The 109,690-nt window shown below is 44.7% G+C and overlaps 9 protein-coding genes across 19 annotated transcripts; 3 read left to right on the top strand and 6 right to left on the bottom strand.

Moving 5' to 3' along the window:
- Nucleotides 1-219: 219 nt before the first annotated feature.
- Nucleotides 220-6,137, bottom strand: pyroxd1 (pyridine nucleotide-disulphide oxidoreductase domain 1). 2 transcript variants are annotated; one of them, XM_011618716.2, is made up of 13 exons: nt 5,811-6,137; nt 5,622-5,702; nt 5,369-5,488; nt 5,010-5,138; nt 4,690-4,763; nt 4,397-4,593; nt 4,212-4,309; nt 3,876-3,957; nt 3,682-3,797; nt 3,382-3,504; nt 2,487-2,624; nt 2,266-2,355; nt 220-527 (listed from the first exon to the last, which is right to left on the bottom strand). In XM_011618716.2, the coding sequence occupies exons 1-13, from the start codon at nt 5,886-5,888 to the stop codon at nt 369-371; spliced, it is 1,485 nt and encodes a 494-aa protein (XP_011617018.1). In that variant the 5' UTR covers nt 5,889-6,137; the 3' UTR covers nt 220-368. The 2 variants fall into 2 exon arrangements, with proteins under 2 accessions (XP_011617018.1, XP_029681642.1); XM_029825782.1 differs by lacking the exon at nt 220-527 and adding an exon at nt 540-1,702.
- Nucleotides 6,138-7,408: 1,271 nt separating this feature from the next.
- On the bottom strand, nt 7,409-10,250 carry iapp (islet amyloid polypeptide). Its single transcript, XM_003977529.3, has 4 exons — nt 9,141-10,250; nt 8,407-8,501; nt 7,972-8,103; nt 7,409-7,886 (listed from the first exon to the last, which is right to left on the bottom strand). The coding sequence occupies exons 2-4, from the start codon at nt 8,493-8,495 to the stop codon at nt 7,712-7,714; spliced, it is 396 nt and encodes a 131-aa protein (XP_003977578.2). The 5' UTR covers nt 8,496-8,501; nt 9,141-10,250; the 3' UTR covers nt 7,409-7,711.
- Nucleotides 10,251-10,678: 428 nt separating this feature from the next.
- LOC101072594 (solute carrier organic anion transporter family member 1C1-like) lies at nt 10,679-19,619 on the bottom strand. 3 transcript variants are annotated; one of them, XM_029825628.1, is made up of 17 exons: nt 19,432-19,619; nt 17,784-17,888; nt 17,105-17,283; nt 16,889-17,014; nt 16,013-16,154; nt 15,801-15,933; nt 15,604-15,719; nt 14,871-15,017; nt 14,551-14,649; nt 14,150-14,371; nt 13,869-14,033; nt 13,246-13,441; nt 12,635-12,800; nt 12,328-12,512; nt 11,772-11,836; nt 11,584-11,701; nt 10,679-11,510 (listed from the first exon to the last, which is right to left on the bottom strand). In XM_029825628.1, exons 4-17 carry the CDS (start codon nt 16,988-16,990, stop codon nt 11,234-11,236), a joined length of 2,133 nt encoding a protein of 710 aa, XP_029681488.1. In that variant the 5' UTR covers nt 16,991-17,014; nt 17,105-17,283; nt 17,784-17,888; nt 19,432-19,619; the 3' UTR covers nt 10,679-11,233. The 3 variants fall into 3 exon arrangements, with proteins under 3 accessions (XP_029681488.1, XP_029681486.1, XP_029681487.1); XM_029825626.1 differs by lacking the exon at nt 17,105-17,283; XM_029825627.1 differs by lacking the exons at nt 17,105-17,283; nt 19,432-19,619 and adding an exon at nt 18,044-18,059.
- A 392-nt stretch (nt 19,620-20,011) lies between these two features.
- Nucleotides 20,012-26,951, bottom strand: LOC101072817 (solute carrier organic anion transporter family member 1C1-like). The gene is made up of 15 exons (XM_011618719.2): nt 26,757-26,951; nt 25,962-26,070; nt 25,095-25,236; nt 24,561-24,693; nt 24,350-24,471; nt 24,125-24,271; nt 23,935-24,033; nt 23,276-23,536; nt 22,768-22,932; nt 22,116-22,311; nt 21,882-22,047; nt 21,568-21,752; nt 21,400-21,464; nt 20,701-20,818; nt 20,012-20,617 (listed from the first exon to the last, which is right to left on the bottom strand). The coding sequence occupies exons 2-15, from the start codon at nt 26,010-26,012 to the stop codon at nt 20,404-20,406; spliced, it is 2,064 nt and encodes a 687-aa protein (XP_011617021.2). The 5' UTR covers nt 26,013-26,070; nt 26,757-26,951; the 3' UTR covers nt 20,012-20,403.
- A 925-nt stretch (nt 26,952-27,876) lies between these two features.
- Nucleotides 27,877-43,142, bottom strand: LOC101073041 (mucin-2-like). The gene is made up of 45 exons (XM_029825444.1): nt 43,017-43,142; nt 40,389-40,476; nt 39,641-39,685; nt 39,331-39,556; nt 39,125-39,254; nt 38,933-38,996; nt 38,674-38,756; nt 38,377-38,572; nt 38,175-38,300; nt 37,971-38,091; nt 37,763-37,898; nt 37,598-37,675; nt 37,451-37,520; nt 37,242-37,379; nt 37,019-37,168; nt 36,850-36,944; nt 36,621-36,753; nt 36,258-36,501; nt 36,122-36,162; nt 35,862-35,950; nt 35,568-35,722; nt 35,348-35,486; nt 35,069-35,173; nt 34,735-34,929; nt 34,520-34,592; nt 34,275-34,444; nt 33,977-34,133; nt 33,775-33,882; nt 33,522-33,663; nt 33,410-33,438; nt 31,633-33,339; nt 31,328-31,531; nt 30,997-31,238; nt 30,735-30,921; nt 30,412-30,637; nt 29,913-30,079; nt 29,757-29,826; nt 29,558-29,667; nt 29,453-29,484; nt 29,201-29,351; nt 29,050-29,087; nt 28,646-28,753; nt 28,523-28,562; nt 28,323-28,431; nt 27,877-28,243 (listed from the first exon to the last, which is right to left on the bottom strand). Exons 2-45 carry the CDS (start codon nt 40,435-40,437, stop codon nt 28,063-28,065), a joined length of 7,059 nt encoding a protein of 2,352 aa, XP_029681304.1. The 5' UTR covers nt 40,438-40,476; nt 43,017-43,142; the 3' UTR covers nt 27,877-28,062.
- slc2a13a (solute carrier family 2 member 13a) lies at nt 43,094-73,222 on the top strand. 3 transcript variants are annotated; one of them, XM_029825446.1, is made up of 11 exons: nt 43,094-43,217; nt 43,321-43,873; nt 48,936-49,095; nt 49,935-50,137; nt 60,580-60,688; nt 67,651-67,814; nt 67,888-68,008; nt 69,621-69,746; nt 69,875-69,993; nt 70,137-70,289; nt 71,506-73,222. In XM_029825446.1, exons 2-11 carry the CDS (start codon nt 43,348-43,350, stop codon nt 71,730-71,732), a joined length of 1,908 nt encoding a protein of 635 aa, XP_029681306.1. In that variant the 5' UTR covers nt 43,094-43,217; nt 43,321-43,347; the 3' UTR covers nt 71,733-73,222. The 3 variants fall into 3 exon arrangements, with proteins under 3 accessions (XP_029681306.1, XP_029681307.1, XP_029681305.1); XM_029825447.1 differs by having other exon boundaries at nt 43,097-43,221; XM_029825445.1 differs by lacking the exon at nt 43,094-43,217 and having other exon boundaries at nt 43,268-43,873.
- redic1 (regulator of DNA class I crossover intermediates 1) lies at nt 73,135-76,641 on the bottom strand. 2 transcript variants are annotated; one of them, XM_029825448.1, is made up of 14 exons: nt 76,309-76,641; nt 76,195-76,234; nt 75,971-76,118; nt 75,692-75,824; nt 75,542-75,599; nt 75,235-75,465; nt 75,059-75,180; nt 74,831-74,967; nt 74,690-74,759; nt 74,572-74,605; nt 74,469-74,496; nt 74,290-74,375; nt 73,497-74,148; nt 73,135-73,419 (listed from the first exon to the last, which is right to left on the bottom strand). In XM_029825448.1, exons 1-14 carry the CDS (start codon nt 76,329-76,331, stop codon nt 73,382-73,384), a joined length of 1,800 nt encoding a protein of 599 aa, XP_029681308.1. In that variant the 5' UTR covers nt 76,332-76,641; the 3' UTR covers nt 73,135-73,381. The 2 variants fall into 2 exon arrangements, with proteins under 2 accessions (XP_029681308.1, XP_029681309.1); XM_029825449.1 differs by having other exon boundaries at nt 73,275-73,415.
- Nucleotides 76,642-76,822: 181 nt separating this feature from the next.
- LOC101073714 (ATP-binding cassette sub-family D member 2) lies at nt 76,823-87,078 on the top strand. 2 transcript variants are annotated; one of them, XM_029825355.1, is made up of 12 exons: nt 76,823-77,245; nt 77,386-77,947; nt 78,121-78,301; nt 78,684-78,805; nt 80,812-80,974; nt 81,247-81,341; nt 81,476-81,621; nt 82,744-82,889; nt 83,736-83,820; nt 84,187-84,312; nt 84,401-84,656; nt 85,912-87,078. In XM_029825355.1, the coding sequence occupies exons 1-11, from the start codon at nt 77,202-77,204 to the stop codon at nt 84,603-84,605; spliced, it is 1,875 nt and encodes a 624-aa protein (XP_029681215.1). In that variant the 5' UTR covers nt 76,823-77,201; the 3' UTR covers nt 84,606-84,656; nt 85,912-87,078. The 2 variants fall into 2 exon arrangements, with proteins under 2 accessions (XP_029681215.1, XP_011617025.1); XM_011618723.2 differs by having other exon boundaries at nt 77,006-77,947.
- A 486-nt stretch (nt 87,079-87,564) lies between these two features.
- LOC101073939 (kinesin-like protein KIF21A) lies at nt 87,565-107,276 on the top strand. 4 transcript variants are annotated; one of them, XM_029825353.1, is made up of 37 exons: nt 87,565-87,976; nt 94,292-94,514; nt 95,285-95,467; nt 95,800-95,949; nt 96,178-96,312; nt 96,392-96,556; nt 96,910-97,025; nt 97,099-97,294; nt 97,366-97,555; nt 97,891-97,954; nt 98,047-98,250; nt 98,478-98,528; nt 99,038-99,098; nt 99,188-99,299; nt 99,378-99,563; nt 99,640-99,839; nt 99,929-100,036; nt 100,149-100,217; nt 100,964-101,097; nt 101,181-101,325; nt 101,421-101,615; nt 102,218-102,319; nt 102,444-102,609; nt 102,854-102,874; nt 103,239-103,296; nt 103,388-103,442; nt 103,557-103,771; nt 103,848-104,006; nt 104,095-104,127; nt 104,237-104,373; nt 104,450-104,534; nt 104,606-104,695; nt 104,779-104,937; nt 105,013-105,130; nt 105,253-105,423; nt 105,501-105,697; nt 105,784-107,276. In XM_029825353.1, the coding sequence occupies exons 1-37, from the start codon at nt 87,933-87,935 to the stop codon at nt 105,839-105,841; spliced, it is 4,755 nt and encodes a 1,584-aa protein (XP_029681213.1). In that variant the 5' UTR covers nt 87,565-87,932; the 3' UTR covers nt 105,842-107,276. The 4 variants fall into 4 exon arrangements, with proteins under 4 accessions (XP_029681213.1, XP_029681212.1, XP_029681214.1 ...); XM_029825352.1 differs by having other exon boundaries at nt 99,375-99,563; XM_029825354.1 differs by lacking the exon at nt 98,478-98,528 and having other exon boundaries at nt 99,375-99,563.
- Nucleotides 107,277-109,690: the final 2,414 nt, after the last annotated feature.

Here is a 109,690-nt window from a genome sequence, read left to right as displayed (position 1 = left end):
AAAACATCTATGGTTGTAATCTCTGCTGAAGCAGAGGAGGAGCCCGCTGTTACTGTTTCGGTAGAAACTTGATCAAGTGAGACAACATGGCAACAAGGGGATTTTCCTTTTTTCACTATTGTGTCCCACAGAACACATTCCATTCTTCTTAGAAAAAAACTGTCAAGGTCTCATTGCAGCCTTGTGATTAGACTTTCATGCGTTTCATTCAAAAGAGCCTTTATCAAATGTGCGAATGCGTTATTTTATTAACTAAATATACGAGCGCATCAGTAAAAGCCTGGATATCATTTTAATACACTCATATTTCTTCTGAGATGTCATTTGCTCTGCACAGTTTATGGCTTTATCCAGTCTTTGTGATGCTGTTAATCAAAATAGTCCTCTATATCAATGTTGGGGTTCAGGAGGTCCTCTCCATACGGGGTCAGATCCATCTGGTTGAGGATCAGGTTCTCAAAGGTCTCCTCCAGGTCGGTTTCGCCGATGAGCACAGCTCCAAGCATGCGTCCCCCGCTGAGAACCACCTGGAAGGACACTGAGCATTTACCCTTTGTGTGATTCATCTCCAGTCAATACTAGAAAAAACTAGAACGATCTTCAGGATATCTGCTGCAAATCACCTCCGAAGCTGCTGCTGCCTTCAATGTCAGAACAAGTTTTACATAGCACGAGTGCATATATGTAGAGTAGGTGTAAAGTGGATTAAAAGTCCACACACCCATGTTAAAATGTCAGGTTTCGCTATCTGAAACGTGGGATGAGCCTTTTTCATCTTCAATGCGACCCAAAATGTAAACAACTCATTACACAGATAAATGATCTGCGTCGACAAATGTGGACGCACTGTTTTAATCATATGGTTTGAATTAACCAATCGCAGCCATACTTGTTTCAAATAGCCGTCAGGGCACACCTGCCAACACTGAAAGGGACCCTGGGTAATCCCACATAAAGTTCAGCTTTTCTGGTAGGACTTTCTGACATTTGCTTAAATGCATCTTACAGTAAACGCCAGGGTCCTCAGAGAGCTTCCAAAGCATCAGAGGGATTTTACTGCTGAAAGATACCAGTCAGGAGACGGCTGCAGAGGAATGTCAAAGGCCGGGGATATACCATGGAACACAGTGGAGACATCATCAAGGGGAGAAAATATGGGACTGTGACACTGCCAAGAACTTTATGTAACGCTTAAACTGAAAAGAAAAATTGGTCAAGGCTGCCAAGAAGCCTACAGCAATGTTAAAGCAGGAATTTCTGGCAAGCGCTTCGTGGAGAGATCAAAGGCTTCATATAAAGCAGAGTCCCCAAGCACAGTTAAAGTGAGGAAAAACAAGGTGAATGCCCCAAAACCACATGTGAAAACGTAATCTGAACCCCATGAATATAGTAAAGCACCCAGGTGCCAGCATTGTGATCAGGGGCTGTTTTAAATCAGCAGGAACACGGACCTTCGACGAGATTGGGGGGATTTATGAACAGGTTACGACCTTCGGGCTTTACGAAAAGCCGAATGCCAGCGACCCCAAAGCTATCGTCCAAATTTACCAGAAGAAGACTGAAGCTTTGGGACGGCCCAGGCAGATCCCAGAGCCCAAACGAACATCTGTAGGGTGATCTGAACAGGGCTGTGCACAAGAGATGCCTTTGTAGGCTGACACATCTGGAGGGGTTTTATAGACGTCAAGATGTTGATAGAGTCCTGCACCAAGAGACTCAGCTGTAGTAAATTTAAACGACACTTCAAAAAGTGAGAGTTTAAGGGTGTGTTTGGAGTTGTGTAACCAGGTTATTGAAGACTAAAGGACTTCAGATTGTTTTGCATTTAAAGCTTGATTTAAAGATTCTACTTCACATTAAATGAAAAAAAAAAGTATTATTTCTTTTGAGCTCATGTTTTTACATCCCTAAAACTGCCAACCTCAACCCACAGCAGCTGACTGCAGTTTCCAACAGTGTGTGCAATTTATGAGGACATTCCGCGCGAGTGAAGCTTCCAATCACATGATAATGACTCATGAAGTAAACAGTTACCCTGCTAGCAATGGCGCTCAGTTATCGTCCCTGTTTCTCATCGTTTGAACAGATGATCAGATGATTACCCTTTGCTTCTGTCTGATTACAGCCATTAAAATAGCTGCACCCTTGAAAAATGTCAAAGAAAATATATCTGCACTCGCTATTGAATGATGATTGTCTGTATGGAGGCTAAATGTATGTAAAATTGTAAAGTTTCTTATTGTTGAATGCACTAAGGAGCAATACCTTGACATACTCCCGGTCTTTAGTGCAGCGTACCAGCAGCTCATGGTCAGACCCCAGCCCCTGTGCATTAAACTTTCCCAGGAGCACCACCTATGGAAAAGGACAGGAAGCCACTGAGCAGCACTGTGGCGTGACCTTGAAAATGTCATTTTCAAGGAGATGATTAACCGTAAAGTTAATGCTTAAAAAATTCCATTCCTCGTGACTAAGTTGGCAGGTACCTTATAGTTGAAGAATTTGGTGATGTGTGTGAAAAGTTCAAAACAGAAGTCCAGTTCTATTGGCTCTGACAGGGCCTGCGCTGCCAGGCAGCGGCCTGCGTACCAGCCCATCTGACGGGCCTGCGTCCACAATCGCATCTGCAAGCACACGGACGTGCACAGGAAACATGAAGTGTTGTTTCAGCGTGTACTATCCTGACTGGAGCAGGAAGCAGGGAAAACACGCTGTGCAGCTCTCCTGCCAAAGACAAGCCTGTTGTTCCCACTCGAACCTTTTCCAAGATCGGCTGAGCGATGAGTTGCAGTGCTGTTTATTTTAGACAGAAATGTGCTCAACATTGAGGGTTTTCAGGTTCAAATAAGACGACGTTGATGTGAACCCAGCAATGGGAGAAACTTTCTACCTCTACTCATGAAAGGAAGGATACTGGCTACTTGTGTCTGAGTGGAGTTTAAAACAAATCATTCACCTTTGTTGGTTCTCATAACATGACTAAAAGGACTCAATAAATGAAATGTTGTAATGACAGTAACCTCAAAAATGCAGTTTCAAGTTAAAGCAGCAGGGGCAGGAAATGCCAAACTGTTTAAAAATGCAAATATATTCCTCTATTCAAGTGACCTGAAGGATGTAAATTCAAATGCTCATAATTTCATATCACTGATAAGCTGTCTTTCTATTTTCATAGAGGTTTAACAGTACACTTGTTTCAAAAAGTATGAAAGCACTTGAATAATTTACATAATGTTCACCCACTGGTGAACAAAACTTGAACTGTGCCACATGCTTCAACTTTGGAGATAGTGTCATTTGAGTCAGTAGGCAGCATTACAGCATCTGTTTGTCTGTGGTTTAACCTCTGAAAAATGGCCCAACTTGTTAAAGTCAGTATACCTGGTGCCACAAAGGGCTGCGTTCCCAGCATGCCGTGCACACATCTCCCGCAGCATACACATCTGGCTCTGATGTCATCATGTGGTCATTTACCTGCAGACCACCATCATCAGCGAGTGCAAACTGAATATGAAAAAGAAAACAAGCGTGATTAAATGATGGGAAGAGAAGCTCATCTGGGCTTTAGTGACATCTGGCAAAAACACAAAACTGCAGAGGGTTTGAGGGGGTTTTTACTGCTGAAGCCTATAAAATGGGACGCCTTGTTGAAACCAATCAGATGATCCCTCCCCTACTTACTGTGTTGCCATGGAGAAAAGGCTCTGTGTTTGGTACAACACCTGTGGCACTGACAACAAAATCGCAGCCAAAAGTCTTCCCATTGGTCAGCTGCACATGCAGCGGCCATGAATCTCCTGTGGGGAGACAAAAAGGACCGAGGATCAGACAGATAACAGATACAGTTTACACGCGCTGCAAGCCAGCATTCTCACCACTCTCTGGCTGAACCGGTTCCTCAAGGGGGAGGATTTTTTCCACTTCACACTCATATTCCAATAAAACTCTGCGGGGGACCTGATCACATGCCAGCAGAGAGATTGGACCAGATCACTTGCAGACATGGACTAATTCTGCTAAGTTTCTTTCAGAAAAAGAAACCAAAAGACTCCGGCCTTTAAACTAGACACCCAAAACAGAAAACTATCTAAATAAATTATGATCTGTCAAAGAAGGATTATGCTAAACACAAAGCTGTGGTTACTGGAAAACTTCCAACCCAATCTCGTGCTTTTAAGACAAACACTGAGCAGTCCAGTAACAATTGTCACCTGCTCTGCTCCTTGTAGAACGAGCCCTTCGTGCCAATCAGGGCCGAGCGCGCTGCCTGCCTCTGTAGGACCACAACTGTGGCGTTGTGCTTTTCCATCTGGACATTTACACATAAATACAAGTAAGCCAGCAACTGTATTGTGTAAGAACAAGGATGGGGTCATCACGAAGGTGTGGCAAAGACCTGCAGTAAAGACTTGAGTCCCCCAGGGAGCTGGTTCCTCAGTGGTGTAGCGAGATCTTTTGCACGGAACAGCTCTTTCTGGTTTGTTCGTACCCAATGCTGGTATAAGGAACTGAGCAGCTCCGGCATCAAAGAAGCTGTTTCCAATGGCCTTGTCTTTAACAGCCCAAACAACCTCACAGCCCTCCACCTCATAGCTGCTCAGTGAGGGTCATGAGGACACAGCAAAAAACAGATGTCACAAGAATATGTAGACAAACCAGCATCATCCCTCCCAGTTTCCATTTACTTACACTAACTCCAGGGCAATCCCTCCATTGCCAACAACAACAATTCTCTTTGCTTTGGCTAATCGCTTCTGAAATTCCTGGAACACATGCACAAAGGCAACTGAGGTTGTAAAAATTAATTTAAACATGCACTTTAATTCATTCCATATAACTAAGCACGCCAATTATGAGGGCAGGTTCGAGTTCTGGGGGATTTGCAAAAGGAAATAGCTGAGAACAAGTTGTGATCACAGGATGTCCTTTATGTTATCGCCACAAGTTGCAGTGAGAATGTTACGTTCCTGTCAGTGTCAGGAATCTAATGCAGCCACACAGTGCTGTACCTGGGCACTGTCTGTGTCTCTTATTCCCAGCACGTTGGGGTTGTCGTGAGTGAGCAGTTTCGGTCGACCCCCGCTGCAGATACACAGCTTCTCGTAACCATAAACATGTCCGTCAGCTGTTTTTAGAGTCTGGGAACAGTGAGAATAGAATTATTCAACATCCTGCTTCTCATGGTCTGTCCACCTTGTGGACGCTGTGAGCCCAGGTGTCCACAAGGTGGCGATAGTAAATAGATCTTTCTGACAAACATTGAATTTTATTGGAAATCGTATTTACTATCTTATTTATAGGTAACAAATATATTATATGATATCATCATTGTATATATTATTGACACTTCATGACAAAAGTGACTTGCATGGGACCGTGTGTGAAGTGACTTGACAGCAGAATGGATAACGGTGAGACTGGGAAACTTCTCCTCCAGGAAGCTGGACGGACGTTCCTTCACGTCAAACTCTTCAAGAGTCTTAGAAACCTTAACAAAAAAAGATGGTCAACTTGCTGTTAAAAATGCATTACACTTATCCCAACAACTATATAGTTTCCCAAATTAATTCCACAGGTAGGGCATGTATTTAACGTGTGATTGAATATATCCCCATTCTGACCTGTTTATAATTGGTCACTGCCTTAACAAAGGGACCCGCAGTGATTAAAGCCACATCAGCGGACGGAATCTGGGATAATAGCTGTCAACCAAAGTTCATTATTAGTATATCTCAAATTGCATTATTAAAGCCTGTATGTACATTAATAATCTATGCTGGGGCTATATTTAAATATGAATTACGTTTCACCTGCTCAACGCATGTCACACCAGCGATGCCACCTCCGACGACTACAAAACTAAATATTTTATCTTTCTTGTCAGCCATCTCGTTTTAAAACAGTGATTAGCTAGCGCTGCGAAGCTAACGCTACCTCTCGGACATTTTGCGACAGAAAGACAAAATTAATCAGTTCGTTTAGGGTCGTTATTAACCTCTATTGATACTAAATCGTGACACACGCAGCAAAAACACAATAACCTGTTGAACGCTGTTTAATGAATGAAAATAATTAACTACACAATTCTATTATATCGTGTGAGAAATGAACACTGTCAACGTCACTTCCGTGTTTACAACGAAGTACGGAAAATGGTAAGGTCCCTTTTTTAGCGCTTGTTGAAACTAATGGATAATTATATAAAAACCTAAAATCCGTTAAGACAAAGGGTTTAGCTAATAATGGCAACTGATAATGTTATTTGATATCGTTATGCCTGAGGTGATTCCATGTGTAAACTTTAGTTTGATAAGAACCACATCACGCTAACATATTTCATGGTATTATACTAAGATTGGATAAATGTCATAGAACTAAAGTCAAGGTCCATTAAAAGTTAATGCTAAAAACTATATAAGGAAACACATGTATAACAGGAACATCATTCTAAGTAAAAAATGAAATTGAGAAAATATTTCCATTGTTCACATACAGTTTTGGGTTTAAACCTGAAACTATGCAGAAAGACATGAAAAAACCTGTAAGGTCATAAATCAGGTCGGAAATTCCATCACGCCGCTCATTACTGCAAAGATAAACCACCGGCTAATAGCTAAAGCACTCTGCCTTTGTATTATTTTCATTTAATTTCTTTTTTTCATGAAGTAATCTGATGGTGGCTAATGGCTGCATTGTTTTGGATTGATGAGTAAAAGCACTCGTTCTATTTTTGACAACCCATTTGTGGTGGCGTTCACCCGTATTGCTGTCAGCGTCTGACCTATGGGGTCGCCAGTAATCAAACGCAGGTTAATGCTGTGCGTCATGCTTCCCCTCCTCACACCACCCCGAATCACCCCTGCAGGAAAGCAGCACATTACCTAGAATATATACATTGTTGCTCTCTCTTAATGTGGATCCACTTCAAAAGAATTCACAGTATTCATCCTATGGAAACCAGGCTATTTTTGTTGTTAAAATTCAAATTATTACAAAATTAACTGGAATTACATTGAATACTGATAAGGGATTACAGAAGTTACTTCCAGCATCACTTGCTTTATTGGTTTTAACAGCACATTAAGTGGTTTTTAAATTGAAAAAACTTAATTGTGCTGCAGAACCACAATAGAAAACTGAATATTAGCGTGATAGCCGTTTATGTTTGGTGTATAAAAGTAAAATAACCCTTTTGGGTTAACTGCTGCTCATGAGGATTCAGCCTCTCTTGAGCAACACTGCTCATCGCTATTGGATCTCCTGGATTTCACACATTTTTGGAAAATTCCTCCTGGAAAAGCAAAGTGGTAGTGAAATGGAACATTGTTATTTTATTGGAAATTGAATGCACCACACTAACTCTACGCTAACATCAGAGTGCAATAATGTTGCTAAAAGAAAGGCAGGGTTTTAAACAGGAGACATCAGGTTTGCTTTTATTTTATCTTTGATTTTGGATGGGATATTTTGTGTTTCCATCATAGTGAAACAGTGAAACGGAGCCACAGCACACAGGAAGGAAAAAAAACAGGGAGATGTTGACAGCTTTAAATCAAAGGCACTGTATCTTAAAGTTTAGAATGTAAATGCTAAAACCTCAGTTTATCATGAACACCAGAGTCATCATTATGAAACCTGTCCTCGAAAAAAATCACGGTTACACAACACATCCGGTTACATCATCAGAACATGGGCGGGGGGGGAGCTGGCACTAGAGTGGCAGGTAGCTGGGGGGCTGCGGCAGGTCCCTCTTGCCATAGGTGGTGGATCCTACGTTGGTTGGGGCGTAGACCGTACCGATGGTGTTACTGGAACGAACCAGGAAGTCTGCTAGTCTTTGGGTGACGCAGGTGGCTGTGTTGCACTTCCTCTTGTTAATCTGATGACTGGAAAGACAAAAAAATCCAAGAGGAGTAACACAGAATGGTATTTTTTATTAAATGTGAACTTAATACATAGATTGATGGTCACCCTTTGAGCCCTCGTTGCTTTCTTGTCCCGAGGAGGCCGAGGAAGGGATTGTCCATGATCCCGCGACCCAACCCGGCTTCACTGTCGGAGAGAACACTCTCCCGTTCGCCCCATGAGGCAGGGCTGAAGTACCTGAATCACAGAGAGGAGACCAAACTCTCTGACACTGATAGCCTCTTCAAAGCATCTACCAGCATCCGGAGCGAGAGACAAATCACTCAGCTCCTCACAATTTGTGAAAAAACGACGCACTTCAGCACACATGAGCAGAATTGGCTTCCACCTCCAGAGTGATCGGTGTCCCGCAGCGCAACGTCAGAGTTTCTCACTCCACGTTCACCCGCTCTGGGGCCGCAATCAGCACTTCACAAGAACATAACTGCTCGCCGGCGTTTAACCTGAAAACGACATGCGTGCTATTCGTCACTGATCTACCTGGGACTCGGGGCCATGGTGACGCAACGCAGCAGCGCGAGTAGGACGAGCAGGTCGAGCAGGAGTGCAGGGAACCTCAGGTGATGCATGATCGCCTGGAATAGATGCGTTATGAAGAACGACAAAACCAGGCTGTCAGTGTCCATTTGGATGAGATGATTGTCCTTTAACTGCGACCACACACTCATAAAGTGTATTTAGATATTTGCCGTCATTTTAAGCTTGCAGATAGATAACGGTTGAACATTTCTTTGGTTTGGGTGATTGTATAACACACAGAGAGGCACAAAAGCAGCCGACATGATTTTAACATCATTATCCGCGGTGTTGCTTGACTTCAAAGAGTTTTCTTCATCAAATCCACGATTCTTGTGTTACAAGCAACATTTTATAATATTGTTATTTAGTTAATTATCAGCAGAACCAAAGCAGAAAATACATTTCCCGTAAAAGCTTGCCCATGGGAATTTGAAATATCATAATCTGTTTGATATAGTTGGACATATTCAGTGGATCCTTCCGCTTGTATTGTTTCTTTATACCAGAATATGCAACCACGTTCTTTCAAAACATCTTTTCCAAATTTTAAAAGCTCATTTTGAAAAAAGAAAAAAAAAGCAGCCTTTTCTTTAAGTAGGAAAACATCACTAAAACTTATCTACTATAAATTTAGCAGAAGATGCTGTTTTAATCTCCAGCTGCTTCCGTTGGGCTCCGTATCAGTGTGTACTTACTCTCCTCCGTGTTATCCAGCAGATCCCAGTCCGTTACTGGAGCAGTCCAGGGTTTGTCAGACTGTCACACCTACCCACTCCAACAGTTATAGGCTCTTCGCTCAAACCACTTGTGACATCAGCACTCTCCAAATATAGCCATGTGTTTTCATTTACACAGATTGGGGAAGGTGGGAGGTGGGAGGAATGGGTGCATGGGGGGCTGCAGGAAAGTCCGTGTGGGTCTCATGTAGGACACGCGCAAGCGTTAGTGGAATGAAACTGTGCACATGAAAACATATGTGGACGTCACTGTCCCCCATTATCGCCGGCGTCCTCTTCATCACACCACCGGGGACGGGAAGCCTGTCGCTGCCTTTTCTTTGAAAAAGTTCCTGACGTTTGGGGTCATCGACCTTTGGCCCTCCGGCCTCCTTCTGGGCTGTGCTGAGGCTAAATAATAAATGTGAAAATGGAATTAGCATTAATAATAAATTGTGTCTCATTATTTTGACAGTATGTGTCACAAACAGTGTTAATTAGCGATGTGATGGTTAAACAGAAGCGCGTGACTTGGATGAACAAACCATGTCACCAAAATAAGAGTCCCAAAACTTGCATTAAAATCTCCTCTGGGAATTATTACAACCAGATCACGTGTTGTTGAGGACGTTTGTACGTCTTTGTCATGATGCTAATTGTTCACATCAATTTTTCTGGATGCTAAGCTACAAAGACTCCAGGAGGAGTTTTACGGTGGAGTTGGAAGCGTTTCTCAAAATCGAGCTGCAGATGATGTCACCGGTGCAAGATGGCCGCACCCATCACACAGCTAAAGCTGCTTATTTCTCCTGCACCTTTCTCTGCGGTTCATTTAAAATAGTGGTAACTTTCTGAAGCTGCAGCTTCAGTCCTAATAGACCTGCACCACCCCCACATTCACCAAGGCTTCGGTGACACCTGCTTGATTGTTCTGAAGGAGACACAAGAGCAGTGACAGTAATAAAAATTACAAGGTGCTCTGATCAGTAATTGATTCATAATTACACAGCGTGTATGTGGGGTGGAAACTTGCACAACTGTAAAGAACAGGAAGGGAGACTGAAGTGGAGATTAAAGGAAGAAAGTGGGTGGCGTGTGTAGGACTTGGCCTATTTTACAAGCTTTTTCAGGGGGGAGATGTCTTTTGGACCCTGTTTTCCCATCACAGAGAAAGAGCTGAAACATGACTGCCTTTCCAGAATGCTTCCAAATCCAACACTACATGTTTGTCTGTAATATTGCCTTACCTGTTAAAAGCACCTTAGAGAAAAGAAAATCCCTGACACGTCGTTTCCCATGATGCATCAGCAGGCTCCAACAGTAGCTCGCTGTTGGCTCAGGTGTGAAATGTCATAATGAGTCAAGGTGGAATTTCCAGCCCGGTTAATAATAATAAAATAATCAAAATAGCTCATCAAAAGTTAGATGCAACAGAAAAAAAATACTTTTGGCACCTGAGCCTGATGTGATAAAGGTATTTAACAAAAACTGTGATAAGATTTTAAGATCGCCAGCGATGGTATTTGAACACAAATTTATATATTTACATTTCAATGAAAAAAAGAGTTACTGTGTAGTTTTACAATGGAACAAGAAAATTCAAAGCATCTTGAGTATTTTATGCGATGATTGAAACTGGACTATTACAAACCGCTCACTCAGGCTTCTTCAACAAATAATCATCGATGAGATGGAGCTAAACCGTCACATTGCAGCGAAATTATTTTAAAACTGTTAAAAGAAAAAACCTTTTTCACCATCTAACAACGCTAGGCTAAGCTAAACAAGCTGTGGCGAGTGTGTATTTGAATCAACTCTGGGCCAGGGGAAGAAAACGATCCACAAAATGTAGCAATGAGTTCTTGGTTTCTTCAGTTTTAGAAAAACACCAGGAAGTCATAAAAATTCCCCTGACAGTGAAATTTTGTTTTCTATCTGGACTGGTCCCATTATTTATTCAAGAGGGCATAATAGGATGCTAAAATATGTTCATTTAAATAAAGGAAGAGAGAAAATGCTTCAACTATTTGTCCAGCCAATCTCATCTGTCCTGTCCTTCCTTCGTCTCGTCCTCACGCCACTTTGCCCTCTGGCTCAGCGGCGAGGGCGGCGGTCTCTGACTGACCCTGTGGCCTCGGACCCTCCACCCCCTTCCCTTCCTCCCATTCCATGGCAGCATTCAGATGATCTTTAGGAGGGTGCGATGGGGACTGGAGCTCGATCTCTTTGGCGGCATTTTCAGGCTGGGCCTCTGGTTTAGCAGCGTCCCTCCGCAGGACGAAGATGACGCCGATGAGGAAGAAATACGAGCATCCGCTGAGACAAGTGATGAGACTCAGGAAGATGATCCTGGGGAAAAAGAGACATAAGCAAAGGGAGGAGGAGCTTTACGTAGATCACCTTGGGTTTGGAGTAGTCATACCTGTACTTGTTAGATTCATAGATTCGACAAGCCCCCCGTCCTCCGCATTTTTTGATCGACCACTTCAGGCATGTTGAATCAATCAACGCTCCAAAATACACCGGAGCAGGAATTCCACCTGCGGGTGATCAGCCATCGATTACGATGCAATAAATCTGCATGCAGTTCAGAGACAATCATCATCGTACCAAGAGTCCTGTTCAGCAGCATGTGGATACCCAAAGCAAGAGATTTGAGCTCTGGGTGGATGCATCTGCAATTATAAAACAGCAATTAGCTTACAGCATGCACACACAAACACACACACACACACACACACACTTCGTTTTCCTTATTTTGTGGGGTCTTCTATAGATAGCACTATAGATGTCATCCCTAACCCTCAACCCTAAAACTACATCTTGATATAAAACAGTCCTTCAAAGTTGCAGCATCCAGCCAAAACATCCCCCCTTTGCAAAAGTGTCCTCACTTTGTTGGTACAATGATTATTATGGTGCTCAGTATGTAGCAAGTACAAGAACATATACACACACACCCTCTGGGATTTTGGGATGTTCCAATGCCAAATTAAAATCAAGCCCAAAGCATTTTTCTAAAACATTATAAAATCCATAGCATAAAAAAACTCATTTAAAAATAAAAAAGACCCTCCAGGGGTCAGTTTCTATTTCTGGCCTAGGGTGTGTGTCTGTCATCTGCTGTCAGAGGTGAAGCGAGTCGTCATTTCATTATTTTGCCGACCGTATGATGACCATGTATCCGGGTGTGACCCCCAGAGAGTCGATAAAGGAGCTGAGGACAGATATGGCCATGTACGAGGTGAAACTCCGGCTGCACTCCTTGGTCTGAGGACACTGGCCCGGCCTCACTGAGCGGCTGCTGTTCGCTGGGGAGGACACGTGCACACAGCTGCAGTTGTCAAAGACCTGTTGGAAAAAGGACCAGGAAATACATACCTAAAACAGTAATTCCCTCATCGCGATCATTGCCTCTGCTTGCAGTGTCAAACATACGTATATTCAACCCTATTAAAAGTCTGCAGCCCTACTATGTTCTTGCCGCGTCTGGTGGAGCTCCGGCAGCCGGCCAGACACGGAGAGACGTAGGTGACGCCGCTGTCCGAGCACATAGGGTCCCACTGCCCTGCTGCACAGGAGCAGCCCTGGTTACACTCTGAGAAGAGCATCTCGTCACTGTGGGAGATGTTCTGAGTTCTGCAGGAGCAGGGAGCTTTTGTTAGAGGCTGGATTTTAGATTGATTTTATTGGAATAATTCATTAAATATTCCATCCTAAAGCGTGTCCTCGTGCTTTAAACATGTAAAAGACCTTCAACACAAGCATAAATCACTCCGTCTTACAGCGGCTACGGCTCTGAAAGGACCAAAGAATAGAAAATGAAATGTAACTCCATAGCAACAGTGTCTACAATACAGGAGAGAAAAGAAACAAGCAGCTGAGACAGAAAAGGACTCTTCATTTATATCTGCAGAACAAAGTTCAATGTTAATTAAACCTCCTAATGGTGTATTTGTGAAAACCCGCCAGAAATCTGAAAAAACACTGTTTGAGAGGAGTGCTGGTGAAAATGGATTCATGACTCTTCGTCTTTCTCGTCCTTGGAGTTACCTGCGGCACCCTCCCGTATCTCAGAACTCACCCGTTGTATGAGACGGTGAGTCCGGCCACGGGAATGTTGTCACACTTGGTGCTGAAGTACAGCAGCGTCAGCAGGTAAGCGGTGATGGAGGTGGCGAAGTACAGCTGAGCTCCAGACACCATGCTCAGCTTGTACCGTTTCATCACCAGCCCTCCAAGTAAGATGCCCAACGCCACCGCTGGCAGGTTCAACACACCTGGAAGAACATGGGGAAAAAAGTCCAGATGAAGATGTGTCTTCTGGGACTCAACAAATATGTCGACTTAATATGGTGCCTTTAACGATAAATCAACCAAATTGTACTTAAGAATTTGCTTAAGTTAAAAAGGGGGGAAAGAAGAAGAAAGGTATTTTGATGCCTATCGGCCAGTCTGCAGGGGCTTGTTTAGGCTTTGGATCACTCAAGATTGTAAAATGGAAAAAGCTTTTGGGCATGAAAAGGTGACGTCATTGAGATTAAAATCACAATCTGATGAGCAATGATGAAATATTTTGTGGTCGTGGTTTATGATCTATTCTCCTGTCTCCCGCTAGGGGGCAGTGAAGGTACTGAGCTGATGTTGAGGGATCAGTGCAGTTTTAAATGTGTATTTTCTTCTTCTTTTTTTTTATAATCTTCTTACCTACAAGGAAGTTGGCTCTGGTTGTAGACAGTCCAAACTGCTGTTCCATGTACTTGGGTGTGAAGGTGATCTGGCCGATAATAGAGTTAAACCTCAGGATGCTCCCACAAAGAAACAAGCAGTAGACTGGGGTTCCCAACAGCCGCTTTAGTGCGGGAACAAACTCTGTACAGAGGACAAAAACAAGCAATGAGGTCAACTTGGGTGATTAAAGCTGAACTGATGTTCAGCAAATGTCTTTATTTGAGCCCATATGGACATTAAAAGAGGATTGCCTCAACTTTTAGCGATGTCAGCTAGTTTGAGGTTGTTTTCACTGCTGTCAGCGGCCACTGCCCCATCTTTGTCTCCACACCTCCTCTCGTCCTCCTCCGGCTTCAGCGGAGATCGGGGCAGGAACCAGAAGGGAATGGCGGACATGAACATGAGGCCGGATGAGATGAGGAAGCCCATCCACCAGGCGCCCACCCAGCGGGCGTCTTTCGGGGTGATGCTGACGCTTTCTGAATGACACGAGAGTTTCTGCCTAAATGCACAACAGGGCGATTGTGTGGTTCCACTTTCATTTGTGTATTTTAATGACATTCCCTCCACGTGCTGGTGTCAGACTGGCTACCAGCGACTGGCTCAGCAATTATTGGCTAAAATCCCAACAAATCAAACATACTTATCACACACTTACCCAAGTCAACAGATCCAACGTCAACATACAGTTTGGCACAAAAAGAGCCCACCAGGAAACCAAACATGTGGCCAATAAGAATAATGGTCTGGAGACAAGCTGCAAAGCAAAAAAAAACAACCAAAAAATCCATATTCTTGTGAAAATTGCAGCCGTTTTGGCTGTTCCCTCACTTTTTAGGAGCAATAAAGAGTCTAATGTCTTTGTGTGCTGCACAGATGGTTGTGAACCACATTTGAGATTTGCCTCCATCAGAGCGCAGGGAAAATAACGGGCGGCCAAATGAGGCCGATTTTAGCGATCACAGAAATCAGTCTCACCGATGAAGAAGGGTGACTCATCCGCTTTGGCGAAGTCGTCGATGTAGGAGAAGCCCAGCGGTATGATCGGGGTTTCTCCGATCCCACGCAGAGCGTTCCCCAGGAACACGTAGACCCACATGTAGGAACCCGACTCCCTGGCGCAGGCTTCATGAAGACACAGAGTGACCATCATTTTAACCACAGCAGTGTTGCTCAGGCGTCTTTAATTAAATATAAATGAATCAATGCAACATTTTTGCCCCCCTGCTATCACTCACTTCTGCATTTTGTCTCCTTTGTGTTTATTAAGTCCTAATTTGAGATTTGAGATCAGAAGAGAAAGAGACACAGGGTCTTAAAAATCACAATGTGGCGTCCATTCGGTGTCTCATGAACAGCTCAACGTGAGTTCCAGTTCTGTGTCTCTTTCTGTCTCGTCGCAGCAGCCGAACGGGATCAAAACATCGCATGTTTAAAGGCTTCTTTACATCCTGATCTAATTACAAGCCGACAAAAGATGGATGGACCCAGCATTTCGGCTCCAGCCGCCCTCAGACGACCACAGAGGAATTGAAGGGAGGACTTTTGAAATGATCAGTCTGAGGACACCTGAGAGCTTGTGTGTAGTAGAGTGTAAAACAGTGATTCCCCCTTTTTTAGGATCAATAAAGTGTGATTTCCCCTCTTCTTCTCCTTCTAATCACTTTTAAGTTATCTTTTTCTGATCAAGCCTGAAACTACAGATTCTTACCAGCGTTTCTGTCCTCAGACCCCTCCGTGTCCATGTGAGACACAGCTCTTTCCACACAAGCCGCGTGGTTCAAGGTGTCATTCTGGAAACCCTGGCTCAGGGTTCCGTACTCGTAACTGCACCACAAAAAGAAAGAGACAACCAGTTTCTTTCGGTTGTCCGTGAGTCGGTGAAACCACATGTTTTCTGCCGTTTACCGTCCCATGAAGAAGTGAGTCAGACCGGTGAGGAGGGCCCCCAGAGCCATGACCAAACAGCCCCCTGAAATGAACCTGGGTCGGTGAAGCTGGGCCCCAAAATGGCTGATCACAGCTAGAAACAACAGGTTGCCTGCCTCCCAAAAGAAAAAGGAAGGAATCAGAGGACTTTCCTGAGACCATTAACGCCCAGATGAGGAGGTAAACGCTACCCATCTCAAAACTGCCGTCTATGAGGCCCACGTGCGTGGTGGAGATGTCGAAATGTCTCTCGATCTGCGTGATAGAGCTCTTCATGTGCGTTGCCGTCAGAGATCTCGAGAAACAGGCGAAGGACAGCACCAAAATGAATATCTACAAACCACATGGAGGGAGAGGAGCATCAGAACTGCACCTGAGGAAAAGTTACATTTCCACTTACCGTAAAGTTACACTAACTTGTTGTTATCATTTTAAAAAGAATAAAGTTGAAGACGCAACAGTGCGAGCCGGAGTTAGAACGTGGATAATGGCCTCAGACGTCAGACACGTCAGGGCACCAAAAATAGACGATCTGACGTCAAACTGCTCTTGTGCTCTCATGCTGACACAAGTTTCGTGATAATAGGACGGAGTCAGAGTCAACGACACGATTCAGAAAATGGTGCTTTGATGCTAAAGGCTAAACCGCTTGCGTTGGATGGTGAATTTCCTGTAGATTATTTTGTGCACCTGTTATCAGCTGTAGGTTAGCAGGAGATTGTTAGACTGGAAATTCAAGACTGAAGTCACACAACATACGATGCAGATGTTCTGACAAACAGAAAAAGCAGCAGCAGGATTAAACACACAGCGACAGGAAGTGAAGGAGACAGGGCGCGCCAGGCAACGGGCCACAGGTGAGAGGAGAGAGCGTGGATGGACCGTTTCCACGGCAGCAGTTTTGATACAGTAGGTCAAAAGGTGACAGCTGTCGTCACCTGTCGTGTAGTTATTGCTGCTAAGAAGAAAAAAGTAGTAAAAAAAACATCTGATGCTGAGCAGAAGGTGGTTTTAAACGCCAGCCAGGGCAAGACTAAAGGCTAACAGGTCATTAAAGCTGCAGGTACTTTGAGAGAGGAGATGCGGAGGGGTTTCCTGGCCTTCTGCTCAGGGTCACACAGAGCCTGCTGGCTGGTCATCCTGTCCTGGTCCTCCAGGGCCTCCTCCATCCTGTTTTGATGTCTCCGGGCTGCCTACAGGAGAAACACACATTCTCACACACATTCCTCATCCCATCGCTTCTCTTTGCCAGCACAGATGGAAAAAAACTACAGTTTACAAACCTGAGGGTTGGAAAATTCAACCTGCAGTTTCTCCAGCTATAACAGATCTAATTCCTGTGATTCCATGTTGAGCTCTCTGTCACTTCCCCCTTTTATCATAGGTGGATTATCAGCTGACATAAGAGGCAGAGGTGGTGTTCCTCCAGGGCTCCTTTTTTCAATGATTCTTGGGTTGTTTCCTTTTTAAATGTCGTAAAATGAAGTCAGTGCTACATTGTGTTGACAATGAACTGCAAGTTGGAGTTTCTGTTAAAAATACGCAAGCAAAATTCCTTAAGTGTTACAAAACTGCATCTAAAAGAAAAGAAAATCACAAATGTAGATAAGGAGCGACTCTTCCTGATGATTTCGTGAGGCTGGTGTTTAAAAGAGGGGGTTTTATTTCCTTGGATATATTTGAAGGATTAAATCACTAAAATACCAAAACATCCACCTCTAATAGGCGTCAGATCTAAATATTAAGAAAAAAAGCGGATCTTCAAGGACGTTAGGTTAACACCTGGAGCAAATACATAATAAGTTGGTTTGTTAACTCAAAGACAGTAAGGAAACTTTCCTGGCAACATTCCAGTGAACTGGTGCTGTTTCCCTCCATAAAAAATTAAAGGTGCTGGACTTTAACCTGTGAAATGAGACAGATTAAACTGCTTAATAACCACCTACAGTGATGTTTAGGTACCTGCATGTCTTCTTATGGTCCTCTGACCCCAGTAAATTTGGGAAGGTGCAGGTTGAATCCATGTCCAGGCGTTCCCAGCAACTCCATCATTCTGTAATTGACTCTCTGACAACAGAACATATTTTCACCTCAGCTCAGTCAGGCTGACTGACTAGGAATTCTGCCTCCGATCTGCAAGTCCTAATCTTAAGAGGGGAGTTCCTTCCAAGTGGGTTTTCAAATTTGGACCGACTGAAGGATTAATTATGCCCCATGAGTACCTTGGGCATGAGGAGGGGAACCTGCTCAGCCGTGTTCCAGTTCTGTCTGAGGGCACAGCAGCACCGGGACGGACAAAAGACCCCACACATTTCTATTCTGCACACATGCCCGTCGAGTAAAGGGGGGCAGTAACAGGAGAGCAAGAAGGTGGTGAGCAGCCAGATCAGTAACTCCACAGCAGGCCTGTCATATTTTTCAACTCATAAATGGGCGACACCGGTCAGCAGGTCAAACAATCGGCCTTAGTCGGACACAAATTCCAGAGATTATGTTTAAGAGCTTTCACATTCCTCAACAGCCACAATGAAGACGTTGTTTTAACTCCCTCTTTTGTTTTACACACACTTAGATGTGCAGTTTTATTATATTTCTTCCTTTTATACTTGTTTTTGGAACTATATAAAAAAATATCCACCGAGTGTCTCACAGTGGACGTTTGTGTTGTGTAGACTGCCACCTGCTGGTGGAACCGGAAAACTACACGAACTCGTTAGTGTCTTGCACGCATAAGCAAAATGTTGTAATGGCTGATCAGGACATTTAACTCTCACTGTTTGGCAAACATCATCTGAACACAAAGTAAAGACGTCTGTCAAAAGCCAGGTTATGTAAAGTCATTGACAGAGTGAACCTGTAAAACACACATGAACTGGAAAGCCGTCTAACTCTATGTTGTTCACGATTCTGTTAAATTTAAAGCGAATTTGACAAGGGAAAAAAAAGTCTTCATGCATTGAAGGACGTTTTACTCAAGACTGCTTTAAAAAAATCTGAACAGTCCCAGGTAAAATGGACTGATGGCTGTATTTGAGTTCTCATGATGTAAGTACAGACATTCAGGTTTTGAGCAATTAGATCATCAAAATACCCAAAACATGCAATCAAGTTTGAGGTTTACCAGACTGGTGCCTCAGAGAAGCAGATCAATATTCCTGACCTCTGCATTTGGGTAACATGATATAACAGACAAAATGATGTAACAGAACTGTGTTAAAGGCTGCTGGCCTCCATCACCAGCATTTAAATTGAGTTTGCTTGGCATTTAGGGGATCTTAATTATATTGTCGGGACCCAACACTTGGTTTAAACAGTGTGTGTGAAACAGCACGCGTGTTCCCATTTAATACACTCTGCTCTTCCGAGTGTTTTACAGGAATAGTGTGCTGTGTTTTTGTTCTGCTAAAGCCACAAACCATGATAAAACAATGTGGTTCATTAGTTTGTCCAGCACTTCTGTTTGCAGGAGTGACTGCCACGGCTCCAGACAAAGATATTTTCTCATTCAACTTTCCCAAAAAAGCTATGATCCAAGAAATAAAAAGGAAAAAATACACAAAATAGGGAAAGATATTTGGAGAGAAAAGGGAGAGAAATTCTTATCACGCACCCGTGGGCTTGCAGGCCAAAATGAGCATTACCGGGAGCCCCTAGTGGTAGGGAGGCCGCACTGCAGATTCATGATTTCCCCCATTTTCAGGCTTGTTTCGTCTCACAGGTGTTGGCCCTGGGTCCACAGGTTTATTTGTAAAGTTAATGACCAGACAACTCTGTTTGAATCGAATCTAAATGTTTTGAAAAGTTACATACATGCTGTCTGGTGCTACTGGTGGCATGACACAGCAATTCAGTCTAAAATGAGGGTGTAATGAGTAACTTTTAAACCCTCATTTTAGAGTGCAACAAAATGAACGACCTTGCAGTTTGGCTGGAATCATTCAAAGTTCTATGGGGAGTCAAGGTCAAAACATTTCCAAAGGGCCTTAATCCAGCTGGGATTTCTGTCCTACCTGGTAGACAACACCTTTACCTGGGACGCCAGTTCCCTTTGGAGAAAGCGTTTTCTAAGCGGTGGGTCAGAAAACTCAGCTGGAACAGCTGTCTCATTGTTCACCCCCAGTCTAAAGAAGACTAGCCTGTTCTCAAAGCACAGAACTTTGCATATCTTAAAATAATAAGAAAAACAGGTACCATCCATGCCAAACAAAGGTAAACAACGCTTTTCTTTAATAAACATTATTGTAATTCTCTAGAAAGAGGAATTTATCTGGAAAGCAAAACCATCACTTAAAATTGTCATATATAAATATATAGTGCCGTTGACAATAATTTGAATTCATCATGTGGTTGAACAAACCTTAACTTCTACTTATCTTTCAAACTATACACTGTACAAGCACTATGTGTCATGTTTGTTAGTGTTCTTCTGTCATTGTACTGGTCCATACATGAGGAGGGATACTGAGCTGTGTTTCTGCAATATTATACCGTCCACACAGAAGCACGTGTTTCTTTCCTGTTCTAAAAGAGTAAAAAAAAATAACCCCCCCATCACATCTGCAGCTTTCTGTTCATTCCTGTTCTAGATGGTACTTTCTTTCTCTGTGTCATCGCTCTTTTTGGCGATGCTGATCTTGGCGTGGCCGTTTGCCTCGCCACCGCCCTCGTGTCCATTTTCTTTGGCCTGGTTCCTCAGCGTTAGTTTCTTATGTCTTTTGACAACTCTGCAGTAGACGCTTCCCCACATCACGTTAGATAAGAAGTAGAGTCCAGTGATTAACCCCAGGTAGGTCCACCTGCATTAAAACACATCATTGCAGGAGTATTATCACACTATTATTGATTATATATTTATATTAGTGATTAAAATATGCTGCACCTGAATGCGTCTGCATCATAGAGTCTACATGCTCCGCGGCCTCCACATAGTTTGGTGCCCCACTTCAGACAAGTGCGATCAATCAGTGCCCCGAAATATATGGGGGGCGGTATCCCACCTGAAAAAGTCACATGACTTTACCGTCAAAGTCTGATTTCTGGCATGGGGATGCTAAAAGTTGACCTGCCTTGCTGCCTAAAAACATCCCTTCATTTAACTGAGAAAGAAAAATGTGTTAAATCTAACAACGCACCACGTTTGTATTTTTAAAGGTTGAAATTAAGGGTATAAAATGTGCCCACATTATACAATCATTCATAAACAGCATGATTATTTTATATGATTGACTGATTAGTAAAGTTAAAACTGATCAAACTACACTGTATACAGTGAGTATTTTTATCTTTAAAATGACAAAACAATGCAATAATTGAAACATGCAAACATTAAAATGCCACTGCAAATGCAGTTCAATATAAAGATTCTTTTCTGAAGCGTGGTCTGATCCAAACAATTTGATCTGATTGGCATCAAATAGCGCGTATAAATTTGTTTAAAGCGAAAAACCACCTCTGATCTAAATGAGCTGCAGAATTTTCGAACAACACGACCTCATTTCATCTCCTGGTAATATCGTAAGTGTGAATGCTGAAACAGCTTTTTAATCAATAAACTATAAAAATAGGTTGATGGACTCACCCAGAGATCTGACTATAAGTGTTTGCATCCCCAAAGCCAATGCCTTCAGGTCTTTATGAATGGACCTGGAAGACAATATCAGCATTTAATTTGACAGAGGGATGAGCTACAGCCTGTAATAAATGAGATTAGCACTCTCTGGAGCCATCGTCTCCTTAAACCTCAGACCTGAGCAGTACGATGTATCCTGGCGTCCCCCCGCAGGCAGAAATGAAGGACCCCACCACAGAGAGCGCCATGTAGACTTTGAACATGTAATCACAGTCGCTCTTCCTGGGACACTGGCCCAGCACTGCTGACATGTTCATGCCTGCGGTCATCATGTCGCCAACGCACGTGCAGTTATGAAATACCTGGAAGGGCGGAGAGCAGGGATGTGAACGAGCACGCTCGGCTTGTTTCACGGCGTCTGCCTGGAGTTTATTTGTTTTAAAGGTGCTGCGAGTTTATTATCAGGGGAAATCACAAAGTTGTAATCTCACCATCTCTTTGCCAACGCCAGTGGACATCTGGCAGCCCGCCAGGCAGGGCGAAGTGTACGTCATCCCGTTGTAAGCGCACACAGGGTCCCAGTGCTTGGCTGAGCAGGAGCAGCCCATGTTGCACTGGGACACAAGAGTCTGATGGTCGTAGGACACGTTAGGAGACCTGCAGAAGACGTTAACCATCATTCAAATGTCCTGTTCGGAACCTAGGCCCATTTATTTGCCACTCACCCCTGATATGTGACTGTGAGGCCTGCCACTTCTGCCATGTCGCAGCGGATGAAAACTTGGGCAAAGAGCAGACAAAAGGAACACAGGGAGGCAGAAATGGACACCCGGGCCGCTCCTATGACGCCCAGCTTGAAACGCTTCAGTATGAAACCTCCCGTGATGATGCCTAAGGCCACAGCAGGCAGGTTCAGGATTCCTGAGCGGATAAAGAAACACGTTCAGGCCGGCTGTGACGGAAGGAGAGAGGTCATTTCAGCCATGTTTTGAGGATTCAGCCAGTTATTAGATATATTGTCACAAAGAAGAGGAGGCATTATTATTATTATTTATCTCTATCTGGCTGTACATGTTAAACAAACAAATGGAGACGAGCGTGCATATCGACAGATAAAAGGCCAGTCGGAGGCTGAGGGTCAACGCCAGCAACACTCATTGTGTCAGAAAAATGATGACAGATGTAACAGTACAAAATGCTACAAAAACATCAGATTTGTCCCAATTGTCCCAATGCTACTCTGAGCAGCAGCAAATCAATCGCGGCCGCTTGGATCTGGAGTCGACTTTATCGCTCACAATCACACTTCCCTTCAACAACATCATTGTTTCTGTGGATACGGCGAAAACGTGGCAACCGAGGGTGGGGGGGGGTTACCTATGAGGAAAATGGCTTTGGAGGCAGACTGGCCGTAGATTTGCTCCAGGTACTTCGGCTTGAAGGTGATCATGCCGATGAAGCCGTTGACGGCCACCAGGTAGGTGAGGACCATCAGTGAGTACACGCTGTTCCTGAAGAGTCTCCTCACAGATGGAAGGAAATCTGGCAGAGGACACATAGAAGCAATTTAATTATAAAAACCAATGTTTTAGCCGATGCTGTTTGTGCTCTGATACACAGTTAAGGTCCATGTGTTTTGTCCTGTTTGCCTTGTCTACATCACAGGACAGCTGTGGACAGCAGGTCCAAAACTCAGGGTTACAGTTTGGGCTGCAGCTGGTTAATGATTAAACCCATTAACCCTGGACATTATTGGCAAATTTCTTGCTGATTGAAATCTTGAAAGTTGTTCAAAAAGTAGTTACAAATCTTAAAAGTAGCTGCTGCTGTGGCTTTTAACAGTTATACAAGCACGTTAAATGTGCTTGAGGGTGTTTCAAGCTACCTTTGGCCAACTCCTGGAACGTTGGCTGCTTCTCCTTCCCACTGTGATCCTGATTCTCCTCCGGCAGGAAGTTCTCCTGCTCCGCCACAGGAGCGAGCTCCGTACTTTTACTCGGGCTTTTTTCCTGCCCTTGTTTGGGCAGCGACTGTGGCAGGAACCAGAAGGGGATACTAGACAGCAGGATCACAGTGCCGGTCACGATGAAGCCCAGCCACCAGGCCCCCACCCAGCGGGAGTCCTTGTGATTGATAGTGATGGTGTCTGAAAACCAGGAGAAGAAGAGCAATGACAGCGAAGGTCATTCTGTGGTTGTCAGTACCAGGAGAGGTCCATTCTGTCCCCACGTGAGGGACCGGTCTAAGCAACAGGACTTGGTTTGTTCTTTAAACACCCGGCCATGTGGGACCCGTTTATTCACATAATACACAAGGGGACAGACACGCTCTCATCTTAAACTCTACTTTTACCCTAACTGAGCCCTTATTAAATGCATAACACAGTCAAATTGTGTCAGATGTGATGTTATGAAATGAATTTGACACCATTTTAAAGGCTAAATTGCTTTTTTCTCTGTTTGATCTGTTTGACCTTTTTGACTTGTTCGCTTATCACGGGAGAGATTGTTGTAGTGTAGAATCGAACGCCAATTACTACTGTACCTAAATCCACAAATCCAATATCCACGTAGATCTTAGTGAGGAAGGATCCGAGCATAAACCCAAACATGGGTCCTAAGATTCCTACTGTGTGGATGCAAGCTGGTAAGAGACAAGAAGGGAGAGAGATACGCTTTATCAAGAGATTCAAGCATTAGAAATGTTTAAAAAGAGAGCAAATAAACCAACAAACCTAAATAGAATGGAGTGTTCTCTTCTCTGGAGAAGTCATCCAGATAGGAAATACCCAAAGGCATGATGGGAGTCTCCCCAATACCGCGCAGCATATTGCCCACAAACACGTAGATCCATAAACTAGAGCCAGCTTCCTTTTCACAAGCTAGGGGGTGAGAAAATCAGTGGGAATATGAGGAGGCTGCCAGCAGGAGTTCACAATTCTAAGGAGTTTGTTGAGCACCTGATTGGTCGTCTAAAGCAGTCATCTCTGCTTCATGCAAACTGTGGTTGGAGTGACAGGGCAGGGCGCTCTCGCTGCTGTTGACAAGAGTATTGTGGGACACGCTGGTCTCATATTTATACCTGGGATGAAAGGAGCAGCAGGGCGCATTTGGAAGGAAAGACCTCATAAATGGTGTCCAGTCTCTTATCTAAAGTATAAATGGACTCACTGTCCCTGGAGGAAGTGGGGCAGCGCTATCAGGTACGTCCCTGCAGCCATGACCAAGCAGCCGATGGCAATCAGCCGAGGACGATGGAGCTTTGCACCGAAATAGCTGACAAAGGCTATAACCAACAGATTACCTGCAACAACAACAACAAAGAAATGAAGCATCCATTCACAAGACAAGATAAGATAAGATAAGATAAGATAAGATAAGATAAGATAAGATAAGATAAGATAAGATAAGATAAGATAAGATAAGATAAGATAAGATAAGAAAAGATAATAAAGGATAAATCCAATAAATCCCACAGCAGCATATTTCCCAATTTAACAGCAATTTAAGAGACAGAACTATAGGAAACAATAAAAATTGAACTTTTACAATGAACATTGATATTGATGAAGCCCGAGAGGCTGCATTTAAAAACAGATTGCAGATAGTTGCACAATAGCACTTCTTTTAATTAGTTTAACATCATTGTTAACTGTATAGTTGATTAATACTGAATGCTGTTAATCACTGGTAATGTGTACCTACCCATTTCAAAGCTGCCATCTATAACTCCAATGAGGGAACTGGGGATATCGAAGCGCCTCTCGATCTGAGTGATGCTGCTCTTCAGATAGGCTCCACTAAAAGCTTTTGCAAAGAATGCAAATGCAAGAGAGACCAGAAAAAGCTGCCAAGACACAGATTAGAATATTTATGAGGACAGGTGAGGGCCTCTTTTCCATGGTGGAAGACACGTCCTGCTGAAAAAGAGTGAATCATTGTCATACCGAGAAAGACAAAGAGCTGATTGGATTCGCATTGATTTGTCTTTGATTAATTGTAACTTGTGATTTGCCTCTGATTAACTGTAACCAGAATCAGAAAAGGACTAAAAGCCTTTGGTTTCCATCTGAGATTAAACAGAATAGCAGCAGATGAAGCTTTCCATGTCAGATTTACTCTTCAAGAGTAATCTGTAAGTATGAGTTTCACTCATTTCTGCAGGTGTGTCTTTGCCAGAAAGACTACAGGATTAAGAGAAAATAACTGAGCCAAAGGTGAATGCCTGTAGACGTTTTCTTATCACTGTTATCGGACCGTAAGTTGTGAAGTCTTTCGCCATAACTTTGGTGCCAAAGTCTTAAAACAATTATCTGCACGAAAAAAATAATCATTTGTTCGTGTTTAACCTGTAGTCCAGGTGAAATGATCATTCTTGGGGTAGACAGGTGAGGTTGGCCACTAAAAGGCTGAAACCCAGCAGAGGTCAAGCACTTGACTCTTGAGGTTAAACCCACAGATTTTACCTTATAAATATCTTTTTACTGGTCAATCACAGTTGTTTGCAAGCACAGATGTTACCTGTTGCTTCTCCTCTCACCTTTGTCATAGAAAAGGTAATATTCCACTGACCTTTAGCTTGGAGAAGCAGGCCTCACGTGTTTTTTTTGGCTCCACACTCATGATGCTGCTGTGTTTACCAATGCTGACAGATCCGAAACAGGCAAATCCCCAAAAGCACCTGCAGAAAAGCAGCTGATGAAGTTCAACGAAAAGCAGCTCAAATCAGTCCGATCTATCCTTGAACTGACTTTTGTGAATGTGTTATTTTTAAATAACCCCCCCCACTCATTTCGAACCAAGCGTGCAGAGACAAGCCCAAAACCAACATTGAACGTCCATGACCTTTGATCCCTGAGGTGATGTTTTATAACAAACATCCACATCTGTGTATCAGTGCACCAAATCTGGGTATGACGCAGCCTTCAAGGATTTTGTGAACTTATTTTCATTTATGAGTGGTGATCTACTGATGCTCTGAGCTCCAAGGTCAGGACAACACAACCCTTGGTGACCCAGGAAGCCCCTGAGATGAGGGATGAGCTTGAGACATCGTCAGCTAGTTTACAGAATAAACCTTTAACTAGAAAAAGTCATTTTTCGTTGCATGTTAAACAGTTGATTGCAGAAATCTTCAAAACTGCTCATTTATTTCCCAAGATATGCTGAGCATCACATTTAACAGGAGTTTAGATTCTAAAAATATACCTGTAATTACTTATGATTAATAAATGCTTTTACTATCGTTAAATTTCAGTGAGGTTAAAGGCGTGTCCAATCACGCCTCTATCACATAAAATGAACCTACGCGATCTATACTGACGTTCTGCAGCTTAGCAGTGTGAACAATGCAGAGCCTTGATTTACCTGAGAGCGGTCCGATGAGAGATGGGAATGGTCTGTCAAAATAGGCAAGAGCTCACTGTACCTGCAGGACTTTGTGCTTAAAGCGTGAGTCTTATCACAGAGCAACTACATCACATGTAATGAGTAACTCGAAGACTGATCTGATCACGACTTCATCATGTCAACAACACACAAAAAAAGCCCTCCTACCCATCCGACCCCTCAGGTGGACAGAAGCATGAACGTGACTGCTCTGATTGCAGCACCGAGGGTTCGGGGGTTCAGGCACACACACACACACACACACACACACAAATACACACACTTGTACATCCTCCTCTGTAAACATCTTAAGCCTCCCAAGTATCCATCCTTTTGAAGGTACAACAATCCTCGGCAGCATGAAGCAGGCCAAAGCTTATTTTACCAGCCTGCTTGTTTCTGTTAGTTGGCGGTTTTCAAAGAATGAAATGGCTTCCTCGTCTGGAGAAATTCAGCTTTTTGTCAAGCTGCGTGTTTACAAGGCCTCTTCAAAGTCTTCCTGTCCTATTGATGGCACGTAACAATAGCTTTTTCACAGCGTTTTCATCACAAAATTGTTGAATTTTACAAAATCCAACAAAAATCTCCCCTAATGGCACCTCACACAGAGTTGACGGACTTATTATTAACGGGACTTTTTTTCATATGTGAAAGGAAGCACTGTTTATAACCACTGTTATAAAGTGGATATGCTGCTGTGGTAATATGCACTGTGCATATATGCAGAGATGCTTATAAGAAGGTGGATCATATTGTGCATCTAAACGCATCGTATAAAACGTTATTACTGAGACAAGCTAAGAAGATCATTTACGCAGGTCTGCAATGTTGTTATAGAATCTGATTAAACATGAAAAAGGAAATTAATAGGATAAAGTCAATATAAGCAGCAGCTAAATTAATCAGTTATGTCATTTATCCGAGTCACATAAGACATGAATGACCCTGATTGTGCAGCACTGAGGTCTTTAACCTTACATCACAAACACCAGTGAGGCTCCCAAACGGGGGGGGGGGCAACTTTGAAGCAGCATGAACAAGTACAAAATGAGGAAATTTAATTTGGATATGCTCACGAAAAATACACAAAGGCCTGAGAATCAGTCAGCGATATACTTTATTTCTGTTGTAACTGATTTCGATAAAGAGAGTGAGGATTTTCTCCATTAAAATTTTTTGTGTTTTTATCATTTAGTTGAAAAAAAAAAATTAGGCACTAAATGTTCTTTTGAATAATTCAGTCTGTTAAAAGCCCAAACTGATTGGATTTGAATGGTGACTCCGGTTACCCTGCAGGAGTCTCAGCAGCAACACAGTCTCTGCAGTCACACGCGGTGATATGCTCATAGACGTGTGTTCTGCTCGTGAGGTCCAGGCACTGCAGGGTTAAAGGTCTCCTCTCGGATCTTCGCTTCTGGCAGCTCTGGTGTGTCTGCTCCACCTGCAGGTTGCCGTCAAACACGACCCTGCTGAGCCACAGGGACCCCGGGCGGGTAAGAAATCCATGTGAAATGAGATTCTGTGATGTTGCTGTCTCCATCTCACCTCTGCCCCGACGCACACTGACCCTGACACACAGGCATCAGTGCGACGCTGCTGCAGTTGCCGACGGTGACGTTCATGCTGGTCAGCTTTGGTGCACAGCTCTGGTTGCCTGTAACACCAGTGTATCATCTTTCCCCCCTTACTCAACCAATGATGATCAAACATGTCTTCCAGTTTTCACAGGTTTTGATTGGACTTACATGTAAAGCAGCAGTGTTGATGATCCCAGATCCTATCCTCCTGGTGTCACAAAAGTCAGTCAGTACGACGTCGCACGTCAAGTATTGTGTAACTGTAGTAGCTGCAGTAGAAGGGTTCAGTACCTCCTGACAGTTTTCTTCGGGACAGACCTTAGTGACCGTCTGAATACCTTCGTTGCTGCAGCTGAAGGACATGCAGGGCTGCTCAGCCTCCCACCACCTGTCTCCCATCTGCACATGGAAGTAAATGAACATGCGACGCAATATTCCAGCTAAATCTCTGCCCGCTGTTAAAGTTCTTAGTTTACGGTTATGCTGCTTGTCTCAGAAGCAAGGTTAGTTAGCTATTTGTAACCACAGATTACATGAGAATTTAAATCTTTAGACTAAGAATGCAGCAGGAATACTCATTGGCAATGATATAGTGTTTGCTTTGAGAGTGAACACAATAAATGAGGGACCTTGACTCTTGGTGCTTTAGCCTTTAGCTCAGTCTCATATCCCTGTAACCTGCTTGTGCCACATACCTTGTACGTTTTTCCATTAAAACTGCAGGTCTTTTCAACTGGAAAATAGAGCATGGATAATACAGGCCGTTTATGTGAGGGTGTCAGGGAAGAGAAAACACAGAATTGCAACTTTGACTTTCATAAATTCATGTGCAGCACTAATGTTTACCACAGAGTGGCTCCCCACAGCAAGATGTGTTGACCAACACGGTGCCGGGGCTACAAACTGGTGTCACGGGAGGTCTTTCAACACACTCCTCGCTCTGGGTCTGTTTGTTACACGTACACAGGTGACAGTTAGACTGCCACACCTCACCTGGCTGGAAGAGTAGAAAATAAAGAGTAGAAATTAGTATTCTCTAAACAGGGTCTAAATTGCAAATATTACTGTTTCTGCTCTAACCAGGGAAAATCTCTTTACCTTTTTGGGCTCACCAAGGGACCCTGTGCAGTCTGATGGATGGAAAAAGACAATAAGCAATAACATTTATTCAGTATTATTCTGTTCTATATGCATTTTACTCACAGTGACATTCAGAAACACAGACGTCTGAGTGATTTCCAGCCCTGAATTGGCCGCTGGGACAAAAACAACCAGTGCTCTGGTGCTCCAGGGAGGCTCCAGGAATCTGTGCTCTGTGCAGAGATTAAAAAAGGTTAAAACCCTGAGAGTTCTTTCTTTCTTTCCTTTAACACTGAGTCACAACTAGATACATTCAACAAACCCTCTATAACAGAAGTCATCCAGCTTGAAGCGACATTCATCATGTACAAGGCCTTTCGCACACGTCAGATCTGAAACACAAATAAGAAAAGAGAATGTTGTTTCAGGAAGAAATCAGTGAGACACAGAGGCAACATAGCAGCTAAAATGTAGGTACTGCAGCGTCCACTCGTCAGCTCTCTCCAGCTGATGCAGAATCCTGCCTTCTTGCATTCTTCCGCAGCTTGTTCCAGTGAGGAGCAGACACCGGTTCTGCATGAATCAAATCTACAGTTGTTCTTTTTTTGGATTAGATTCACATGCTTGCTGCAATTTGAGAAGACCCTGGGGAAAAAAGACAAAATATGTTTTTCTTGCATAACGTTTAATGAGTATTTGTGTGGATGTGTTCTTGTACCTGCTATATACCATATATAACAAGTTCCAAAATAGCAAAGAAAAGACATTTTTAGGATATGAGGGCATTTTTACCGGTCCTCGTGACTTAAAAGGACTGTTTTGAGGGTTAAGACATGGTTTTAAGATCCAGTTTAGGGATTGTTAAGAGATTTTGGACTTGAGGAATTCATTATGTCTAAGAAAGTCCTCACAAAGATAGAAGTGCAAGTGTGTGTGTGTGTGTGTGTGTGTGTGTGTGTGTGTGTGTGTGTACTTACGGGTGGTCTAAGAGCTCACACAGGGCCATCGCAGGGCAGGAGGTGGTAGTAGTGTGGCTGGTCGTGGGCACTGGCGTGCTGGAGTGACAAGGTACATTTCTCGGTGCAGAAAAACAGGCTGGTTTCATGGGGTCATCGTACACCCAGTCGTAGGCCGTCTTATCACAGCAGCCGTCCTCTTCCATTGGCCCTCCTTTGCGGATGCATGAGCCAACACCACACACCCCTGGAAAGAATGTGATGGTGATGCAAGGATCTACCCTTAAAAAAGGACGCACACATTTGCATTGAGTCTTTAATCTACTTTTTTCCCCATTACTCACCACATTGTCCTTGGGTGTTGTTGAGGAAGTGTTCCATGGCCAGACTGACCACCACTGTCCAGGATGGACTTAAGGACACATAAGATCGGATCTCTGGGAGGTGAATGGACACAATGTAATCTGTGGTTTCAAATGAATATCCATCCTCCTTATATGGGGGCTTTATGGTCTCATTATTTAAAGTGGCCTATGACAGATTAAATAATGCATCATTAGTTTCAGAAAATAACAGTATTATTTATAAAGTTCTCTTTTATTTCACCTTTACTGTAAACAATTGAGGGTCAATTTTGAGTGAGGCAGTATTGTTCTTATATTTCAATATAATGCTCTTTGCACAAGAGCCGTCGAGGCCTGGTATGCAGAAGTAGTTGTCCACAGCAATGGTCAGATGATGTTGTGGTAACCGCTCTTCCACCAGTACATAGGTACAATCTTCCAGGAAATCAAAGGGTACACCTTGGAAAGATATGTAGTGGGGGTCCCCATATACCTCACATTGACCTAGAAGCAACAAAAACAGATGATATCAGATTTTTGTGTTCCCTAGGTAACAGCATTAGGTCTACAGGGGCGGGGGTCGACATACTTACAGTCACATTTCCATGTTTCACAGCATCCATCTGAGACTTTTGTAGCCCGTTGTCTGGGGCAACTGGGAATTGTCATCTTTGGGCAACTCACTTGAGTCGACTCTATCATCCCATTTATACACACTTTATTAAAACAGTCTTCGGTCCAAGTCTGACCGCAGACCCACCTTCTTTTGTTCTTGAGATCAACACACTCACACTTTGCTAAACATTACAATGGAATACAGAAAATTTAGGACAATAAATGTGCTGAGCAAGTAATTTAGGGATTTGCATATTCGAAACAAAGGCATGGTCTACCCTACCCGTGGTCGACTGTATAGCTGTAGTTGACTCCGTTGTGACTCCGAACGTACTTGATTTGGAGGTCGCCGAAGTGGTCGGAGTAGTGTATCTGGTCTCGATGGTGGAAGGTATGGATGATTCTGTTTCAGTTGTAGTTGGGGGAGTTGTTATTGTTGCCATGGAAGTTGATGGAATCTCAGTTGACCAACTTGTAGTTGTAGTTGAGATATTGGGTGTTGTTGTCATTGCTGTAGACGTAGTGGAAGGTATGGATGACTCTGTTTTAGTTGTAGTTGGGGGAGTTGTAATTGTTTCCATGGATGTTGATGGAATCTCAGTTGACCAACTTGTAGTTGTAGTTGAGATATTGGGTGTTGTTGTCATTGCTGTAGACGTAGTGGAAGGTATGGATGACTCTGTTTCAGTTGTAGTTGGGGGAGTTGTAATTGTTGCCATGGAAGTTGATGGAATCTCAGTTGACCAACTTGTAGTTGTAGTTGAGATATTGGGTGTGGTTGTCATTGCTGTAGACGTAGTGGAAGGTATGGATGACTCTGTTTCAGTTGTAGTTGGGGGAGTTGTAATTGTTGCCATGGAAGTTGATGGAATCTCAGTTGACCAACTTGTAGTTGTAGTTGAGATATTGGGTGTGGTTGTCATTGCTGTAGACGTAGTGGAAGGTATGGATGACTCTGTTTCAGTTGTAGTTGGGGGAGTTGTAATTGTTGCCATGGAAGTTGATGGAATCTCAGTTGACCAACTTGTAGTTGTAGTTGAGATATTGGGTGTTGTTGTCATTGCTGTAGACGTAGTGGAAGGTATGGATGACTCTGTTTCAGTTGTAGTTGGGGGAGTTGTAATTGTTGTCATGGAAGTTGATGGAATCTCAGTTGACCAACTTGTAGTTGTAGTTGAGATATTGGGTGTGGTTGTCATTGCTGTAGACGTAGTGGAAGGTATGGATGACTCTGTTTCAGTTGTAGTTGGGGGAGTTGTAATTGTTGTCATGGAAGTTGATGGAATCTCAGTTGACCAACTTGTAGTTGTAGTTGAGATATTGGGTGTGGTTGTCATTGCTGTAGACGTAGTGGAAGGTATGGATGACTCTGTTTCAGTTGTAGTTGGGGGAGTTGTAATTGTTGTCATGGAAGTTGATGGAATCTCAGTTGACCAACTTGTAGTTGTAGTTGAGATATTGGGTGTGGTTGTCATTTCTGTAGACGTAGTGGAAGGTATGGATGACTCTGTTTCAGTTGTAGTTGGGGGAGTTGTAATTGTTGTCATGGAAGTTGATGGAATCTCAGTTGACCAACTTGTAGTTGTAGTTGAGATATTGGGTGTGGTTGTCATTGCTGTAGACGTAGTGGAAGGTATGGATGACTCTGTTTCAGTTGTAGTTGGGGGAGTTGTAATTGTTGTCATGGAAGTTGATGGAATCTCAGTTGACCAACTTGTAGTTGTAGTTGAGATATTGGGTGTGGTTGTCATTGCTGTAGACGTAGTGGAAGGTATGGATGACCCTGTTTCAGTTGTAGTTGGGGGAGTTGTAATTGTCGCCATGGAAGTTGATGGAATCTCAGTTGACCAACTTGTAGTTGTAGTTGAGATATTGGGTGTGGTTGTCATTGCTGTAGAAATGGTGGATGGAATTTCAGGTGTGGTTGATGCAGCTGTAGTTGGAGTTGTTGATAAAATAGTAGTAGCAGCAGTAGTTGTTGGTAGAGGTGCTACGGAAGAAGACAATCTTAGATCTCAGTTGTAGGGGTAGAGGGTTAAATGAATTAAATTCATACTTACGACACTTGACTGTCCCATTCTCACAGCGGCTGACAAGGATTAAATTGCAGGAAAAATATTTAGTTACGGAAGTATGAAAAACAAAACGGTAACTCAGTGTGACTCAACTCACCAGCTAACAGAGTCAAGCAGCACATCAGATCCAGGATCAACCACAGTGTCGTTGAAATAACAGGTGCAGTTTCTAAGAATGGTGCATTTGCCAGTGTTTGCATCATAGTATGGTGCTTCCTTTGAACATCTAGGGTAGCAACCTTCGACAAGAAAAGACACGCTAGCTTTTAAAGCACATATAAATCCAAACCCATATGCATCTGTTTATAACTAGATTTAGCATCTATTGGATGTAGGTGAGCTGCAGTTACCTTCCAGCTTGTGACTGACGTAGTTGTCGCCGCAGGTTAGCGACTCACCACAGGCTTCATAGTGCCACCTACACTGGCCCTGCTCATTGTAGTAGTCACAGTACACCGCTATTTTTTTTTTTTTTGCAAAAAAAGACTTTACAATATGCTGCATTGATTGAGGTATTGATTGCTATATTGTCAAACAGAGAGGGTTACTTACGGCATAAATCGGGTGTTCTCCAGTTTATGCACACAAGCTGGTCGCTGCAGGCCTCAGCGTAGGCTGCCACAGCTGTGCAGAAACCCAAGAACTTCCCTTCAAACTCACAGGAGCAGGACTCCTGCACACAGGCGTGGTAGTAGGGCTCTGGTTCCACCTGGATATCATGGAAACATGCAAATCTGGATGACCTCAACATTTGAAATAGCTGTACTACTATAAAGTAGCAGTTTTAATACAACCCAGTAACAAATGTGATTGAAGATGACAAACTGGTGCGCTGAATTAAAGTGCATACCAACAAGTGACATTGTTTGAATGTGTCTCCCTTTAGAATCATACAGCGCCGCTGTGCCCAGGCTGAACAGTAGGAGTTACGTTCACATGGAAATATCTCTGTGGTCACGTCTGAGCAAGGAGGTGTTGTTGCTTTCCAGCTGTTTCCAAACGTCATAGGGCTGCCAATCACTGTAAGCATGTTCGAATCAACATTTCTATTTTCGTTAAAGTAGTTCATATGTGTTGAACAATTAAGTGGCTTACTTGCAGAGTCACTTAATTGCAGGTCGTTCATCTCACTGGCGTCAAAATTTCCACAGAGGCCGCACACTTGATTCTTGAATAGAAGTTGTGAAATAAATGAAATGTTAATTACCAAAGGAGACTCATTTGAAAAGACAATGAAAGCAAAAGAGATTAAAAAGTAATTTTATAGCTACAGAATAACAATGTTGTCGTGTGACGAATGCAACACTCACCCTCCAGTGTGGCTGTAGCTCGACAGTGAGCCGAGTGTGTTTGTCCCAGATGAGCGTTATACCTTTGCTCGGTACTGAGACTATGATGTAGAGGCCGACAGAGCGGACTGTATAAAGCAGATCTTTCCCTAAGGTCCAGCCGTCATGGTGGCGTCTGGTCACCTTCATGTCGCTCAGTGTCAGCGTGACAATGCCCTTTGAGTTTTGGTCAAAATTACAAAGGATGTTGTAAAGCAAAACAAAAAAGTAGATTTAAAAATGCACAAAAGGAGAAATTGGAAACACGAGGTCAGTTTTTTCATATAGATGGATGTGTGGTGAAAGAGATGTTCACCTGCAGGTCAAAGACAACAGAGCGAGAACAGGTGAGCGCTTCGTCGCAGCAGGGGACGCTCTCAATCCTGATGGAGAATGTGCCGTTTCTTGTCCCACAGGCATCCTCAAATGGAAAAAGAGCCACGTTACAGAAGGAAAGAAGACCAAGAATCACTTCTAAAAGATTCAAACGAGTGTTTGATGATGGATTAAGTCTGTGTTGTGTTGTTGGTAGGGCTGACCCACCCATGAGGAAGAGCAGAACAAAGAAAAAATAGATATCATCATTTGTTCTCACCTCTACAAAGGTGTACTGACAATGTCCGTCAAACCGGTACAAGTTGGAATCAAAGGTCTGATAATGTCCATTTCCATAAACTTGACACTTCCCGGAACAAGGCTCGTCTCTGCAGCTCCACTGACCCTGACCACAGATACTGGAATGTGAGAGTACAGGTCATACTGGGCGTCGCGGCTTTGCTGACTTTTTGCGAGACACGAGCTAATAATGACGCTACCAGGTTTTGCAGTTGCTTTTCACGCTCTGTCCGGCAGTGAACACCCTCCCGCTGTAGATACAGGTGCAGTTTTCCACAGAAACGCAGTTGCCAAGGTGATCCTCATACTGGTCGTATGGGCAGTAGCAGCCGCTATCGCAAGTCACACTGGCTTCCTGGAAACTCATCATAGTTTAGCTCAAACAAGATATTTTAGGTCAAGATGAAATGAAAAATAAACCCAGTTGACAGAGATTAGCAGTAGTGGAAGACCACATAATTCCCAATAAAGTTTGCAGGTAAAGATCACCTTACCACTGGTTTACTGAGACTGTCACAGGTTTTCCGAGCCGTGTTTACTGGGAACTCAGCGCAATGAACACAAACCTTCCCATTCCTGCAACCTGGTGTTTGCAGCCATTACAACCAAAAGATAGGTACATACAGTATAGTGAATATGGGTATTAGTTAAACATGGCAAAGTATAATATAAAGTTAATAGCCTCCAAACATGAGGATCACATTGATTTAGATTCAGCTGTAGCATAAAATATTGAGTTTTCAGACGTATTTACCACAATCTTTAGAACAATGAAGTTCTCCATCCTCACAGATGCTGCAAAAAACACATAACTTTAGTGCACATCTATTAATTTAAAATCAATAATATTGCCTCTGACTGGAAAGGCTGTAAATTTTAGATTAGCTCACCACTGTCGGCCGTCAATGACGACAGGACCAGGTGGTGTTGTACCACCGTAGTAGTTGCAAAAGCAGTCTGCCTTTGTCGTACACGTGGCTTCTAAGTTCAGGTGGGTTCCTTCTGGACAGCCACAACCGTCGACAGGCATATCATCCAGGCCACAACGAGGATCGGACCCGGATAGAGAGCGACACGTGTGGTTGCAAGCTCGGATGTTGTAGGAGAATTCTTGGTTGTTCTCACATTTAACAGCTGTGACAGAACAAATGCAGCAATTTCGTAAATGATATGAGCAACCTATGGCCCATTACTCCATAGCATCATCAAGAGAGATCAAAGAAAAGTTTTATATTGGTCAAATCTAAACTCACTGCAATTAGTAGCCTTCCTCCAATCACCAATGAAGATTCCGAGACCAGCACAGGCTTTGGCATAGTTTCCCAGAGCAACACAAATACACTCCTCCAGACGCCTGACGCAGTTACATGTCCGCTGGATGCAAGCCTAGAAATGCAGGTACCATAGTGACGGCAGCCCATATTGATTTGTAAATCACTTTGCAGAATTAATTGCAGGTCAAGAATCGACCGCCCGCCTCACCTTATGATAGTGATCGGTCGGAATGTGATGGTGACACTTTGCAAACATCCCATTTGGGTCGTTCAAAATCGAACACTTCTCCTCTGCAAATATTTCTGCCACGACAGATAAAGGTTCCCATAAACGTTTGATAGGAGTTCTTACATGTTTTTATTTGTTTTGGCAGTACCGTTGTCTGTGTTGATACAGGTGTCCAGTATGTTCACCGCGCAAGTGCCCAACGTCCAGGACAGAGCGAAAGGCTGAGCCGAGTTCTCGACGATCCCGCTGCTCGTGGTGAAGTCATCCCTGGTGTCGCTGTTGCTGTTCCCACAAAGACCTGAGAGGAAGAGTGACGGCCATTACAGCTGGCTCGAACTGGGCTAATCCCAGTTTGGATTTGAGAGGCTGACCTGAGATCGGGCCGGTGTGGTTCGTCGGCGGGGTCAGATACAGCTGGATTTGTGGCGACACCTGGACTTGGATCTTCAGACCAAGTGATGTGTGGACCTGCACGTACATGGAGGACTCCCAGAAAACCAGAGCATGATCTAAGCAAAGAGAGATGCAAGATGGTTACCTCCATCTCCAGCAAATATGTGTTATCATCCTCGGCTGTTACCAGACGTGTGAAGCTCAGTGATCTTATCTTCTCCAATTTTCACCATGTTGTGCGAGAACGTGTACACTTCCTGCAAATGAAATCAAAGGCGTCGCATTTATCGTGCACAATAATCTTTGACCTCGTGTTTCATAGCTCTGCTGGTACCTGAAACAGATGAAGAATAACCGTTTTGAGAGTAGGAGTCGCCTTGTAAAACTCAGTGATCACTGTCCAGTTGTAACCCTGGAAGAGATGTAACATAGAGGTCAGCGTGGTGAAAAGAAAAACTCAAATTTTATAATAAAATAGTGGAGAAGAGGGCAAAATTACCTGGGAGGCTACATATGTACATTTACCGGGGACGGTGTAGCGTTTTCCATCGATGGTGGTCACAAAGTGGCCTTCAATGACACATGTGGCAGGACAGAAGTTTGCCGAGCAGTGCCACTTCCCGCTGTCACACATGCTGCCAATAGTTCGGAATTGCAGATTTATGAACAGATAAATGCAGAAAGAACATCTCTTTCTGTCCACCTACCATGTCTGGCACTTGGTACTCCTCGTGTCACCGGTTGAGTAGCTCTTACCCGCAAACACACAGGGGCAGCTGGGCACGCTCACGCAGCCAAATCCACCCCCGACATCATTACGAAGCTTATCTTCCACAACAATTAATTAAGAGTTTACTGGGATGCGCTGAGGCTAAACGTGTGCAGCGACGAGACAAACACGTGATGCTCACTTTTCGGGCAGACGCAGGAGGCGACGAGATCCTGGTTGGATATCGCAGGGTCGGGGTTGGAGCAGCTGGGAGCAAAGGCTGGCCCCTGCTCCGCATAAATAAGGTCTCCCGGACAGGTGGGCTCCTCTGAAAACACCCACAGCGACGATCAACGGTCATCAAACGAAACCTCTGCGGCAGCACATCCACACGCAGCACTCACTACAGGATGTTTCAGTCCTCCAGATGTTCCAGATGTGGCTGCTGTTTCCACACTGCTGCACCACTTCTCTGAAGAAGGCGCATGCGATGTAGGAGTTTGCTTCATAGGTGTAAAGGTTCTCCTCACAGAGCTGGATATAATGAAGGGTCCTGGCTTGCAGACATTCCAAAGTGTAAGAAAAGAAGTCTCTGCATATCTTCAAGAGGCCATGTGAACAGAAGGAGTTGACACATTTGGATATATATATGGTAAAAGACATATGTAATGATATTTTGTTCATTGTGATCATTAACATACTTTATTGTCAGCAAATGCAGGATCTCTGGTTTGGCACGTATCATCAGCTAACGTACTCTCGGCCACCAGCTGCTGTCTGTGAGCTAGTTTCAGAAAAATAAAGTTTGCATTCATAAAGACAATGTAAATGACATCATACCCTTCATTAACATGCAGCTTCATTTAAGGTCACTGCTGACATGATGAACAGAGTTCTGTTTAGCTCTGCTTGTGGGAACAAACGCAACAAATATCTTGATATGATTTATCGTAAAGATACCTGTGGCGTTATGTTTTCCACACAGTCCGGTCACGAGACCACTCAGCTGCTGCTCCACTTCCACCTTAACCACACAAAATGAATGACTAACCAGAGTATATGGAAACTAATGTTTTGTTGCTGTGCAAGGATTTTATTTTATTTTTTGAGCAGTGAAATATAAAGAAGTTAGTTGTTGAAGCGAGCTCTCACCCGCAGAGAGTCTATTCCCCCGGGGACATTGTGCCAGGTAACAGACAGAGGAAGCAGAGAGCTCCTCAGTTTGGTGAAGACGCCATACTGGAAGATATGCTGGTAGGTGTGGTCGTATGGAAGTGAAACACTGGCAAGGATGAAGCATAATGAAATAACGTGTCTAACGCATCGTCACAGGTAAATGCTGAACCTGTCAGCCTGACCTTCTGCCCTCCACCAGGATGCTCCCGTTCTGCAGAACAGTCCTGATTTTGTTGATGATTATTTCGACGTGCACCAGCAGGCCGCTGTCGCCTCTGCGCATGGTGATGTCACAATCCACCCTGTTGTGGGTGAATCGGGTGAGGGTGAAGGGGCAGTTGGACCTCACGTAGAAGCTGGAACCATTAAAGGGCTGGATGACTCCACTGCCAAAGGTGCTGCAGGTGTCTGAACAAAGAAGGAAATTTACTCATTAGACATGAAAAGCAGGAAGCAAATAATATATTTTAAGGTGTAAATACGTCAACTCACATTTATGAGCTTCTGTCGTCGTGGCTGTTTCACCTGCGCTGAAAACTAAAAAGCAAACAATTATAAAGTGAAATTAAATACAGAGTGAATAGAAATAATGCGTAACAAGTGAAGAACATTAAAAACTTGAGAAACAACAGAAATTTGTGATTTAATGCTTAGAGAGTTAAGGAGCTAATATAATATGTCTACTACCACATTTTTAAGCTGTCAAAACATTTGTTATTTTATTCTTTTTGCTTTAACACATAAAATCTGTCATGATTTTACAATACGGTTGCTTTAATCATCATCACTTAATGCAATTAGCATTAAATATCAGTTTTCTCATGAGGTACAGGATCTAAGTTACTGTTATGGATGATTTATTCTCATGCTGAACATTTTAAGACTGAACCTTCAACTTGTGCTCATCATTATTAGCATTGATTGTTTTTTCAAAATTGATTAAGATTTCTTTGATGATACATTTGGAAAATACATTTAACAACTTAATTGGTCCATCAAGTAATTATGTTCTCTACCCTCAGGGTTAAATCTTTGCACGTTTATTATTATTATCATTAAATTTGCTTTATTCCAACGAGGAGATGCAGCATGAAATGAACGAATTCCTTGTTTAACCACTCCATACATGTGCATGCATGTCGTATATCAGTCAGACAAATGTGTCACTTCTGCCGCTACAACTTTTGCTGTTTTGTCTGTGATAATTGTTAAAAATGACTGATGAAGTCAGTGATGGTACCTGAAACCAGTAAAAAGCAGAGCGTCAACGTCCCCCGCGGTGAAATCATCCTGCCTGATGATCCCTCGCTGCTGGAGAGCGGGCCGAGCTGCACACACACCTCAGTACGCCACTTATATACTGTATATCCTGTGTGTGTGTGTGTGTGTGTGTGTGTGTGTGTGTGGGTGTGGGTGTGGGTGTGTGTGAGTGTGTGTGGGGGGGGGGGGGAGGAGGATATGCATAGATACAAAGAGTTTATTTGAATGAAAAAAGCAGGAAACCAGAAAGTGAATTATTCTGATTAAAGATTAAACTACATATTAATTAACCTGAATCACTGAGCTGCACCCAACAGGAACAACCGTTCATGACTGGAATATTTGAGAAATTATCATGTGTATTTTCCAACTGAAAACGGATGTTTAGGTTATTGTTTCAAAATTAATCACTTTGATATGGACTCCCGTGGGAAATGTGTGTGTGTGTGCGTGTGTGTGTGCGTGTGTGTGTGCGTGTGTGTGGCTGTCAGGATGGATGAACACACGCATCAGAACAAATGCTGAAGGAGGGGTTGAAACTTGAGACACTTTTATTCTCATCGGAATTTACTGGTAAAATATTAAATCCCGTGTTAAAAATAAGAGGGATGTTTAGTTGGAACAAACAATTGCTGAATTAGATACTGAACTGGGTGGGGGGGGGTCACAGGGGATTAGCAGACAAAGAAAAAGGAGCACAGGGAAGTTGCTTGGGTGCACGAACCAGGATGTAGTTAACTATTTGCGGTGGAAAGCACCACACGCTGTTGTGCAGCTACTCAGGTTTCTTTTCAGGTGGAGATTATACGGACGGCTGTAGGTTATAATCGCTGGGGTGGTAAAAAGAACCGGGAGGCTTCATCAATCCCTGGAACTACGTAATGTTTTCCCCCATGCGTTTGTGTTGGAGACATTAGCTTTCCAAGGTTAACCAGAACGTCAGTCTGGAACCTTGGAAAGACTCTTTTTTAAAGTGCAAAATGAAAGATGCTTATTAAGGGTTGGATGGGAATCAGCGCTAGAAATACATTGAAGGGCATGAAAAGTGAATATGATTTCTAAATATTGATCAAAACATTGATTAAATGCACATTAATGAGTAATGTTAACAGGATCAGGGGTCGAGGTCGGGGTCAAGGTGAGGATCAGGGTGAGAGCTGCATGAGCTGGTTGCCACTTGACCTGGTTGACATCTTGCTGTTCTTCTGGTTGCATCTCATGTCTGCTGCCCAGTGAGGGTCCCAAACTTGACAGAGTCCCACCGGCTGGAGCGCTTGTTTCATTTGTTGTTACCGCGGCTTTGATGCCGCCCACAGGTTACAGTCCAGTACGTCCAGTTTTCCACTCTGATGATTTTTTAATGTGCCTTTTTAGACCGTTCGCCGTGGTGATTTGCTCGATTGAACACAATGAGCGTGATTATTGAAGACCTGGAGGAAGGAGGGGCTCTGCACTGTCTCTGGCTTGAGTGAATCGGAGTTTGTCACATTTATTCATTTTAGAAATGATGTTCAATAGATGATAAAACTGCTAATTCCGTCTTCGCTATCAGCGGGGCACACAAAGCAGATTTCCCTGAAGATACAGGGTGTGAACCCACCGCGTGCAAGGAATATTACTGCCCTCCCTCTAATGGGATCAATCACGAGCCATTATCTGCCCGCGCTCCTTCTCCATTTTGTTTGACATCGTTGTCCATGTATTGATTTTCCCCTCCACCCACGAATGCATTTCCAGCCACGACGTCTCTTCAGGCTGCAGTCATGCACCATGTTCACAGAGATGGGGGCATGTTTGGATACTGGCAAACAACAACCTCAGGACTTTCTGTGACAATTTTCACCTCCATTTTGTTCTTTCATCCTTCATAATGATGCCCACGATGATTGCAGACAGACAATTAAACTGAATATATGTCCTGTGTTATTTTCCACAGAGTGTAGGCAAAAACAGACCACAACACATTTATTTAACTGCACGGGCCATTCTCCTGTGGTCCCATTACAACATTCTTCTTCTGGTTGCATGGTTGCACTATTTCCAGATAATAAAAGTATGTTTAAGACAGTGATAGCACAGTGTGATTTTTACAATAAACTTCACTAGGATGGTGCACTAAAAGCTTTTTTAAAATTGTGTTGTGTTCATGATGTACAAGTTAAGTTAAAAAAAAGAAGCTATTATTCCATGGGATAAAGTTTATATTAAGAATGAAATATAAAATCCTACGGCGATTCAGCGTCTGGTCTCTCGAAAAAAGATTATGAATTTAAAATAGATTTCGGTTTGAAGAATTGAAAACGTTGTCTCTGAGAATTAATGGAGCTGTAGTACCGACATAAGTCCTGCAGGGGGCAGCCTATTTCCTTTTATTCTGCATACGGGCGCAGTAAAGTAGAGGAAGACTTGATTCCTCGTTTTAATTGACGCACAGCTTGTCCAGTCACATGTTTTATTTATTTATACTGACGCTTCGTTCGAAGTTACATCTATTATATTACACCCGCCCCTTTTTTGCGACAATTCCGATTGCTAATTAGCTTCATCCTGTCTGAGTGGCCGCAGAGTAGTCGCGCACTCCGACCGCAACCCGCTTCCGAAACATTACCTTGCGTCACGGCGACGCGGCCAGTGACGAACTACTCCACTCCACTCCCCCGATGTCACCTTTCCTCCTCACTCCTCCTCAACTCTCCCATCAGCACCAAAGGGATGTGACTGGCTGACAACTTTGCTCCGCAGCGCTCGGACCTCAGAGTTTTGCGTGCACGGCTCGAGTCCGAGAGGCGTGATTTTAGTTACTATTGAAGTGCGTGAGTGTGCTTCTGTTTTATTTCCCTTCTTCTTTTCTTGAGTGGAAGCGACTCAGCAGCCCTTTCCTGTCTTGTTTTTGCCATATGTCGCGGAAGCAGGGCGACCATGACTACACCCTCCGGAGTATGAGCAACCTGATGGGCGAGCGGTGGAGGAAAGTGACCGACGGGGGAGAGCGGAGTCTCATCAAGGCTCCGTCCAGCGCCAGCATCAGCAGCCAGGGCGCCCCCGCCGCCGCTGCTCCTGCTCCTGCTCCGGCAGCGCCGTCAACGTCCACTGGAGACCTGGAGCGGGCTGCGCGCAAGCAGTTCCAACAAGATGTTACGCCCGGTTTCGTCTACGTGCTGGCGGCGTTTTCCGCCATGGGGGGCTTCCTGTTCGGGTACGACACCGGGGTGATCTCCGGGGCCATGCTCCTGCTGAAGAAGGAGCTGGAGCTGAGCGCCCTGTGGCAGGAGATGCTCATATCAAGTACTGTGGCTGCAGCCGCCCTGTCTGCGCTGCTGGGCGGCGTCCTCAACGGACTGTTCGGGCGCAGGGTGTGCATCCTGTTGGCCAGCTTCTTCTTCACCGTCGGGGGAATCGTGCTGTCCACTGCTCCGGGCAAGGAGGTCCTGCTGGCAGGGAGGCTCATCGTGGGCGTGGGGCTCGGTAGGTTCTCCCTAATGCCCAGATCAATTCAAAAATATCACCTGGAAAAGGGTGGGAACCAATGTTTTCCAACATTTTGTTTTACACGTGTTTTATTGAGAGAATTAGGAAGTTAGGAACCACAAAAGATGGTGTGCGGAACACAGGCAGGCAGAACATCGGCAAGTTAAGCCATATTTTAAAGTGTGGCATATGCAGTCACGCCCCTGAGTCTGTGGCATCAAATAAACACATAGCAACATACATCTTCAAGAAGAGGCGCAATCTGCAACCTACCACAAGGGGTGTCCTTCCCTGCATCGTGTGCCAGTATCAGCCGTGCTTTCAAGACTGGCTGCAGCCACTTTAGTTTGTGATCTGGACGGGTTAGTTATCCAGCAGAAAAGAAAAACCAAAGGACGATTGAAATGTAACCTGATGACACACTGACCAATTTTCAGGCCAGTTAAAAGCATTTCTCTTTGCTTTTGAAATGCCTGCAATGCCGAGTTCTCAGGTCAGATCAGGTGACTGTTCCTTGATGAAGAACCTGTCAACAAGTCTCCACATATTCAATGAATGTGTTGTTGCTCCGCTGTTTATTTATCCTTTGGTTCATTTTTGCTGCTATCAGAAAGTCTGTCTTTATTGCTGTTATTATTCGACTCAGGTGGGGAACTGTTGATTCTGGAGATCCCATCAAAGCGTGCCCCAAAATGGAGTCTACTTGCTCGCCACTTGTCTGTGTAATCACCCTCTCCTTCATCCCTCCACTCTCTGCCTGCCTCGACATGACAGGCCTCTTGATCAGTATTCAATGACTCCAAATCATTAATAGTGTCTGTTGTTGTTCGTGAGTCACAGCCTCTACAGACAGGCCCGTTAAAGCCGGCTTTTCCAGGCCGAGCAACGCGTGAAGCACGGCCTCCCTTTGGAGCCATAACCCTGAAGATCTGATTACGTTTTATGAGATGATCACTGGGGCACAAGAAAGAAATCTTATGAATAATAATTTTATGTAGGTATTTTTTGGGGATATTGCAGTGGGGGTTTTTGTTCTGGGACCCTTCGTGGTCTCCTGGGAGGTGATTGACAGGCACAGCTGATAAGCCACCGCTCATTGGCTCAGCTTTGATGAGCCTGGATTTAAGTTCCCCCTTTCCTGCGGTGGATCATTCAGCCTGTGCAATTTTCCGCTACAAATGAGTTATTGATGAGGTCTAACCAAACCTTATCTTTAAAAGGCCTGGCAGCGAGGCCCCGTGCTCTCCTTTGCTCTCCCAGATGCAACATTTTAGGGCTTTTCATCCATATTTTATCGGTCCGTTAAATATTGCCAGTGTGAATTAGGTTTTCACTGAGATCGCCACAGCGGCTGACAGGCGCACAGTTATGAATGCGTGGACATTAATTCCAGAGCGAGCAGGATGTCTCTCCTGCCAGTGTTGTCTGATTCCCCAGTAATGAATGGGATGGTTTTTCGATATCAGGCGGTATTTCCCCTCCTCTTCTGCCTTCACCCTTATAGAGTCACCTTCATAAGAGGAGCACGCTTGAGCCCAATAGATAATGAAACACATTTTGATCATGCAATTAGCCCCCCGTGATTCTAATAAGCCCTGATTTTTAATCCTGTGCCAGACCTGTCAGGGAGCCCTTTGAGTTCCACGCTGAAATGGGCAATAAAAGGTCACAGTGATGTTTGTCCAACCAGGAAATGCAGGCTAATTCCTGCACCCAAGATCCTTGTCTTTGCATGCTCTCGGCCACAGGGCTGACCTTTGTCTGTGCACACAGATTGTTGTGGCGTGTCTCTGCAGAGCGACAGCACCGAGCCGGCTTTTATTTCACAAACCTGCCATTTCAATTAAACCCTCGACGCTGAAATATTAGAGGGAGTTTGAATGTGAGAGCTGAATCTATGACTGGATGAGATGTGCAGCCTGTGAGGTTTAATGACACCCTTTCTTGATAATTTAGTGGGGTAATTTTGGCCAATCAATACTTCACACGTGTGTCCCAGGGATTTCCAATATTGCAGCACAGCTTTAATTAGGTCTGTAATGAACAATCAATCTTGAGAAAACAATGTCTGACACTCAGAACTGAAGAAGCCTTCTGGATAGTAGGCGAAACGTCTTCAAGAGAAGAAACCCAGTCCAGTTGACAGAGAAAAATACCTTGGATACAATGACCTGAATGACTGAGAATTTACACAGACAAATGTCTGACAAACAAAATCCATCTTGAATGGCCATCCTGGTGAAAGACTCTAAAATTGATGTCATACCACCGAGTTTAATGCCATCATATCAATCGATCAGTAAAAATGATCCTGTTTGTTACCTTGTGAAGGTGAGAGCTTGTTTGTTTGCTCGTTTGGCTGTTTCCTCACAATCCGTTCTGAAAAATTGCAACGGTGGATCAACCATCCACCATTTCTCTGCAGGTGTTAAAAGAACCTCCCGTCTGCCTGTAATTACAGACACTGCGCGGTTCGATTAAAATGGCCCCCAAAAAAGGACAAACCTGCCATCATCAGAAGCCTTTTCTGATCCCCGAGCGTCCATCATAACTCACTGCCTTGTTTTCTTGCTGCTGCAGATGTTGAATTCAAAAAAGAGAGAGAGAGGCTAGAAATAAATTTCATTGTGATCATGTTTATTTATGACCAGGAGGCCTGGCAATTAAGCAGTTGGTTTGTATAGTTATTATTTTTTCCCGTTAACTAGTTAGAATATGTGGGCTTAATGAAGAGTTTAGGCTCCTAATGGAGGAATTTAAATGTCAAAGTCTCAGAAAGATCAGAATAATAGACAGTTTTGACCTGACATTTGCACATTTTGCGCTAATTTCTTTCTCCAACAAAGCTTAATGAGAACAGGAAGTTAGTGGATGGCAGTTCATGCATTAATTTGCCTTTAAATAAAGGTTTACTGAAATTCCAGTATGAGCATATCAACAAATGACAATATTACTTACTGCTTTCAGTACACATGTGGGGTTAAACAGCAGCTTTCTTTTCCTCACTGCCCATTTTCAGATAGCTCCCATTAGCCTCTAATTGCCTGCCTCCATCACAATCAGCTGCTTGGAAGCAGAAATGGTCTCGGCTGCCTCTGCACTCCAGCCCAGTGATGGAGGGTCTGCTGAAGTCCTCTGATCAAGTCAGTCAGTGTCAGCTTTGTACTCGCGGCTGACTTCACTACACCAGACAGTTTCTTTGTTAAGTGTGGGTGCTGCTTTGAAGCTGAGCCCAGCCAGACGAGGAATCTGAAGAGCTGGTGTGTGTGTGTGTGTGCGTGTGTTTTAGAGAGGAGGAGAGGAAACTGTCCTTGGTGCTGAAAAGAGAGTAGCGGTAACTAGAGAGGGGACATGCTGTGTTTGGAGAACATTCACACAAACAAGAGCAGGAATCTGCCCTGTGGCTGAGCTAATGCGCTTTGTTTTCAGGACACTTTTAGTTGCACTGATGAGGTTCAGAGCACGATAAATGCTTGAGAGGGCTCCGGTTCCCTTTGAGGTACTCTCTGCTGCACCGCGGGGCTCAAATTAAGTTTGATTTTCTGGGCTGAGGCCACTTTTCTCACACGGTTGGACTCTAGGATAATGGGTTTCTTAAATTAACACAGGTCTGTGCGTCACAACAGTCACCGACGTACATCTTTGTTCACAGAACATCCACATCTGGAGAATCATTCAACTGAATGTGCTCGACAGGTTATGTAAATGTGCAATGATCTGATGATGTTCTTTGAGGAATAGGCTGATATCCAGCCGGTTTCTGTCTACCAGAGGTTAGGTTCTCTTCTCTGGTGTCCACCAGCATCTCTAAAACAGCTTATCAGTGTTTTGGGTTGGGTTTTTTTGCTTTGTTTGCACAGGCAAGCTTCGTGCCAAAGAGCAGCTAATCCCATTTGGTCGGAGGTCTGGATCTCAGGTTTCCACCATCAGATGCTGATGCTTTTAAAATGAGGCATAATTTATAATTAAGAAAAAGACTTGTGGTAGTGTTTGCTGTCAAAAAAACCCCACCCGGTTTTATCAACAACGAGGGCGGTGTAGCGGTGGTCAGAGCTTTGAGTTGTGACTGGTTCTGCAGTAATGTTGTGGGCTCCTTGCAGAAGCGGAGCAGTGCTTTGAAATGCTGATGACGGTGATTTCCCTTCGGCTCTTGCCTCTCCTCTGCAACAGAAAGAAAAATATAAAAAGAAAAAGGAATCCTCTTTGTTCTCACGGCTATCGATTTTCCCTCCCCAGCGTTGCCACGGTGTGGTATTCGCACTCAGATGGCACCTAGCAAGGGGTTGCCATAGCAACAGGTAGCCACATACTCACGGCGGCCGTCGAGGGCACGGCCGCGGGGGTACAGGAAGAATTTTTGGACTATTAATAGAGTTTATCGGGAGTCAGCTGTGGAAAGAGTTGCTCCCATGGCACCTTGTCAGCTCTGTTCTGAACCAATGCTGACTTTGTTTGGTGTGTGCACATGGGTGAATGTGTGTAAAGTGTTTCTGTGTGTGTGTCTGGTTGGATGTTTTCCAGATCAGGGGGCTGCAGGCCCCATTACTGAAATGGGTTTAGTATTTGTGGCTCTTTGGTTCAGCTCACATTAATAAGTCGTGAGTGTTGCTGTCATTTTAAATACGTCATCTGGTAAAATGCTTTTAACAAACCTTTTCTGATCAAAATCGACATTTTATTAATGATATCTTAAATCAGCTCACAAAAAAGTCATTGCAAGTGTTCAGAACTGAAATTGCTTTGGAAGACATCTGGTATTTATTGAACCCTGTAGGAGAGCCTTCTCTTGAACATTCATTTTCTCATATAATACGTTTTTATTCTGACTCTGAGGCTTAAAACATAAGCTGGAAGTTATGAAACGCACAGAAAGAGTTGAGAACTTTCACACCACCCCAAAAGGTTTCAGGCAACTCTTTAATAATTATTATGTAACGTGTTTTTACAGAACAACACCCTTGTGATTTCAGGAAGGAGCAGGAATCATACATTAAATCTTCCTCCTCTCCCCTCAGAAACCTCCTGCTAACTCTTCCTCTCCCCGTGTCTCCCTCCGCAGGCATCGCCTGCATGACGGTGCCAGTGTACATCGCCGAGGCCTCCCCGCCCCACCTCAGGGGCCAGCTGGTGACGGTTAACACCCTCTTCATCACCGGTGGGCAGTTCACTGCCAGCCTTGTGGACGGCGCCTTCAGCTACCTGCAGCACGACGGATGGAGGTCAGTCTCCCACGTGGCATGGAGAGAAGTTGTAGACACACTCGGCAACAAATCGGTACACTTGTGGCACATTGCAAGGAAGTGATCGATGGTCAGATTAGCCTCATTTCTTCAGGTTCTTATCATATCAAATGCCAGAAAAAGTCAGACTGGCTGGAACGCTTGATGGAAATGTCAGTGCGAGCACAGGTCAGCTGCTAGCATTTCCCACTCGCTCACTCTAAATGTAGCATATGAACGTTGAGAGCCATCAGAGCCCTCATTTTTCTTCTCCTTGTGTGATGATTAGCATTCCCTGCAGTTGTGATGGTGAAGCCAGGATTGTTTGGCAGAATGGCGTGATTCATATGTGATAATGACTTTTGGGAGACGTTTATTGAGTGATGAGCGCTGGGTGATTGATGTCTTCGCCGCCACAGCAGAAGAAAAGCCTCCGATCTGCATGTCGAGTTCAGTAAATTACACCGATTTCCTTCAAGTGCTTCTCTACTTCCTACATGTAACTCTCATGTTTTATTAGAACCTTTCAAAACATCCCTGAAAAAGATTTTACTGCTTAGAAATCTGTCTCTTACTGCTACTGTCTTCATATTTCTCGTTGCTGTAAACCTACAAATGGTTAAAGCTGCGGTTTGATGTTATTGCTGCAGGGTTTTTAAATAGTGCAATCTAAATTCTGTATTTCCCAGTGAGTATTTTTAATGAGCAATATTGTCTGACGCTTAATTGCAGACAAATAAACTCAGGACAGGACATTTAGCTGTAATAAACACCCGAGGGTGTGATACTTATCTGGTGTGCAAATAGAGATCCCTAATAATGCCTTTCTGGTTCCTCAGGTACATGTTGGGTCTGTCGGTGCTCCCCGCTGTGCTGCAGTTCATCGGATTCCTGTTCCTGCCGGAGAGCCCTCGTTGGCTGATCCAGCGCGGGCTGACCCAGAAGGCTCGGCGTGTGCTCAGTCAAATCCGGGGCAACCAGAACATTGATGAGGAGTACGACAGCATCAAGAACAGCCTGGATGAGGAGGACAGCGGTGGAGGTAACAGCGGGGGGGGAAGCGGGACACAAAAGATGGATGTTGTTTTTGACTTTGAAGGAACCTCGCTGAGAAAATATAACACGATTTGCATAAAAACTGAAAATTTAATTAGTTTTTCCACAGACAATGACTGCCTGCAAAACAATAGGAAGGGGGGGGGGGGGGCGGGGAGTAACACGGCATCTCAGTGTCAGGCTCCGGGAGGAATGTGTGATTAAATAATTTAGGCCCATTGTAAGGGTCCAATTTAGTTCTAAACTACCCTGCAAAGGCAAGTTCTGGTGCGATTCAGCTGCAGACACAGAGTCTAAAGGAGAAGGAGGCCTGCGAGGTGCCAGGATTGGGTTCGAGTATGAAAACTCAGCATGACTTTGGCTTCCTGCAAATGAAATGAAATTTTAGCTGACCTTTGCGTGGAGGCTGCCGTTGGCTCCGAGATCTTTCAGCCGAGGTGATTGAGCGAGATTGTCAGGATGTCGGCTGGCTTTATCGGCTCAGTATTGCAGCTTAATAACAGCAACAGCCTGTCCAATCTGACACATCTCGACTTTTATTGTGGAGGGAGCCACAGTAAATCATATGAATATCATTTAAGGAACGTCACCTTCTCAAAGTGACAAGCCTTTCCTCGCCTGTGGAGAAACAGAAATATCTTTATAAAGTGTCAATTTGAATAATGAATTAATGCTTTGTTGTCACCATGGTTACCGGAGTCACGTTTGGCTGCAAGAATAAAAACAGCAACATCTTTGTTTCAGTAACAGTCTCAGTAATTGGATTTGGCTGATTGGTGTGTAGTTCTTCATGACCAACTGTTGTGACTGACCAACTGTTCCAAATAGAAATATGACTGATCATCAGGTGTGTGTTGGCCATCACTGGCAAATACAGCCAATAATAATGTCGGCTTCCACCGTATTGGTTCCTCCACTGGTTTGGTCACTTAGATTTAGGTTTGGGAGTGTTCCCAGGGAGGGTTATTGGAGATATGAGCTGGGAGTGGAGGGAAGAAGAACGCTAGTAGAGGAAAGTGGATTCATCCTGCTACTAATCAGCCCTGGCAACAGAGAACGTCATGTGTTTTCCAGGAGTGGCATCTATAAATCCCACGGGTCCCCGCGGAAGGATCAGGGTTCGTAGAAACCGAAACGCACGGAAATCAGGATAAAAGTGCGACGTTCCACTTCTCCTCACAGCAGCTTCCTGCAGCCTGGAGCTGGAAGCTAACGCAGATGTTGAAAAGTCTTGATCTTCCCTCGTCAACGAGTGGTTTTCTCGCACTTTTCCGATTGTTGTTGGACAGAGCGCAGTGACTCGTTCCTGTGGCGTAACGATGCACGTTTCTAAACACAACTTGTTGTTGTTGTTCACTCCAGCTGGGAAATTTAATCCCATAAATAACCTTTTCTCTCTCTGAAGGAGTCTTTGGTTTGGAACACGGGCTCTCGGATCTTCTAAATCGACGAGCACAGCCCGGGTGTTACGCTACGTTATCGGTGTTAACGTGTAATCTCGGAGTCTGTTTACAGCGTACGGTATGTGGAACCCATGACATGCAGGTTGCCATGGAAACAAAAGTCCCTCTTTCACACTTCATGTAAATGTAGATCTAATGAGGATTAAAAAGTATCACCCCCCCTTTACTCCTGGTGCCCCTAATACATACGGGCACGCACGAGCAAAGGCGCGCACACACACACACACACACACACACACACACACACACACACACACACACACACACAGAGTTAATGGTGTAAGATCCGGTCAAAAAGCTGATAATTGGCAGGAAGATGATTATAGAAGCACAGGACGTAGCTCTCAGCAGACAGCTATCATCACTTCCTGTCAGCAGCTTACTCACACGCTGACATTTACTCAGCAGGACCCAAGAGCTCTAATTTTGTTGGACACCATAATTAGAGTAATTCTTTATTAAAACTCATTCAGACAATTGAGGAGGACCAACATAAATGCACGTGTGTTGTTTGCTTTTATACTTAAACACCAGCCTTACGGTACATACAACTGAATGTCCTGGTTATTTGAGGAAGTGTTAGCAGCCCTACATCTGAGGTTATGGTGGCCAAGGAGGCGATAAAGAGAGAGCGGAGCGGTAATTGTCAATGTTGCGCCGGCAATGATGATGGAGAAGCAGTTCAGCGGCGTGGTTGCAGGTTAATTCTGTCGCCCTTTATGTTGCCATTCTTCTTGAGAAACTTCATATGCTCTGGATTGAACGAGCCCATTGATTTCTTTGGAAACCTTATTCATAACAATTCTTGTTCCAAGCAACACCAAATAGACTCAGATGTGACCTTTGTAAAGCAAAAGGTCGGGCCTGGACAGACGGCGCAATACAGCCATCAAAAGATCCGCGCATCCACCAGCACACGGCAGAGATACACTCATTTATGTTTTCTAGAAGCTGTTGTCAAGTGCGCCCAGTGGAAATTATGGGGTATAAAAATGAATTTTGCTGACACTAGTTTTAGTTCTTTTAATCTTTTTTGACTTTGCTGCATCTTTAAGTTTTCTGCATTCTGGTACTTTCAAGGATTCCAGGCACAAATATGCTCTTTTAAGCTAAGCTAAATTGTACGGCAATATATTAATGCTATACAGATTTTGGTTTGCATTTAATTATTCATAGCATACTGCGAGAAAAGCTTTTCCTGTATTTATTCTCAGTTCAAAGAAATCCTCTCTTTAACCTGCTCTCCCGTCTGTTTGTTTTCCCCGTCTGCTTCCAGGTAATTGAATGGCACATACCGAACTATCAACAAAAGAAAGCTGTGTTTGTGTTCCTCTGGTGCATCTTTGAATTATTAATTTTATTTATCACAATTTAATTGCTTCTGCATATAAATGTGCACACCTGACAAATATCTGGGGGGGTTTTTTCTTCTCCCACAACGCTTGTCTTGTTTTTTACTACCGATCATTAAAAATTCAAAATATATCATGAGCGTCCACTGCAGCTTTGGGTCTCTTTAAGTCCACAAGGAAGTCGTTATGGAACCAGGGCTTTGTAATTAGGGAGAAACATGTTTAGTGTCATCACACAGCTGTATCTTGGTTTCTTTTTTTAAATGTATTTTATGCATAAAATAGATTACGTCGCTGTCATTTTATCTTAATTAAATAAAAGGTTTGAGGCCTCCAACTGGAAAATGCAGTCATCTTAAATAGGATTTAATTGAATCTAAACATGACAAGAGGAATTGGCCTCCCCGCTGATCTTATTTTTAATCAATAATCATTCCGCTCTGATTCATTTTTGTTCCACTCTTCGTATTTGAGCGTTAACAATGTGGAATGGGCTGCTTAACAAATATGTCCTTCAGGACATTCTGGACAAATATTTTGATATTAAGAGACTGAAAAATGTCACATTTCTGCCCTCGCTGTCATCATTTTGCACAGCAGCGAGCGGGTGGTTTGGGTTTTTCACGCTGGGTGGAGTGCACGGAAATGAAATCACAGTCCCAGATGGGGGATTATTATGGAGGTCACATTAGCAGAGGATGCAAGCAAGGCGAGCTCCTTCTGATGAAAGCAAAGAGGGGAGATTAGGGAATTCTCTCTCTCTTTACTTCAGTAATTGGCTTTTATTTTGGCATAGTTTGCTCCAGCAAGTCTAAAGAAAGTATGAATGTGACACCACTAATATTAACCTTTTATATGCTGCAGATTCGCTATTAGAGATTTTGAATATGATGGTCAATGGTGACTATTCATGAGTTAAAGTGTATAGAGTACAGAGTGTTGGATGTTGTGTGTGCACAACATGTTTTGTGTGTGTTGTGTGTTGGGGTGGTGAAGGACACAGTGGCTCAGATTTACCTCCAGGTAAGTTTGAAGCTAATCCTTCCTGCTGCAACTGGGGGGGGAGCAGGAAGCAGCCCCCCACCTTGATAGCAGTAGTGCAGCAGGTCTGTGCATTGTGTCGATGTTGTATGCTGCTGTGTTTTGCTCCATACCCAGCAGGTGACCTCGGTGGAAATGATTGGAATGTAGACCGTGAGCCCACCTGATCATAAATACTTCATCACAGACTGATGCTAGCAGACCCAACGCTATGAACGCCTCCAAGGGCAGACTGTCGCAGGAGGGTGCCAGTTTTATCACGGTCACCGCCAAAGCTAACGGAGAACATACCTCTGAACCGAGGATGTTTACAGATGTGATTTCAGGATTTCTCAACATTTATAATTATGATTATCTGTGGACGCACTTGTTAGAGAAAGGACAAATTCTGATGGCTTATGCAAGAACACTAATATTCAGTGTTTGCCCTGAGCTAAATGACTCACCGTTTCTTTTTCTGTGTGTGTGTGTGAGTGTGTGTGCGCCCAGAGGATCAACCCCTGTGATTTGCATCGGAGCAGGTGTAAGGCCTGAAAGGCACGAATCTTAATAACCTTGTAGACTGAGTACCAGCGGGCTCCAAAACAGCACTGGAGATTTTATTATGGGACAACAGGAGAAGAGAGATGGATGAAGTCTGCCTGCTGCACAGTTTTGTAATAGGCAGCATGAACAGGTGAACACGGCCCATTATTTTCGAAAAAGCATGTTTTTAGGTGGTTTTCTTGAAACCCTGATGTATTTAAGATGCATCCGATGAATCCGATATGATGCTGTGACCTGAGTTCTAATAACTTACAAGTAAATTTATCTATTTTTTTCATTTGTTTTCATTTATGTAGAGTTTCTCTATATAAATTGCAGAATGGAATATGCAGGCATTAAAAGTAGAAATTCTGAGCATCTAAACTTCTTTAATTTTGCTGCAATAGTTAGATGCACGTGTAATAATCCCACGCAGTCTGTCCCAAGGCTGCTGCATCAATAGACGATTCGTGCAGAGAGAAGATGCTTTAAAAAGAGCGGAACCTGTTGGACTAAACTCCTTTTTTTGTTCCTTTAGAATTACTGTTCTTTTCTGTGGTTGACGTGGTGAATGGTGGTAAAAAACAACAACAAAACTAAATTAAGGATCGACTGTTCCATTCTCTGTCAGTCCTTCAACAATTAGGAAACTTTTTCGGAAGCAAAGTCACCCCCCAGCAGCCACGATTCCACTTTCGCCAGCTTTTGTGAGTCATGTTTGGTAGCGTTCATCCTCTGCACAGACTGCAGGGCAGATTGGACCATGTGAGCATTTAAAATATGGCCGATCTGTTGAGTAATTGGCTCTTGACTTGAGTCAAGTGGGAGGGAGGAATCCTGTCCCACTCTGGAAGGGCTGACCCATCCATTATCATGTTTTTCCCCTGGTTTTATTAGCTTGTTCTAGAGGAAAACTCAATAAGTTGCTCTTGACATTGTTATTAGATTGAGCAATTACAGGTCAGGGATACAGGAAAATACCAGTTATTTAACAGGTCCGTACTGGAACTTATCAGTTTAGAATCTGTCTAAAATTGGCTGCAGTACTGAATATTGTTGCAGCCATCCCAGTAGTAAACACTCCTTCACTGTCCCAACAATAAACCAACGTGGCTGTATAAACATGTGCTTGCCTTCCATCACCGCTATGATGGTGAGTTGTGGGTGTTAAGTGAAAAGCAGCGTCCAAATGTCTCCCCAACTGTTCCTGCCATTTCAAGAAGCATAATTTGACATTTTGAGCAAAGCTGGACGCTCTTGTAGCCAGAATTGATAATGTACCAACCCAGAGCTCAGTGGGGAAAAAGGCCATTAATGTATTAAGCACAAGCCAAAACTACAGTTACGTCACAATCAGCAGTGAGGAAAAGGAAAGCAACATGTGAAGAACAGAGCTTCATTCTCGCCCCGTGTTCTCCTTCAGGCTTTAAATATCTTATTAATTATTAAGACAGCAGAGCTGGTTGTGCAGGGGCAGATCTGTCTTGATTCTCCTCCTGACCTGTGAATGCATATTCGACCCCCCCCCCCCCCCCTCTCTCTCATAGTATTATTTCTATTTTTAAAAAAGGGACGCCAGCTGCATTATTTCACCTCTTCAGAATGTGATAATTAATTTCATTTGGCAGAAACTGTTCTAATCAGATGTGTGTTTCTGGAGGCGACTACAGCATTCAAATGTGTAATTTGTGTGTTTATTTGCTTCAAAAACAGCTTTTCGCGGTCTCGAGTGTCATCAGGCTGTTGATAAAACCACAGTCTACCTCAGCATGCGTTGTTCAGGAAGATAATCTTACTGTGATACCTCTAAAATAGCCTGTGCGCTCTGTTTTTGTGTTTCCCTGAAGGTTATTGCTCAGATTTATATATTTTATTTGTTATAGCCGCCGTCTCCCCCCATTTCTGGGTTTTTATCACCAGAACAACTCGACAGCCCATTTAGAAAAACCTCGTCCAATTGATTTCCTTGATGAAAATGAATTGAAAATGGAAAACTGGTGGTCTTGCGAACATTTGCAATGTGACTCTGCAGCTTGTGAAAAATTGTCGCAATTGGAGTCGTTTTTGGATGAATGTTTTTCATTTTTATTCATCCAGGTAACTCCAGATAGATTTAGACACCCTGCTGCAGAACAGGCAAAGAAAACTAAGGAATAAAACATTTGTGGCTCCTCGGCTGGTTTGTCTAGCCGCCTCCCTCCGTTCATCCCCGTCGCTATGGCAACAATCTTAAATCTTTAAAACACAATTAAATTCAGATACAAATGCTGAAACTGAGAACATTAGTGTCTGACATTTATGTCCCAGGACCCTGTGGATTAGAACTGTTGAGTCCATCCATCCACCCATCCATCCACCCATCCATCCACCCATCCATCCACCCATCCACCCACCCATCCATCCATCCATCCATCCATCCATCCATCCATCCATCCATCCATCCACCCACTCACCCATCCGTCCGTCCGTCCGTCCGTCCATCCATCCATCCACCCACTCACCCATCCACCCACCCACCCATCCATCCATCCATCATCCATCCATCCATCCACCCACCCACCCACCCACCCATCCATCCATCCATCCATCCACCCACCCACCCACCCACCCATCCATCATCCATCATCCATCCATCCATCCACCCACCCACCCATCCATCCATCCATCCATCCATCCATCCATCCATCCACCCACCCACCCACCCACCCATCCATCCATCCATCCATCCATCCATCCATCCATCCATCCATCCATCCATCCATCTATTGCTCTTGGCAGCTCTTGACCCCTTATTGCTCCTGGAGAAAAACGCAGCTGCGCTCCTGCATCCACGGGCACTTCAGTTCCACTTAAGCTGTGCTCTCTCTCTCTCTCTCTCTCTCTCTCTCTCTCTCTCTCTCTCTCTCTCTCTCTCACTAACACCCAGTGATTTTCAATTATCCAGGAGCCAACGAGATCTTTGCTCTCCCAACAACATGTCTCTAATGTTGATGCTGCACATGTTTCTAACCATCAGTGATCCATCCCAGCATCACTAGAACCACAACGTTAGTTAAAAGACACACAGATGCAAAGTCTTCAGGCTGTTAAAATGAAAAACCTAATAATCTTGCACTGATAACACTTCACCTCATATTTCTACTGAAGTTGATGTGAATAATCTTGAAATGATTTGCTGACCTGTGAACTGTGACGCAGCAGTTTCCATCTGTGCCTCAGTAAAACTGTTTATAAAGCGTTAAATGAAGATCTGGACAAAAGGCAAAGTAAAGCTTGATTCGCATGTTACACATATATTAATGCAACATTTTTAACATATTTACCTCCAGTCTTTTGACTGGTATATCTTTGTTTTCCAGTAAAGTTAACACGTACGCTGAATTCCCTGGAATCGCTGACGACCTCATACTTACATCTTTGGACCCTCTTTGTGATCAGTTTGTCTGCACATTAGAAAATCTCACCTGCCTTTAGAGATCATCTGACATGATTATCTCATACATTAAAGGCCCCATATGTTCAGCCTCAGGTGCATACAGAGTGTAACCCCTGCTCTATTTTATCTTTTACATCCGACTTTCCTCCCTAATATGCCTGTCTTCCTCTTTACTATCGACATGATTCTGAATCTGTGCTTCAGGGCTAATCGGACATTTCAGGGTACTTCTAACAACAATCATTTCTTCATCCTAAAATTGAAATCTGCCATCATCTGGTCCTAGTGTGTCAACCTGCTGCTCTGATCTTGGAAGGCAGCGAGGATATTTTGAGGGGGAGATAGATTTGGAGGTGGGAGGGCTGCAGATTGCCTGTCCTGGCTTTGCTCCTTGATTGCTGCCTGCTCTCTTGCGTCAGTGAAGCCACTTACATTTTGAGGACATGCGACTGGGTGGATGGAGCTATTCTTGTCTTCTCTGGCTTGTATCTTCATAATTCCTCCTGCGCTTCCAGCGCCTCCCTCATTTGTGCTTGTTTTTTTTCCTGATGAGCCATTGTTCTTCCCCCTCCTCCATGATGGTGATTATGGCTTGTCCCATGTATTGAAAATTCCCTCATTTGCAGATTTACTGTGTAGCACCGCAGATGGACACTTGTGGGTGTTCCTGGAATACTCATTTCCATTTGGCTCCTGTGCTCCTTATGCATTATGCTGCATCCTTCATTAAGCACATAGTTTGTTTGAAGCATGAATAAATAGCAACATCTGACACGCCTGACGGTGCTAAACAGGCTCCGTAATTGGCCGAAGGCCTTGTTTGTTCAGAGCGGCTGGGCCATTTCTGGAAAGCAATCGTTAATTGCAAATACCTTCAGTGAATAAAGAGTAGAAAAAGGAGAAAATGAGCTCATTTAAAAAAAAGCCTCCCCCGCTCACTAAAATTTAAATAATGATCTTTAAATGAGGCAGTTTGTTAAATGTGAAGCCACGACATGCGATTCAAAAGGCAACAGTAGCAGCAAGATTACATTAACCTTGTCCTGTGTGTTGCCCAGGGAGATGTGCGCGTTTGATATTGCGCAATTATCCAATCAAACTATGGCGAGGAAGGAGTTGAGATGCAGGAAGAGGTTGGAAAAGGTTTTAGGTGGAACACTAAGGATGGCGTGAGCATTAATCACCGAGCAGCTCGCACTCTCGCTGATCATCGCCATCCTTCCTTGTCAACGTCTCATCTGTTGAGATGACAGTTGGGTGGCGTTCAGAGCAGGAAATGAAGCCGCGTGCGCGTTTTCACATCGCATATATGCGGAGGGAGCATTCCTCTTGTATTTTAACAGGTAAATAGGTGAAAAGTGCTGTATTCTCTGGAGGTGTTGCAGGTAAGGAGCAAGACTGCACCTGCAAACGCCGCCGTGTGTGTCTGAGTAAGTTCAGGGAGCCGTGGGGCGGTGGTCAAGGCCCTGCTTTTCAGGTTAATGGACTCTGGCCCGTGAATTCGGACTTTCCTGTGATGCGATCAGACGAAGCTCCTGGTGCTCTGTTCTCCAGGGAACAGCCAATTACCCTCCACCGGGTTGGATCGAGGGAACTTGCTCAGCCTGAAAATGATCGATTACCTCTTCTGCACGATCTGAGATGACTTGACATGAAAATCCTTGTGTGTGCCGCTACCCCCCCCCCCCCCCCCCCCCCATTCATACATGCAGATCTATCCACAATAGTCCCACTTAGCTGTAACAAGAGATGGGGAAGAGTAACATCCAAGTCCTGTGATTGAAATATGTGATTGAACATTTGTAAGACGGTGAGCCGCTCCGTTTGATTAAGGATTTACAGATTTGAGTGTTCCTCTGGGGCCGAATCTAAACCCTGCATCTGAGGCTGCACCTAATGCGATCTATATTCTACATTCCCCACAAGCTAATTAAGTGAAAAATCCAACAGACAGCCCATCAGTTTTCCCAGTGCTTTTAAAAGCCCTGGGATCTCCTAATAGGATGAGAGTGACTTTTGACAAGCAGGTGGATGTTGAAAGTCTCTTTTCATGTCAGAATCAATGAGAGACAAGCTCGGATTCCTTTTGTCTACAGAAGCTGCTCTGCTCGCCAGACAATAAAAGCTGATTTTGTCTGATCTTCCCTCTCTTAACGGCTCCCAAATTATCATTCTGGCTCATGGCAGTCGTCAGACATGTCACCTGTGTGTGTCTGGACGTGTTTATGGGCTCGTGGATCTGATCTTTTGCCACAGTTTCATGCCTGTCTGGCCCTTTTCTCATCCTATTAAGTCTCCTGCCCTTGTCTCTGAGGGCAGAAAAGCCCTTTCTGGCTTTGTTTCGGAGGCAATCAGGCCAGAATCTAGGTGTCAAAAATGTCTCTAAACACAAGTGGTCGCGCACATGAAAATGAGCCAAAGGCAGCGGATGGAGCTGCAGAGCCGCTGCCCTCTCGACCCCAGCCTGTGAAGGTTACGGCACTTTCACGAACCAACTGTGCGAAGCTTTTCTGCAATGCAACAATGTTACTGTGTCTTCGCTGGGATCTGGTGCTGTGACTGAAATTAACATTTTTTTGTGTGTTTTCCTGTGAATTTGTGGTGCTTCCAGACGGCCCTGTGATCTGGCGCATGCTGACCTACCCGCCGACTCGACGAGCCCTCCTGGTGGGTTGCGGTCTGCACATGTTCCAGCAGGTCTCAGGAATCAACACCATCATGTGAGTGAAAGCAGACTCAGATTTCAGACTTCGATGATTCACAATCATCAGCGATGTTTCCGTCACCTGTCATCAATAAAACAGGAGACTTTTCTGAGGGCATCAAACTACCAGTGACAATAAAACTAATTGAAAACACGTTTTTATCTCCTTGGCCTTGAGGGCAAATCGATACCAAAGCATGGTGCTGATTGTGCGTGTCACCAAACCCCGAGACGGATGGGCTCCCTTTTGCTCTCATCTCGCGTAACCTTCCTTCATCCCCAGAACGGCGGAATTGTCTGTGGCCGCACGCGGAACGTGCGGCCGCGGCCCCTCCGTCCTGTTTCCGTGTCTCCGTGGAAGGAGATTGTGTCATCTGTCTCCGTCTCACATTCCCTCTGAGATGAACTATATTACAAGCTCTGTAAACAATCTGTGGACGTGTGCTGTTGCTTAGCAACCCTGGAAGGTGAAAGCAGTAAGATAAGTGTGCCGCTGTGTGTGTCTGCACGCATGTGGGATTTAACGCGTGCCATGTGACACTCAGGACTTTGGGGGTCTGCGCTTGTGCACCTGTGTGACGTGCATGCACGTGAGACGTGTGCTCGGTTGTGTGTATCTGTGTGTATCTGTGTGTATCTGCGGACCTGCTTTCATGAGGCTGTGTTGTGTCACTGATACTTGTCGCTCGTACTTGCCACCTGCTCGTCATTCACTCTCCTGTTTAAAGCCCGTTTGTCAGTTCCTGGTTATTTCCATTTTTAATTAATTGTTGCAGCTTTTTTGTAATTGTCTGTGTGGAAACACAGCGATTAAGCTGTGATTAGCGCCGCCAATATGTTGGATCTGTTACAAATGTGTGTAATTCTCACTAAACGTCTGCCTGTTGACTGCCGGCCTTCTCGCTTTTGTTCGTCTTGATTTAAACAGTCTGAGCTGCGCCAACAGAACCTGTCAGTCTTTTTCTCTTCCAATTAAATGGCTCCGCAGCCAACAAATAGACAGAAATGTTTATTTATTTGCTATAATACCTCCAATCGATATCTGATGATGTCTCCATTTGTGCAGTATTAATGTAAACAGACATTTGGCAGCGTTCAAAGATGGCTGATAATGACATCGAGTCACCAATATCCATGTAAAACTAAGATATGAAACGATATCCAGGAGACTGATGATACAGGACAATTGATGAGAAAGTGAGATTCATACTTCGTAGTTATTTGTTATTTATTGTCGTCATTTAAATATAAGATAATAAACGGTGAAATGCTTTTTTATCATCTTTCTCAGTGCAAATATGACAGTGGAAGCTGATTTTAACCACATTCATTAACAAGAGCCGCACATTGAACTGTGCATAAGTGACATATGTCTGATGTGGATGTTCATGTTCTACTCTCTGATTTGGTCTGTTAGCACATCCTGTTATCTAGAGCATGAATAAGAATCTCAGCACAGAGCCCACGTGATTAGTTTAGGATGGTAACAGCCCCGGTGGATCATAATCACCCTAATTAAGATTCAGAATGCACTGAAAAGAGAAAAACAACATTGTTTTAGCAGCAAAGGAAGATGCTAAATTTGGAGCTCAAACTCAAAAACATGGGAGCTCCTTCTCCCGCCCTGTCGATACAAATGGATGCAACAGGCCTTCCAGCAGACATATGCTTTGCCTGGACTCGATTTATTCATCCTAATCTGGGAATGTGTCATCCCACACTGTCCTGACAGCTGTCTGCATTATTATAATTTTCCCCAGCATGAATCATCTCGTGTCTTTACTACCTGCAATGTTTGTCCCTGAGCAAGGCAGCAAGTCTTCCCCTATTAGTCGTGAGGAGTAGCCCAGAGCTAGTAAATTGGGCTTGGAGACAATCTGTAGGCCCAGGACCCTCCCCGTCCCCCAGCTGCTGTCTCTGATTAATCCAAGGTTGGCAGACAGAAAGACGGGAGGGCGGAGGGGGGAGGTGGGGGGGGGGCGCTGGCAAAAATGACTGTCACGTTCCAGGACACAAGACAGACGATGATTGTGTGTTTTTTGTTAGCTGAGCTTGTTTTTTTTCCATCTCGTCTTACTTGGAAATCTTTAAGATTAAGGAGATCAAAGACACACCGTTCCCACACATCTGCCCTTTCATCTTTTCCTTTCTGATGCTGCAAATTGTTGCTGGAATCCAACGGGGCAAATCACGTCTGTAATCGAGCGGATCTGTGATGTCTCTGAAATATGGGATGGTTCCTGTCCGGCGTCAGTTTCATCGCCGCTCCGTAAAGAACTGCAAATGAGCCACGGAACCAGTGTTTGCGGCTCAAAGCAGTTTTAATTTTACAGTTTAATGTCCGTGCTTTCTCTCTGGGTCTCCTGTGCCGGTGCCGGATATTTTAATTGGGCGGCTCAGGTGCGTGAGCCTGACAGAGCTGACATCCAGAGGCTGTCAGAGAGACAGAGAGGTGACGCGGCTGGAAAATGTGGTGACAGACCGCTTTAATGATGCGGATCCAGCCTGGCCCCCTCAACTCTTTTTCTCCTTTTTCACCTCTTTTGTCCTCCTCAGGTGCTAATTAGCTTCAAAACACAATCATGTCAAATTGTATGCATTTTTTTTCTACAATGGGTTCATTTGTATTCTTTTTTATGTCAAGCACATGAAAAATAAAGTAACAGTTCAGACTATTAACAGCTATTCACTATCAACAGCTGCGCAAACATGCACACGTTTTTGTTAACAGCCGAGTTAAAGTGGATCTGACGGCTGCTATGGAGAAAACCTCTCAGCACGTTCACGTGCACAGAAGACTCATAAAACAGCACGAGTCTGTCAGAGATTCCCATCTGATGAGCGATGTGTTTGTCAATAATACATTTCCCAGGAACCACAGTGGTGCCACTCGGCGTGCACGGCCGGCTTGTCTCACTGCCCACATGCGTTCACGTCCCAGAATGGCTCCTCGTTTGGCCCGAATGATGGGATGGTTGCCAGGTAGCATGATGACATGGACAGATTAGTGTTTTCTGATCTTTTTCTTTTTTTTACCATTTACTGGTCCGCTGAGAAAAGTGGAAATATGTGACACAGCGGTCGATGAAATTACATGAATTAGCCACTGGATCATTTTAATCGAATCAGCCACAGAATCTAGCATGTAAAGGTCACTATGGGCTGGCGGGAATGGCTTTGTCAGCCTGTGGGCGCGCCCTGGAGTGGGTGGAAAAGCAGAGGGCCGGATGATAGAGATAATGATGAGGTGGGCGGCACGGAGGGGTATCGAAGGTGCTGACAGGCAGAGGAAGGGTCAGATGTACATCTAAATGTATGTCTTGGGCATTAAATGTATGTATTTATGGAGTTCTATGATGGAGGACCCAATGGTGGGAGGCTTCAGATCATTACCCATGTTCCTGAAATCCTTAGATCAATGTTTGACATCATGACGGCTGATTGTGTTTGTCCAGAATTATTGATCCTGCCAGTTTTGGATCAGAGCTGACCAGATGGGCAGAAAGCACTCGCTGGTTTTAGGTAGTTACAGTTCGGTAACAGTGGCACGTTAATCTACGGTTACACAACAGATTATTTATCATTTATGACGCTGCCATGATTTTGTCATCGCACAGCGGTAGATTTTTTGTCAGTGTCATGGGCCAGTTGGCCCTCACAGATGGTCCCGCAGACAAATGTCACATTGGAAATGTCACAAAACAACAATGTTTACATGGTCTCTGCTGGCACACCCCAGAGCTTGTGTGTGTGTGTGTGTGTGTGTGTGTGTGTGTGTGTGTGTGTGTGTGTGTGTGTGTGTGTGTTGGAGTGAATGAATGTCCTCCTCCCTGAGCTCCATTAAATTTCTCAATAATGAGAATCCTTCCAATCTACATTGTATTCAAACCCAGAAATCAGGTCCTACTGGATCAGCCTGACCTCTATTTACACCCTGTCGGCTCTGCTAAAGCAAGCCTGTCTTCTTGCTGGTCTCATTGGGAGACTTGCCCATGTTTTTATGTGAGAGGAGACAAAAAAAATATCCTTTGGTTCTTCTTTTATTTGTTCACATCATAAAACAGACACAGTGAGTTCATCAAGAGAGGAGATGTGGCTGTTGCGTCACTGGCTAACGTCACCTCAGGGCCACGAGGTGTTGGTGTGGGGACAGACTGGAAAAATGTGCCATCGGAATGGAAGAAATGTGATTTAAAACATCTCAAGATCCTTCTTGAGATGAGAGGGATGCGACTTGTTACAGTAATTAAGGAGGAGACGACAAGCTTCAGCAGCTCTCAGCTACCCTGTACACACACAACACACTTGTTAAAGCGAATTCAGTGAAAACAAGGGTTGTCGATAAGCCATTGATGCTCCAGTCGTTAGAATCAATCTGCTTGTTTGGTCTCAGCATTTTGTGTTTCAGCGCATCAGTGACGCAGGTTGGTTTTTATATGCATTCATTTGAAAAATAGGTCAGTTCCCCTGAGAATCTCCATCGCTGCATGTCTGCGTCTCCCTCACTTCCCGTCTAATCCATCCGTTCTTGTTTCCACACCTACAGCCCTCCTTCTCTCCTCTCTCCATCCCTCCGTTTTTCCTCTCACCTTTCGATCCACTCCTCACTTCCGTCTCGCCGTCTCTGCCTCGCTCACAACAACACACTTGTTGGATGGATGTTTCATCCATCCTAATTTCCCCCTAAATCCATACTATTACCTTATGTAATTGTATTTCAGCATAGATGAGGGAAGTCTTCTCTCCTTCTCTCTCACACCCTCACAAATACCTACAGGTTTGGCGAGTGCTGCTGCAGGTTTGGGATTCTCACAGTCTCACCGTTCTGTTGAGTCTTCTTCAAAATGCTCCTAAATCCATTGAATTTTGTGCCCGAACAAGGATCCATCAGAGAATGAAAACCTCCAGTTAAAGCTGCAACATCTGCCCGTCAAGATCCATGTTGTTGAGGCAAAACGTGTCTTTTAGAGGTTAAAACTCATCTTAATTTGTGTCATTATTGACCTCCCCAAGGCAGTTAATAACAAGGTTATTCGTTAACGCCGAGGTCCTGGTTTGATGTTTGATGCAGGTGTTTTTAGCCTAGGCTAAGTTAAGCTAGCTAAAGTATTAACTACAACATAAATTACTGTTTTGATTGTTTTTCAACTCTTCAGACTGCACAGTTGACTTTTTGGAGGATATTGAATAACTCAAACAGTATCGATGGAAGTGGGGAAAGACTGCCCCCTACATGTGTGGAGGCTGTGAAGATGTAAAGAATCAGCAGAGAGAGCTTTCAAGATTAAATGGAGTTCGTCCCACTAGAGCTATTTCCCTCTAAGAAGCCCAGTTCTTCGTCAAGGGTGAACGACGTCCACGACGATCCAGTAATGTGTCAAACGTGTGTCGGTCTGATGCCTTCAACACCAAAATTAGCCGCGAGGGCCGCCTTCACGAGCCACGGCACATAGAGATGAATCCATTATCCCAGCTTCAGGGTTAAATCTCTTCCACTTTCATCCGTAGGTACAAATAGCAATTCTCTTTTATTTCCTACCTGTCGCCCATTGATTTTCCCTGCTGAGCTCAGTCCTCTTGATCCTTCTTCGCCTCAACATTGTCACACTCCATGATAGCACCGGAGGAGAGGGTTAGATTTAAAGCGTGACAGAAGTATTGATCCTGAATTTTGTCCACCAGATTAGAGGGCAAATCCCACCTCGCGTGTGCTTTGCTTGTTCTCTTATGTAAATCTGTCAGGGCACTAATGGAAGAGAGGATGACATCTGTGGATGTGCTTAAATGTGGCCTCGCTGTGCTCAGGTGACCATGATTCCCAGGAGGACTTCAGGGGTGTTTGGATGAATTCTGTCCAGTTTGATCACACTGGCTTATTAGGGCTGGTGCTCCCTGTGGTTCTGACCTTTGATGGTGGTATTTCAGGCTCCGTGTCAGCACAGACCAGGACTGGAAGCATATTGTTTCCAGTCAAACTGGTTCCTGCTGATAGCTGCTCTCAACTCTAAATGTAGGTTGGTCCTGACTGGCGTGCGAGGAAATTAGGTGTAGTAGCGTAAGACTGCGCGTTGTAATTGGACGACTGTTGGAGGTCTCTTGGACTTCATGACTCTATTTTTTTGCTGCACAAAAGAGCTTTTTTCTGTTCCTACAGGGTGTCTAAATGAAAACAGCACGACTTTGTGCAGATAAAGTGTTGAAGTCTTTTCTTTTAACATGTGTTTCCTTCTATGTGGGCCTCCGGCTCTTTTGTTTCATTAAACACCTGCCAACATGTGTGTGCGTCCAGGTCAAACTTCCCACATTGTCCCTTTTCCCACTCCAATTGGACACAAATGGCGGGATGGTAAAAATCCATTATGCAAATCTCTCAGCTTTTGTTTGGGGGAAGAGAGCAAGCGAGAGATAAGAAATCTTTTGAAGAGAAGCGGGATGCTAATTCTGCAGCCTGAGAGACACACGGTGCTAAAGCCTTTTCCCCCGGATTTGTGCCGCGTTCTCTAATGGCGTACGTGCACATTCCCTCAAAATCAAGCTGCATGATTAAGTCAAAAATAGAACCGACGCAGGTGTGTGGCCGCGTTTTCCAAGTTCTGTATTCACGCTGGAAGTGGGAAATGGGCTGAACGCAGGCGGCTGCATTGTTGGAGCCTTTGCTGAGGCCGATCAGAGGTAATCTGCCTGCCTGGAGCAAAACGGTGCAAGGGGGAGTATAATTACACTGTATGAAAGCAGGCTGGGCCATTGAAAGTCAGCGTTGAGGACATTTTTAGCCGATCGCCTCTCCACGCCGCAGATTAAAGACTGACACTGAAGGAGAGGGGCAATAATGAGATTTGAGATCGCATGTCATTAAATTTGGAATGTTATTTTATTACCTTGCCATTAGGTGGAGGGAAGGCCATCTTGTTTCGTATTTGCATTTGCACTCTATGGAGGGAGATTCTGCCTCAACCTCCGGTGGTGTTTATCCCACAGGTACTACAGCGCCACCATCCTGCAGATGTCAGGAGTGCGGGATGACAAACTGGCCATCTGGCTGGCCTGCCTCACCACCCTCACCAACTTCCTGTTTACCCTGCTGGGCGTGTGGCTGGTGGAGAGGGTGGGACGCAGGAAGCTCACCCTGGGCAGCATCTTAGGTAGAACATTTTGAACGTCCACGTGCGGCAGAGACGGTTTTGCTGCATTTTACAGTGTGTTTACCTTCAACAGGTACTTGCCTGAGTTTGAGTGTGTTGGCCGTTGGATTTCTGATGTCAGCCCAGCACAGCCCTCCCGTCACTCTTCACCCAACAAACCCATCTTTGGCCAACTCCACCTGCTCCAAATACCAGTGAGTACCCAGTCCCCAGTCCCAGGTCCCAGGTCCCAGGTCCCCAGTCCCAGGTCCCAGGTCCCCAGTCCCCAGTACCCAGTCCCCAATACCCAGCACCCAGCACCCAGTCCCCAGTCCCCAGTCCCAGGTCCCAGGTCCCAGGTCCCCAGTCCACCAGACAGCAGTCTCACACACATTCTCGTCTACAGCCATGAAATGTCACTCCACATAAGCAGTTTTGTGTTCCTTGTGTTTAAGGTTCACAATTTTCTGTCAATTTGAACAACATTTATGTCCAACAGCCAAAGTAGAGTCAACATTCAATATCAAATACACACCAACAGAAACACCGAGGCGACACACTGGCTGTTAAATTTCACTTTGTCACATTACATCACTGATAACGGTGAAAATAGAAAAATGGCGAGAGAGGCACTTCTGCACTCTACAAAAGCACTCAATGTTTTTGGGGTGTCAGACTTTCCATCCAGAGTGTGTGAAGAAGAGTGCACTCAGCGCTGGAGAGTCAGAGATGATGAAACCCCTTTAGAAGAGTCATTACAGCTTTTCACATGTAGATATTTTTTAGCATGTAGAGTCGAGTCGCTGCCCAGGAAGATCCGTTTGTTCGGGGTTATCGAGCCCCGTCAAGGTAGGCTTCAGCAATTATATCTGCCTCTGCTTCATAAATAACTAAACAAACTAAGGGTTGCCATGGAAACAAGTCTCCAGGTATTACTGAGGGTTGTAATTATCATATTTCTTTGGTTGTGTGGACGCTGCGGTCATTTAAGGAGGTGAGTGCCTTCGCCTGACCCCCGGTGCGTCCACGCGACCCCACCAGTGGTCAACTTACGCTGACAACACTACCTCCATCTTTGCACCATTTTATCAAGCTAAAACCAGTTTGGATGCTCCAACAGGCCGCGAAATGATGGTTCAACATTGTGTTTTTTCCTCTAATTAGCAGAAGATGCTAAAAATGCCACTATATATAATCTAATCTCCCTCCCACACACGTGCGCGCGCTGGCACGCACGGCCTTCTTATGCTGTTGAGTAGTTTGATTGAGAGTGGAACAAAAGAAAAAGTGCACCTGGTAGTTTTGCGCTGATGGTTTATTTTGGGCTCTGACACGTCTTGATGGCACTTTTCACGTCAGCCTCAGACTCAGGTTACAGATTTGAACCCAGAGCAGGACGGAGCCCGAAATAAAGACCCTCACTTTCATCCCTTTAGCTCTGCTCCGTGGTTTCGGTGCCTCTCTTTGGATCTGAACTAGCGTTAGCATCCTTGCTCGCTCTCCTGCAGGCCGTCGCTGCCTGCTTATACAGTTCAATGATATTATGTTCAGCTCATTGGCCTCATTATAGCTTGACACAGAACAGGCAGCATGTTCCACTCTCCTTCAGACGGTTCCTTACATCCTCCTTCATTTGTGAGCACAAGTGGACTTTTAATGGATGCAACATAATAATGCCAGGATCAAGCTGTAATAAAGGTGAATGACTTCCTGTAGGTGGGGACACGCCCATACATTCATTTCATTTGTGTTACTAAAGTCTTTCTTCTCTGTTGCCTTTTGTGTAATATCTGCAGTAGTTTTCTTGCTTGTGTCTTTGGTTTTCAGGCTGTGCGAGCCGTGCATGCTAGACCCCAAATGTGGTTTCTGTTACCGTGAGAACGGCTCGGCGCTGCTCGCCTCCTCCTGCGTGCCCGTCAATAAGGCCTCCACCGAGCACGCAGCGTGGGGCAGGTGAGTCACAACACGCTGAGCATGCACACATGCACGTCAGGATCTATTTGGTGCAACGAGACCAATGTTGCTAATGCTAATATAAGCTGTGAAACTAGCAGCTAATGACACAAACCTTTGTCTTCCAGGTGTTCTAACTCCAGCCTGATGAAAGATCAGACCTACTGGGCCTACAATTACTGTCCCACCTCGTACTCCTGGCTGGTGTTGCTGGGCTTGGTGCTTTACTTGGCTGCCTTTGCTCCAGGTAGCTGAGGCGCATGTTGATGAGCTCATCACACTTTTATTTTTGTCACATCAGTATATACTGACTCTCCTGTTACCTTTGGACGTCTCAAAACACAGGACCTAATTTAAATAGACACGATCTTCCTGTCCTTTGCATCTCAGGGATGGGTCCCATGCCTTGGACCATCAATTCAGAGATCTATCCACTGTGGGCCAGGAGCACAGGAAACGCCTGCGCGGCGGGAGTCAACTGGACCTTCAACATCCTGGTGTCCCTCACGTTCCTCCACCTGGCTCAGTATTTCACTTACTACGGTCAGTCTCTAGCTGTTGAGAGGTTAAGACTCATATTTGAGGTCTGTCCTCATCCGACTGTCTGGGCCACTGCTGCTGCTGCTGCTGTAGCTGCTGCTGCTGTAGCTGCTGCTGTAGCTGCTGCTGCTGTAGCTTCTAGTGCTGCTGTAGCTGCTGCTGCTGTAGCTGCTGCTGCTGTAGCTGCTGCTGCTGCTGTAGCCGCTGCTGCTGTAGCCGCTGCTGCTGTAGCCGCTGCTGCTGTAACTGCTGTAGCTGCTGCTGCTGTAGCTGCTGCTGCTGTAGCTGCTGCTGCTGTAGCCGCTGCTGCTGTAGCTGCTGTAGCTGCTGCTGCTGTAGCTGCTGCTGCTGTAGCTGCTGCTGCTGTAGCCGCTGCTGCTGTAGCTGCTGCTGCTGTAGCTGCTGCTGCTGTAGCTGCTGCAGCAGCTGTAGCCGCCGCTGCTGCTGTAGCTGCTGCTGCTGCTGTAACTGCTGTAGCCGCTGCTGCTGTAGCCGCTGCTGCTGTAGCTGCTGCTGCTGCTGTAACTGCTGCTGCTGCTGTAGCTGCTGTAGCCGCTGCTGCTGTAGCTGCTGCTGCTGCTGTAGCTGCTGCTGCTGTAGCCGCTGCTGCTGTAGCCGCTGCTGTAGCCGCTGCTGCTGTAGCTGCTGCTGCTGCTGTAGCTGCTGCTGCTGTAGCCGCTGCTGCTGTAGCTGCTGGTGCTGCTTGTGTTCCCTCGCATCAAGACCAGCAACAGACTCGCACCCCAACATCTCAGCAGCCCTCTCTTTACTACCTTCCTCCGCAGCGGGTTTCTCCTCAGACAGGAAGGAAGTGACCTTTGTCCACCATCGATCTATCAGGTTGGATGCGGAAGCATCCTGAGATTATTGCTTTTGCGCCGCTCATCCGTTTCTCTGTAGGCGATCACGAGGTTGTAGGTTTACTGCTGGTATTTACAATCGTGCCGACTTCAAAATGGCCGCCTGCTTTGGCAGGAAAACAAATCCCAGAGGAGAGAAAATCTCCTGAACGCTGAGGTTCTTTGCCTCCAGCGTCTTCTGTTGACACGGCTAGAAACACGGAGGGATCCATTCTGTGCCCTCAGGCTGTGCCGTCGTTGCTCCTTTTGCTGTTCATGAGTGACAACAAGTACGTTTGTCTGTAAATTGCTGTAAAAACCCCAGCACTGGCGTTCGCCTCTGGAATTCTCCCGTGACAAGAGCGTTCTTTTGTTTTCAGGAGCTTTCTTCCTCTACTCCAGCATGGCCTTGTTGGGCTTCTTCTTCATCTACGGCTGCCTGCCGGAGACCAAAGCCAGGCGCCTGGAGGAGATCGAAGCGCTGTTCGAGAACCAGCTCTGCTCCTGCGGCGCCTCGGATTCAGACGAAGGGCGCCAGGTCGAATACATCCGCGTCAAAGGCTCAAACTACCATCTATCGGACAACGATGCGTCCGACGTGGACTAGAGTCTGAGCACCGTCTCACTTTTAGCCGTGTAAAACACATCAGTCAATCAGCAGAAATTCAGTGTCCCTCTCCAACACCCGGAAGGGAAACACGACTGTTTAACACACTGTATGTCCACAATATACGGGATCGTGATGTGCTTAACGTCCAGAATATTTTTTTACATTTTCTGGTTGGATGTCATTTGTGCTTTATATATAAAATAGTTTACAAACAGTGTTTAAAGACAGTCGACCTACAGCTTTATGTCGGTGTTCCAGTCTACCATTATGCCTTTGTGTCTGAAACTTAATTAAGATCTAGTTTAAAGCTTGTAGCACACACGACATCAGTTCCTATTGGTGCCTAAACAAATGAGTTAGTAGCATTTGATATTCTCTGTTGGTGTTTTCTTAAATTTCACCATTATCAGCATCCCAAGCTGCACTGCAACAAATGATTAGCAACTATAGCGTTAGCATTTTTTCACCAGTCTGCCGCTTAACTCGGTCTTTTTCTGTGGTTACTTGTTAAAACTGCCCATAACGTGAACCATCTCTGGCTGTTGTTGTTGTGCATTTAAGAAAAAAGTAACGTAAAATTACAATTTTTGACCGATGCCAGTATCTCCTTCAGTTTTGAACATGGCGTGTGTTGTGAAGGTTCCCCATGGCTGTATCCACTACAGCTTCTTTTATCAATAAGACTTAGCTTTTCCTCCTTTTTTAATGTACATATTTGCCTTTTATTTCTTTTTGTCTTCCTTCATAGCCTTATGTACAAACAAGCATATCATTCAGGTGGTTTTTTCCCATCAAAAGTGCAGGAGTTGACTTTAGCATCATTTGCTAATGTTTTGTAATATTGTAAACAACGTGAGGTAACACCTTGTGAGTCGAGTGCACACGCTGTACATGTACGTGTCTGTAGCAAACCCTGTTCTGAGTGAACCAGACCACTATTACTAACTGTGTAAATTCCCGTAAAACATGACAGGATATAAAGGCAGAAGATTTCTTTGTTTCCGATCTGTCACAATCGAATGCACAATCACAGCGTTTCGTGACCTCCCTCACTAAAAATGCATCTCTTTACATTTTACTTGCTAAAGGACAGACTATTCACATGGACGGGCAATTCAATTTGCACAGATTTGAATATTTTTGAAGCAGACCCAACAGAAGGAAACATTAAGATGTCAACCTGGAGGATGTGCAGCTGTGATGCTGCTGCTGCCGATTACGGGTTTCTACCGTTTCAGAGGATTTACGAAAAAAGACCCTTACAAATGTTCCGTCTACTATATTTGATTAATGTTCAGGCTAAATGTTTTATTAGAATTTATATTCTCTATATTAAAAAAAAGCCTACATGAAATCTGAACACTTGAAGATATATTACGAAATAAACCAACTTCAGAGAAACTGTAAAGAGTTGTGGGTTTATTCCGCTGTTCGAACAAACACTGCATGCTTTGAAGAACTATTAAAGAACCTTTGAATTAAAAGAACTCTTGTGTTTGCTCCATCTTTCCTTCTTACAAAGTGAGCCTAATTCCTCCTTTGTTGCAGTAGAAGCAAGATGTTGGCCACCTCTTGGATGCTTTCCCCCTCTGCTGAGGGGCTGTTGACAGCTGTCACCTCCTCTCTCCCTTCATCACACAAGCTTTTCATCCGACGCTCCTGCGTTCTCTTACTTCTGGCCTCTCTCATGGGAAGAAACACAGTTATTATCAATAACGACAACCCTTTCCCCCCATATGAACCGACAGGCTTTTCTTTTACCTTTGCTGTCACTCAGAGTATTGAGAAAGAGGTTTATCGGTCCTTCTACAACGACTTTGCTCTCACTGTTGTTATTATGGGATTCATCCACGAGGTCGGTGCTGGATTCACAGCTGGAGCTGGGTTTTTTCCTCCTCCGGGGTGAGTTGATGCTCCCTGCCTCGCCCATTGAGGCCGTGCGAGTGTCTGGCTCCACAGCGGCGCCACACTGCCCCCTACCGGCCGGACTAAGGTGTGACACGTCAACAGGTGGGTGGCAGATGTTCATCTCTCTGACTTTACTGGCGACGTCTTCAGCAGAGCTGCATTGAGTGGAGGCATCCCGCATCTCAGCCAGGGGACGAGGAAGCGTTTGACTTCCAGCTTCTTGGGTTTCAGGCTTCTTGCATTTACATGCTACCTCGCCAGTAAGGAACTGGCTTTTCATTCCCTGGCCAGAACTTTGAGCAACATCCTCTGGGATGTTGTGAAGCTCTCTGAGGTTGGATTTAGGTTTTAAATGTGGGTTGAGAAGGCTGGGTCCTTGCTGTGGGTCACCCAGGTTATAGTTCAGGCTGTCTGCACAACAGACTGGGTCCATATATGCGGAGCAAGCCTGAAGGTTTGGTAGCAGAGCAGCGCGACACTTGCAAGACCCCCAACATTCTTCTTCCTAAATAGAATTACATTAGTTATTAATATGAGGTTTTTAAATATATATCAAAAACAACACCATTAAACAATTCCACAAAATGTAATCAGCTAATGAAATGATTTCAGCTGACCAAGACCTGTGTGGGTGTCCGTAACTCACATCGTTTGAGTCAGAACTGCAGTGATCTCCTCCAGAAGAGGAACTTCTGTCACAACCATTCATGAACCCACCGCTCTCTTCAGGATCTGATGCAGGAGCGACAAAAACCAGTTCAATTCATACACTTCTCCAGTCCAGACTTTACAAAATTATCCGATGTATGATTCAGGAGCACGTACGAAGCTCCAAGTCCAGCGTGCTGGGAAACTAGAAACAGAAAAAGGAAAAATTAGGGTAGGTGCCAGACTGCACCGTTAGGTGGCAGTAGAGCGGCGACCTTACCTTCACACCCCCAGAATGGGACTCGGGGACGGTTCTAACAAGAAATTCAAGGTCAAATAAAGCATTTTTTCCAGTAAAGACCAACCAGTGTGGGTGTTCTTCATTTATGAACACATACTGTGGCCTTGAAGAGCTGACTGGGGTGTCGTCTTGGAGAAATATTCTTTTCCGTCGCTCAAATTGAGGAGCTGAAATTGAACGTTATGGTGAGTGAAAAAAAGGCTTTGTGAGTGTGCAAATGTCCAAAGCAAGTAGTCACCTGCTCTTTCACATTCTGTAGTGCTGCACCCTCCAAAGATGCCTCCTTCAATCTGCAGCTCACGTTCTGGCTGCTTGAGAAGGAAGTCCAACAAAGGCTCATTGTCCTCCGCTTGGTTGTTGGAGAAGTCTGTGTCTCTGTGCCACCACAAATAAGTTAAAAGTCTTACAAAGCCACCAGCTGATTTGTGTATCATAACCATCCATTATGTCCTAATGTTGTCCTCACCCCAGCACAGGACACCCAAACGGGACTCTGGTGTTAGTCTCTGTCTGGAAGAGAGGCAGCTTGGTTCCGCTGGACCAGGGGACGGAGTCGGTCATGCTTCTGGGCTGGGAGAAGGGCTGGAACTAGAGATAAGAGTGCCTTAATGTACTGAAGAAGAGTGTGATGGAGCCCTTTACCTTGGTGTTCTCCATTCCTGAGATGTCCCAGGTTGGGTGTGAGAAGGAGAGCGGTGAGTGTTTCTGGTGATCAAGCTGCAGTGGAAACACGCCTGTGGAGGTGGGATTACTGCGCCTCGGAACGCCACCTATGGAGGGAGCGATTGGGAAGGGGCTGAGGAGGTCGGGAACACACGGTGTGTAGTCGGGCACGCTGCTGTCCGAGAAGGCCGACTCCAGAACCGGGGAGAGCTACAGGACAGACACGTCAGTCAGGCTTCAGCAAAAATCTGAAACCTTTTCAAAAAGATAGTGAAAAGTGATCCACCTGTCGATACTTAAACTCTCTGGGAATAACTTGCTTTCTCTTTCTGGATTCTTGAGCACTAACCAAAGTACAGACGTAAAAATATTGGGTTATTAAACACGATAGATTATTAACACGCTGGTTTAGAGCTCACAAGTTCCCTCGGTTCACCTGTCCTGCGTGCTGCTTTCAACAAGACTCAGCTGTGATGGAGAACAGGGGCTCATCGGGAGAACCAGAGATCCGTTCCTCTTCTTTCTGGATCCTCCTTTACTGCTGCCAACAAATGTCACTTTTGGAGGTTCTGCGGGTCCAGTCACGGTGTTAGACTCGAACATTAACATTCAGAATAATGGACCTGGCAAATTCTCGTCTGAGCCGTTTGTGGACCTCCAACCAAGCCGTCCCACCTACGTCCCTGCCCCATTTGTGTCTCCACTATTGTCTCACCTTTTCTTTCTTTCTTTGCAGCGATCTGATTGACGATGAAGAGGGTCACCAGGTCCATGCTGGCAGAGCTGCTACCTTGAGGGGACGCAGCCAGAGACAGACCCAGGGTTTTCAATTTCTGCTGCATTTTCCTCCTTTCAAAGAACTCCTTTAGGAAAGCAGAAACACTCCAAATGAACGAGGCAGATGACATTTATCTTTGTGAAGCCAGTTTGATGCCTTACTCTCTGTTTCTTTGTGTCGCTCTTCATCACTAAGCGGTTCCTGTAGCCACAGGTATGCTAACGTTACTGAACAGCCAATAATAAGCTAATGAATCAACCAAGCCCGTTACTTACCTCGAACCCCCGACCCAATTCATTTTAGTAGCATTAACTATCAAGTAATATATGGAGTTAAGTTAATGGCTTCATTTGCTCGAGGCTTTTGTTAGGTCATGTTTGTTTGCTATCACCAAGGTTGTGCGCAGCAACTTATTCCTCCACGCGCCACTCACAAATATCGGAAATAGCTTTAGAATTTTTATCAAGCTTGTGAAGAGAAAATAATAACCTATGAACTTAATAACAATGGTTATTGGACTAATTTTTACTTTTAAAAAAAAACACACTTTTTTTTTAATTACAACGGTATTAATTTATCATAATAGCCAATCTTCCTGCCGGCCGGGGGCGCGACCAATCAGAAAGCCGCTGCAGATGCGTAAGGCGGAAATGAGCGGTGCCAGAAAGCGGAAACACAAACAAATAATTTAATAAAACAAAAGCACGAACGCGTAGGGCTAGCCTTTAACTTTAGCTTTAAACTGACCGTGAGGTTTTTATTTTGACAGCCACAAGCGGATTTCCCGTCGATCTCAAACGTGTAACTTGACAGACCCGTGACAGAAAATGAGCAGGTTGTAGCGGTGCATCTACCGGGCTGGATTCATAGCAATATTGTCATCAGAAGTCCTTTTTTACATCCACACGGTGAGTCATATTTCAAGGGATGGATTTGAAGAGGATCGTCATCAGAAACGACTAACGTTCAAAAATGTCAAACATCTTCGATGCTGCGGCCAAAGTGAAATGGGACCGCACGACTGCGGCGAAAAGAGCCGTGTTTCTTGCGGCGGCGGCTTACAGTGTCAAAACGCTGTACCCCATCATTTGTAGGCAGCTCAGCAAGAAAAGGAATGCGCGGAATCACCAGCTCTCAAAGGCGGAAAATGGTTCTTCTTGTTTGGTGAATGCGCACACGGAGGATGCAGCGTGCAAGAAGACATCACCGGGGGTAAATGCAGAATTTTTCAAACAGATTCTGGAACTTGCTAAAATCCTCTTCCCTAAGCTCGTGTCAAAAGAGCTGGGGTTACTCTCATTGCACTCAGTGGCTTTGATATCCAGGACTTTTTTATCTATTTATGTGGCCAGTTTGGACGGCAAGATCGTCAAGACAATCGTGGAAAAGAAACCCAAGCGCTTCATCCTTCAGCTGATCAAATGGCTCCTCATTGCCATCCCAGCCACGTTCGTCAACAGCGCCATTCGGTACCTGGAATGCAAACTGGCTCTGGCCTTTCGCACCCGGCTGGTGAACCACGCTTACCGGACATACTTCACCGATCAGACCTACTACAAAGTCAGCAACATGGATGGGAGGCTGGCCAACCCGGACCAGTCTCTGACCGAGGACGTGATGATGTTCTCTCAGTCAGTGGCCCACCTTTATTCGAACCTCACCAAGCCTATTTTAGATGTGATGCTGACCTCCTACACCCTGATACAGACCGCCAGGTCTAGGGGAGCCAGCGCATCCGGCCCAACTCTGTTGGCCGGACTGGTGGTTTTTGCCACAGCTAAGGTCTTGCGTGCCTGTTCACCAAAATTTGGCAAGCTTGTGGCTGAGGAAGCTCATAGGAAAGGCTACCTCCGCTATGTGCACTCCAGGATCATTGCAAATGCTGAGGAGATTGCTTTTTATAGAGGACACAAGGTATGTAGTGTGGAGGAAATGCATACATTTCATCCCATAACACATTTATTACAGTCTTCACAAGTGTTCACAAGCAGGCCTTTTGATGATGACTGTGGCCTGAAGTAACCCCAGATGTTTGATTCTTAACTAAAGTGATTATGGAGATAACGGGCTATTTTTGTCACTTGCAGGTGGAGATGCACCAGCTGCAGAAGTGCTACCGTGCTCTGGCAGACCAGATGAATCTGATTCTGTCCAAACGACTCTGGTACATCATGATCGAGCAGTTCCTCATGAAGTACGTGTGGAGCAGCAGCGGGCTTGTCATGGTGGCCGTGCCGATCATCACAGCCACTGGCTTCGCTGACAATGGTGAGGAGGCTGTTATTATAGACACACACTGCACATCACACATTTGAAGTGCCCTTGTGTCACTTCCACTTTTCACTCTGTGGCATAAACACAAGTCAGCGCACATCAGGATGGCCCAACGGCTCCTGCTTCCTTCTCATGCCGGCAATGATCACAAAAAAAGTACCAGCCAACCGCACGTGCTTGACATTTCAGATGCATCCAATAAAACTGCTGATGTCTTTCAATTTTCGTACTGTTCCTTCTGTCACTTCTCATATTTAAATAAATCATTTTCATTCTATTCTAATGGACTCAAATCTCAATGTTGCTTATGTCCTCGCAGCAGATTTGCAGGTTTTTCAAGCATGTGTTTTTCCCTTTGCTCTCTTTTGTGATCTAGAAATGGCAGATGGGCAAACGCAGGTGATGGTGAGTGAAAGGACAGAGGCTTTTACGACCGCCCGAAACCTCCTGGCCTCAGGAGCTGATGCCATTGAGAGGATCATGTCCTCCTACAAAGAGGTAAACACAGCTTCATATCTCTACCCGAGCACGGCCGACCACTCTACCGCCTAAACTACAGCAACCTCCAGATAACATATTCTTTAGCTGATGGGAAGATGTTGTATTTGGTAAATAGTTCATGGTTTTCAATGGGAAACTGTTTTGGATATTACAGCGGGCAGATGAGATCCATAGACGGAGGGATGATGTCGAGATTGCTAAATAATTAACTCATCCTTGCTTAGCGGTTCATCCATTCCGCTGTAATCACGCTCGTGAAGCCCCGCACACGTCTGCAGGAGTCCTGGAGTAAGGAACAGCTGAATGAAAAGCCTCATTCACACTCAAATCCCAGGTCTTTTTTTGCTCTTTAATCAGCCCAAAACTAGCAGGTTCTATTCAGGAATTCTTTCACTCTGGCTTAACTCTGCAATCCAAAAGAGGATTTGGCCTGCGACATATATTGTGGCACCGTTCCCTGGCAGCACAGATGGATTGTTGTCTGCCTTGGATCACATCTGTGGCGAAAGTGGCGTCCCATTGGACGAAGGTGAGCCTAGCATAGCGTGGCATACGAATGGAAGTTTCAAACCTTTCCAAAATGTGAGTGGGCTGTTGTCAGCTGCTATTTGTGACTCACCTCTTTTCAAAATCTTCCCATTGTTCGGGTGTACCAACTGGAGGAGTCACAGTCTCACAAGCCCCGTATTACTGATGCACCGGATGCCCGTGTGGGTTGTTAGAGGACCATAACCAGCAACACTGGGTGTATTTATTTCAATAAACAAATCAGGGACGTTGGAGTTCATCCTATTTGTTTTATCACACGTGTGTGTGCATAACACCCCTCTGCGTGCACTGTGATTATCTGTGCAGCTGCAAGCCCCTGCATGCAAGGCCTGCAAAAGTGTTAGTGTACTTTAGTGGGCACATTCCTCAAGCAGCTCCAACCTCTCTGCCTGAAGTACAGTGTGTCTGTGTTGTATGTGTTCTGTAGCCTTGCTTTCTTTTGACTGTTCATCCTTTTAAAGCCTTTTCAGGCTGTATCACAACACAAGCGCTCACGACTTCCTATTTTACTGTTTATAACAACCAGTTTCAACTCCATAATGGAAAGTGGGTCTTAACATTCTAATGTAATCTTCTATAATTGACTGAAAAGAGATTGAATTAATTCATGTGTAAAGTGGGATATACTGTAGCAGCATGACCTGTAGACGTAACCAAGCATTAATTGGTTGGTGTAATGGAGTATTGTGGATTGGTGGAGTATTGGATTGTTATGGGACAATGCAAGTAGTTTCTCTGATATATAAAAAATCCAACACAGAATTTCACAAGATTTAGCCTTCTAATGTCACTGCAGGCCAGTCAGCACCCGCTAGTGTGTGTGTGTGTGTGTGTGTGTGTGTGTGTGTGTGTGTGTGCGTTCTTAGCCAGGCTGTGAATAATCCTCCATCTGTTGATCTTTAAGCCAGCACTTCTGTATCTCTTTCTCACTTTCTGCTTGAGTATCTTTTCGAAGGTAAATGTCAGCTTGTGGTGGTTTTACCAATAAAGTGTGTGTCCATAATAGCAGAATACACACCTTTCACCACCATTGGCTGACTTATAATTCTGAGATTTTTCTTATTCTTTCACCGTGACAGTGATATAGTTGGCATCTGGATGATCGTTCAAAATAAAGATCCTATACTATAACATCTGGTGGATTTTAAGTGCCTCTTGAAGTCATTTTTATTTCATTCTGATTGGTTGTTTGTTTCCCCTTTGCATCGTCACATGACTTCCAATTCCTCAATTCTGTTTGAAATCATCAAGGTGTGCAAACACTGAAGTGTCCCACTGCTGGACGTAGCGCTGAAGCACAGAGTCGCCGGCCATGACTTGGCTTTATATTTCCACATATTGTGGAAATACAGCCATAAAGTCATTTACAAAATTAGATTTTCTGTATCATATCGTGATGATCCCAATTCAGGGTTCTACACAAACTTTGACCACATTGTGTTGTGTCGGGTTAGGTCACTGAGCTGGCGGGCTACACCGCCCGGGTCCACAACATGTTCGTGGTGTTCGATGACGTCCAGAAGGGCGTCTACAAGCGCTCCTCTCTGTCCGCCACAGCAGGAGCAGAGAAGAAGAGCAAGCCTGAGATGCACATAGAGGGACCACTGGAGATTAAAGGTAGAAACAGGAAGTCAGCAGCCTACGCTTGTAGCTTTGGATGTTTGTGCTGAAGATTCTGGTTAGATTCGACCAGAACTGGTGCTTAAAGCAACCAACAGGTTGAGAAGCTTGAATGCATGAAATCCATTTGACCCGAGGATGAAGGTCCTGCTAGATTAAAAGGCTCGGTTAATCTCAGAGATAATTCACATCATATCTACAGCATAATCCTGCTTCACATCAACTCTGAATTCCCACTAATTCTCTCTTCCTTTCCTCGCTCTCCTCAGGTGAAGTGATAGACGTAGACAACGGCATCGTGTGTGAGAACGTCCCAATCATCACGCCGAATGGGGACGTTGTAGTTTCTTGCCTGAACTTTAAGGTATTTTAATTGACTTGTTTTTAAAAAAGGTTCAGAATATTAGAAGTAATGACTACAAAGAAGTGACTTCAGAGCTGCGATCTGGGACCATATAAGCAACATGCAGCAATTTTACCAGTTTTTTTTTTCTCCAGGTGGAAGAAAACATGCATCTGTTGATCACAGGTCCTAACGGCTGCGGGAAAAGTTCCCTCTTCCGGATCCTCAGCGGCTTGTGGCCCGTCTACGGAGGCCGGCTGTACAAACCCTCTCCTGAACACATGTTCTACATCCCTCAGAGGTATACACACACTCACAAATATTCCCACCTTGCACCTGGGTGTGTGTGTGAGGGAGTGAGACTACTGAGGTGAAACAGAGCTCCGTTCGCTGTAAAATATTAACCACCCAAAATGGGTGTCAGATACTTTTTACAGAACAATTTCTTTATGCTTCATATCTTTCTTTGATGGTCACATGATGAAGATTTCAGACCAACTACTGTCAGAAACAGAAGATAATAAACAATGTAATATTTTTGCTGTGTTTAATCACCTTAATACACTAATTTCTGCTTTTCCATACACAACAAATGTCTGGAGTGGAAAAATTTGCGGAGGCAGTCATGGAAAAATCTATTTAGTTCAACAGCCCTTGGTGGAGTAGGTCCTCCGACACTCCTGAAAAGTTGCTCACTTTTTCCAGTTTGTATTCTCACCAGTAGTCCTCTTTAATCCTTACACAGGCCGTCTTTATCATAATTGTCTGGATAATTCATGCTATCCTATATTTTCCCAGTAAATGTTGGATATAGTGAGATTACTTATGATCAATTTGAACCAAGGCAATCACAGAATTGTCATTTCCTGTTTGTTTTCAATTTAAAAAATCAGAGCTTCTGGACATCCCACTTCTTCTTCTTCTTCTTCTTCTTCAGGACAACTGATAAATGAATGAATATTATATACTATATACTATACTAATATATATATATATAATGTATATATATTTACCTTGCGGACCAGTAGATTGTGTGAGATCAATAGATCCTCCAACTGAAACTCAGCTAATGTGAAAGTCAAGCTGTCACATGTAATTTTACCCACAGCTGCTTAAGAGCGACACACAGCGACACACACAGCGAGCCGCCTCCTGGAGAGCAGTGAATATTTTATAGTTAGGATGACGAAGCCACCTGGCAGCTGTAACGGGGCTCAGTGCACCCTGCTCAATAGACACAAGAGAAGCACAAAAGCTCTGCTTCCCCTTTAGAATTTGTTCGTTAAGTGTGTGAAACATGCGCTACTTCACACACACACACACACACACACACACACACACACAGTACTTTTCAAGTACTTTAATGAATGACAAGTTCACAAAGAAACAGCCTGTGAAGATGTGTGTGTGTGTGTTTCTCCAGGCCGTACATGTCGATGGGTACTCTACGGGATCAGGTGATCTACCCAGACTCTGTGGAGGACATGACTGCAAGGGGCCTCAGTGACAAGGACCTGGAGGCCATCTTGGACATCGTGAACCTCAATCACATCGTCACCCGGGAGGGAGGTAGGGCTTGTGCTGCCCGGGGCACCTAGACGTGCACGGTTCATTCTGATGTAAATGTGTTAGCATAAATTCCAACAGGTATGCAAGTCACGTGTGGCGATTGGTTTGTCCAATTAAGACATCATGGTTAAAAAATAAAGTTAAAATGGGTCAAAAATAGCTGAAGTTCAAATTAAAACTAGTCTGAATCATGTAGAGGTACAGAAGAACAAAGTAGTGAATTTAAAAAGAAATGAGAAGAGGACACAAAAAAGAGGCTGAGGCCACAAAAACATGTCATGCAGATCACACACTGATGTTCTGCTTTCCACAATACCGGTTTCTGAAAACTATGTTCATCAGATCTTTGTTGGGGAGAGTGGATGGAGGTCCACAAAACCAGTGCTGATCAATACTTCTCAGAAGACAGCTCCATCTGGTCCGCTGCTGTTTGAACTCCGGTCCTACAGTCGAGCTAATTGGCAGCCACTCGCCTCTCATTTCCCAATAGGCAGCGCCGCTGTCACGAGCCAAATGCTGTGCGAAGCTTCGGGTCGTGAGAGGGCTTAATTTATGAATGGCCACACTGTAAAAGTGTTGAACGAGGTTTAGGTCACACACGCAACCGGAGTCCCGGATCAATGCTCATGCACTCGCAATGGAGCCTCAAAGAGTTTTCTTTTGGATAAAGAACACATCACATTATAAACTGTCTGTTGCTCCTGAGGGTCCCTCTGATGTTGGAGGTGGCGTCGCTTTCATCACCCGTAACCCTGGAAACTCTCCTCCGCTGTTCTGATTCAGAAAGGCCAAAACAGCAAAGCCTGTGAATGTATCCAATCGTATATTTTGTTCTGATGTAAACAGGCTGGGACGCTGAGCTGGACTGGAAGGACGTGCTGTCAGGCGGCGAGAAGCAGAGGATGGGCATGGCTCGCATGTTCTACCATAAGTAGGGAGAACCGGATTTATCAGTTTGCTCCTGATCAATTCAGTTAACTACACACTCTGCTTCAGACACAAATATATAAACCCTTATTAGCCATGCTAACACCTCAAAGGCCCACGCTCATATTTAATGGTTAAAAGGCCACACTAAATCATCTCTACTGCCTTTTATTTGCATCCTTTATTCACATAGGGGCCTTGTTCATGCAGCATTAATGACAATAACATCCTGACTTCTTAAACGGGACCTTTTTCCTCTCTTAAATGTATTATTAAAAAACCCCCACTGGAGCTGTCGTGTAATGGTAATTTACAGTGTGGGCTTTCTATCAAGCATGATGCATAATCCCATTTAATCTCTGCATGTCAGGCCTAAATATGCTCTACTGGATGAGTGTACCAGCGCGGTGAGCATTGATGTGGAGGGAAAGATTTTCCAGGCTGCCAAAAACGCTGGCATCTCTCTGCTGTCCATCACGCACAGACCCTCCCTGTGGTGAGACCCATCTCTGCACACGACGCACGAAATATCTTGGTCGTGAGATAAAAAGGAGTCGATTCAGCGTGTGACTCTCCACTTCCAGGAAGTACCACACCCACCTGCTGCAGTTCGACGGTGAGGGCGGCTGGCGCTTCGAGCAGCTGGACACGGCGACACGCCTCTCTCTCACCGAGGAGAAACAGCGGCTGGAGGCCCAGCTGGCCGGCATTCCCGAGATGCAGCACCGCCTCAACGCACTCTGCAAAATCCTGGGAGACGACTCTGTCCTGAAAACAAGCGAGGACTGAGAGGAGGAGGGAGCGAGGGGGCCCAAAAGGGAGAAAAGAGGAGAATGGGGGGTAAGGAAACAATGAAAAGAAATCCGCAGGGGTGGGGGGGCGGTTGGGGTCAGGGTTCGATACGCGTCTATAGGGTTGGGACTCTTACTCTACTCAGAAAAATCCAGTTTTAACTTCCCGTTTGTTTTGTTGCACTTTATCTCTTTTTTTTACATGTTTCTGAGCAGTTTCCCCTTGTTCTATACAGGCAGGGGGGTAGCTAAAGCAGTATTTCCACCAGTACCATGCGGGATCAACTGCTCCTGTACCCGGGATCTGTTTTTAGAACAATTAGTGACGCATCTCTGGTTCTAAATCTGGAGGTTTCGGCTTTATTAAACAAACATAATAGAAAGAGAGAGGCTGAGCCTGCTTAGATACAGCCGCGAGCAGCAACAGGAGACCAGTTAGACTCACAGGGCAACCAGGAGATTCCCTGATCAAATTGAATTTTGATGTTAATTTTGCATAATAATGTAGGAATGGCTGGTGGGTGCCTTGGGTGCTGCCCTTGGGTGCTGCCCTGTCCAGCCAGGTTAACCCTATATAGCCTGATTTAAAGCTCTGATACTGTGAAGATGCGTGATTGTTGGTCAAGGCTGCTTTTAAGTTCTGCTAATTTTGTACACCGTAAAAATAAAAAAGCTTGTTGTGATCCCATGCGGAGGTTTCAACCACGGATGTATATTTTTCCAGGCACAATGGGTAGATTTTAACTTTGAAAGGTAATAAGTTATTTACCCGCTGTCAAATTTATCTACAAGGTGGAAAAGTGGTGGAAAAATGTCAGTAAAAGGACAATCAGTCCAAATGTGCAGCAGAAAAGACAAACAAGCACACTGCTGTCATTCAGACCGCGCCGTTATCAGCAAAGGATCAGGAGTTTTGCTCGCTCTATAACTGCACCTGTATCATCTGTTTTATTTTATTGGTTTGTTAACACGTCTTATTTGATGATTGCACTGTGGAGACACCACTATGGAAAATTCTAAAGTCTTCTTTAGGCTCAGTGATGCTCGCACTGAAATGATGAGGTTTTCATTCTTGACACACGTTAATCACAGTAGTGTCTTCAGCTACGTGGCGCCTTTTCAATCCAGGACTTCACGGTGCTCAACAACTAGCAGAGCCACAAAATTTAAGGGCAGCAAAAGGATGAAACGCATTTAAAGGACAAACTAACAGCAGCTCATTTGAAGGCCTGGCTGTATAAATGGGATTTTAGAAGAGGTTTACATAAATACACTGACCCTGCCAGCCTTATCTCCTCGGGCAGGTCGTTCCAAAGTCGAGGGGCCCCGACTGCAGTTGTCCTCTAATCTTCAATCACAACTTTGGAACCACCAGAATGGCCCCACCAGAGGATCTCAGGCTGCAGGCTGGCTCGTACTGGGTCAACAGCTCACCTAAATATCTGGGGGCCAGACCCAGACAAACTTTTAAAGCGATCTATGGGATCTCTTGAACACTGCAGGCATTACTAGAGTTGTTTTGACACTGGCGAGTTATCAGGTTGCCACCAGTCAGACTCTGATGACACCGAGGCCAGAGAGCAGAGTGCCGAGGGAATGATGCAGAGTCTGCAGGGTGACCCTGGAACACCAGGTCAGCCTGAACTCCACAGGTTATCTTAGAAACTTAGAACTACTGTTATTGAATTAAATGAGGGTGGGGTTATAGATGATGAGGTGCTGTTTTCTGAGAAGTGGGCTTATTATTAATTCTATGCGGACCACACTTTAGTTAGCCTTTATATTCCAAAGATACATTTTTAAACTAAACATCCTAGTTAAGGTTTTCTTGAATGCTTGATCGGGGCCCACTGGATTTTAGGCAGCCATTAAAATCTGAAAATAAAACATCAAAAAAAGCCACCTTAGTTCATCGTTTTTAAACAAATTGCCTTTACACGTTATCCGTGTTTTAGCGCCATAGTGGGTCCATATGGACTACAGTGGCCAAACACAGTAATTGCATATTTTTAAAGATAAATATTTATATAATAATATAAAGGTAAATATTTCTCTTTACTTTAAAGTCTGGCTGCTTCGTTTAATATGGCACCCCATCGTCTGTTACCCTGCTTTCAATCTAATACCACGAGTATGTTTTTAACAGCTTGTATGGTTCTGCTGTATATTGTGATGACACCTTGACTAATAAAATTATTTTATTTTCGGTTAGCTATTTGTTAATTTAGAGACTAAAAGATTTATAATTTATGAATTATTAAAGGTTACAAGTTGTATTTCATATGATCAAATTGTCCCAATAACGAAGTATTTATAACATCAGCGATTAAAAAAAATCACTTGGAGACGTCACAGGTTAATAAAACTTTTTAATATACCAGAAACAGGCAGTGATTTTCCCTACATTTAACGCTTATGAAATAAAAATGTATTTTCTTGTAAATAAATACATTTTTAAAAATTGCCAAAGGTGTCCCTTGCAGTCTTTCTTAATTTATACACTTTGAATTTTCATTTCTTGCTACGGGATAAGATAACTGTGTTATTACATCTATTTTAGTATTTTGTGTGTAAAAATGGAATACTGTAAACCTTATGTTTGTATGTATTAATACAAGACGGTTGTTGTCGCCATCTGCTGGCGAAACGTATTGAAAACGAGTACTATCATTTGACCACAAGGTAGCAGCACATAACTTTCATGTCGTTTTCTCGTGTGCTAGACGAACTCAGTTTTTGGAACGTATCTGTTCGAATGTAATGATGACTTAATCATTTAAAACTAAAGTCTACAAATAAAAAAGCAACCGTAATAGTCGTCGGTAATAGGAGATGTTTTCTTATATCTTATTGTATTATTGTTGAGGCTAAGATGCTCCTGATTGGTCCAGGGCAAGGGGCGGAGCCCAGTGACGTAGCCCCTCATCAGCCTGCACGCTGATTGGCTCGCTGTCGTCCACGCGCACACAGAGACGGACCTGTTCTCGTGCAGGAGGCTGAGTGAAACGATGCCGGCTAAGAGGTGACTGCAGCCGTCTGGCCCAGTGCGTGTGTCCCCCCCGACGATGGAACCAATCGCCCGAGAAGAGTTGGAGTGGCTCTGCGTGATGGCTCCTCTCATTTCCAGGCGGTCGAGGAGGAGGAGGAGGCGGTGAAGCGCTAGAGGAGGCGGCAGGAGCTGAGGATAAATACGGGCGCTTTGCTAGGAGCCACAGCGGCGAAGGAGCGTGGCTAGGCGGCGCTCTCACCCCCTAAGAGGATCAACAAAAGGGGAAATTAAGCTATTTTTAAGTTGGACTGTTTGGGACTGTCCCCCGGTGACAACATGAGCAGCGGGCCGGATGAGAGCTCGGTGCGAGTCGCCCTGAGGTGAGGATGTAGCCCTCTTCTGCTAGGATGCGCTATCGTGTTACACCTGTCACAAACATCTCGACATTGAGTCCTCCGCTGATCCGGCCACAAAAATGCTTTTTACGGTTCAGCGGCGCAGTCCAAAAGTGCCTCAAAAGCGTTTGCGGACGCTTTTATCGTGTCGTTTTTGTTCCGCTTCTCCTCCAGCTGCCAGTTCAGCCCCTGGAGTGAGCTTCTTTTGTTAATACCTGCGCGTGGCGTAGATTTATGAATGATCTCAGCTGCAGGGATTAGGAAAAACTCTTCCCTGTGTCTGTGTGTGTGTATGTGCGCGTGCGTGCGCGTGCGAGTGTGTCACCTGTACACAAAGCGACACATTAGCTCTCTCTGTTGAGAGAGCGGAGAAATGGGAGGAGGCTAATGTCTTGCAAATTCTGCTGTATCACACTGATCTGACCCTTCCTGTCACCTACTCAAATGACGAGCGGGTCATTCTGCGTGTGTGTGTGTGTGTGTGTGTGTGTGTGTGTGCGTGTGCGTGCGTGCATTTTAAACGCAATCAAAACAGTCATGTGAAGCAGATCTATGGAAGACAGGACAAAAGCTGGCTCATGTTTCCTGTTGCTCTCTGCATTCAGACTTTGACCCACAAGTGTGTTTACTGAGCCAGCTCATTTTATTAGTCTCTCTGCTTCACAGACAGTAAAAGATCCGTCACCGTGACCCTTAATACATCATCTTTCCCCAGCTGTATGACATAAAGTACAGGAAAAATACCTTGTTTGGCAGTGGGCAGATGCATTTGGATTATATTAGTGTAACAATACAATCATGCTGTCATAGCAACCCTCAAATCAATAGTACCATGACCTAAAGACAAATATAATTATGAGTAGTAATTGCTCTACACTCTACAATGCACTAATTATGCGCCACATTGGAATTAGACTAGTTGGAAACAACATTTTTTCAACCACAGACTTATGTTTGATGGTAACTTTAGGAATGCAACATTAATCCTAAAGATGAAGCAGAATATTTTCCTTGAAATAATCATTTAGCCTCTTTGTGTAGATGAATGTGTGCTGACTTATTTAGATTCCTGTGTAGTTTTATCTGCATAAACACTTGTTGGTGATGATATAAAAGTTGGAGTCTTTCCATGGAAACTTTTCCCCTTTCTAACGTCTTTGAGTGCTCAGGCTTCATTCATTATTTAAAGAGCTGAGCTGGTTTTCCCCTTAACTGCTATTCATGACCAGTGAGCTGGGCATTGTTTTACTGTCCCTTCTGTTCTTAGTTTTTATGTATATGGTTCAGGTATTGTGTTCACACACCAACCACCCTGAGACTGTAAACTGCTACATGTGTTTTATCCAAATGTGTCAAGTCATTCAGAGTAAGAAATGGCATCATCCAGGACTTGAAATGTACTGACAGTATTTTGGAAAATGATGCTGTAATGTCAGCAGATCTCTCTCTCGCTCGCTCCCTCTCTCTCTCTTTCACACATACACACACTCTTTGTCACTTTAATATATTTAGTAATGTCTAATTTTAATGTATTTGTATGTACTAATGCATGACCTTTTATTTAATGCCAGAAATTGGACTATCAACAAAAGCTTTTCTATATATATCATTTAAAAATGTAATGGTTTGTTGTGGGTGTTGCAGCTCAACAGCTTTGTCTTACAACACCTGGCATTGAGTTATTTGCAGGAATCCTCTCTGTTTATGATCTGTCGACACACCTCCGAACACTTTGCGGGTCTTAAATTGCACATCTTAAAAGCTGCTTTTTGCGCACTCTTCCCAGTGTGCAGTAGTTTAGTTAACCGCGTGTTTTGACAGTAATCTTGCGTCAGGTTACCAACCAGTACCTGCCCCAGCCTGCTGAGTTTACACTATCTGTTGGCACGTTCCTAATCCCTTATCAAAACAGGCGTCCTTGATGAATTGAGGCAAAATTAGGCTGGAATGTGCCTCCAGAGTGGCTGCAGCACTCTGCATCTTGGATAGAAACGTTAGTTTTGGTGCCACAGCTGCTGGTTTTGGTTTGGAAGCGCATTTCCTACATTCACTAACACGTCCCTGGAACCATCCCATGCGTAAATATGTTTGTGTGTTCCACTTTGTCATTATGTAATGGCCCATCTGTGTGTGCATTCGTTCTTTCGTTGAAAAGAAGCCATTTATCCTCGACGGGGTCGCGGTGCAGACGTGGCCTCCAGGATCCTGTCAGGTGATGTTTTTTAATATCCCATCAGATCAAGTAGCTCTTGTTGGTCTTTAACCACAGGAGTCAGATGTACTGAAGTTCCAGGGGATTTCCATCAATGTTTAGGGAATCACTTCTGCTTGTTTTTACACTCTTATGAACCTCAAAGAGCAGCGTTTTAGGCCGCAGATGATATCATGGTGAAGGTTCCTCCAAAGTCATTGCGAAATCGACCGGAACGTGCCCCGCCCACGACGCCATTTGTGGATTGTTTGGGAGGGGAAGGTCGTCCACCTGCTGCCAAATTCTGCAGAAACACTGAAGGAGCGTGTGTGTGTGTGTGTGTGGTGTGTGTGTGTGTGCATGCGCAGGCCTGCGTCCGTCCGAGCGTGTCAGTGGTAAATATGCATGAGGCAACTCTTCAGGCCATCTGCCAGCTGCTGTCATGTGATATTTGGATATTCAATAACTCCTCTCTTACAAACTAGACTATATGAAACTATATATCAGTCTACATTTTCAGCTTATTTACTGTAAATAGAGAAGCTTTTCCATTGTGAGGGCACTGTTAGTCTGCTAACAGAAAGAGACATTACTCTCCTTCACTCTCTTTAACCATCCCGTCGCCCCGGGCGACCATTACTGCGTCTCAGCCTGGTTTAGGTCACCTTTGGGCCATTTTATTGCACTGGGAACCTGCTGGGTCTCTCTTGCATCTTCCAAAGGATTCTTCTTTTGACTTGTGCACATCATTGAGCCTGACGTTGCGTAATAGGTCACACTGCCGTACATTTTGTTCAAGTAAAGACATCTGAAATGAGTAGAGTTGTCCAGAGTTTGTGTGTGTGTGTGTGTGTGTGTGTGTGTGTGTGTGTGTGTGTGTGTGTGTGTGTGTGTGTGTGTGTGTCAGGGGGGGGCTGATTGTCGCTATAGTCCCAGAGGCCTCCAGTCTGCTCATATTTTCAACACAGTGTTTGCAGACATTCTTCAGCTGCTTAGGCACCAAGAGTTTAATTTGACTGAACACGAATACACAACAGTGTCAGAGGATGTGGAAGAAGGTGTGTGACAAATAGCCTCATCATGTGACATATTTGGTCCATTTTGGGGCATCTTATTGAAAGCGTTCTTGCTTGAGATAAAAGTACAGACACGTAAAGCAAATGGGCTGATCTGCTTTGTGTTTTAATTTATGAGATATAATTTTAATGAATTTATTAAATATAATCATAGCAGTGGGATCAGGTGGCCCATCAAATGGTGCAGCATCCAAAAATACTCCAGCATGGATGAAGTCAGGTGATGGTGTGTGTGTGTGTGTGTGTGTGTCACAGTGTTTCTGCTGCATCATTCAGCGCTGCCCTGAGCTGTATGATGACCCAACCAGAGCTCACATTACCAGTTATTGAATCAGGGAGCTCGGGCTCCTCAGTGGTGACGCCGCACGATGAGCCGCATCTGTGTCTGACGTCAGCTTGTAATTCGGTCAGTGACCGGAAGCACACGGTCATGACGGATCTATTTTTTCTCTCTTCATGCAACGTTAGCAGCACTCTGCTAATTTCCAATCCAGCGCAAGGAGTTTTGGACCCCCCACATGAAAGGAAACCTCCAGACTTAATCACCGGTTGTTGGTGCACGAGGACCTCAGCTCCTCTCACGCTCCTCCTGTAATCGTAGGAATGAGCTGGAGAGGTCGGGAGTAACCGGACCTGTCGCAGGGAGCCTGTGCGTATGAGAGAGAGACAGAACTGAATCCTCTTACGAAGGCACGTGGATTTGCAATCGTGTGAGACACACAAACATGCGCAGACGGACACGCGTGCGAACCCACATTTACGCACGTCGTATTAATTAGATTACTGATGAAGAATTCCCACACATCCCCTGTATGTTTCAGTGGGAAATCATGTGTAATTCTCATTTTTAACACCCGCCTCCTTCCGATCTTGTTGAAATTGGGTTTACATCAGCCTTTAGGCTCCTCAAAGGGTTTAGGGTCACAGCCTCAGCAAAGCATCAGACGTCAACAAACATTGCATAAACGGGCCTCAATATTTGGCAGGTATCTACATAATTACCTATGCTACATTACCCAGACAGTGCAATTATATTTACTATAAGGTGTTGAGGAATGTGTGTGCACCTGGAGAGTGTTCTGGAGTTAAATTTCCTCCCCAAACAGCCTTTGAGGAGCCTGTGTGTCACTCGAGATGGAGGATTAACGTCGAAAGTCTGCAGCGCTGAAGGGCAGCCCTTGTTCACCCAGGAGAACAGAGTGTTTTGGGTTGAGCTCCAGTGGGGGCGGCCAGAACCCAACCGCAGCTCAAGTCCCTCACGTGTGTAACACTGCAGCAGGGGCCTGATTCACCACCAGTTTTCCACCAACTCCGTCACCTGTGTTGTGAATACACACAGGAGCGCAGCGCCTTTGCACCACAGCACCATTACTGCCATGTACTGGCGACTTCTGCACGGAGCAGCCTGTCCTCCCTATTTTGTCTGGTCTGTCACCCACATTCCCTTTTTATCTTATTTGTTTCCTCTTATCTCTAACATGTTCTCAGACGGCTGTATCTGTGGACACTGTCTGCATCGTGACAACCTTTTGATTTGAATGTTTTGGTTTAGATACACTCTATTATGAACATTAAGGTATATACGTTTGACTCCCATCTCCTGTGAGAGGGACCTGCTGCAGATAATGAGGGCCTCCGCTGTTACCGTAGATCAGCGTAATAGCTCTGTGTCATGTTTTGGGATGGTGGAAAAGGGATTAGTGCAGATTCACTCCTGAACCTTCCTGAATTACAGTCTCCTTAAAGGACCAGACCCTCTGACTGGGGCCGGTTCCTCAGCTTCACTCAGCTGGTCTTTCCTGTCTTTACTTAACACTGTCGTATACAAATGTAACACAGATAATGTAAATGCATGCAAAGTGTCACATTTATCACCACACGCCAGCAGGGAACCACAATAGCAGCCATTTATCGCGCTTCTCGAGAGTCTCATGTTTCCTGGGTATTATTGCTTTTGCAAGCTTTAGTCATCTGGGTTCAGCTGAAAATGATATATATGTTCAAGAAGTGAATTTTCCATTTGATATCATGATAAAGTGGTGGAAAAGGGATGAATCCATATTTAACGGCCTAAGGGGCTAGCGTGCTGCCTATTTGAAGTGTTGCCACTTCCTCTCCTGGTGGACAATGAGTTCAGTGATGAGAGGTAAAATGATGTCATAATTTGTGTTTATTTGCTCTGGAATGAACAATAATCCCTTAATAAAATCCAGGGTGGGGCTGCTTGCCCAGAGAAGTGTCACTCTCTCTTTTCTAAACAGTGGGGCCACTGTGTGTCAGGTTCTTTCACACACGTGCACGCACACACAAACGCGCTACACAGTAGCAGCACTCATCTGCAGCCCGTAGGAGCTCTGCTCCAGACGGGATCAGTTTTAAGGCCATGGATGTCCCGTCTGCTGCAGAGGGGGCTGATGTGACCTCTTACCTGGGGATTCCTGGTGACCAAATACAGTCCTGAAAAGATAATTAACTGAAAACGTAAACAGTTCCTGCTCCCAAATGAAATCATCAGCTCTTTCAAGAATCCATGTTTGGCTTCTGGTTTTTGAATCCATGATTGTGTTTTCAGTGAGATGCTTGACTCACCACGTAACCTGGGAAATTTACTGCTCTGTAACAACTGACCCAGTTGCACTTTGTGGCACAGCTATTATTGCATGTTAGCGCCTGCAAGTGAAAGTGTGAGTTAGCAAGAGTTTAAAATGCAGTCAGGTAAACTTTGGATTTTAAACTGTCTGGTATTTATTTACTTTACTGAACACTGACACAATTTAGGACTAATTGATAGATTGATCTGATCAGTCTATCTTGCTGAGGAGGAAATAAAAAGCTGCTAACCGAGCTGATTGTATCAGTTGTGGCTGCATCGTGTTAGCATATTAACAAATTAGCTCAAAGCAACACTTACATGAGTCTGTGTTTTATGCTTTGTTGTTTAACATTGTATTATTCACTGTATGTCTTGCTAATAAGCACCAAATTTACCAATGTCATGATTTTTTCCCCCCATCTGCTTCCTTTGTCCTGCAGGATCCGTCCTCAGCTGGCCAAAGAGAAGATCGAGGGCTGCCACATCTGCACCTTTGTGATGCCCGGCGAGCCCCAGGTGGTCCTGGGCAAGGACAAGGCCTTCACCTACGACCACGTCTTTGACATAGACACTCAGCAGGAGACCATCTACCAGCACTGCACCGGGCGACTGATCGAAGGCTGCTTTGAGGGATACAATGCCACCATCTTTGCATACGGACAGGTTGGTCGTGAGGACACGTCCCACGTGTTAGCATCGCACACACACATCTGAGGGGATGAAGCAGATTATCATTCGGAATCACGAGCGGTGTCATACAAGTGTGAACAGACCTCGCTGCTGTCAGCTGACGTGGTCCGACCTGCTCTCACCAGCGCCGCTTTTCTTTTTACGCCCCTTTTATCCTTGACTTGAACTGAGCAGAGCTCAGAACAAAACTTGTTACTCCTTTTTAAACTATGACCTCAACATTTTTATCTTAATAAGATGTTGGTTGCCAGCTCTATTCTTACTGAACACCAACTTATTTTACTTTTTTAACTTTTTAAATTTGTATTTGTTCAGCTTCCAGTTTGCCAAGATATTTTTGTCACAACCAAAAGGTTTTTCTTAACTGACCATGTCTCTGTTCATTATTCCCTCCTTATATTGTTCCTGTGGCCTTTTATGTTGCTGTCAAAGAGCCTTACACACACACACACACACACACAGATCAGCAGTGTTTTTAAATGTGACCATGGTAGCCAGAGGAACGATCAGGCTTAATAAATGGGACAAATGCAAACTGTTTTTTTTGCTCGCCCACCCTCTCTCATCTGACAGACACACTCATCATGGTTGGATTCAGGGAGAGAAAGGGTGATGCATGAATTTCAGCTCAATGCCACATTCCTCTATTTGTCACCATGGAAACCAACCCCTCCCCGTGGTGTGAGGGAAACTCAGCAGCACCCCGACCTCTGAGCAGTGAGATCTCTTTTCCTGTGTTCCAGACAGGCTCGGGGAAGACCTACACTATGGGAACCGGCTTTGATGTCAACATCGGCGACGATGAGCTGGGCATAATTCCCCGCGCCGTCAACCACCTGTTCAGGGGAATTGAGGAGCGCAAACAAGCTGCCACGGCGCAGGGCAGGCCTGTCCCCGAGTTCAAGATTAACGCGCAGTTCCTGGAGGTGCGGAAGCGCACACACACCAAGAAAATGCATTACAAATCAGTGTTTTTGGTGCTGAAACAACAACAGGCTTTAAATAATAGACCCCTTTTCAGGGTCCATTAGTTAGTTGTAGCTATCGCATGCAGACAGCCAGGGGTCAAAGGTCAAGGGGCTGTACTGATTGAAAGTTTTGAAAGCTTCTAGCCATTAAAGTGTCATCAGTCTGTCCGTGTCCCCTTTTATTTTTAGCTGCCAATAAGTGGCTGCTGAGAGCCGAAGGGAAAGGAGCTAAATTATGATGGTTGATTTCTCATTTTTTGTGTTTCTTTGTTCTTCAACATCCTCTCCAGCTGTACAATGAGGAAGTGCTGGACTTGTTCGATACAGCACGAGACCCCGAAGCCAGAAAACAACGATCCAACATCAGGATCCACGAGGACGCCAACGGGGGCATCTACACCGTCGGCGTGACCACGCGCACCGTCACGTCTGCAGCTGAGGTTAGTCCAAATTTGATTATATTTAGACGTTTTTAGAAATGGACTGGGACTTTCTCCATTCTCAGTTCGAAAGCAGCACCAACTCTTTGCAGTATTTTTTTTCTTCGCACAATATCTGCATATTTTTCTTCATTATGTAATCTGAAGAATGGGTAAGGTGATAACTGTTTTTACTACTGTTTGTTTCATGTTTTTTATTATTATGCCCTGTCCGTTGCTTCTCTCCAGATGATACAGTGCTTGAAGATAGGCGCCCTGTCTCGCACCACGGCCAGCACACAGATGAATGTGCAGAGCTCTCGCTCTCACGCCATCTTCACCATCCACCTGTGCCAAGTCCGCGTGTGCGCCCCGGACAACAACGTATGTGCGCCACGGACTTCACCCCTTAAAAGAGTTGCAGTGTGCGACATGCATATGAGTGTCCTGTCCTCTTTTACAGGAAACCGTGACGGACAATCGTCTCGCAAGCAATTCGGACATCAGTGAGTTTGAAACGCTGACGGCCAAATTCCACTTTGTGGATCTGGCAGGTTCTGAGAGGCTGAAGAGAACCGGGGCGACAGGAGACCGAGCAAAAGAGGGCATCTCCATCAACTGTGGTCTGGTGAGGAAATGGAGAGCATGCTGGTTAAAGAGGACGTCATTATTTTATTGTTGATCACATTAGGAGACTTAATTGGTGCCTGTATTATTACTAGGCAACCGTGACTTTATTGATCTTTTCTTTCTTCACTATTTAATTATTCATTATTCAGGAATTTGTTAGTTGTCATTTTGAATTATATACTATTGTTTTGACTATGAAACACAGAGAAACCTAAAGTCCACGCCCCAGATTAAACCTTGAATGTGGACCAAGAGCGCCTCCCAGTGGCTGCACTTCGGAACGCATCTTTCTCTGGTTAAAGATAGAATATTTGTCAGTTTTCACATTGAAAGAAACGTGTCTGTTCTCAGCTGGCTTTGGGAAATGTCATCAGCGCTCTGGGAGACAGAAGTAAACGCTCCACCCACGTGCCTTACAGAGACTCCAAACTAACACGGCTCTTACAGGACTCACTGGGCGGCAACAGGTTTGTTGGGTTGCCTCTCATTGAAACGTATAAAAAACATGTACATTCACTAACCCTGTCGTTCCGATGTTAGTCAAACGATGATGATCGCCTGCATCAGTCCGTCAGACCGGGACTTCATGGAGACTTTGAACACTCTAAAGTACGCCAACAGAGCCCGAAACATTAAGAACAAGGTGATGGTGAACCAGGACAAAGCCAGTCAACAGATCAGCGCATTAAGGACAGAAATCGCACGACTGCAGATGGAATTGATGGAGTATAAGACGGTGAGCTGAGCGTATTCAGAGGGGAGAGAGATATTTTTATTCCATATAACTTATATGGAGCGTATCCTCAGGGGAAACGCATGGTGGGCGAAGATGGCATGGAGGGCATCAATGACTTGGTCCATGAGAACTCTATGCTGCAGACAGAGAACAACAACCTTAGAGTGAGAGTCAAGGCAATGCAGGAGACCATCGATGCTCAGAGAGCCAGACTCACACAGATCCTCAGTGACCAAGCCTACCAGGTTATGGCCAAAGCAGGTCGGGACTCAAAAATTACTTTATATATTGTTTAGTTTATTATTTTTGACAGAATTGCAGGTTGTTTGTTCTTGCCTATGATGCCAAAACAGTTGTTGTGCGCTGTGGCAAGGATTTAAAAGGGACATTGCTGTGGTGTTTTTAGACATTTCAGAAACTGTTGAGTTTCTAATCATGCTTCCAGAACTATGAAATGACTCTGAGGCCAAGATGAATGCAGTTTGACTCAATTAAAAACATAAAACAAGCCAAGTAGTGATATAAGACCATGAAATAAGAGAAAATGTACACAACAATTCCTTTTTTAATGATAAACTCCTGATTTCTGGTTGTAGGTGAAGGCAATGAAGAGATCGGAAACATGATTCAGAACTACATCAAAGAAATCGAGGAACTCCGGTACAAACTTTGATTCATTATAAAGTCCAAGTTTTCAAACGAAATATTCCCAAATCAAAAACACCTTAAGCTGAACACGTGACTTCCTTCAGAGCCAAACTTCTCGAAAGCGAGGCTGTGTGTGAAAATCTCAGGAAGAGCTTGTCCCGAGCCTCCACGCGCTCCTCCCTGTACGGGGGCCCGGGGTCCTTTTCCTCTGCCCTGGTGGTCCCTGAGAAGGAGGCCAACGAAGTCATTGAGATGGCCAAGCGAAACCTGGAGAAGCTCAAGAAAATAAAGAAGAAGAAGAAAAAGAGGTAAGATCTTTTCAAACAAGGCGGAGATGATGTTTGTGAAGGTTTGACAGACTGACAGACATTTATCTGTCTGTGTGAGCATGTCAGTGGCATCCTCACATCCCACTCTCAGCATTCACCCACTCTTTTCTTCCTGCTCTCACTCTTTCTCACCTTGCAACTTCCCTCATTCTGCCTCTCCTTCACCTCCCCGCCTCACCGCCATCCCCACTTCTTTCTCTTTGAAGACTCAGGAGATATGAAGAGAGTCACCAGCACTGGCATGCTGAAGGCCCCAGGTTTGCTCCAGTAGACCAAATCCAGAACTAGGTTGACTCTGAAACCTGAACAATTGAGCAATTGTCAGGATTTCAGTTAATCAGTGATCATTTCCCCTTTCTGAGCTCCGAGAGTGACTAATCTCTAACATTGTTGTGCACTGGCAGGTGCCTCCTGCTCCTGGGGGGAGGCAGATATAATTGTTGCCTTTTAACCCTTTGTCTCTTTGGTCTCTTTGGTTGATTAGAGCTTAAAACACCATTTTTGTTTGGGTCATAATGAAATCATATTAATATATTGGACTCATCATTGTTGATCTACAGTTCCATGTGTGATTGATATCCTGTGACACTATCAAACAGTAATCACACGTTGATCTTCGACTGACCTGCTCCTGATCTCATTCTGTGTGTCATCACTTGCATGTGCTCCTCATCCCCTTTTTTTCCAGATAATTCTAAACTTGACCTCCAATGCCAGCGGAAACATCTGAATTTACTCTGAATTAATGTTTTTTTTTCTGTTTCAGTACTAACAAAGAGGAAGCGCCGGATAATGAACAGGAGCAAAGCAATGAAGACGTGGCAGAGGTGGCGTGCACACTCATGCACTTTGAGACTGCACGATTTAAACAATCTACCCTTGTTTTAGTTGAATTTTCCCTTTTGTTTGTTTCCAGGAGGGCAGTGACCACGACGAAGCCGAGGATGCTGATGCTGAGGAGGATGAATACGACCTGGCGGGAGATGAGACATCTGAGGACTCGGACTCTGAGGAGCTGGATGAGAAAGGTGAATATAATCGGCCACAGCTTTTTTACCCGTCCAGACTGAAGAGGGTTTTAGATGCGGCTTCTTGTGCGGCAGAAGACGTCCAGGCCGACCTCGCCAACATCACGTGTGAGATCGCCATTAAACAGAAGCTGATAGATGAGCTCGAGAACAGCCAGCGGCGTCTACACACCCTGAAGCAGCAGTATGAACAGAAGCTGACGATGCTGCAGAACAAGATCCGAGACACGCAGCTGGAGAGGGACAAGGTGTTGCACAACATCGGTAGGAGACGCAGCAACAGGCGGCCCACCTAAACCTGCGTTTCACTCATCGTTACAAACGTCTTGTCACTATTCAGGTTCAGTTGAGTCGGGAATGGAGGAAAAGGCCAAAAAGATCCGAGTAGAATATGAGAGGAAGCTCAGCTCCATGAACAAGGAGTTGCAGAAGCTGCAGTCAGCTCAGAGGGAGCACGCCCGACTCCTGAAGAACCAGTCACAGTACGAGAAACAGCTCAAAAAACTGCAGATGGATGTGACCGAGATGAAGAAGACTAAGGTGAAGGAAGCAGGATCTTTGGTCTTTAGCATTACCTCCTCCTGTTTATTTGTTAATATCTGTCTTGTGCTTCTTCTTACTTGCACTAGGTGGCGCTGATGCGCCAGATGAAGGAGCAGCAGGACCGAAACAGAGCTGCAGAGAGCAGGAGGAACCGGGAGATCGCCTCTCTGAAGAAAGACCAGCGCAGAGCAGAGGTGACCGACGTGCTGTTATTTTATGCATCTTCAATATAAACACATTTCAATATTTCCAAACGGCTCAGATCAGTTCATTCGGGATCAAAAGTCGTTTTTGTTCAAACTTTAGTACCAGCTGAAGCAGATGGAAGCCCAGAAGAGACAACAAGAAATGATGCTCCGCAGGAAGACTGAAGAGGTGAGCTGTAGAAACCTGAGTTCTATTTATTTCAACATAAAATCCTAAATATACAGTGGGACCTCTACTTATGAACGTCTCTACATGCGAAATTTTCAGGTTACGAAACATATTATGAAAAATATTTCCTCTTGTTATGAAAGAATTTTCAAGATACGAAAGGCAAAAATATGCTACCGCTGCTACTTGCAGCTCGCGGAGTTTCGCAAACGCAAACATGCTTGTAGCTGCTCTGCCATTGGCTATCGCCTAGCATCTTCCTGTCATCCCATTGGCTAGGAGGGACGTCAATATGTACAAGTTTGTGTGTATCCCAGCGTCTTCTTCATCGTCTTCGGGATTTATTGTGGGTGTTTGTATGTTTGTCCATTAGGTGGCGGTGTTACCACAAGTGTTAACGTTTGTTGCTAGTAATGACGACTAATGTAAGATTAGCCTGTAATAAAGTTCATTTTGTTCCTGGAGAAGCCTTGCACTGAATTCCTACATTTATTGTGCAGTAATCTAATTGTAACATGTATTTGTTACATGTTTTGATGCATTTTTATGATTTATAAAAAAAACTATGTCCGAATTTTTGGGGGCTTGGAACGGATTAGGGCATTTACATGGAAAACGCGTCCCTACTTACGTAATTTTCAGGTTACGAAACAACTTCCGGAGCCAATTCATTTCGTAAGTAGAGGTCCCACTGTAATACAAAAGCACAACCACAAAACACTCCTTTCTTTCATGCACTTATTCAGGTGTCAGCTCTTCGGCGTCAGGTGAGGCCCGCGTCTGGGACAGTGAGTAGAAAGGTGAGTTTACCTGAGACATCCCATAAACCCACCCAAGGGAGGATGTCCGCGTCTGGAGTGGCCTCATCCAATGGAGCCAGGTGTGAGATCACATTTTTTTACAAAATAAGTTTAAGCTGTGTTTTTTTTTTTTTTGTTTTTTTAAAAGCTACTTTTCCATCAGGAATTCTTCAGTGAGAATGGGAAGTGTCTACCTCACCCGGACAGCCAGGACCAAATGGCAATCCCTGGAGAGACGAATCAGTGACATCATCATGCAGAGGATGACCATCTCCAACATGGAGACGGATATGAACCGGCTGCTGAGAGTAACAGCTCCTAAATACCAAATGATGGAATTTGCCCTAAAGGTATAATCGCTGCTTCCTAATCCCGATGGTTTCTGCTCTAATTTACCATTTAGCAACGTGAGGACCTGACCAAGAGGAGAGAGCGAGTCTCCAGGAAGAGAGAAAAGATGGCGGCAGAGGGGGCTGATGCTGATCGCAGTCTGGCCTCCCTGAACGAGGAGCTGGAGTCTCTGGGCGCCAACATCGACTACATCAACGACAGCATTGCTGACTGCCAGGCCAATATCATGCAGATGGAGGAGGCAAAGGTGAGCCCATATTTCTCCAAATTAATCTAAAGGGAATAGTTTGGTGGAGTTTTTTGGAGTCTGATAAGTTAGAGTATTGTGCAGCTCTGCTTCATTAGGTAGCGCAGAGCCTCTAGGAAGCCAGAGAAACAACTGCACAGATCACCAGCAGCTTTTCTGACCCCACAAATAAAAATCATGCAAAGACTCAAAAAAATGCTTCAAGAAAACCCTGAAGTTTTGGTGCCTAATGAGGCACGAAACCTCTCTTCAGAGTTCAGGAACATGACCTCATTAACTGTTTGAGAAAGTTTGCTCCATATTGCTCAACGGACCAGATGCTTCCAATTTTGGAAATAATGTCAGACGTTCATGATTCTCCTGAATATTAGCTTCATGGGAAATTTGCCTAAACCCCAATAGTGTCATCATGTTACACATCCAGTTTCTTCACAGCAAACTTGTTCTATCAGAGAGTTAATTAAGATGGAAATTGCTCATTTTCAGAGACCTATTTTCTAAGGAAGGCACATAAATCATACATTTGATCCAGCGCACATTTTGTGACTGACTTTCTCAAAGTCTACTTATTAAATGTGTGTGTTATTTGGGGCCATTTGCAGGAGGAAGGAGACACGGTGGATGTGGCTGCAGTGATCAGCTCCTGTAGTTTATCAGAGGCTCGCTTTCTTCTGGACCACTTAATGAATTTGGCCATCAATAAGGTAACACCAGCCCCCCCACGCACTGCTGCCATAAGGGCTCCCTCACGTCAGTGTCAGCATCTTAAATGGGGTCATGCAAGTGTAATTTCCCACACCACCCATTAGTGATTGTTTGGCCCTTCAGGGTCTGCAAGCATCACAGAAGGACTCCCAGCTGAAGGTGATGGAGGGCAGGTTGAAGCAGACTGAGATCAACAGCGCCACACAGAACCAGCTGCTCTTCCACATGCTGAAGGAGAAGGCAGAGATTAACCCAGAGCTGGAGGCTCTGCTGGGCAACGCTCTGCAAGGTCAGGAAAACCAGCGAATTCCCCCATCTGAGCATGTTCTTCAAATCAAATCACCTTCTCGTGCATCATTTCATTCACGGCTCTCTTTTATTTTGCATGCCTCAGCATTCGATCTAGTACATAGTCAATCAGTAATGCAACGCAAAACAAAAAAGAGGCCTGTAAAATAAAAATGCAGCCATTTCTCTTCTCAGTTTGGGTTTTGATTTGTTTTCTTTGTTCTGTTGTGTTGGTGTGAACACAGAGTTAGGTTACCTGTCACCAGGTGAGTATGAGATGCATATAAATACTCGGCACCACTACAAGGTTTCCAGATCTGTCACCATGCAGTCATGCTGTGTCTGTCACAAGAAATGTGTAAAAGATTCATGGATAAGGAAATCTTTTAGTGTGCAGTAACCTCCCGCCCCAGTGTACTAACTAACTCTTCACTATAACTCTGCCACGATGTGCATGTGTTGTGATGTGAGTGCCCCCTCCCGTTAGCACGTCCTGAACTGATGACGCTGTAATCTTCATCCTCCTGCAGTGTCTCGCTTTTTCCATCATTGTGGGGATGTGGTTTTACACTCGAGGAATCCTTCTGAATGCTCCAAATAATGTAAGATGTGTGTGTCTTTTTTTGGTAGAAAACGGAGAGGACAGCAGCAGTGACGAGTCCACTCCCAGTCCAGCCGCAGAGGGCAGGTAAACTCGAGCGCACGGGTTCATTCTTTTATTTTTGGTTTATTGTGCAGCACCGGCATGAATGTGTCACCGTTCGCCCATTTTGTTTCAGCACACTAGCGTCAGATCTGATGAAGCTGTGTGGAGAATCCAGACAAAGAAATAAGGTGCTGACACAAGAGGAGAAAGAGAATATTCTTTCAAAATCATTCAGCAATAAATAAAGGGGACTTAGCGTGATAAGTTAAGTCATTAGCCCACCGATTGTTGTGGTTTCTCAGGCTCGTCGGCGAGCCGCCACTCAGATGGAGCTGCTGTACGCCAGCAGTGGGGATCTGTCCTGTGAGGTGCCCGGCGGAGACTTCCCCTCCCCTCTGCCGTCGCTTTCGGAGCAACGGGAAGGTCTGTCAGACACGCGGGGTCAGACATCGGGACAGCTCCAGGAGCGCGAGTGGGCCGTGTCCCCGTCTCCACTGACTGCCAGACCCGTTACCTTGTGAGTCAGCGGCGTCCTGAAATCTTCTCTGTGTCTTTTGGTGTGTCGTGGTTCACGGTTTCGCTGTTGTCTGCAGGTCTGGAGCCAGGTCACCGACCGGGCCGGAGAGGAGGCAAATGGAGCGCTCGCCGCTCAGCCGACGGAAGCAAACAACCCCGACAACCATCGCAGCCACACACACGCCTTCGGTTAGCACAGCGGAGGCTGTGGCTAAAAGCAGCAACTACCAATCACCGTGAGTGACTCCTGTGCTGAGGTCACACCCGTTTCATTTTATCCTCCAATTCTTGTGTTTGCATAAGGTAATTCTTTTTTTTTTTCAGTTTGGAGGAATCTCCATTATCTGAAGGCGATAGGTAATGTTGCCCTTCTTCAACAGCAGAGGTTTTCTGATGAATTAACCGAATAAGCCTGAAATTTAAGGTTGTTTTTTTTTTTAAATCTCACTGCAATGATCTGCCATAGAGGTGTGATTAATCCCGTGACGACGACTAAAACCAGCCGCGCGACCAAGCTCCAGTGTGTCTATATAGCAGAGGGACACTCCAAGCCCGTTTTATGCGTCGACGCCACAGACGACCTGCTCTTCACAGGATCCAAAGGTTAAAGGAGCCCCGATTCTTTGATATGTAATTATCAACTACAGTGAGCTTTTACTCACCTGGTTTATATTTGTAGATCGCACGTGTAAAGTGTGGAATTTGGTGACTGGTCAGGAGATCATGTCTCTGTCAGATCATCCCAGCAGTGTGGTGTCAGTCCGGTGAGTTCAGCAGCAGCGCGCGTTGTTTCCTGCTGCTGCCGTTCCACGTGTGAGACCTTTGTGTGTTCCAGGTACACTTCCAGCCTTGTCTTCACTGTTTCCACTGCTTACATCAAAGTCTGGGACATCCGGGACTCTGCCAAATGTGTCCGCACTCTCACGTATGTTGTCTCGCGTTGATTCTTTGGAGGTCAAGATCATTCACTGATGCTAAAATGAAGACCGCTGTGGTTTTGTGTGTCAGGTCATCGGGCCAGGTGGGTTCAGGTGACACCACTTCCTCTGTCAGGAGTTTTTCTGTGCCACCGGGAGAGAGTCAGATCAACCAGATCGCCCTGAACCCGTCGGGGTACTTTCTCTACGCTGCTGCTGCTAATGCTGTGCGTATGTGGGACCTCCGCAAGTAAGTCTAGTAACACACGGCGGTCAGAGTAATGCAAAGGGCTCCAATATATTAGAATATGTCCTTTTGTCATAGGTTCGCATCCACGGGGAAGTTGACGGGCCACTTGGGGCCTGTCCTGTGTTTGGCTGTTGACAGGTTGGGCAGTGGACAGGATGTTGTCCTTACAGGCTCCAAAGACCATCACATTAAAGTAAGACAGTAAGCTTTTATAGAAGCTTGATGAAAGTGGATCTGTGCCTTTATTTCTTTTAAACCGATGACACTGAGGGCGGGAGGATACGAGCGATCAGATCACGTCTTCTGCTTTTTCAGATGCATGAAGTGGGAGAAGGCACCCAGGGCAGCATCGGCTCCAGCCACACCTTCGAGCCTGCGCATCAGGACGGCGTGGAGTCTCTGACCGTGCACAGAGACGTCTTCTTTAGTGGGTCCAGAGATTGCCACATCAAGAAGTGGGACTTGGCCAGTAAGCAGCTGCTGCAGGTACAGTCAGAGTGTAACAGGGTAAGTTATAACGAATCTTATATCATTTATCCACCATAAACGTTGTCCTCCCGCAGTCTTCCGGCACCCAGGGCGACTGGGTGAGCGCTCTGGGGGTAGTTCCCGGCTCCGCGGTGCTGCTGAGCGGATGCAGAGGCGGGCTGCTGCATCTCTGGCACGCCGACTCACTCGCACCTCTCGGTGAGGTCCGGGGGCACGACAGTCCCATCAACGGTCTCGCCACTAACAGCAACCAAGTGTTCACAGCATCAGAGTGAGTCACGCTGAAATTCTCATGGGTCTTTTGGACTTTGAGCTGGTTTTTGTTCACTGATTTCCTGCTTGTTGTTTGTAAATCAGTGACCGCACTGTGAAGATTTGGGAAGCCAAAGGATCTCTAGAGGAAGGAGTCTACTGATACCTGCCGAGGACGTCTCCTTACCCCGACTCCATCAAGGGAACTATTTAAAGCAACTGCACACCGAGTCCAGAGAGCGAGGCCTTAGTGAGTGTGTGAAGGGCACAACAGAGCCTCACCTCAGCTGCACTGGGCGACATCTTTCTGTCCTAATCAGACAAATTTATGTCCTGTCCTTCATTCAGTGCTGGACAACATGGATACTTTTTTTTGCTAAAAGAGAGGTTGGAGGTTTTCTGCCCACCAGCAACAATTGTGAGTGTTTCTCTCTATATAGGACCAAAAATACAACATTATGCTGCCAAACCCTCCCCAACATGATTGTTTTTTACGTCTTCTGCTCTTTGAATTGCTGGACACTGAGGGTTTAATGCTCTTTGCGGCCTAAGTCATATATTTTTAAACTCTAATTAGCTGCATTGGTGGGTCTAAATGAAATTGAGTTAGAAGTAGCTAGTTTCAGTGATCTTGTGCCCAGTTGCTCTTCATACATTTAAAGGAGAGGAAGTCTGATGCTGTGACAGTTTTGAGGCATTTTCCCTTTCCTCCTGGTTGTGGTGGTCTTCTCATATCAGCTCCACTATGACTTCTCTGATCTGCGTCTCTGGGCACATCTGGAAAAACATGCCCCCTCTCTCTGTACTCGGTGGGAATATAAACACCAGAAATCTCTCCGCCCAAGCCTGAAGGATGCCGGTAACTTGTCACTCATGCATGTTACTGGAATCAAGCACCTTTTCAAGTTTTTTTTTCCTTTCCTTCATAAGACAATGAAATACTGTGACTCTATCTGTTTCTGAAAGACGTGTGTTTTTTATTCCTGTCATTTGCACCTACAGTACAGGCTGCACACGTGCTGCAGTTCCTCATATGAAACACCATCCAGACTTTGGAGTATGAGTCTCAAACACTATTATTTATTTTTTGTTTTGAGTTGTATTTTATAAATCCCGCTCTTGTCTTCCTTTTAACAGGCCTCTGATGTCTTAGCATCATAATGCAGTTGTCTGTCTGTACATCATGTGGGTTTTCCCCTTAAAAACTGAGATTATGATCAGCGCCTGTTGCAAATGTAGATGTTTGTGTGGGTGTGGGTGTGTGTATCCCACTGGAAACAGTCTTATTATCATCATTGAAATGAACAAGAAATTAAATCAGAAGAACAAACCTCATTACACTGATAAAGGAATATTTTGTCGAATACATATTCAAATAAGTTTTACCACATAATTTTATGTGGAATGAGTAATCCATCATTTCAAACAATGACTGATTATTTAAACAAGGATAAATCACACTGTAACTGGCTTATGTTGGTCGTATCTTCCAGTGTAAATATGACTGTTTCCTTTGACCTTGTCGGACCCTCTTGTGCACTATTTTAAGTGATTAACTGACCGCAGTGTGAAAATAAATTCTAATTTTTAAAAAGGAAGTTTCAGCAGGTATCTTTCCTAAATTGTGTAATATTACCTCATGGCCACACGATGGAGACATCGGTCTGGGCGGTTATATCTGCATCAGTATTGATTCTGGGCGATATTTGGCTTCTCAGGGGCAGAGCAGCAGCTTGTGCCTGTCTGTGCTGAACCTCTGCCATGAAGATCATCCATGAAGCTCCATGAGTGAGTTGATCCAAACATCTGCTGCTCATCTGCTTCTGTAAATTTGAAGAATTTTCCACGCTTGATGTCTTTTATGACCTTTTGATGTGCGCGTTCTCATGCCTTTGTGGGTTTCCTCCTGGGGTCCACTGCAATAGGCTCCAGTCACCCTGAGTAACAGGAAGTAGTGTTGGTTAACAGTAAATCCACTCTGCCTCGACAGGAAAGATTCCAAGAGTGCTACTGTACAGACAATTAATCACACCTCACCATCAATCAATAGTGAGTTTCACTTTCGCTTTAATTCGTATCAGGCATGAGCAGTTTTGAGAGCGCGTCCTCTCCTGATCTGCTCAGTGAGCGGATTGATCGGGGCGACATGCAGGTCCCACCGGATGCTCACCTTTCACAGCTTAATCCATGGGAATAATTTGGTTTGAACAGCTGCAGCTGCTTTGTATTTACTGAGGAAATATAATCAATACAGGTTAATTTCTCTGTGAAACGAAGTGGTGTGTGTGTGCGTGTGCGTGTGTGAGAGAGAGAGAGAGCGCCAGTGCTAACAATGCATGCATGAATGTTCCTTTCAGCATTATTAGTGAATGACAGGAGTTTAGTCAGCATTTAATTAATGTGATAGACTAGATTAAGAGCATATTGTGCTTTTTGTGTATTTATTTTTGTGGTTTTTATAACAGACAAACAGATAAATGTGCTTAATACAGTTGCTTTGACATTTTCCATTTCTGTTCGCTCCCCCTCTAAATGGGTTCTGATGATGTGTTATTCACATTCTATAGGATTCCTGAGAATTTTCATATTCCCCCCCTCGTATATGGTTTGATGCGACGAGGTTTACGTCCACGTTGTGGAAGCAGTGAAAACGGAGAAGCTGGAAGCTGAAAATGCCGCTGTTACTGTGTGTTGTGTGGTGACATTTAGTGAGCCACTGTCCAAAAATAAAATAAAATACCTGGTCTCAAAAGTACAGGTTGGAAATGACCTTCTCAACTGGTGTTTCAGACGCATGGAACTAGAGGCTGAATATGTACAGGCGCATCAACGCGCAGGAGAAAGAGGAGGTGGAACGTTAAAAACAATCATGTGAAAGGCGATAGGGACTCGGGAAGGAAGGGTCAGCGCTCGCCGCCACCCCTGCTCCTATCTCGGAGTGAATCCTTCAGCTAAAAATACCAGCTCTGCTGCTTAATGACCAGAACTGATGAGCCGTGATACTGCTGCTCACTCCTTTAATGCGGTTATGGAATTCAGCCTCGCCCACCTCTGGGTAGATCTCAGTTATTAGGCACAGCCGACTGGGAACCAACATTTTGAAAAAAAAAAAAATATAAATGTTGACCAAAAAGATTTGAGAGATGTGGAGACTGTTTAGTGTGTCGAGATAAAGGTGTGGAGATCAGACCGGGATAGATGCAACCATGGCGACGGGGTCAAGTGTGTGTGAAAGGCTGATTATCCTCCTCATGTAGGTGCTGGTCAGCATGATTTGAGCTCTCCATTTACAGTGGAGAGTAACTGGGAACGCTGGACACTCCGCTCGCCCACAAGCTGATCCCAATCTGAAACGGTTTAGATCACAGGGAGAGGTCAACTCAACTCAGCCTTCGGCTCCACTCCAGCTTCATTAAAAACTCCCAAGTTTAACATTTAGTCTGGCCTTCCAGATGTTCCCATCAATTCCCACAGAGGGATAACAGCTCAGGCTAATGATGAGAGCGCCGTGCGGTTGCCCAGCCGATCAGGGAATGACACAGATCTGCCTACTTCTAACACCAACTTGGTAAAATGTGTCTTATTAAGATTATCATCTACACAAGCCTAAAGCCTGGGGTTGATAATGCTGACTGCACCATCATTTAAGAGTCTGAACACCATCAGTGTCGATGCGAGGCTTCATTTTTGGGGCGTTACTGAATGTTACTGCTTTGCCACAACCGGCCACCAGAGGGCGACCACAGCGTCACTGCGTATAGACGCAGTTTGGAGTCACGGTGAACAAAAACAGCCGCGTTTCTTTTTCTGTGCCAGAGAGGAAACATCATTTCGGGAGGAAAGCCTGGAAACGTGACCTTGTCTCACACCACCTAGGTCAAGGGTCCAAAACACAGAGTCGTATTAAGTCCATAACAACTTTTTAAAAAAGAAATTATTGTCTGATTGTTTTAACCACCCAAAAATCCTTTTAAATCCACAAAACCTTCCAATATTTCCCTACATGATCATT

This window comes from Takifugu rubripes, chromosome 18 (genome assembly GCF_901000725.2).
Source record: "Takifugu rubripes chromosome 18, fTakRub1.2, whole genome shotgun sequence".
Lineage (NCBI taxonomy): Eukaryota > Metazoa > Chordata > Actinopteri > Tetraodontiformes > Tetraodontidae > Takifugu > Takifugu rubripes.
This window is presented reverse-complemented; position numbering and strand designations above follow the sequence as displayed.

What these genes read in the sequence shown, in the direction of transcription:
- pyroxd1 (XM_029825782.1), bottom strand. Translation starts at nt 5,888, where the DNA reads ATGGCTGACAAGAAAGATAAAATATTTAGTTTTGTAGTCGTCGGAGGT. An exon ending in GAGACACAGACAGTGCCCAG is followed by an intron (nt 4,764 to 5,009) that starts GTACAGCACTGT and finishes CATGTGTTCCAG; the next exon opens with GAATTTCAGAAGCGATTAGC. An exon ending in CCAAATTCTTCAACTATAAG is followed by an intron (nt 2,356 to 2,486) that starts GTACCTGCCAAC and finishes CCTTTTCCATAG; the next exon opens with GTGGTGCTCCTGGGAAAGTT.
- iapp (XM_003977529.3), bottom strand. Translation starts at nt 8,495, where the DNA reads ATGCATCACCTGAGGTTCCCTGCACTCCTGCTCGACCTGCTCGTCCTA. An exon ending in ACCATGGCCCCGAGTCCCAG is followed by an intron (nt 8,104 to 8,406) that starts GTAGATCAGTGA and finishes TCTGTGATTCAG; the next exon opens with GTACTTCAGCCCTGCCTCAT. An exon ending in AAGCAACGAGGGCTCAAAGG is followed by an intron (nt 7,887 to 7,971) that starts GTGACCATCAAT and finishes TTGTCTTTCCAG; the next exon opens with TCATCAGATTAACAAGAGGA.
- LOC101072594 (XM_029825626.1), bottom strand. An exon ending in ACTCACTTCTTCATGGGACG is followed by an intron (nt 15,720 to 15,800) that starts GTAAACGGCAGA and finishes TTTGTGGTGCAG; the next exon opens with TTACGAGTACGGAACCCTGA. An exon ending in TATGAATCTAACAAGTACAG is followed by an intron (nt 11,511 to 11,583) that starts GTATGACTACTC and finishes CTTTTTCCCCAG; the next exon opens with GATCATCTTCCTGAGTCTCA.
- LOC101072817 (XM_011618719.2), bottom strand. Translation starts at nt 26,012, where the DNA reads ATGAGTGTGGAGCCAAAAAAAACACGTGAGGCCTGCTTCTCCAAGCTA. An exon ending in GAACACTCCATTCTATTTAG is followed by an intron (nt 24,034 to 24,124) that starts GTTTGTTGGTTT and finishes GTCTCTTACCAG; the next exon opens with CTTGCATCCACACAGTAGGA. An exon ending in TATTGGATTTGTGGATTTAG is followed by an intron (nt 23,537 to 23,934) that starts GTACAGTAGTAA and finishes CCTGGTTTTCAG; the next exon opens with ACACCATCACTATCAATCAC.
- LOC101073041 (XM_029825444.1), bottom strand. Translation starts at nt 40,437, where the DNA reads ATGATTTCACCGCGGGGGACGTTGACGCTCTGCTTTTTACTGGTTTCA. An exon ending in ATCCTGGTGGAGGGCAGAAG is followed by an intron (nt 39,255 to 39,330) that starts GTCAGGCTGACA and finishes CATCCTTGCCAG; the next exon opens with TGTTTCACTTCCATACGACC. An exon ending in CTGCATTTGCTGACAATAAA is followed by an intron (nt 38,573 to 38,673) that starts GTATGTTAATGA and finishes GGCCTCTTGAAG; the next exon opens with ATATGCAGAGACTTCTTTTC.
- slc2a13a (XM_029825445.1), top strand. Translation starts at nt 43,306, where the DNA reads ATGTCGCGGAAGCAGGGCGACCATGACTACACCCTCCGGAGTATGAGC. An exon ending in CTGCAGCACGACGGATGGAG is followed by an intron (nt 49,096 to 49,934) that starts GTCAGTCTCCCA and finishes CTGGTTCCTCAG; the next exon opens with GTACATGTTGGGTCTGTCGG. An exon ending in TCAGTATTTCACTTACTACG is followed by an intron (nt 70,290 to 71,505) that starts GTCAGTCTCTAG and finishes TTTTGTTTTCAG; the next exon opens with GAGCTTTCTTCCTCTACTCC.
- redic1 (XM_029825448.1), bottom strand. Translation starts at nt 76,331, where the DNA reads ATGAATTGGGTCGGGGGTTCGAG. An exon ending in TACAGAATGTGAAAGAGCAG is followed by an intron (nt 74,760 to 74,830) that starts GTGACTACTTGC and finishes GTTCAATTTCAG; the next exon opens with CTCCTCAATTTGAGCGACGG. An exon ending in GTCAGCTCTTCAAGGCCACA is followed by an intron (nt 74,606 to 74,689) that starts GTATGTGTTCAT and finishes ATTTCTTGTTAG; the next exon opens with AACCGTCCCCGAGTCCCATT.
- LOC101073714 (XM_011618723.2), top strand. Translation starts at nt 77,006, where the DNA reads ATGTCAAACATCTTCGATGCTGCGGCCAAAGTGAAATGGGACCGCACG. An exon ending in TCATGTCCTCCTACAAAGAG is followed by an intron (nt 78,806 to 80,811) that starts GTAAACACAGCT and finishes GTGTCGGGTTAG; the next exon opens with GTCACTGAGCTGGCGGGCTA. An exon ending in GCTCGCATGTTCTACCATAA is followed by an intron (nt 83,821 to 84,186) that starts GTAGGGAGAACC and finishes TCTGCATGTCAG; the next exon opens with GCCTAAATATGCTCTACTGG.
- LOC101073939 (XM_029825352.1), top strand. Translation starts at nt 87,933, where the DNA reads ATGAGCAGCGGGCCGGATGAGAGCTCGGTGCGAGTCGCCCTGAG. An exon ending in GCTCTTCACAGGATCCAAAG is followed by an intron (nt 104,374 to 104,449) that starts GTTAAAGGAGCC and finishes TTATATTTGTAG; the next exon opens with ATCGCACGTGTAAAGTGTGG. An exon ending in CCAGTAAGCAGCTGCTGCAG is followed by an intron (nt 105,424 to 105,500) that starts GTACAGTCAGAG and finishes GTCCTCCCGCAG; the next exon opens with TCTTCCGGCACCCAGGGCGA.